Here is a 144,179-nt window from a genome sequence, read left to right as displayed (position 1 = left end):
GATGGAGAGGCAGGCAGAGAGAGAGAGAGGGAAGCAGGCTCTCCGCCGAGCAGAGAGCCCGATGCGGGACTCGATCCCAGGACTCTGAGATCATGACCTGAGCCGAAGGCAGCGGCTTAACCCACTGAGCCACCCAGGCGCCCCTCTAATAAGCCCTTTAGGGGGTTCTTATAAAGCCAGTCCCTGCATAGATCATTGATGGTCCTCTTTCACCTATATGAAACTGTGATGGGATTCTGGAGGGGAGGTACTGGGAGCAAGAGACATGAAGATAAGAAAGTGGCAAACACATTTGGGAGTCATCCAGTTAGAATGGAGGTGTCCAGTAGAAGAGCGTTTGGGAGTCTGGCTGGAAACAAGTTAGAGCCAACAGTGTTAAGAGCTTTCAACACCGGGTAGGGGCATTTGTGGTTATCACTCAAGGTTTCACGATAAACTTAGTACAAAGGTAGTTATAAAAATTTCTCATTCAGGAAGGGTGAGTAAAATAATGAATAACAGCAATGCCAGACACAATATTCCTTCCCTCTTGGAGTTCACCATTTGTCACCTGTAACTTAAATCATCACCTTCCTTTGTCTTCATTCCACAGTTGCTCTTAGACAAGGGGCAGCGATCAGTCCATGGCCGGGATGTGTCCTTCCATCCAAGGATGTGGAAAGACAAGGAGGGCTTTCACTTAGGTAGTCCTCCCAGTCGGTAGAGGAAGCACCCTTAGGTGTCTCAAAATCAGTCTTGATGACATCAGAGGTGCCTCTGGCTGGGAGACGAAGTTCAGTCTTCCTCTTTAGGAACAAGTTCATCCGGGCCTAAGTCCAACGGACTGAATTCTTTAATGCAAGTGCTTTTGTTCTTATCTCAAGGCACTTCTTAAGCTAATTAGTTGCAATTATTAGCTCTACTGCAGAATGCACAACAACAGAAGGGGGAAATGAGGTCATTGGGGAGATACAATTGGTGTCCTGAGACGGCAAATAGAGGAACTGGGACTGATCACACTGACCAATTTGGGTCTTTAAAGAAAAATCGAAAACCAAAACCCACCCCTGAATCCTCAAAAGAGCCAAGGACACAGAGAAGTACAAAACAGGAGGCAAACACTGTACTTACACAATGTTCTTTCTAATATCTGCCCACATCCTGAGGCAGTGTCCCTAAGGAGGGTTTCCTGTGGGAAGAAATCAGAGCAGGCAGAAAGAACAGTGGGGCTTGTTGGAAGCTACCCAGGTGTGAAGGCTGGCTTTTCATTCTCAGCGGTGGGACTGGGGACCAGTCAGTTCCTTCACCCACAGAAGGGCAGAGACCCCAGCCTTGCCGAGTGTTGGGGGCCTTATGAAAGCGTCTAAGGTTGATCCTACTTTGAGTTTGATTAAGTGCAGAGTGAGTTTGTGTTTTTCTCATTGGCAACATGGTTCTCTGGCTGGGTCAACAGGTAATTTGCTTGGCCCTACTTTTGTGCCTTCATGCAGATAACTGCAGTTTTCTAGGATGATCTCTTCTAGTCCAGTAGCATTCCCAGCCAGACATAGGTAAATTTTCAGCTTTTCAGAGAGGCACTATAAAAATGTGTTCAAGTTGGGGCACCTGGGTAGCTCAGTGGGTTAAAGCCTCTGCCTTTGGCTCAGGTCATGATCCCAGGGTCCTGGGATCGAGCCCCACATCGGGCTCTCTGCTCAGCGGGGAGTCCGCATCCTTTTCTCTCTCTGCCTGCCTCTCTGCCTACTTGTGATCTCTCTCTGTCAAATAAATAAAAAAATAAAATCTTAAAAAAAAATGTGTTCAAGAGTCTGAGAGATGTGTTAGTTTCCTGGGGATGCCATAACAAAGACTAGAGACTGCGTAACTTCAAATGGTAGAAATGCATTGTCTCGTAGTTCTGGAGACCAGAAGTCTGAAGTCAGGGTGTGAGCAGGGCCATGCTCCCTCTGATGGCTCGAAGGGAGATTCCTTCCTCACCCCTGCTAGTTTCTGCTGTCTCCCATCCATTTGTGGCTTTCCCAGGCTTGTGGTGCTTTGTTCCCCTCACATAGCTGCCTTTCTTCTGTGTGTTTCCAGACCATCTTCCCTCTGCGTGTCTATCCCATGCCCAGATTTCCTGTGTTGATAAGGACATCAGTCCTGTTTGATTAGGACCCACCCCTAATATCCTTATTTTCACTAGCTTGCCTATGGGGCAACTCTATTTCCAAAGAAGATCTCATATGGAGAAACTGGGGTGGGGGTGCCATTCAACCCATAGCACGAGTCCTACAGATCTGGGTTCAGATGTTGACCCTATCATTTACTGGGCATGCTCTTGGCCAAGTTATTAACCTCTCTGGCTGGGCCTCTGTTTCCTCATCTCTCCAATCAGGACTCTAGGATTCATTACCTTACAGGTTTGCTGTGAGGCTAAAAGGAGATACTAGTTGTGAAGTGTATGGCAAGCGATGGGAGATAAGTGTATTTCCAGCGTGATATATCACGCTTTTGTGTATTCTCAGTAAGCATTCCTGTTGCTGCAGATTCCTGTAGACTCTGACAGGTGTAGAAGGCGTTCAACCCTGTAGAAATGACTGCTGAAAAAGCCTTGACTTTCCTACGAAGCAGGACCCGGCTGGTTAGGGTGTCCAACAGTAACCTCATCACCACTTGCAGCTGAGCACCAGAAGCAGAGAGAGGTAGAACAGAAGCAATTGGGGATGGGATCTCACGCATGCCTAGATACTGTGTTCTTTTGGCACAGGCATGGGTGAAGGGGACTGAGAAGTACACTGTGAGCTGAACAGGAAAGGCAGGGGCAGGAAGAAGGGTGTGCTCTGGGGAAAAAAAAAGCAATGACCTTCTGGCTACCTAGAGCCCCAGGCCTAAATACGAAATGGTTGGATGCACAAACACAATCTGGGTTTCTCATAAAATTCAAAACCTGGTGTCATAGTGGTATTGTAGTTAAGAAGGAGTTGTATGCTTAAGTATTTAAGGGTGAAATCTCTCCCAGACTTCTGGTCCCCGTCCCAGATCTGCTAAAATAGACTCTTGATAATGGGGCCTGAGCATCCGTATTTTTTTTTTTTAAGATTTTATTTATTTATTTGACAGAGAGAAATCACGAGTAGACGGAGAGGCAGGCAGAGAGAGAGAGAGGGAAGCAGGCTCCCTGCTGAGCAGAGAGCCCGACGCGGGACTCGATCCCAGGACCCTGAGATCATGACCTGAGCCGAAGGCAGCGGCTTAACCCACTGAGCCACCCAGGCACCCGAGCATCCGTATTTTTAAACAGATTCTCCGGGTATTTGTGTTTAGCATGCTTATGGGTTGTTTCTGGACATACATTGACTTACTCCAAGCCTACATCTTTTGCTCAGATGCCCTCAATGTGATGTAGAAGCACAAAGGTACAGGATTTCTTTTGATTTCTAATAATAATTATCATGTGGGTAGTATTTTATAGTAGTTGAAGGAAGTCTGGTTTAGAATCAGGAGACCTCTGGGGACGCCTGGGTGGCTCAGTTGGTTGGGCAGCTGCCTTCGGCTCAGGTCATGATCCCAGCGTCCTGGGATCGAGTCCCACATCGGGCTCCTTGCTCCGCAGGGAGCCTGCTTCTCCCTCTGGCTCTGCTTTCCACTCTGCCTGTGCTCGCTCTCACTCGCTCTCTCTCTGACAAATAAATAAATAAAATCTTTAAAAAAAAAAATTTGCTTTAGAATCAGGAGACCTCGAGTCTAATCATCATTTTCCTTCAATTTCCCCCCAGAGGAATTTGGACTATTCACGTACAGCTACTGTTTCTCAGAGATAATGGTCGCTCCTCACTCTATCTTAAAGTCATCCTAGCAGAAGCAATCATGATCATCTCTTATATGCAATGTTACAAAATTCCTTCTTATCTTAGATTTTTCTGTGCTTCCCAGCTTCTCTAAGCAAATTATATCCTGTCATCTTGTATTTATCTTGGACTTAGTTGTCCCATACTCACATTTTGCCATAAGGGAAAATTACATTTATATGTGCACACACATGCAGACGTACTTTCTCTCTCCCTTCCTCGCCCCTCCCTCCCTCTCTCTGTCTCTGTTGCCCCCCCTTCCCTCCCCTCTCCCTCACACACATACCTTTAATTAAACAGCCAGACCAGATGGCACTAAGTCTCAAGATACTTTACATGTCAGCAATCCTCTTAGACCCTTACTCAGAGCTTAGCAATAGGCTTTCTTTTCCATGTAATTCTAACAGAACTTGGTTATCTAACTTCCAAACCTCAGGTAGAAGAGAAGCAGCAAACAGACAGAACAAAAATGGGATAGGATAGGTAGATAAGCAGATAGCACCCAAATCTGAGTGTGGAATGCCCAGCAACAGGCAGGAAAAAAAGAAAGAAAGAAAAAATTGTAACCGGGCAATCTGAAGCCCCTAGGTTTAGGGATAAATAATACTTTGTGCCTGCACAGATCCTGGCAGTGTTGTGGTATGGTACAGCTGGATCCCTTCTGTTTTTGAAGATGACTCTGAGTCATCAAGGCGGCTAAATTCAGTTCTGTATTTTCTGTTTAGGAAGCATGGACATGGGATCTCTAGCTAAGAAAGGTTTATATCTAAAATGTTTACAACTTTTAGACAAGATTTGGCTTCCGAGAATCATAGAATTTTAAAGCCGGCGAGCAGCATTATCATCACAATAACATTTCAACTTATCGAATAGGTAGGTATTTGACGAGAACCCTTTCCACTGAGCTGACCAACTGGATATAACTTCTTGCTACCCATTAGTTGTCGTTAGTGAGCTAGACAAAGGAAGTCTTTTTCTCCTTTCCAGAATCGTAGAGAAGTTAGAGGAAGAGGAGAGAATTCGTCAATTGCTACAAATAGCACATGTCCAAACACCCTTCCTACTGCTGCTCTTCAAGTAGCTTGTATTCTCTGCCACATCTACACATCCCCCTCTTTACTCCATCTGCTTCGCCCCGCCCCACCGCACAGGCCCACATCTATTCCTAATCTTCAGTCTGGCGAAGTGCCACCTCTTCCAAGAAGCTGTCTGGAACCTTCCTTTGAAACCGGTTTCCTCCTCTGAGGGGCACCTGGGTGGCTCAGTCGGGTAAGCGTCTGTCTTCGGCTCAGGTCGTAATCTCAGGATCCTGGGATCAAGCCCTGCGTCAGGCTCCCTGCTTGGCAGGGAGTCTGCTTCTGCCTCTCCCCCTGCACTACCTTCTCTTCTCCCGCCCCTGGCTTGTGCTCTCTCTCTCAAATAAATAAAATCTTAAAAAAAGAAAACCTGGTTTTTCCTCTGAACTTTCACGGATGTTAATGATCTCTCTCTTCTATATTGTATATTATAGTTTTTTTAAAAAAATTATGGTTTCTTCCTCTTTTTTGTAAAAATTATTTATTTGAGAGAGAAAAAGAGAAAAAGAGAGAGAGAGAGAGAGAGAGAGAGACAGCACAAGTAGGGGTAAGGGGCAGAGGCAGAGGGAGAAACAGGGAGAAGCAGACTCCCAGCTGAGCAGGGAGCGGGACCCAGGGCTCAGTCCCAGGACCCAGAAGATCATGACCTGAGCTGAAAGCAGACGCTTAACTGACTGACCCATTCAGGTGTCCGTGGCTTCTTCCTCTTAACCTGCAAATTGCTTGAGGACAGACTCTGGATTTGATTCATTTCTGTGTTTCCAAAAGCACCAGGCATAGTGTCTCATAGGTCATGGGTGTTTGACAAATTCTTTTTTTTTTTTTTTAAGATTTATTTATTTATTTGACAGACAGAGATCACACGTAGGCAGAGAGGCAGGCAGAGAGAGGAGGAAGCAGGCTCCCTGATGAGCAGAGAGCCCGATGTGGGGCTCGATCCCAGGACCCCAGGATCATGACCTGAGCCAAAGGCAGAGGCTTTAACCCACTGAGCCACCCAGGTGCCCCTGTTTGACAGATTCTTACTGAATGGCCAAGTGAATGAAATAAGCCCGTTATTTATCCTCTGCACTGGTCCATACTACACTGTTGACACAGAGAACCCTGGGGGCTCTGGGGGAAATAGGAATTTACAAGCCAAGATACTCATATGAAAAATTAACACTGATTCTTTTCCCCTTAGCAGAGTAACAGTTTCCCCTCTTCTTAAAATGTGGGACCTAAAAGAGATGGCCTCTCACAAAGGAAGAGAAAGCCATGGAGTATCATCATGGGGCTATCATCATGTCCTTAGGGCTGTAGCACACTTGCTGGACATCTGCGGTTTGTTGTTTCTTTCCTTCCTTCCTTCCTCCTCCTCTCCTCTTTCTTTTCTTTTCTTTCTTTCTCTTTCCTCCCTCCCTTCCTTTCTTCCTTCCTTCCTTCTTTCTCCTTTTATTGAGAGAGAGAGAGAGAAAACACAAGTGGGAAAGGGACAGAGGGAGAGGGAGCGAGAGAATCTCAGGCAGACTCCCCACTGAGTATGGAGTCTAATGCAGGGCTCGATCTCACGACTCCAAGATCATGACCTGAGCTGAAATCAAGAGTCGGACGCTTAACTGACTGAGCCCACCCAGGCACCCCTGCAGTTTGTTGACTCTTAACAGAAAGTAGTATAATAACATCTGGTACTGGTATAATATGCAGGTTCCCAAATGCTTTAATATACCCAATTTCTCTTGGCTGCTGTAACAAAGTATAGGGGCAGGTAGGACAGATGTTATTCTTGCTTTTCAGATGAAGAATCTGAAACTCAGTGAACGAACAAAAATACACAAGGTTACATGAGAAGAGGTAGAACTGGGATCATTTTTGCCAGCTCTCAGTCTAGCACCTAAGCCAGTAGAACACACAGAAATGACTAATTCAAATCTTTCTCGTTTGGTTCAGCTCAAGTGTCCTTTTGCATCTTGAGCACCCAGGGTAAAGGTTGATTCTACCGTTCATTTTGCATTGTATTGTTAGGAATAATTTTTATTGTTAGAAATAATGTTATGATTAATTCTTTGTATCAATTTGTGTAGGCCATGGGACCCAGATATTTGATCAATCATTAGCTTAGATGTTGCTGTGAAGATATTTTTCAGATGAGATTAATATTTAAATTAGTAGGCTCTGTGTAAAGCCTCTCCCCAAAACTCTCCCAAATGTGGGTGGGCTTTATCCCATCAACTGAAGGCCTTAAGAGAAAAAGATGGAGGTCTCCCAAGGAAGAGGGTATCCTGCCCCTAGAAGCCTTTGGGCTTGGGTTACAACACCAACTCTTCTCTGGCATACCAGCCAGCTTGCTTGCGCTGCAGATTTTGGACTCATCAGTCCCTAGTTGTATAAGAATATTCCTTAAAATAAATCTCTCTCTCTCTCTCTGTGCATACACATTCTACTGGTTCTGCTTCACTGGAGAACCCTGACTAATAAACACAGCTCCTAATTTATGAGGGTAATTTGTTTTATAGATGTATTTAAATTAAATATTTAAGAAGTTGATGAATTCATAAGGATACCAAACTTTTTATTTATGTGTGTATGTAGATATACATACATTATTTATATATAAGATATTAATAAAATAAGGTTTTATTTATATCTTAAATATAAGATTTTACATAATATATAAAATTTATATAAATATATAAAATATATACATATTTTATGTATATATATGTGTAAAATATGTATATATATGTTATATAAAATCTTATATATAAAATTTTATTTATTTATTTGTCAGAGACAGTGAGAGAGAATGAGCACAAGTGGGGGAACAGCAGGCAGAGGGAGAAGCAGGCTCTCTGCTGAACAGGGAGCCCAATATGGGACTCAATCCCTAGACCCTGAGATCATGACCTGAGCCAAAGGCAGATGCTCAACTGACTGAGCCACCCAGATGTCCCAATACCAAACGTTTTTAAAAAGAAAGAGAAAAAAGAAATCTCCCCATCAGAAAATAAGCAAACAAGTAAAAAAGTTTGAAACACACACAAAAAACCCTGGACACCATCGGAAGTAACTATGGTTTCAACTTCTTGCTCTGCTCTGAAAATTGACCATTAAAAGGAAAGAGACAAGCATTTATCTGTCCTCCCTGTATAAACTGTACTAGAGAGTCCTAATTAATGAGGAACATTGCTCTTCTTCTTCTTCCTCCCCTTCTTCTTCCCTCCCCCGCCTCAAGCTCCTCCTCCTCCTTCTTCTTTTAGAGAGAGAGGGTGTGGGAGAGTCCAAGGGAGAGGGTGAGAGAGAATCTTGAGCAGGCTTCATGCCCAGTGTGGAGCTGGAAGCAGGGGTTGGTTTCAAGACCCTGAGGTCATGACCTGAGCTGAAATCAGGAGTGGGACACCCAACAGACTGCGACACCCAGGGACCCCAAGGGACATTCTTCTTTACAAAAGAATTCCATTCAACAAATATGGAAGGAATGATAGAGTTGGAACTATTTTCTAACCTCGAATACAGTAATGCCGATGATGATCAACAATGGGTGAAACCATGAGATGAAAGGTTGATGAAGAACTTTACAATGGCTTGATCATGCTGCCATCACCTGAATCCACTTGTCAATTTGAGGATCACTAAACGTGGGACAATCAGACATCGTGTAACTCCTTACATGAGGCAGTATACACCAAACAGAGATATTTATGAAGAATTCTTGCCAAAAAAAGAAGTTGAACCTGAATCAATCCTTTAACTAACTTCAATGTAGAGGAAACAGAGCAGCTAGAAGAACAAATTAAAGAAAATGATCAGACAAATGAGCAAATCCCAAATAGATAGGGTGACCAAGAACGAAAAGGGTGTTATTCATGATTATACTGGGTCAAAAAACCGACTGGGACTGTTCCATGCAAAATGGGAGGAGTGGTCATTGTAAGAATTTGGTACCTATTTTTGGGTTTGCTGATTACAGTGACATGGCCCAAATTTTCTCACCTATTTCCTTCTTTGGGCCTTTAATAAACATCCCAAAGTCTGTCTGCTGAATCAGACCAGGACACTAGTTCCATGTCAGCTGAGTCTGCTCTAGAAACTGAAAAAACTACCCCCTGTGGTCCTTGCAGGCATACATCTCCTCGGGCCCCCAGGCAGAGGCATCCCGAGGCCCGTGTGTTGGCATGGAAGCTGCTTTATGAAAAGCTCCTCCAAAGGCCCCTTTGCCTTTCTTTTAAATACTTGCACAGGTTCTACAGAAAAATTGGAAACTGGACCTAAGTAAAAAGAAAACAATTTTCACAACTGCCAAGGGCTCAGGACTGCTAATATTTAAGCACATGTCCTTTTAGAGATACTTACGTTTATTTCTTTTTTGGTACTGTAATGGAATCATGATGTATTTGCCCTTCAGGAATTTGCCTTTTTCATTAATATTCTATCATTACGGCATTACCACATTAATGAATTCATCGCTACAATGAATGCATACTCTGCCATTGTAAAGGTGCACCATAATTTATTAAACCATTCCTGGTTTTGAACATTTAGCTTGTTGCCAACATTTTGCTCCTTATTCATCTTTGTACGTACCTCTTATATATGTATTCGGTTTTGTGTTTTTTTCCACAGAAGAAATTTCTGAAAGTAGAACAGCTGGGTCAAAATGCTTTCACATTTCAAAGCCTTTTGGCATGTATGTCTGATCCATTTGCTCTATAAATAGCTGGTGTGGATGTATATACTCAGCAACAGCCTATGGGCACCCACCTTTCTTCATCATCGTTGTCGGCGTCATCATCATCATCATCATCACAGCTAATGTTTCTTGAGCTCTTCCAATGGACCCAGCAAAAGTCTAAGCATTTTATTCATAGCAGCACATTTAATTGTCACAATCCCTCTGTAGTACTGTGATGATTCAAAATGTATGATGGGGAAACTGATTGTCGTGCACAATTATGTTTAAAAAAAACCCAGAAGGGGCACCTGGGTGGCTCAGTGGGTTAAACCGCTGCCTTCAGCTCAGGTCATGGTCTCAGGGTTCTGGGATCGAGTTCCGCATTGGGATCTCTGTTCAGCAGGGAACCTGCTTCCCTCTCTCTCTCTGCCTGTGTTTCTGTCTACTTGTGATCTCTGTCTGTCAAATAAATAAATAAAATCTTAAAAAAAAAATAAAAAAAACCCAAACCCAGAAGTATGTGAATGAAAAAAGTAAAAAGAAATAAATAAATCCCCATCTTAAAATCCCACTCCATTGAGTAGCCACTGTTAAAAGTAACTGTACTTTTCCAAAGTAACTGTACTTTGAAAACACAGGAGAGATCTTACTCCATGTTCATCAAACTCCTTTGCTGATCAGCCTTGTTCTTCTAACAACATATTGTAGTCACCTTCCCATGGCAGTTCGTGTAGCTTTTCCTCATTCCCTTTTATGGTTGCATGATGTTTCATTGTAGGAATGGGCCACATTGGCTCATACGTCCCTCTCATCACCCCAAGAAGGGTGCAAGTTTTGTAAGTCTGTAACATGACTCTGGAGCATTCAGCAAGGTCTGAGCTCATAGTGAGCACAGAATAGAATTGCTCTCTTTGGATGGTATCTTTTCTTTTCTTTTTAAATATTTTATTTATTTATTTGACAGATAGAGATCACAAGTAGACAGAGAGGCAGGCAGAGAGAGACAGAGAAGCAGGCTCCCTGCTGAGCAGAGATCCCAATGCCGGACTCGATCTCAGGACCCTGGGATCATGACCTGAGCCAAAGGCAGAGGCTTTAACCCACTGAGCCACCCAGGTGCCGTGGGTGGTGTATTTTCTCCAAATATCTAGGTATATTAGAGCAGTTGACCATCTGAGAAATGCCACCCTATGCACGTTATCAATCCTTAGTCTTCATTTGAAGCCTTTAGCAACTGACAGCAGTTGGTTATGTGTTTTGGGGGGAGTCATGACACCTTTGCTGTTTACCAATTAGTTGATCGTCCAAAGTATCTCAAGAAGAGTGGAAGACCACCAGAAAGGCACCTGGGTACTGACCATGCCAGCCAGCAGGGTACTTTTCATTTCTGCATCCCTTCACTGTTGCATTAGAGGCTCCGACTAATGAGCCACGAGGGTCCTACCTAGCTTGGAGGTCCTATGGATTTATAGGCCAGAGTGAAGTCCACCTCTGTGAGACACATGGTAGGAATGGGCAACAGTTTACATTCCCCAAAGAATCATTTTTACTCTTGGCATGTGCACTTGCCACTTTTTAAGGTGAAAAATTTCAGAAAGAAGATCATATGATATGGTCTGAAAATGGGAGTGACAGTGGCCAGATTTGCCAAATGGTCTCCCAGAAGCAGGGCAGGAGAAAATGGGTCTATGCTATCTACACGATTCATGATCTCTGGCTTAAAGAATTTTCCAAATAGCTCTGCAACCACCATTTGGAATGCTCTGTTACAAGGGTGCAGAGATACAATAACTAGGGTCATATGTAAATTCACTTGTTTTAGTTAGAAAATGGGAAAAGATACCAAGTTACACAATACTGTGATTATTAATATGTAGTATATATATATATATACACATATATATATATCGCTATGCTATTTTGTTGCATTTTATGCCATATATATATACTTACATATATATATATGTAAGTATGTGTATATACTTACATATATATACATACTTACATATATATATATGTAAGTATGTGTATATACTTACATATATACACATACTTACATATATATATATATGTAAGTATGTGTATATATGTAAGTATGTATATATGGCATAAAATGCAACAAAATAGCATAGCGATTTTTCTCTGGGTAATGGGATTATGGATGGTTCCTATTTTCTTCTCTACGCTTTGCTCAGAGTTTCCCCAAATTTCTTTTATAATCAGAAAAAATATATCAGAAAAATAATTGCAATTATTAGTAAAAACCAAGCATACAGTTACACTAAATGCTGCTGGAGGTCATTTTGGGTAGTTAGCATCAAAATCATCATCATCATCATCATCATCTCTTTCTTTTCCTTTTCCATAGTTTTCAGGCTTACCAAACAAACAGATTCATTTTAGGAGGACAAACAACCCCACTAGGACAGTAGCCTATCCCAAATTCATTCTCTCCTTCCAAGGAACCCTGATTTAGGGGGGGCAGTGTCAATGCACCCAGCAAAAATCTGCATCTTCCAGCTTTCCTTGGATATAGGAACAGATAGTTGAAGTTCTAACCAATGAAATCTAAGTAGAAGTTGTTAAGTAGGTCTCTTACCTGACTCATTTGTGCCCATTCGCCCTTCCCCTCCATTCCTCTCCCTGCCTGGAACTCAGACAAAAGGTCTGGAGCTGCAGTAGCCATCTCGTAATGAGAAGACAACCTCATGGATGGAATCATGAAGTAAAGCTAGTGGAACAGAAGTGAAGGTACCTGGAACAATGGGGCCATCTTGGAATCACTGTACCAGGATGAACAATTCCCCTCCCAACTTCGGGATGCAGGAGAGAGAACAAAGTTCCAATTGAGTTTTGCCATTGTATCTTGTGTCTTTGTTAATCATAACCAAATACAAATTCTAACTAATACACACACTTAAGAAAAAAAGAACAACTATTTAATTCTTAACCACTGTGACCATCTTCAAACCTTGTTTTAGGGGGAAGACAAGGTTTTAGAGGGAAGGCAATTGAAATTCACTCAGAATGGACATAAAAGGCAATGTTCTACTAAAAATTAAGGGCTGTCTCTGAGGCTTCCATAAATCTAATCTGTTTCACATTGTCAACGTTCCATGCATGGTGGTGAGTTCATTGCTTTTTTTTACATTACATTTGGGGACAATAAGTTTGCTAATACATCCCAGAAAACTAGGAAACCAATGCATCACCATATGCCTACACTGAGGCCATTTGTCATGGTTTATGCTCTTTCCAAAGAGTGCAAAACAGACTTTGACTTGAAGAAGCACCAACATGGGGATAGTTAGTTGAAATGTCAGCTGGAAAACATGTTAGACAATGGGATATGTGCATGCATCCTGTGGAAGGAAAGGACTCAGCCCTCTCTTAAGCTTCCCTTTGCAGCTCCCTGATCAACAACAATGCCCCAGATGGAGGTAGTTTTCAGGACAAATCCTCCTGTCCCTAGTTACTTCATTGTGAAAGATGAGGATGGGAAGGGAGGAAAGGTCAGGAAAAAGGAAAGATGTAGGGTCGACATGGCCAGAGCTGGAAAGTTGCATTAACTTCAGTGCCTTTTTTTTTTTCCCAGTTGAGCAAATAAGGCTGAACGCCTCCCATGAAGTTAGTGACTGGGTAGTCGCCAGTCTGTCCCATAGAAATAGAAATATGGAGAAGAAGCAAGCATGGAGGTGTGGACAGTATCAAGTCCAAGAGGGAGCTGCAGCCACTTTCCTGAAGCCTCCACCGGAAAAGTGGAAGTTAGGGTGATCATGTGGAACTGGGGGGTTCTCATCTCCATTGATCTGGCTTCTCGGCCCTCCTTTTCACAGTGCCTTGGAGATGGCTGTGTGACAGCCCTGGCATCCTTTCTAGCACCCATTCATTAGAAGATATCTTCTGCATCCCCAGCCATCCACGCTCAGGACATCAGAGCAGCCCAGCTGCCTTCCTGCTGTGTCTGGGGCACTTTGCAACCACAGAAGAGTAATCCCTATTCTACAGCTGAAGTAAGAATTCTCCTTTCTTTTTCCAACAAAGCCATCACCAAAGGACAGAGGTTTCCTGATGTGTTCAGTCCTTTACTGGGTGGTACGGAATGCTGAAACACATATAAGATACTCAGTCTTTTGTTGGAGGCATTTAAGATCCTGCCAGCAAAGAGAATTCCGAAGAGATGAATAGGATTTGCAAGCCAGCAGAACTCACCTTTGCATATTAAAAAAAAAGCAAAACCTCATCAAGGAATGCTGCCAAAACATATTTAGCAATACGAAGATCTAGTTCAAACTTGAAAATGATTGCTTTTTATTTAAAAAGAAATATTTCCGGGGACGCCTGGGTGGCTCAGTTGGTTAAGCAGCTGCCTTCGGCTCGGGTCATGATCCCAGCGTCCTGGGATCGAGTCCCACATCGGGCTCCTTGCTTGGCAGGGAGCCTGCTTCTCCCTCTGCCTCTGCCTGCCACTCTGTCTGCCTGTGCTTGCTCTCGCTTCTCTCTCTATGGCAAATAAATAAAATAAAAAATCTTTAAAAAAAAATAAATAAAAATAAAAAGAAATATTTCCATGGGGCGCCTGGGTGGCTCAGGGGGTTAAAGCCTCTGCCTTCAGCTCAGGTCATGATCTCAGGGTCCTGGGATCGAGCCCCACATCGGGCTCTCTGCTCGGTGGGGAGCCTGCTTCCTCCCTCTCTCTCTCTGCCTGCCTCTCTGCCTGCTTGTGATCGCTCCCTGTTAAATAAATAAATAAAATCTTAAAAAAATATATTTTAAAAAGAAATATTTCCTCGATCATGTTCTTAGATGGGGTTCCCATCCCCTCTTCCAGAGCAAAACACAAGGTTAGTTGGACAGGGGGAGTAGAATGGAGGTAGATTATTCATTCCCGTTACAGACAGAATCAGGAAGCAGTGCAATAAAGTGGTGTGGAGTAGTGGTCTCTGAGTGAGATGTACAGAAAGGTCTGTATAATGTACATATATGCATATGCACATATGTGTATATATAATGCACAACTCTATACATGTTTAAATAATTTCAGTATATAAATGTATACTTATTTAGATAGACACAGTACACACACACACACACACTCAGAGGTAAGTGCTAAAATCATCTTTACGGAAAGGAATGCAGGCTCAGTCATGTTTGGAGGCCACTGGTTTGGAGAATGGGCTTTAGAGTCTCCGCTGCCAAAATATATAAAATTGGGGAAACAATAGTACCTCTTAGCATTGTAGTGAAGGTTCTGAGGATATGTACAAGGTGCTTAGAGGTTTTTCCTTCTACTTGGCAAGCTTCACGAGCACAGGTCATGTGCACAATGTATCCTCCTGGGCCTGGTGGGAGACCCCGGCAAAGCAGATGCTTTACAAATATTTGTCAGATAGGGAAGTGGTCAATAAATATATGCAGTTGCTTTCCCATTAACTCTTCCGTATCTGTGCCGTACCAGCAACAACATAGGAGCGCACAGAAGTGCAACCACTCCCTATATAAAAATCAGCGAATCATTCACAAACTTAGTTTATTTTTAGTGAAAGTGATTTTTGGCACACCTCGTAACGGGTGGTGGTTTCATCGGTATGCTATGGCCCTGCCCACGAACTAGCTGTTTACTTATGATACCTTGCGATCTAATCGGATTGGATTCATGAGACATGTTCCTACAGATCACTGAATAAACAGTTTTTCCTTATAAAACCCAAACGAGGTAAATGAGAGAAAATGAATGTAAAGTCTAAGGACAGAAGAGATGTAGGTTAAATATCGGGAGACTTTTCTGATGGCGAGGGTTATCAGATTCAGCTTTGTTGACATGGACAAAACCAGCTGTCCTTATCTGGATCTGCTTTTCGCCCTGAGCAGGTGTATCATGACTATCACATGTTAGTTTTTCTCCAACATTTTATTATAATACTAGTTTTCCTCCTGCCCCTAACGGCAAGCAGCTTTTCACTGATTAACTGCCATGATAATAAAGGTCTTCATCAATTCTGACAATTCAGTTCAGATTCCAAATTCCATGGCCACATTTTCGCTGAGCCACTCTTGGGCAATTTTAAGCCCTCCTTCGGAGCAATACACTTTTCTTTCCCTTGGGTCCCCTTTGTCCTTCCAAACCACGTCCTCACCTTTCTAATATTTCCTGAACCTTGCACTTCTGTCAACTTTAGACTACAGCCGAGGCCACCAGGCTGTAGAAGTGTCAGAGGACCAGCAGATCCCAGCAGGTGCCTAGTGTTTAGTTAAATAACAGCTGAGTCTACAGAAGTCTTGAAGGCAAAAATAAATACGTGCAGACAACTTCACATTATCTTGGGAGGATGTGAAATCGCTAGGACCTTTCTCAATCCTGGTGTCACAAAGCCCTTATCTGAAACACTGACAGCCCAAGAAGGTTAAAGTCCAAAGGAACTCTTACAGCAGAGATAGATAACACACGCTTTCTGAGTTTCTTTAGTTCAACCATGAGTGTTCCCAGGGAGGATGAAGTCATGAGAAGAAGGCCATCCTTGATGATCTTCAGCTGTACTGGACTTTATCTACCCTCTAGTTCTTGGGGACTTACCCTAATCAAGAGGATTGTTGGGGCGCTTGGGTGGCTCATTCAGTTAAGGGTCTGCCTTTGGCTCAGATCATGATCCCAGGGTCCTGGGATCAAGTCCTGCCTCAGGCTCCCTGCTCAGCGGGGAGCCTGCTTCTCCCTCTGCCCATCCCCCCAACCCTGCACCCAGATCGTGGGCATACTCTTTCTCTCTCAGATAAATAAATAACATCTTTAAGAAAAAAAGGACTGTGTTATTTGGTGCTTCCATACACGTAAAAGAGTGGGAGACATTCACAAAAGTGTGGACTTCCTGCATCCATCTTGGTGAATCACTCCATTACTCTGCATACATTTTGGGCACCCCTGGAATTATAGGGCAAACTCGGGACTGAGTCAGAATCTGTGGATTCTGTTAATCCTACTCCGCTGATTGAAAGGTTTATGCAAGACAATCTGAAACTCTCTCTTCTCCAAAATAAGAATAATTGTTCCTCCCTCTATGAGCTGTCCTTTAATCTTAAATAATGAGCCACACACTCACTAAGTGGTTTTTAAAGTATCTGTGGGACACTACAGACATGTAACCTATAGATTCTATAGTCTGGAAGGACTTGGATTCTTTAGGGCTAGTTCTGACTTTTTTCTCCCCTTTAACCTGATAGATTTGCACATGGACTCCATAACATCTTTTCTTTGTGACGTGTTCCTTGGTCCTTTTTAATAGAACAGAGAGTTCCTCACTCTTAACAAAATTATCCTTCATATTTTATCTAGCAAAACCACAAGCACATTTTCTTCCAGGAGACGTTTTTTTCCCCGTATTCTACCCTCCTTAAAAGTACAACAAAATGTTACTCTGCTTCTGCAGGGTCGATTTCCTAGGTAACTCTGGCAAAGCTTGGCCTTCTAGCTTCTGTCCATGGCCCAGCTCAGCATGCTGTCACATCCAAAGGAATAACAACATCACTCAGCCTAAAGGGCCTTGAAATGGTAAGCATCCCCTCACGAGTACTAAACATTCCCTTTAGCCGCTGCATTAGTCTGTGAGGGCTGTCCTAACAAGGCATCACAAACTGAGGGCTTCAACAACAGAAATGTATTGTCTCACAGTTCTGGTGCCTACAGGTCTCAGGTCAAGGTGTCCACGAGAGCTGTCCCTCCAAAGGCACTGGGGAACGATCTCCTCTTTTTACCCGCTGGTAGTTTCTTAGCAAGTGGTCACATGACTCCCGTCTTCTTCACATGGTGCTCTTGCGAGCAGGTCAGGGCCCAGATACCCCTTTTTTATAATGACACCCTTTTTTATAATGACACTGGATTAGGGGTCCGCCCTACTCTAGTAGGACCTGTATTAACTAATTACACCAGTAATGATCTATTTCAAAACAAGATCGCTTCAAAAGTTCTGAAGTACTGGGGTAAAGACTTCAATGTATGGCTTTGGGTGGGGGGTGGGAACAAAATTCAGCCCATCACAGGCACTTGACTGTATTTCCAAATTTCTATAGCATGTGGCAACTCTCAACCATGCACTCCTGCTTCTCGGTGCACCCATCAATGAGCCTGGACCTGCTGGTGCTAACCAGGGCTTCCAGGCGATAAGGTCCTCCTACTTATTTTCCCCGCATCAACCGGCGTGATAACGATGGCCTTCCTTTTGTTGAAATCCTACCTACGACAGATACTTTATATATATCATTCTAAGCCTCACTGGCGTTAGCACTGCCCTCATTTTTAAGGTGAGGAAAAAGGCTTAGGAAGGTAACGGATGTCCCAAAGGCTCGACAGCATGTAGTGACAGAGCAGGACTTGACTTTAGCATTTCCGGTACAAGGCCCATCTTAGACCACTCCATCCTGGCGACTTCTGGAACACCAGAAGGTAATGTTCTGGCTAAATTACAATAATTTAATTTTTGCTCTGATGGAAACTATGGTCATCTTATTCAGAGGAGAAAATCTGAAAGGCTGTTAGATTATTTAACGGACTATAGTTTATAGCAGCTTGTAGGTACACGGTTCTAGGATGGGGGAGAGGCAGTGTGGGGCAAGCATGAGCTGACTACTGTTCTGAACACACTGGGAAAAAACAGGTGGCAGAAAACCACACATTTAGAAGGGAGCTCAAATCCTGCCTCCTACGTGTACCAGCTGGTGGCCTTGGACAGGCTCTTGGGCTTCCCTCAGTCTCCATTTCCTTATCTTTAATAGGTTTGCATTGTGTCTATCTCATAGCGGGGGAGGAGGGTTAAAGGAGATATGAATAAAAAGTATTTGGTATGTAGCGGATTCATGATACATCTACATGCTCTTCCTCCCTCTCTCCCCTTGAAAGCATTTTGTTTGTGTCCTTCCCATAGCTATCATCTGAAATGGGCTACAATATTGCATTTGCTTTAATAAAAATGGTGCGTGATGGGAGAATAATGTATTCAAAGGAGGTGGACTAAGGACATCTTAATCCCATAAGGAAACAAAAAAATAAGGCCGTCTTTGAATGTTAAAGGGACTTACGGTTCTAGCCAGCCATCCATTCCACCAGCTTTGAAAACATTAGTTACAACTTCCCAGCTGTGCCATGAATCATTCCACTGGGAAATAAGGCTTTATTTAAAAGATAAGAAATAGGGGCTCCTGGGCAGCTCAGTGGATTAAGTGTCTGATTCATGATTTCTGCTCAGGTCAGGATCTTATGAGTCAGGCTCTGTGCTCAGTGGGGAGTCCGCTTGTCTGTCTCCCTCTGCCCCCCCCTTTCACTCCCTCTTTTTTTCTCTCTTTCTCAAATAATAAATGAATAAATCTTTTTTCAAAAAGAAAAGATAAGGAATAAATCAAGAAGTTTTAAAATACAAGCAGGTAAGAGATGGTGCTGTAGAAAGAGCACTGTGAGGGGTAGGGTTTTGAGGGAAAAGGGTATAACAGGTTGTTAGTCTGAGCTCTGAAGTCAAGTTCTCTTGGGGACATCACTCTGCTTTCCAGGCTGATCTCCTCATTGGCAAAATTCTGAAGGGTGTTTCTCGTTCTCATAAGATTCTAAGCATACATTCTAGACAGAAAAGATTGTTTTAAATGCTGGGAAGCCCGTTCCTCACGGTAGAACACACAAATGGAATGAACCACAAATCGAATGAAACAGAGGCTTGGAAAAGCTTGATACCTCCAATTCCCACATTCACTTTAGAGTCTTTACAATTTCCTTCTTTGGGGTCTCTCCCCTGCCTTTATTTCTGTTCCCTTTATCTGTTGTTGTTATTACTGTTTTTTAGTGTTTTTTGTTTTTGTTTTTTCGTTGTTATTCATCTTCTCTCTTGGGATTTATTTTTCTTTTCTTTTCTTTGTTTTTTTTTTAAAGACTTTTTAATTTATTTATCAGAGAGAGAAAGCGAGCACAGGCAGACAGAATGGCAGGCAGAGGCAGAGGGAGAAGTAGGTTCCCTGCCGAGCAAGGAGCCCGATGTGGGACTCGATCCCAGGATGCTGGGATCATGACCCGAGCCGAAGGCAGCTGCTTAACCAACTGAGCCACCCAGGTGTCCCAAGGGATTTATTTTTCTATACTGCATCTCTGTTAGTCTGTCCTCTTCAACTGTCCCCCTTATGGAATTGAAACATAAGTGAAAACATGTCCATTTAAAAACATGTTAAATGGATGTTTGCTTTATAGTCTTAACTTTAAAATTGGAAGAATCAAACATTTTATATTTCTCTCCCTCAAAAGGCTAAATTAAATTATTATCACTTTTTTTAATGGTCAACTTTTTTTTTTTTTTTTCTCCACTGATACATTTTTGTGTGCCCTGATATGTATGTTCCCCTGACAGGGAAAAGAAATAAGAAGGTTAGCCCAGGTAAAGCTCATGTTAGGGAAAGGGCAGGTTCTCAGAAGCTACTTGCTTGTGAATTTACTGACTTTCCTGTTCATTTTATATTTTCATTAGTAAAGCGAAGATGATTTCTTAACCATAAAAGAAAAAAAAACCTGCTGCGGGCTTTCCAATATAATTTTAAAATCACATATTTAAGAGAAAACATGACTTTCTGATAAAATATGAACAAAATTTGAAAACAGAATAATGGGGATTATCTTTATTTGTGTTATGACTACTTAACAATCCAAAGGCAAAACCATGCCTGTCACTGAAATTGGCAGAGCAGGCATGGTCAGGTCCCTCCCCTTCAGTTTTCAATAGGATAAATTGAGATGGCATGTCTCACTTTTTCTTGACAATTTTGGAAACGGTCAGACTTTCATAGTCAATGAACTCTACAATTTCTGCTTCCGAGCTCTCTTTACGCCTTTCTATCTAAAATGCCATTTCCTATCTTACCCTTCAAGCCTGCAACATCCCTTAGTCCTTCTAGAAAACAGCTCCTCATTTTTCGGAATGCATAATCTTATCTTTGATGCCTGAGTCCAAGATGAAATGGGCCATTCAACATTATTTAAATGCTGCCTGAGCCCCTTCTGTGCCGTAGGCGCTCGTGTCTCCATGGTCTTCTGCACTCTGTGTGGACTTCTCACAATGCCATGCTTTCTTGTCCTCCTTCGGAGAGGCCATGCCTGACTCTGTCTCTATCAGGCTGCAAAGATAGGACGGCCGCAGTCACGACACCATGTCTTTGTTATTTCCACATGGGGCCTGATTGGAAGAAGGGGTTTCATAAATCACCAAGTCAATATACAAGTCACTGTGAGCTCAGGGAAAGGAGGATTCATAACAACATACAGTGGAACTAATCATTCAAAGTCAGAGAAACAGATGAGCGAGCAGGGAAACAAATGTGTTGGTTAATAGCAACCAAGAAAAGGAGAGAGACGCGCGCGTGTGAGCCGTGTTCAGAGGGCGGGAGAACTGAAACACCAAAGCTATGGGACCTCGACATTTTGTGGTGAGTCTTCAGTAACCTTGGATTGGAACAGGATTGGAATTTGAGCTTCTTGATGAGAAGTATGAGAGGAAATAACAATAATATTAATAATCATTAGTAATTATCTAACCAAAGGTACAAAGCACCGTCTTGAGGGCTTTCAGTGAAATTACTCATTTAAATACCCCATACAGCCTATAGATCCTGATACTAGCCTTGGGGCACACAGAGATGGCTTTGGTCACCCATCTAGTAAGTGGAGGAGATAGGGTGTGAACCCAGGCTCCAAGCTTTGCCGGTTAGCCACTGTGCTCTATGATTACTGTGTTCCCCATACTGACTCACAGGGGAATAGAAGGTGAGCAGTGGTGTGTATAAAAAGAATAATAATAACTTCAAGTCTGGAAAAGTTCAATGGTTGCTTTGGAGAGAGAGAATCTGCTAAGTACAGGGTAGATGCAAGTTAGTCTCATTTCTCATTACACAGACATAGAGATACACAGACACACACAAAGACAGACACACACATACACACACACTATTGGATTTTGTTTTTTAAACCCTTTGAAGGGGAGTCGAAGACGCTACCCCAAAATATGACGTTTTGGCCTGTTGATTATTTTGATTTAAAGTTCCTTAAAAGAGAACCAGTGTAAGAAAGAATAGTCTGGCCCTCCTTGGTCCCCCTGAAAGCCGGGAATAAATCTCCCATATGAAAGCTACCCTCCTGTACCTGGAGGGGAGAAGGCATTCTGGTCACCAGAAATAGGGAATTTAGGGCCAAGAAAGCTATATAAACAGAACTTGTTATTTCCTTACTAATTTACTGCCCCAAACCCAAATTTCTTTGCCTTGTCAATTCTTCATAAATTTATCTTTTTTTTTTTTTTTTTGGTCTAAAGGACATAAAAGCTGTCTGCTCTGGTCACTTCTTTGAGCTTCGTATTTTTTTATGGGGCTCCCATAGGTTAAAAATTAAATTTATTTTTTCTCCCGTTCATATGTTTTATGTAAATGTAATTATTGGACCAGCCAAAGAACCTAGAAGGGAAGAAAAAGAAAGAAAAGAGTTTTCTACCCCTGCACCTTATTCAAATGTCAATCTCTCCTAGAAATGGCAAGGACAGCATCACCAGGAAGGGCCCAGCAACTTCACTATACAATAGTATTAATGAGATTTTGCATCTAGAGAACTTGACCGAAGGCCACCTTGGGCTTCTTACCTTAAGTGGATGCTTCGTCCCCAAAGAGGGTGATGAGAAAGTAGAAGGTAAGGCAGAGCTCCCACTCTCAGAGCCAAGCAGGACTGGCGGTACCCTGAGAGAACCGCAACCACGTGGAGAACAGTTCATGCCGAATGTCTAGTGCTCTCTCCCCAGACCCCCTTAGCCAGCCTCACACCATTGTGCTTTTCTTCCCTAGTAGAGCAGGATCCCCAAAATGAAGGCTGGGCCTCCTTGCCCAGGGGTCCTCTGAAGTACTCTGCTGCATCACCAGCAAGCGGATGGAAGGCTGGGCATCAAGGGTGGTCTCGGGAGCGTACTCCTTACTGGGGTCCTTGCCTCGGCAGTCATACAGCACGCAGGAGATGAGGAACACCAGAAGCAAGATGACGTAGCTGGCTACTAGGATGATCAGGTTCAAGGTGACAGGGTCAATCTCCAAGTAAAACTCCATCACGTCTCTCACGGTTAGGAAGTGGGTCTAGAGAAAGACAGCGGGGCCAGTATGGGGATTGCGGGGAGCAAACCGTAGCTCATTGAAATAGCTACATGGGCTCTGGAGTAAAAATACAATAATCTCCAGTGCTCCAGGAGACCTCACAGATTAAAGCTGCTCGGTTTAATAACTTAAGCTCTTGCTGTTAATACCGCAGCCACCAAAAACACAGGAGCTGTCTCTTGTCAATTTACCTCTGCAGAGAGAGACAGAAAGAGATGGTTCAGATGTTATTAAAGTCTGGTATGTAAGCAGAGTGTCCATATAATTCATCATCTAAACATGTGGTTTGACGGGGCGCCTGGGTGGCTCAGTGGGTTAATGCCTCTGCCTTCGGCTCGGGTCATGATTCCAGGGTCCTGGGATCAAGCCCCTCATAGGACTCTCGGCTCAGTAGGGAGCCTGCTTCCCACCACCCCCACCCCCCACCCACGCTGCCTGACTCTGCCTACTTGTGATCTCTGTCTGTCAAATAAACAAATGAAATCTTAAAAAAAAAAAAAAAAAAGAATGCAGATCTCTCTTGATGTATAAATTATCATTCTGCCCCAATAGTCCTGTATCTAGCCAACCTCTTGGGTGTGGATCTAGGGTTGTCATATGGGTCCCCTGGCTCAGAAGGGTCCTGTTCCTGTTTCTTGCTCTGCTGTCACCATCTTAAAGTTCTTTATAATTATTTATTTTATATTGGGCTCATAAATTATGTATCTGGCCTTGGTCTCATACATACAGTTTTGGCCAGACAGGACCACTTCTCCAAAAGCTAATGGGACTCTTTGATGCTCCTAGCTAAAGGCCAAAGCTCCCAGAGGTCTGCGGTTTCTCACTGTTGTTAAGTTAATGGCCTGGCAGCTTCCTGTCTGGCCTCTTTATGCCCAGCTTCCATGGGAGGCTGAGGGTTCAGGGATGCTATAAAAAAGAGTTCTTATTGCTCTAGAGACCTTTTTAAAATAAAATATTCCATGATTCTGTGATTCTGGACTAACTGTGAAATTATACTTAAGCAGATGGATAGTCTTCTAACACCATAGGTTAGAATCAGTTGGGTTCCTGAGGAATACGGATTCCCGGGTCAGCCCCAGAGCTTCTGAATTATCATCTCTGGGGCTAGAGTGGGAATCTGCATTAGTTAAACAGCTTCATAATTTCAATAATTTTGATATGCAACCAGGGTGGAGACTCTTGGCCCTAGACATGTGAAAGCAAGGTCCCCCAGACCCCCAGAGCCTTGGTTGTCTGCCAAGAGATGTCACGGGAGCTTTTCAACAGAGACTTTAACACCATGTGAGGCTGTGAGTCCCACAGGCTGGGAGAGTTCCTTTTGTCAAGAGGAAGTCCCTTTCCTCATGGCAGTTTACATTTACCAGGCTCATAGGAGACTGCTGTTTAGAACAGAATACCAATTTATTAAGGTACAGTGAAAAATACAACTGTCACAAGATCGGAAGGGCTTGTGCTGGAACAACCATAGCCTTTTCTCTCCAGAGGCATAACTACAAAGTCCATTTATAATCAGAAAGTTTCCTGGTGAGCTCAGAATCTCAGCAAGGGGAGCTGTGCAGTGCACCTGTAAGTCACATGCAGGGCTCCTGGACCACAGCCAGGCTTTAAAAGGCAGCATTATTATGTACCCGTGAATTCATTTTTCTGTCCACTCTGAACTCTGGATCCTTGATGTCTATAGTAAATCCATCTCTGTACTGCATAGGTTCTCTCCTATAACAATATTTAGGGAGTTCTTTGATGACTTTATTTTTTTAAAAGATTTTAGTTATTTATTTGACAGAGAGAGACACAGTGCGAGAGGGAACACAAGCAAGAGGAGTGGGAGAGGGAGAAGTAGGCCTCCCACTGAGCAGGGAGCCCGGGGGTGGGGGTGGGGGGCAGGGAGACTGATGCAGGGCTCTATCCCAGGACCCTGGGATCATGACCTGAGCCAGAGACAGACGCTTAACGACTGAGCCACCCAGGCACCCCACCTTTGATGACTTTAAATAGAGGACACAAAGATTTCCTAACATTGACTTGGATACGTTTTGGTCCACATTAAATTACACTGAAACACGTGGCAACATTTGTATCGAATGGAATTTTTCAGATCAGCTCCAGATCTCTCTGTGCGTCAGTGATAACCCTTAAATCAGGATGGTTGATTCAATCTGGCCTCTTCTCTTCTTGCCTTGTCCCAGTTCTGCTGATTCCCTCCGTGGTGTCCCAGAATATTTGGTTCAAGGCTATTGTTTTTGGTTCGGTATTTTATTACTATCAGCAGAGACTTGGGTTTGTTTGTTTGTTTGGTTTTTTTTTTTTTTTGTCTTCGTATTTATTAGTGCTCAAAGTTCATTTGAAGTCCAGAGTTGTGGAGGTTTTGCTTCCTTCCGATGTGTTGGGTTGAATGCTGGCTCCCTGTTTTGCTTAATTAACCCCAGGGATGGCTGCTTTATTCACTTGCAGCAGCTGTTCAGAGCTTTAAGGAACTTTCCTCTTGTGCCATCTAGTGGCCAAGGAAAGAATAATGAAAGAAGAAAGTTGGCAGGAAGCAAAAACTAGGACAGTTATTTCTAATCATCAGGAGAGGGTGACATAGGTAATGATATCGAGTTACATTTCAGAACAACTCCTTGAGGTCGTCAGGACATACTTATTCCTTCTCTCATTTACAAATATCTATTGTGCACTTACCATGTGCTGGCTGGGTGCTAGGCGCTTTGGAGCTTGGTAATGTGATCAGTATCGAAAGGACACTGCATGGGGTGCCTGGGTGGCTCAGTGGGTTAAGCCGCTGCCTTCGGCTCAGGTCATGATCTCAGGGTCCTGGGATCAAGCCCCGCATCGGGCTCCTTGCTCAGCAGGGAGCCTGCTTCCTCCTCTCTCTCTCTCTGCCTGCCTCTCTGCCTACTTGTGATCTCTCTCTGTCAAATAAATAAATAAAATCTTTAAAAAAAAAAAAAAAAAGAAAGAAAGGACACTGCATGCCCAATGTTAGAGAACCCTAATGAAAAGAGGAGTTATCAACTCCATTTTAAGAGGAGGAAAGAGGCGAAAGAATTCTAACGAGATCATTCTCTCTCTCCCCCTCATCCTTCCATCTCTCTTTCTTACTGTTTGAAATATAAAGCAAGTTTTTACATAGACTCTACCCCAGGCTGTGTGCCATAGGGCATTTGAAAGGCAATCAGAGAGGGATTCCATGAGTTCTCAGTTGTATACATATTAATTTACAGTATAGTCCATTTTGTCTGCTGACCTGAAATATCACTTAATAATACCAGATAGGGGCACTTGGATGGCTCACTTGGTCAAGCATCTGCTTTTGGTTCAGGTCATGATCACAGGGTCATGGGATAGAGCCCTGCATCAGGCTCTCTGCTCAGCAGCAGGTTTGCTCCTCCCTCTCCCTCTGTGATCTCTCTCTCAAGATAAATAAGTAAATAGATCTTAAAAAATAACTGCAGAGCGCCTGGGTGGCTCAGTGGGTTAAGCCTCTGCCTTCAGCTCAGGGTCCTGGGATTGAGCCCCACAGCAGACTCTACTCAGCAGGGAGGCTGCTTCCCCCCATCCCCTCTTCTGCCTGCCTCTCTGCCTACTTGTGATCTCTCTCTGTCAAATAAATAAATAAAATTAAAAGAATAATTGCAGATAAATATGTGTAAATGCATTTCTAGGCAACGATAGCATATTCCATAAAACACCAAAATATTTTGGTATTTTAACTGTTCTGGATAGGAATTTATTTCTGATATCACACGGTGCCTTGCTTCTTCAATAAAATGCAGCATCCCCAAAGTCTTAGTACAGTTTCAAGTTTTAATAGCTTTGGAGGTAAAAACATCCCATACTTACAAAAGAAATCATTGGCAGTTTAATTATGTTGCTGTTGAGGACGTCGAGGCTCAGGGAAGTGACGTGCTTAAGGCCAGATGGTAAATGATGGAGATAAAACTTGAAACCAAGTTCTCTGAATTCTAATCTAGTGCTGTTTTTCACTGAAGCTCTTGACTGGATGGAGTGGGAATGACTGAGAGTGAGATGCCACAGACGCTAGAAAAGTGAGAATGGCAACAATAATGAACCAAACTGCAGCCCTCTATATTGTGAAAAACCTACATCACCTCAACATTTGTACACAGGGCACCCGGTGGCTCAGTTGGTTAAGCGTCTGCCTGCAGCTCATGATCCCAGGATCCTGGGATCGAGTCCTCCCTGCTCAGCCAGGAGCCTGCTTCTCCCTCTGCCTCTGCCTGCCGTTCACCCTGCTTACTCCCTCTTTCTTTCTCTCTTTCTGTGTGAAATAAATAAAAAAAATCTTTTTTTTAAAAAAGTTTTTATTTATTTATTTGTCAGAGAGAGAGAGAGAGAGAGACAGAGCACAAGCAGGGAGAGCAGCAGAGGGAGAAGCAGACTTTCCGCTGAGCAGAGAGCCCGATGTGGGACTCGATCCCAGGCCGCTGGGATCATGACCTGAGCCAAAGGTAGACACTTAACCCACTAAGCCACCCAGGTATCCCTAAATAAATAAATAAAATCTTAAAAAGCAAACAAAAAACATTTGCACTAACAACACATAACTGTATTCATAAGCCGCTGCCCTTTTCAACCGCCCAGTTGGAACCCAATGCATGGCTCATCTGGGAGCCTCTGGAGAAACGCTGCCACATTTTATCACAGAGAAACATCAAGATCTATTTTTCCACCTGTACTGGGTGGAATACAGTCTCCCTCCAGAGTCATATCCACTTGGAAATTCAGAGGGTGACCTTATTTGGAAATAGGCTCTTTGCAGATGTAATGAGTTGACTTAAGATGAGGTCATACTGGGTCAAGCCAATGACTACTGTTCTTATAAGAAGGCCACGTGAAGACACGGAGACACACACAGAGAATCATGCCATGAGGAAATGGTGACAGAGACTAGAGTGAGGTGACTACAAGCCAAGGGATACTAATGGGTTGTTGGCAACCATAGAAGCTAAGAGAGAGGCAGGGGGCAGATTCTCCCTCTGAGCCTCGAGAAGGAACCAACCACGCTAACACCTTGATTTCAGACTTCTAATCTCCCCAGCTGTGAGAGAACAAATTTCTGTTGCTTTAAGTGACCCAGTTTGTGATATTTTGTTACAATAGTCCTGGGAAAATAATACATGATCTATCTGATGCTTAAATAAACCAAGGTTTGGAGTGAACTATGACATATACAAAGGTCTTTTGGCATTTGCCCCTTCTAGCCCTGAGTTAGGTTTCTGGCTCCTTCTTCTGGGGTATGGCTCCATGAAGAAAATGCCCAAGATGAAAGAAAATTTTTGTATGTGAAATTTGCTTCCGTAAAAAATAAACACAAGACCTTCAGTTTAAAATAGCAACTGGCTGGCAGTCCCTGATGGAGCCTTTTATATCTTCCCAGTAAAATTCCTTGGAAGACACAGAAAAATATAAAAAACCTACAAAAGAAATGAGAAACAGTGTAGCAGGGGATAATATTTTTAAGACGTCAAGGCATTGCTTCTCCCCTTTCCCCTTCCCCCTTCCCAAGAATGATTTGAGCCCATTTCTCTTCTTTGTCATCATCCAGAATTTCTAAAGGTAGTGACTCCCAGGAGATATACAGCGCAGAAAAGCCAAATTCATCATCTGGAGCTTCTCTGTAGACTTCATAAATCTATACCAGAGCCCACAGACCTAGAGCCAGGCATTGTGGAGAGAGCAAAGGCTATTTTTAAAATGATAAAATATTGGTTTTGTGCATCAAGAGACCGAGAGCGCAGAATTTATACCACAGGCCAAAAGGTAGCAAAGACAAAGTGAAGAATGTAAGGAAGTTTCCTACTCTGAAGGCAATAAAATTGAAAGAGGGATTCCAAGGGGAGGCAACAAGAACCTAGATGTTTGTGTGCCGTTATGAAGGCTCTTCCCCCCCCCCCCCCATACACTTCTATTGGTGGAGAGACTGTAGAAACACCCAGATGGACACTCCAAAGCAAAACGGGTTGGGCTTTGATTCCAGAGTATATCCGGGCAATCGTCAGGTTTTCGGAGAAGCCCCATGCACTACATAAGACTGAGCAGCAGTGGGCTGGAATGGTAGAGAACAATTTCCAAGAAAGGTGGCTAACTGGATGAGCCAGGGCCACCTTACAACCGAAGTCATGCCAAGAGGGTACAGGGCAAATAGCCAAGAGTTTCTGAGACTCCAAAATGGGATTGAGATGGAGGAGTTGAGAGATGTCTGACTGTAAAGGACTCATTATTTCTATCAAGGGCACAGAGTTAGCCGATCTGACAGTTGTGGGACAAGGAGATTTGGACATAAGCAATGATATAGCTGGTACAGAGTCTGATGCTCTGGGCCAGATGAGATAGACCACATTTCAGTGTGGAACACCGAAGACAAATGATAACGTGTAGAGTACACGCTCCTCCTCCAAAGCTGGGACCCAAGACTCCACAAACTTAGATGATTCCCAGAAAGAAGAAAGCAGAAAGAAGGGGAAAAAGAAGAAACCAGTCCCTGAATAAGTATTTCCTTCCCAAAAGATGAAGCTGCAAACAAGAAAATAGTTGATTTGCTTTAAAAGACAAGATTGTATTTTCACCATTGGAAGGCACGGGGACTTCTGAACTGATGTATTTTAGTTATAGAGAGGCAAAGAGAAATGGGTTTTTATATTTGACTCATGCCTGTAAGTTATACAGGCATTAAAATAAGACTGAAGGACAGCCCGATACCAGAATTTGGATAGACTATTGGTAGATGGAGCTGGATTGGGAACTATTTAAATGGTTTTCATGGCTGGGCATAATCAGGGCTTGTGTTAGGAAACAGAATATTTAAGGACAGTTGGACATTTCTCCAACTAATTCCACCATTTGCTTCTGTATCATAGACCCAGGATCCATAGAACTTCATTGCTTATCTCTTACGACAAGTCGCTATCTCCACTCTGTCCTCAGCATCTTCAATCCAAGGAAAGTGGATAGAGGGGAAGGGCAGTGGTGGTGGTGCCTTTACATCATGGGCAGTTATCCCCTGTAAGTAAAAGATAAAGGTGTACCGTGTGATGATTTGACATATGTTATATGTCAGTTATATCTCAATAAAGCTGGGGGGGGGGATAAGAGATTCTTTTCTTTTTTAAAGGGAGCAACAAGACAAGAGAAACCCCCAAAAAGCACAATGGGCAGGAGAAAATTCCATCTCAATAATAAAACTGTGCCAGATGAATGTAGGCAGGGTCAGATCATACAGGGCTCGAGAAGCTATGCTGAAGAGTTTGAATTTTGTTCTAATTGCCACAGGAAGCCTTTAGAGAGATTTAAATTGAGCTTCGGCAATCACACTTAATCTTGGAGAAACTCTATGGCTGATGTGCAGAGAATGGGTTATAGAAAGACAAGAGTGGGAGCAGAGACATCAGTCAAGGGGTCCACGGCAATGTTCTAGGTCCGATGTGGTGCTGGCGTGGACAAGGCTGTCAATGAAGATGCTAGAAAGTGTCTTGGATTTGAGAACTACAAGTCATACTTGTTGAGAATTGGATGGAAGGGATGAGAGAAAAGGAGGATTTGGGCCCGAGCAAGTGGGTATATTTAGCGACCTGGATGAGTGGTTTAGGGGATGGATCTTGGGTTCTCCTTAGGATTAGCTAAATCGGACATGCTGAGGACATGGCTAGATATTTGAGTGTGGATCTTAGTGGGAAGAATGGTGTTGCAGACACAGATTTTGGAGTTGGTAGATGAGTAGTATTTACAGTCATGGAATTGGACAAGCTGACATAGGGAGAACGTGTAGCTAGGGGAATAGAAGAGGACCAAGGGGGTATTCCAACCCTGAGAGCTTGAGCAGAAAGAAAAAGGAGTCGAGAAATGAGACAGAGAAGGAGTGGCAGTGAGGAAAACCAGGGGAGCATGGTCTCAGGGAATTCTAGGGAAAAGTGGGTTTAAAAAAGAAAGTGGCCAACTGACTTAGAAGTTGCTAAGGGTTGGGTAACTTGAGAATGGAGAACTGACCATTTGTTTTGAGACGTTGATAAAAACTGAAGGAGTTTTCACGGAGCGGGTAGGGTAAAGAATGAGATCCCCAAAAAGTAGGCTGAGAAAAGAAAAGAAGGTCAGAAAGTAGAGAATGTATGCAAAGATGATATTGAGGAGTTTGGCTGTGAAAGATTGCACGAAAATGGGAAGTAGCTGGAGGGCAGTAAGAGAGGCAAAGGCAAGGTGTTTTTGTTTTTCATATGAGTGACATTCTCGCCTGTAGGGGGGGCCAGTGGGAACAATCCAGTTGTGAAAGGGGAATTGATAACACAAGAGAAAAGGGAAAATTTTAGAAGCAATTTTCTTGAGCAGGGATGAGATCCAGAGTAAACACTGAAGGATGGCCCGCAGCTAGGAGCACGGACAATTCTTCCATTATATCAGGAAAGGGGGAACATTAGTGAGCTTAAAGTGGTCTTACTGGTGGGAAAAGGAGGTTTGTTTTATCCGGCTCTTTAGTTTTTAGTTTTAGTTTTAGTTTTTTTTTGTTTCCATGCATGAATGAATCAGCAGAGATCGAGTGAGGGAACATGAAGAGAAGTTTTGAAACAGTGATTTGGGGGAAAGAGAATACAAATATCCTAGAGAAGTAAGGTAGGATTGCCGGGCACTATTGAGTTCCCCTTTGAGATTTGTTGTCATGAATTTATTTTTATTTATTTTTTAAAATAAATTTTTAAAAGATTTTATTTGTCAGAGAGAGAGAGAGAGAGAGAGAAGCAGGCTCCTTGCTCAGCAGGGATGTGGGATTCAGTCCCAGGACCCTGAGATCATGACCTGAGCCGAAGGCAGCAGCTTAACCCACTGCACCACCCAGGCATCCCTGCTGTCATGAATTTAAAGTGAATTTAAACTTGGCTCCAAGTTGGTAGATAGTTTGGCTAGGCAGATCAGAGGTTTTTTTAAAAAATCTTCTTTTTTTTTTTTTTTTAAGATTTTATTTATTTGTCAGAGAGAGGGAGAGAGCGAGCACAGACAGACAGAGTGGCAGGCAGAGGCAGAGGGAGAAGCAGGCTCCCTGCCGAGCAAGGAGCCCGATGTGGGACTCGATCCCAGGACGCTGGGATCATGACCTGAGCCAAAGGCAGCTGTTCAACCAACTGAGCCACCCAGGCGTCCCTAGATTAGAGGTTTATTTTATTTTTTTTTTTTAAAGATTTTTATTTATTTATTTGACAGAGAGAAATTACAAGTACACTGAGAGGCAGGCAGAGAGAGAGAGAGAAGGAAGCAGGCTCCCTGCTGAGCAGAGAGCCCGATGCGGGACTCGATCCCAGGACCCCGAGATCATGACCTGAGCCGAAGGCAGCGGCTTAACCCACTGAGCCACCCAGGCGCCCTGATTAGAGGTTTAATTGAGTGAACAAAACAGGATTGGGACAGTGAGGGTATTAAGGAAGCAAATGGTTCTAGTATTAGGTCAAAGCTTTTAAGCTGGATGGAAATGAGGACATGTGGTATGTGTGTGTGTGTGTGAGAGAGACATGGTAGGGTCAATGCAGTGATGGTCCCTTCGTAGTCAAAAGAGAGTTGGAGTACAAAGTTCAGTTCATGCATTGGGAGGAATGGAGATGGGCATGATTGAAACTGGGATTTGGAAGGGGATATAGTTTTTGGTGATGACAAGATTCAGGAAGGACCACGAGAGTGTGTAGGACTGAAAAGAAAGGACAGGCTTATCTTTTCCGTCGGGGTGGGCAAAAATCCACAGAGACAGATTTTGTTGAAATGTGCTGAAATTGCCAAGAAGGATGAAAGGCTAAGAGTGAAAAGGAAGCTGTGAGCAGAGCCTTCGATGAGACAGGAGTGGTTAGGCGGTTGGTAGATGAGGTAAAAGCAGGAGGTGTCTGGTGGTCAAGTCTGATGACCTACACTTCACAAGTGTAAGCCTACTGAGGATTTTGATGGGGCAAGGGAAAAATGTGTTAAGAAGTAACAATTTAGGGTAAAAAGAAATCACCTATTTAGTTTCCTGGGACTGTTGTAACAAATTAACACAAACTTGGTGGCTTGCAATAACTGAAATTTATTGTCTTACAGCTCTAGAGGCCAGAAGTCCAAGGTTAGTATTACTGAGCCAAAATGAAAGTGTTGGAAAGGCTGCACTCTGCCTGCAGAGTCTAGGGGAGAATCTGTCATCTCTTTCGCCTTTATGGAAGCTACTGGCATTCCCTAGCTTGTGGTTACATCACTCCAGTCTCCAAAGCTACATCTTCAAATCTGTGTCTGCTCTATCTTCATGTTGCCTTCTCTCTGAGCAGGAAATCTTTTTGCCTTACATGCGATTACATTTTGAGCCCATCCAGTAACCCAGGATAATCTCCTCATCTCCAGGATGCTGAATTTAATGATGTCTGCAAAAACTGATTCACAGGTTCCAAAGATTGAGATGTGGTTATCTTCTTTAAAAGATTTTATTTATTTATTTGACAGAGAGAAATCACAAGTAGTCGGAGAGGCAGGCAGAGAGAGAAAGAGGGAAGCAGGCTCCCTGCTGAGCAGAGAGCCCGATGCGGGACTCGATCCCAGGACCCTGAGATCATGACCTGAGCCGAAGGCAGCGGCTTAACCCACTGAGCCACCCAGGCGCCCCGATGTGGTTATCTTCTTGGAAGTTCATTTTTAAGCTTCCCACATGGAGTACGGAGAAAGAAAATCAGCTTTTGTATGATGGGGAATTGATGTCATCAGGGATGGTCCGTTTTCAATAAAAACAATCCTGGTAATAGTAACCAGAATAGTTTTTACTTAATAAAAATGATCTTCATCTAAAAGCTCAGGCTCTAGGAACAAAGATCAGGAAAAGGAAAAGATGAGCAGAGCTATGCTAAACTCATCTTAAATAAGAAAACCTCAAAAGATATCACTTCTTAACTTCAGCCATTAGAGAGAAAAAAGATTTTGTAGCTTGCTTTTGAAAGTATTGAAAAGAACCGTTATGAAAAACTAATTGCACCATGGTAGTTACCCCGTTTTGGGGATAGCAAATTTTATCACTTTCCTGCTCTGCCTTCTTTTCTTCTGCTCTCTTTCCCTTTTCTGGTTAGAAATGTTTCACACCCATGATGACATTCTCTATTTCCTTATCTGAATATTGTACCATCTGGAGGCATTCTGCATTCCTTTTGGCTTGGGACTTTTTATAACCTGTGATTAGGGTATGGATGGTTAAAGATGACTACTTTATCCAATTTCCTATGTACGATTTACGTAATGTTAGTGTTCATTTATTTTGATATGTACATTGGACGTGCATGGCTTTAAGATGTATTTTTGAATCCAAGAGACAGATAATGCTCAGATGCAAGAAAACTTTGACAATGCTAATTGTCAGGATGCCAAAAGCAACCCCGAGGGAAAAATGAGCACCAGATGGAATAACAGAAAATCCTGGTGGTTCTACATGTGAAATATATCAAGAAATAAACCTTTCTTATCACCTTCACTGTTTCCACTTTGCATCAAGCTACTGTTACCTTCTGCCTTGACTATTGCAATTAGTCTGCTTGCTTCTGGTTCCCTACTGCCCCACCCCATCTATTACCAACACAATAATCTGAGTGTCAAGCCTTTAAAAACATGAGTCAGATCATTTTACTCCTTTGCTCAAAACCTTCTAATGTTTTCCCGTTTCACTTCAGCAAAAGTCAATATGCAAGGTGGCTTAAGGCACCTCCCTGCTCTCATTTCCAGTCACTTTCCCCCTCACCTGCTCTACTCCAGCCACTTTCATGTTCCTTGGACCCTCCAAGCCACGTCTACCTCTGGACCTTAGAATGTGACTGTTTTTGGAGATGGGGCCTTTAAAGGAGGGACTTAACGAAAACAAGGCTGTTAGGGTGGTGCTAATCCAATCTGATTGGGGTTCTTGTAGGAGAGGAGGCTTGGATACACAGGGAAACACCACGGATGCACATACCCAGAGGAAAGGCCGTGTGAACTCACGACAAGGAGGTGGCTGTGTACAAGCCAAAGACAGAGACCTCAGGACAAACCCAACCTGCCAGTACCTTGATCTGGGAATGCCGGCCTCTAATATTATGAGAAACATGTTTTGTTGTTGTTTAAGCCACCCACTCTGTGGTATTTTGTTATGCACTCCTCACGAACAAATACACCTAGTTTCAGGGGAAAGTCATATTTTGACTTGGTCTTTCAAGTGCCTGGGTCTATTTATACGAAGCTAGATGGGAAACATGACTTCATTAAATGTGTCTAAGGGTCCCGTGATTCCAGGAAGTTTATTATTACCAAGAGAGAAAGGTGTTCTGTTACTAGAAGCGATTGTATAAAGTGAGATGGACTTCAACCCTGAAATAATGAAGGCCCCTGAAGAGGCAGAGACCAATGTCCCCTGTCATCACCACAGTACCTGTTGCTGACTGAGGGCTTGCTGCATGCCAGGCTCTCTTCTGTCTGCCTTACATGCACTGAGCCAGCCAGCCCTTACTGTATGAAGGTTTATCACCTCATTTTACAGGTGAGGACATGGAGGCACACAGAGGGTGAGGAAGTTGCCCAGGGTCATAGGTTTTAGGTGGCAGAGCCCAGGTTTGAATCTAAGCGGTGGCTCTGGAGCCTGCGCTTTTAATTCCTGACCCTACCCCCTTCTATATACCCTCTTCTTCCCGTCTATGGAGGGATGTCTCTGCACATTTAGATTTGCTAGTCTCTAGCCTCCAAACAAAAGCTTAGCCTTTTTAAAATATCCAGAGGGTTGATATAACTTATGGAAAACGTTTAGATGAGTGACAAAAATCAGACATTTCTGTTAAGATGGGTGGCTGGAGGGAAACACAGTTTGGCCAGTTAAGATCTCATTCTCTCTCTCTCTCTTTCTCATTTTTGTTCTCTTTTATTCATCAAACATTCTTTGAGTGCTAATCTGATGTTAAGATCTACTGTCCATTAGGCATTTTAAAAAAAGATTTTATTTATTTATTGGGGAGAGAGAGAGCACAGGCAGGGGGATCTGCAAAGGGAGAGGGAGAAGCAGGCTCCCCATTGAGCAGGGAGCCCGATGTGGGGCTTGATCCCAGGACTCCGGGGCCATGACCTGAGCTGAAGGCAGCTTAGCAGACTGAGCCACTCAGGTGCCTGCCATTCGGCATTTTAAAAAAGATTTTATTTTAAAGCAATATTTACACCTAATACAGGGCTCGAACTCACAACCCCAAGGTCAACAGTCACATGTTCTACCGACTGAGCAAGCCAGGTGCCCCTCCCCTGGGCATTTTTAAGAGATTGCACCCTTTAATCTTTCAGCTCTGTGAGACTCAGCCTGGTTCCAGTCTTGAAAGGACTTTGAGAATGTCCTGTCCCCTCTCTCCCTCTTCTGCTCCCTCCTTCTGTCCTTTCGTCTTATCAGTTAACAGTTGCAGAGTTTCTCAGGCAGGCAGCCAAATTCTCGGTTGGTCTCATTCTTGCCTTAGTGGAGGCAGCTGCAAGTCTTCCTCCCCGACAGTAGGGGGCACCAGAAGACCACAACCCTGTGTTAAATCTGAAGTTTGCAGTTCAATTTTCCTTCCCAGGCAGAGCAGGAAATGGACAAGTGGTTTTTGGATGATAATGGAGTTTCTGATTTTCCACTTCTTTATATCACCAGTGACATTCTTTTGGGAACAACGGAAAAGATAAACTAATTTCCCCCCGCACATTGCATCAGTCTCACTTCTCTCCCTTCCCTGTACTCTCAAGTCTCTTCTCCATTTCCAGGAACTCTTTCCCTATAATGCACTTGCTAGAATTACCTGAGGGGAATGCCCAAATCCCAAGATCCCACAAGTTTCAAGGATCTCTTCTCGGCTCACCTCATTTGGCTGGCCCTCAGCACACGTGAACTCATTTTACTGGATGCCTGAAAAATGAAATCATTTAGGAAGAAGATATCCTCGGAATCCCATAACACACTCAAAAGGTGACTTTTGGTGGAATTGCTGTTTGGCAGATTTGTACTTTAAAATGATGTGTGTGTGGGGGGGGCGTGTTTCAGGAATATGTGGTGATCCTGCTGCATTTACACTCTTTGCCATCTCAAATAGACTTTTAACTGCCCAAAACATGAGAAGAAGAGAAGGGGAAAATTGTTCGGGCCAGTTATCTCTGGCTGCTGTGGAAAATTCAGAGACCAAAGTGGCCACCGCCAGAAACAACATTTTTCTCCTGGTAGGGACTCTCCAGTTTATTCATAGCCATTAACTCCTACAGATACCGTCTAACTACCAAGCATTTTATATTCAGTCAAGATATGATTATCTCCAGGGCCTAGTCTAGAAGTCAGGGAATGTCAGAGCAAGGGGCGAAGGCATGAAAATTATCTAGTGCAGTGCACTGATACAAACAGAAGCTCAGAGGCCTAAGGTCACTTAGCCTGTTGGACCATAATGCTTCTCAGTACGTGGCTCTATCACTCACCTACTCTTATTGTTAACCAAAGTTACCTGTCATAGAAATTGCATTTTCTTAGGTTTGCCTGAAAAGGAAGGTAGGCAATTCTAAAAAGGAATATATAGGTTTCTTTCTGGAGGAGAACTGTCTTTTATGGCCTCTTACCAAGAGAGGGCACCCTCTGAGCAGGAATTCTCTTTTAGTTCATTTTATAGTCAGAAAAAAATAGGCCAGAAATGAATAGATCACTACTAATTTAGTAGTAACTACCCCCAAGAAGCATGCAACTTAGTAGAGGTGGAAGGAACCAAGTTCTGTCTGTTTTGCCCCGGAAGACTAATACCCATTTCTTCCTGAGTCTACATCTCTGTAGCTTTATCTGTGTGGTTACACTAGTCTCTGCCTGAAATGCCTTTTTTTTCTTTTCTGGAAAACTCCTAGCCATAAGCCAAAGTCCTAAATTGTCCAATTTACTCTTCTGCCTTCTCATCTTTGTATCCCAGAACTTCTCCCATCTCAGGATTAGAGCATGGGTTATTCATAATATAGTGTTACTGTCTGGATTGTGAAACTGTTAAGAGCTTGGACTGTGTTATCTCAGTGTTATCTCCAGGGCCTAGTCCTGTGCAAGGCACGTAACTCAAAGCAAGTGTTGGGTGAACATATAAACACAGAAATCCATACAATTACTCACCATCGTTTAGTAACTAGGATATTATCACAGATGGGTAGGATTATTTGAGGAAATCTTAAACCAATCACTTAATCGTTTTTGCTTTTTCTGCTAAGGACCTCCAAGAAAATATACTTTGCGTGTACAGAGATGTTGGCAAAAGACACATACAATAGAGAAACCATTATCCAAAATATGCAATGAACTTTTAAAACTCAATGTTAAGAAAAGAAAAAACCTGATTAAAAAATAGGTCAAAGATCTCAACCGACACCTCCCTAGAGAAGATACACACGTGTCAAATAAGCTTATGAATAGTACTCCCCAGTCATATGTCATCAGGGACACGCAAATTAAAACAACAATGAAATACCTCTCTCTCCACCAAGTAGAATGGCAAAAATCTGGAAATCTGACAGCGCCACGGGCTGCCGAGAACGTGGAGAACAGGAACTCTTGTTCGTTGCTGCTGGGAATGCAGAATGGTGCAGCCACTTCGGAAGACCGCTTGGCAGTCTCTTGAAATTAAATGTACTCTTACCATATGATCGGGTAATCGTGCTCCCTGGTATTTATCCACAGGCGTCGGAAACATGTCCACACGAAAATCTGCTCATGGATGTTTATAGCAGTTTCATTCACAATCACCCAAACTTGAAAGCACCCAAGATATCCCTGAGCCAGCGAATGGATAAATATCGTGGTGGCCCATCCCCCCCACCCGCAGAAGGGGTTTCCGGAGTGACGTCACCAAGATGGCGACACGGGTCGGTCTCGGCTTCGCTCCGCCTCACAAGAAAACCAGCTACTGGTGGACCAGACACCGCTGAGAGAACCCTAGAGCCCCAGTGGGGGTGAGACTAGAGCACCGCCTGCCCTACAGACACCAAGACAGTTGGCCTTGGAAGGTAAGAGGCTGGCCGCTCTGCCCCTCCCCCTCACTCCGGCAGGTGGGCATAGAGCTCCCTGGTCTCCCCGGGCCTGCGCTTCTTCCAAGGGGGGGCCCTAGAGCAGGGGGACCTGCAGCTGCCCCAGTGCATTCCAGTCTCGCCCCATCGGGATGGCAGGGGGGCCTGCAGGACTGGGCCACCAGGAACTGTGCTGGAGAAGCGGAGGGCTCGCTACACGCGGCACTGGGATGCAGGCCCACCAAGATCCCCCGCCCGCAGAGCCCAAGGGCTTGTTTCTGTGCGGGACACAGTACGGGAGGCGGGGGACAGTCTGACCAGGGAACTGTAGCCCGCCCACTGCTGAATGTGGCCCCTGGAATAGTATTCAGCACTGAAAAGAAATGCGCTGTGAAAAGACAGGGAAAAACTTGAAAATGCATGTTACTACGTGAAAAAAGCCCATCTGAAAAGGCTGCATTGTGTATGATGGCATCTGGAATAGTCTTTCCTTATCTGCGGATACCTTCCAAGAGCCCCAGGAGCTGCCTGACACCTTGGATAGTGCAGCAGCCTATATACTAGGATGAAGTTTAATTTATAAATTAGACATAGGAGGTTAACAACAGTAAATAATAAAACAGAGCAGTTACAATAATATACTGTCATAAAAGTTGTGAATGTGGCCTCCCTCTTTCTCAAAATATCTTATGGTACTGCAGTCACCCTTCTTATGGGAATGTGAGAGGATAAAATGCCTAGTGACGAGAGGAATGAGGTGAATGACGTAGGTATGTGACATGGCATTAGGTTTCTGTGGACCTTGGGGCGGAGGTCGGAAGCATGACCATTTGCTTCCAGACCTCGGTTGACCGTGGGTGACTGAAATGACAGAAAGCGAAAACACAAAAAAGGTGGGGGACTCCTATGTATGATATTCTGGAAAAGGCAAAACTGTGGAGACAACAAAATGATGAGTGGTTATTACTAGGGTTGGGGTGTGGTCAGGGAGGAGATGGATGGACAGAGGACAGAGGGTTTTTAGGGCAGTGAAAATACTCTGTGTGATCTAATCATGGATTCATTATCCATTTGTCTAAACCTATGAATGTCCAGCACCAAGAGTGAACCTTAAGGTAAACTATGGACTTTAGGTGATTATGATGTATCAGTATTGCTTCATCCATAGTAAAAAATGTACCATTCTGGTGACAGATGTTGATAATGGCACAGGCTACACATGCGTGGGGGCAGGGAGCATATGGGCAATCTTCTCTTCCTTTCAATTCGGTAGGTTATTTAGAGCAACCTACAGCTGCTCTAAATAAATAAAGTCCCCCCCCCCCGCCCCCCACTTTTTTTTGTTAAAGAAGAATGCTTGGATGGCTCAGTCAGTTAAGCGTCTGCCTTTGGCTTGGGTCATGATCTCAGGATCCTGGGATCGAGCCCTACTTTGGGCTCCCTGCTCAGTAGGTACTCTGCTTCTCCCTCTGCCCCCTCCCTGCTCATCTCCCAAATAAATAAATAAATAAAATCTTAAAAAAAAAAAAAAAAAGAAGAAATGTAGCTGAAAAGTTTTGGACAAAGAACTAGGACATTTGGGTAGCATTTGAGCTTTCCCACGTATTTCCGATGTGATCCTGGGTGTCGTTAACCTCTCTAGATTTTAGTGGCCCCCATTTGTACCTTTAGGAGATTCTTTCAGATGTTTGTTCTGGGTTTTTCTAGCACTAACTATTTAAAATTTCATGAAGTAGAACTCATAGGCATTGATATTTATTCAGAAGAAAAAAAAGGAAGCATTGCTCGGAACTATCCTTTTCCTAACAGTACCTGTGATACAAAAGAGATATCCATGCACAGACATTAAACTACAGAACATGGTTAATTTTTTTTTTTTAAAGCTGGTTTTGTTAAAAAATAAATAGCTGAATTTCACCCAATAGCTGATAACTAATTTTCTGTCAAAAATATTTCATACAGGGCGCCTGGGTGGCTCAGTGGGTTAAGCCGCTGTCTTCGGCTCAGGTCATGATCTCAGGGTCCTGGGATCGAGTCCCGCATCGGGCTCTCTGCTCAGCAGGGAGCCTGCTTCCTCCTCTCTCTCTCTCTGCCTGCATCTCTGCCTACTTGTAATCTCTCTGTCAAATAAATAAATAAAAAATCTTAAAAAAAAATATTTCATACAATATTTAGGGGTGCCTGGGTGGCTCAGTGGGTTAAAGCCTCTGCCTTCAGCTCAGGTCATGATCCTGGGGTCCTGGGATCAAGTCCCACATCGGGCTCTCTGCTTGGCGGGGAGCCTGCTTCCTCCTCTCTCTCTGACTGCCTCTCTGCCTACTTGTGATCTCTGCCTGTCAAATAAATAAATAAATAATCTTAAAAAAATTTTTCATACAATATTTAAACCTAACTTAAATAAGTTAACCTGTGTAGATACAGTCCAGGTATAGCAGATGAGTCTTCACTGAGTACCCTGTTGGGACCACCTTGAGTCAACAGAGGTGGTTTCCACCATCTCCCAACATTCATGAGAGACCCTAAGAAAGCCCTTTGATGATGAGATATTTAACTAATGGCTCACCATCCAACTGCTGAACACTCCCTCAAGGCCAAATGAAAGAAAAGAAACAAAATGAAGTTTGATCTAAAAACAACAAAGCTTTACCAATCCCCCACAAGGATCTCTAAACTCCGATGGGATTTAGCAAAAGATCATTTGGATGGAGTTCCTGTAAAGATGACTGGAATAAGAGCTTGGCTTTTCAGAGATTGCCTGGGGCAGTAAAGGTCAGAAGGTCAGCAGTAGTGGTGATTCGGGGAGGGGGTAGAGGAGGTTTGCAAGTGAATTTAGCTCGGGATTATGAAAACAGTTGGTGTAGCTCTCTGAACTCAGAATGGTGCTGTCTTCATTCCTTCACTGTCATTTACACACCAAGCCCTGCGGTTCTCCTTTGGCCGTTGAAGTCTTTGTGGAGGCAGAAAGTCTTCTGCTTAGCAATTGGTATGGAAACTAAGAGGTTGTAAAGCTAATTAATGCAGATAGCTCTAGGAGGTAATTAAAAATGCAGGAAAGCAGAAAGAAGTGCTTGGATGTAGAACTCCTCATTTGGGAACTGTCCAAGAAAAAAGAAAAAGTGAGGTTTTTGTTGTTGTATTTGCTGTTGTTTTCATCCTCTTCCCTTAGGCAAGTTTATAGTAGATTGAAGCAGCTGGGCTTGGGAGGTGTTGGGGGGTGGGAATAAAGCAGAGATATCGTATTGGTGCTTAGCCAATAATAGTAATGCAATTTTCTTGGCCCTCCAGTCCACGGTCGCTACCATAGTTCAGAGTTTTGGACTTCCAAATTCTATTCCTATCTCCTTCTAAACCATCCTTCTAAAGCAACACACTTTTTAAATCCCTCCAGTCTCGTGAATCTTTCTGGGATCTCCACCATTCAGAGATTCTAGGCCAAACATTCTCAATCATGCAAGAACTTTTCAAAATCCCAACACTACTCGCCTTTCCTTTTCTCCTGCTGATTTCCCTACATATCAGGGTTCCCGATGTGTCCTGCTCAAGTGGTGGTTGCTCATAGGTTCATGCCCTTCCCTTCCTGGAATGCCCTCTCTCTGCTGTTGCCTTGGAGAACCTCCATGAATTCTTAAAAACTTGCTGGGGCGCCTGAGTGGCTCAGTGGGTTAAGCCTCTGCCTTCAGCTCAGGTCATGATCTCAGGGTCCTGGGACCCTGATATCCTGGGATTGAGTCCCACATCGGGCTCTCTGCTTGGCGGGGAGCCTGCTTCCTTCTCTCTCTCTGCCTGCCTCTCTGCATACTTGTGATCGCTATCTGTCAAATAAATAAATAAAGTCTTAAAAAAAAAAAACCAAAAAAAACCTTGCTCCAGTTGTCATCCTCTTTGGAAGTTTTTGTATCTCCCCAAGCTTGAGTCGTTTATACCTTCTTGTATTGTCTTAGCATTGTGTACACACAGGCCTCTATTTCTGTTTTCATTTTTCCTTCCCTAATCAAATTGTGACCATTTAATATTTATCCTCACAGCCCTGCCCCTACCAGTGCCAGTCATATGACTGATAGACAATCCATGTTTGTGGAATAACTGAATTTCTTGGTACTTAACTTTTGGTCTTTATGAAGAGGGAGTGTTGTTTGAATTGGCTACATCTGAGAGAAGTAAATACTGAGGGAAAGAAACACTTAAATTATTTTTTCCTTTGAAATTCAGCTCTATTTTGCATAAAGGAATGTTATTCTGATTTGCACACCAGAACTCAGTCACTATTTTACAGAAACATGGCCCTGTGGTAGGCATAATTGTCTAAGAAGTGGAAGGTAACCTCAGGATGCCTGGGTGGCTCAATCAGTTGAGCCGCTGCCTTCAGCTCAGGTTGTGATCCCGGGGTCTTGGGGTCGAGTCCCGCATCGGGCTCCTTGCTTGGCAGGGAGCCTGCTTCTCTCTCTCTCTGCCTCTGCCTGCTTGTGCGCTCTCTCTGACAAATAAATAAATAAACTCTTAAAAAAAAAAATGGAAGGTAACCTTAATAATACACTAAGAGAACACAGAAGTCTGGAATGGGACCAGCAGGAGCTAAACGCATCAGACAATGGTTAAGATAATGCTAGAGACAATGAGATGACGGTCAAGGATGTTTGTCCTCACATGAAAGAAGTGTTTCTCCACAGACCCTTCAACTGTTACCCAAGTGGTGACTGTGCATTTGTCCCAGTCCCCTCATTTTCCAGCATCACCCTTATTTCAAAATCCAAACAAGATAGTGCTGTGGAAAAAATCCCACCTAGAAATTTTTGTGGAGTTCACTTGTCTTTGTCCATGCTGCAGTATGCTTCCTAAACAGGCCCCTGGTTTCTGCTGTTACTTTCTTTTCCTCTTTTATTGAAGTTTTGTGAGAACTGAAGGGATGACAGCCTAGCACCAGATAGGCAACAACCTAAAACTGAACATTAGATAGCATCCTCCTAAAATTCCCTCCTAGTGGTTGGTTACATGTGGAGGCCTGGCCTTCCTTCTTGTAGCTCATATTTTCTGTTTTTCTCTTCACATCATCCTGCCTGGGTGCCTGCTGGGATGAAAAGTCCTTCTCACTTAATTGTGTAGAGCAAGTCACTTCTGATTTTCCATATTCCTTCAGACTATGGCCCGAGGTCGTGTAGGGCTGGCGTTCACAATGAGGTTCAACAAAATTAGTATATTTTTCCTAAATAAACAGCTTTACCTCTGATCAGAGCTGTCTGGTCTTATTCTAAATAGCAGTTTTCATTTTCTGGATAACCATAGAAACAGTTGCTTTCTAGGCTCAGAATTTTCTAGAGCCAAGAACATGGAAGCCTAGAAAGTCTGATTTGGAAGCAATATAACCAATAGGATATATCTGTGAGTTTTCTGTTTTTGTTTTTGTTTTTAATTTTAAAAGTTTTGTCCACATGTTTTCAACTGTTTACCCATGTGATTTGAAGTCTAGATGCATGCAGGCCATAGGCTAAGCTATTGTCATAGCATGAATGCCGGCCATGACCCTCAAATGAGTCAGGTGCTCCCCGCAGGCTTTGTCAGTCCTCGTCTTCCTTACTCAGTAATGCTTGAAGTCCTTCCTGGTTAGTGATTTACTGTTAGTGGAACTGAACTTGAACGTCTCAAAGTACTTTCATTAAATATATTCAGCTTTGATTACAACTACAGACTTATCCAACAAACCTTGTGAAATTTACAATCAGTAGTGATCAGACATAATAGCAATGGGATCATGAGCGAGTCTATTAAAAAATCATCAGGAGCAATAAAAACAATAACAACGGCAGCTATAATTAACAGAGTAGTCTTAGGTGCCAGACCCTCTTCTAACACTTTACGCGCATGGCCGCCTCAGAACCACTCTCCTATGACGCAGATGCGGTTAGCATCCCATTGTATGGATGAGGAAATAAAGGCACAGAATGTTTAACAACGTGTTTGAGGAAGGGAGGCCTTAGCATAAATCTACTGGACTAGTTGGCCTGTGGGTCTCATTTTGGATTTTCTCCATTCCAAGCCAGATAAGAGACGAAGATCCACAGAAGTGAAAACTGATGCAAAGATGTGGACTCACATCCACTGACGCCTGTGTTGGTGCTCTATGTGTTATAGCATCTGCCCCCCTTTTACCAAAGGGCTTTCGAGTTCCCATTTTTACAGAAAGAGATGGGTGTTCTGTGGCTATCTGGAGGTAGTCAACAAACACTAGCCAAGGTGCTCCAGGGGCTGTTTGGTATATCTGTTACTAGGAACATCTTGCCATTATTTTCAGAAAATAATGAATTATTATGTACGAATTTGTGTCTTGATTCAGGAATACAGTTGGGCATTACAATAAAAAGTTCCATGGCTATGAACTTCTACTAACCTTACAAGTGCAGTACGTTATTCTAGTTATACAATGAAGCTTAAACTTTATAGAATGGAAACTGGCACAGGATGTAAGATATTGTTTCTAAATGTGTGATCATCTTTTAATTATTTAGGGGCTCCGTGCTACCAGGCCACTTCCTTGTCTGATCAAATGACAGGTTAATTCAGAATAAAAGTGCGGGGAAGAAAGCAAGAAGAGTTCCCCATTAAATTTTCAATTCAATTGAAAAAACAGTCAATTTTGCAGCAGCAAAATTTTTTTGTTGCTCATAATAGATATCAGTTTGAATTAGTCTAAACGAGGAGGGAGAATTTAGTGGCATAGTTGGGTGCCCTGGGAGCCAATGGCAGGAACACAACTGTGATTCAGAAGGGATAAGAAGGCCAGGAGGAGCCCAGAGAATAGGCTTTCTTTATATTTTGTTTCCACTTGTCTCTGCAAATGCTTTTCATTTGGTGTCTCTGCAAAGCAGGAACAGATGCCAAGATGTCTGCTACTTGTCTGCTTGTGGAATAAAGGCTATGCCCTGGTTTCCAAGTTTATATAGTCTTCCTGTAAGTGAACCCACGCTGAGATTTCACTCAGTCACAGAGGCCCCAAGGAGCAGTTCTGATTGGCTATTTGGCTTTGGTGCTCAGCCACTGCCAATCAACTGAATCCTAAGTGGTGGTGTTATGTAACAAAATATGGTTTCCAGAGCCCCTTCCCTGCAACTCATGACTCATGGGCTCAGAGTGGAGCTGTTCTCAGAGAAGAAGGAAGGACTCCTGAGCAGAGCAGATACTGCAAGGATCTCTTCTAGTACCATGCAAACTAGGTCTCTCTATCCAACACAGCTCTTAGAAATTTGAGGACATTGTCAAACTTAGGGACAGTGTTGGGGTGCCTGGGTGGCTCAGTGGGTTAAAGCCTCTGCCTTCAGCTCAGGTCATGATCTCAGAGTCCTGGGATTGAGCCCCGCATCGGGCTCTCTGCTCAGTGAGGAGCCTGCTTCCTCCTCTCTCTCTCTGCCTACTTGTGATCTCTGTCTGTCAAATAAATAAATAAAATCTTAAAAAACAAACAAACAAACCTAGGGACAGTGTCTCTTCTGAACAGCAAGATATATTTTTAGTCTAGATTGTAGAGTATGCAATTAGGCCAACAAATTTAAAAGTCAACCTTAATCAACCAAATGTTAATTTGAGTTTTCTGTAAACCAAAAAATATAATGGATCCCAAAGCTAAGCGGAAGTGTTTTGGATTATTCTCGACACCACACCCATAATTTGTGAGCGTCATTGAGATGCATTCCAGCTTTTGGTCTTGTGATGATGTTTATGATCTCGCTCAAGTTAGACTACCACATTGCCTACTGTAACTGATGGTCAGATCCTTGGAGACTGTAGGGTTTTTGAATGCCTGCATATAATTATATAAATCGATCTGGGGGAATGCATGAGTAGAGAGGGAGGAAATTCTTGTCATGTTCCTAATGTCTCCTTTGTATTCTCTAAGACCTAAAAGCAACCTCAGGGATCATCCAGTAAGATCCCCTCATTTACAGAGGAAAAGTGAAGCACAGAGAGGGGACTTGACTTGTCCGCCGTCAGATGACACATGAGTTGCAGATCCAGGATTGAAATCTTAGATTTCAGTCTTCTTTTTATTATGTCTGACTGTTAATAATAGGCTTTGCAAAACACATGGCAGCACTGCTAGCTAGTTAAATTTTCACTGTTTTTAAATGACCTTCCTGGTTTTTAAGTGACCTTTTCTAACCTCTGGACTTGACTTATTTAGTCTAATTTTTTTCAACTCTCGAGCATAAATGCTTTGGATAATTCTCTGGCCAATTCAACTAACCTGTTGAATTATAACCTGTTGAATTATAACTGAATTATAACCTGTTGAATAATAACTCAGCAGCACAGATGCTTAAATAACAGAAAAAAATTTCTCTCTCTATGAGAGACTATGGACTCTGAAAAACAATCTGAGGGTTTTGAAGGGACGGGGGGTGGGAGGTTGGGGTACCAGGTGGTGGGTATTATAGAGTGCACGGATTGCATGGAGCACGGGGTGTGGTGCAAAAATAATGAATACTGTTATGCTGGAAATAAAAAAAAAAAACAAAAAACAAAAAAAAACATAAAAAAAAAATTTCTCTCTCTATTGTTTTGGTAGACAACTAGCCTCAAGTTTTCTTTTTTTTTTTTTTTTAAGGTTTTATTTATTTATTTGACAGACAGAGATCACAAGAAGGCAGAGAAGCAGGCAGAGAGAAAGAGGGAAGCAGGCTCGCTGCTGAGCAGAGAGCCCAATGCGGGGCTCGATCCCAGGACCCTGGAATCATGACCTGAGCCAAAGGCAGAGGCTTTAACCCACTGAGCCACCCAGGCGCCCCCCCCCTTTTTTTTTTTAAAGATTTTATTTATTTATTTGACAGACAGAGATCACAAGAAGGCAGAGAAGCAGGCAGAGAGAGAGAGAGGAGGATGCAGGCTCCCTGCTGAGCAGAGAGCCCGAGCCTCAAGTTTTCTTAACTGCAGAAGGAAAAACAGCAAAGGTATGCTTTGTAATTTGGAGTAAATTTGCTTCTCGCTGCAAAATGTTAAGAAATCTGTAAGGACAAATTTCTGTAACTATAATTTTGTGTGTTGGAGCCATGAGACTATATGACCCACAATGCCTTTTATCTTCTTTCCCTCCACTCCATGAAAGGCAGGCTCCAAGGAGAACTGGTCTTCAGATTTGAAATTAAATACTGATTCCTAGATTTATATGTGCACAGTATTCTTTATCCTTTCATTGTTCACAATGGACAAAGAGGAAATATGACTAAAGAGATTTTACAGATCCAAAGATGGCCATGCTAAATTCCAATATGCATTCTCAATTCCAAATAATTTGGGAAATGAAGCATGATGATAAACAGGAAATTGAAGGGAAAAAAATTGAGTGCAATGTGCCAACCTTCCTTGGCCAAATAGTGCAGGGTTAGAGTTTTGAATTCCTGGATTGCAATTTGTCCAAGTTTTAGATATATGTTGCATTAATTTTTTTTTATTTGACAGATTATTTGTTTCTTAAGTGGTCCTTTATTTTAAATTTCGAGATAAAGTTTTAAAAAATGGACTTGCTGAGAAGATGAAGTTCCCTGATGATTATAAGTAAAAAAAAAAATCTGGTTAAAGTTATTATGAAAGTGGGGCGCCTGGGTGGCTCAGTGGGTTAAAGCCTCTGCCTTCGCCTCAGGTCATGATCCCAGGGTTCTGGGATCGAGCCCCGCATGGGGCTCTCTGCTCAGCAGGGACCCTGCTTCCTCCTCTCTCTGCCTACCTCTCAGCCTACTTGTAATCTCTGCCTGTCAAATAAATAAATAAAATCTTTTAATAAAAAAAAAAGTTATTATGAAAGAAAAGCAGAGTTATATTATAAAAAATTAAATAGAACTTCAAGGGTCCTGTTCCCTGATATTGAATCATGATCCCCAGGAGCAGAAACTTTAAACTCTCAGCTGACTCTTATGAATTTTATGTCCTTATTTCTAATATGCTGAAAAATACTGTTTTTTCAGTTTTAGGCATGATTTTACTGACTTTCTGTACACAGCATTCTCAGCTCCCATTCTCCTGATCTACAGCTGTGACAATTTTTTTATGGTCATGATATTATTAATACCAACTTTTAGCTTATCCAGAAAAATTGTAATATTGGGAAGGTAGAAGTAGAAGTAGTATGTGTATGTATGTATACATGAAGGGTGTTGGTATATATAGATCTAAGTCCTTTTCATTCATCACTGGTGGATGAAATGATATACAAAAGTGAAAAAAAAAGATTGTCTAAAAAAAGGAAAGGAGAAAGGCTGCTGGGCAGACTCTGCTCTTTGATGAATATATTTGTTTTTAATTAAAATGTGTATTTAAAAAATATAATCAAATACATACACAGTGAAATGTTTCTCTTTTGAATAAGCTTTTGTTTTTTCCCAGCATTAATCATTGCCTTAATTTTTGGTTTGCCTGTTTTTCCACATGTCTAACGCTAATTCATTCTAATACTCTCTGCTGGAGTTGTGTATCATGCCTCAATACAAACATTTTTAGATAGTCTGTTAGTTCTATTCTTTTCCCTGAAGTCACCCTGGTGGGAATTTTCTAGCTTCTTGTGCCAATTTTAATAGGTTTCTGGTCTCGATGACCAGCTGACATCCTGAGACTTCCTTTTACCTTCATTCTGAGACATCTTCCCCTTCCTGTGTGGGAGCCTCTGTTTCCTAGATCCTCTTCCTTGGGCTACTTTCTCATTTTGTAAGGTTTATTTTTCAGATACTTGTTAAGAAATGGTGCATGACAGCTAGTTTTCTTGAGACAGTATTTCATATCCAAAAACATTTTTATTCTACTCTCTTGCACTCTTGGTTGTGTGTATGTGTGTGTAGGGGGGTATAGATTCTATGTGGAGACTCATTCATTTGAATTTTGAAGACATTGTTTCTTTGTCTTCTAGCTTTAAGTGCTTCTGTAACAAAGTCTGATGTTAATATGATTCACAATCTTATATTTGTAATCTGTTTTGAGTTCAGTGGAATGAATTGCTTATGCCTTCTTGCCTCTCCTTTTTTATAATGTATACTTTATTAAATTCATTAACTCGGTCACCACTTATCAATCTCTAAGTTCTAAAATTTTGCTAACATCTTTTTTATGCTGTTATCATCTTGCACATTCTCTTTACTTTTGTGTATTTGTACCATTTTGATTTATATCAATTCAATTCCTTTGTTTCCTTCCTTTTTGGAACATTTTTGGAGAGAAGAGAAATAAATCTGCATTTTCCTGCCCCATATGTATTATTTGGGGAAATCGGGATTTAACCCTCACACACTGATCACTTGACTCAACTCTTGGCCTTTGATTTCAGTAATTTATTTTGTCAGGCTAATCTGACACTCACAATGTAATATCAAGCAGTTATTGAGAGAAATACTGTCTCTGTCTGATTAACTTGCTTTTTGGATTAACATTGTTTCTACTTCTTATTCTTTCTCCTTTGCAGATCTCCATCATAAAGATGCATAAAGATAAAGGAGACATTTTGTCCACTTTTATTGGGACATTTAAATCATTTACAGTTAATGTGATTATTGTTATGGTTTACTTTGAATATCTGTCTTGCTCTTTGTTTGGTATTTGTACCATCTAATTTTTTTATTCCTTTTCCCCCATCTCCTGTCTTTCTTTGGATTAAGTTAGTATTTTAAATATTCCATTTCATTAGTTGGCTTATTAGCCATGCCTTTCTTTTGTTTGTGGCTTTAGAGTTTGTAGTATACATTTAACTTATTGTGGAGTACCTTCAAGTAATATTATAATGTAAGAGCCTTACAACTGGGGCACCTAGTAGCTTAGTCGTTAAGTGTCTGCCTTTGGCTCAGGTCATCATTCCAGGGTCCTGGGATCAGGTCCCATATTGGGCTCCCTGCTCAGCAGGAAGTCTGCTTCTCCCTCACCTAGTCCTCCTCTGCTTGTGTTCCCTCTCTTGCTGTGTTTCTTTCTGTCAAATAAATAAATAAAATCTTAAAAAAAAAGTATAATTCCGTTTCTCCTCTCCTGGCTTTTGTGCTACTTTGGCCATATATTTTACTCATAACTAAATTTGCTTAAAACAGTCTTCTGGTGATTAATTATGTCTTTTGTAAGTCTGAAAAAAATTTTGCATTTGTTTCTGAAAGGTACTTTCTCTGGGTTTAAAATTCTAAAGTGGCAGTTTTTTTTTTTTTTTTCTTTCAGTATTTTAAGGATGTTGTCCTACTGTATTCTGGCTTACATTGCTCCTGAAGAAAAGTCTGCTATTTTTCTTATTTATAGTCACTTGTGTGTAATGCGTCAATTTTTTTCTCTGGTTGCTTTTATGATTTTCTCTTATTACTAGTTTTAAGCATTTTGATTAAGCATTTTGATATACCTTGGTTTATTTTTCTTTGTATTTCTTGTGCATTGGGTTCATTAAGCTTCTTGAATCTGAGGGTTTATAGTGATCATTACTTTTGGAAAAAAATTTGGCCAATTTTTTTTTTCAATATTTTTTCTACTTAACCCTCTTTCCATCAAAGACTCTGATTTATGTTATTAGGCTTCTTCCTTTTTTTTTTTTTTTTTTAAGGATTTTATTTATTTATTTATTTATTTGAGGGAGAATGTGGAGGAGAGGGACAAACAGACTCTACGCTGGGAGCAGAGCCTGGTGTAGGGCTTGATCCCATAGCCCTGAGATGATGACCTGAGCTGAAATCGAGAATCAGAGGCTTAACTGACTGAGCCACCCAGGTGCCCCTGGTATTAGGCTTCTTGAAATTGTCAACTCACTAATGCTCTATTTATATTTTGTCTGTTTTTTTCTTTGTGATTTATTTTGTATAATTTCCATTGTTATATCCTCAGGTTCAGTAGTATTTTCTTTTGCAGTGTGCAGTCTTTTATTAATATCATAACAGCATATTTTAAATCTCAGACATTATAGTTTCCATCTACAGAAGATCAGTGGGTCTTTCAGAAATATCTTCCGTATCTCCAGTGTTAGTCTTACTTCCACCATCTTGAACATATGGAATATAATAATAATAATAACTGTTTTAATGTTGTTGTTGACTGATTTATCACCTTTGTCTTTTTTGGTTCTTTTTTTTTTATTGATTTTTCTCATCGGCATAGGTTATATTTTCCTGCATCTTTGCATGCCTGGAAATTTTTTATTGGCTACCAGGCATGGTATCATTGTTGGGCACTGGATATTTTTATATTGTGACAAATAATCTTTAGTTTTGTTCTACAGTGAGTTAAGTTACTTATAAGTAGTTTGATCTAATTTTTTTCCGTTACTGAGGTAGTTTCTTTATGAATGCTAATTTATGAATTACAAGGTTTTCCACCCTGGCTTGTGAAAATGCATGTGAACCCAGCAGTTGTTATCTTCTTTGCCTTGTTCTTGCCACAGCTTCATGTGTTTTTATTTTAACATGCATTTGCTGGTCAGTACTCAGTTGAATATTTGGGTGGGATCCTTTGAATATTTCTGGAACTCAATCTATCTGTGTGGATATTGTCTCTCAAGGGATTTATCTTGCAAACTGTAGGCATCTTTATCTCCTTGAACACCCTGCTCTTTCTCCTCTATTTAGGAAGATGCATTTGCTTAACTTTGGTTCCACCTCCCTGCACTGCTGCCTGGGAGATCTCCTTGTGGTTTTTTTGGGGGGTGGGGGGGGAAGATTTTATTTATTTATTTGAGAAAGAATGCGTGTGTGAGAGAGAGCACAAGTGGGATGAGGGGCAAGGGAGCAGACTCCCCACTGAGCAGAGAGCCCAATGTGGGGCTTGTTCCAGGGACTCTGGGATCATGACCTGAGCTGAAGGCAGACGCTTAACTGACTAAGCCACCCAGGTGCCCTGTGGAAGATATCTTTGGATAGTAAACGTGGATAGTTGTGCTTCTCATATTTGGTTGCTATCTTTCAGGGATCTCTGTCCTGCATTGCCTCACAGCCAGTGCTTGAAAACCATTGCTATATACATACATTCTTTTTTTTTTTTTTTTTAAGTGAAAGTGTAGATCCAGTCTCTTGGCTATGAACCACTCAGTTCTACTTTGAAAAGTTTACACAGGCCACTCTAGGTGGCAGCATTAGGCACCATGCTATCATTATAAAAGCTGCTGTGAAAGGTCCTTATTTCTAGTCTATAAAGCAGTCCTATTCCTGCCTCAACAGATGTTTGCTGAATACTGAATTCCTGATACTTGTGATCAGAAATGAAGAAGACAGATGAGGCTCTCTTTAAGAGGAGAAAACATTAATTAAATAATAATAATAATAATAACAACAACAACAACAACACAGTAGCTCCCTACTACTATCTGCTTACCCAACGTTCTTTTTCTTTTTTTTTTTTTTAAAGATTTTATTTATTTATTTGTCAGAGAGAGAGCGAGCGAGAGCGAGCACAGGCAGACAGAGTGGCAGGCAGAGTCAGAGGGAGAAGCAGGCTCTCCGCGGAGCAAGAAGCCTGATGTGGGACTCGATCCCATGACGCCGGGATGATGACCTGAGCTGAAGGCAGCTGCCCAACCAACTGAGCCACCCAGGTGTCCCCCAACTTTATTTTTCTATATAATCCCCTTTGGCACCTGATATACCATATGTCCGTTGATTTAATTTTTGATATTATTCCAGTAAGATTGTAAGCTCCATGAGAGCAGAAGCTTTTTTAAAAAAATTTTTTAACTGCTATACTCCATTGTCTAGAAAAATATCTGGTGTAGGGACGCCTGGGTGGCTCAGTTGGTTAAGCAGCTGCCTTCGGCTCAGGTCATGATCCCAGCGTCTTGGGATCGAGTCCCACATCGGGCTCCTTGCTCGGCGGGGAGCCTGCTTCTCCCTCTGCCTCTGCCTGCCATTCTGTCTGCCTGTGCTTGCTCTCTCTCCCTCTCTCTGACAAATAAATAAAATCTATAAAAAAAAAAAAAAGTTAGGGCGCCTGGGTGGCTCAGTGGGTTAAGCCTCTGCCTTCGGCTCAGGTCATGATCTCAGAGTCCTGGGATCGAGTCCCGCATCGGGCTCTCTGCTCAGCGGGGAGCCTGCTTCCTCCTCTCTCTCTCTCTGCCTGTCTCTCTGCCTACTTGTGATCTCTCTCTGTCAAATAAATAAATAAAATCTTTAAAAAAAAAAAAAAAAAAAAAAAAAGTTAAAAAAAAATATCTGGTGTAGAGTGAGCACTAAAAAATATGCTTGTCAGATGAGAGTGCTGAATGAAAGTGCTAGAAAGAGGAAGGCAAGGGTGTAATGAAGTTCTGTGATCTGGTATACTTCTCAGAACGTGGTACTTCAACCACCTGCCTTAGTCATATTGGCTGATTGTTTAACATTCACATTTTTTATTCCACACCCCAAGCCCTGCTCCTCCCTGACCCCAGATCCATTGATCCTGAATTTCTGAGGGTGAGGCCTGGCAATTAGAAATTATAACCTTTCCAAATAATCTGTACACACCTTGAATTTGAGTTACAAGAAAGGGTGAAGAGAAGTAGTTGTGTAGATGCAATTCTGAATGGTGTGGTGTGTGTGTGTGTGTGCGCGTGCGCATGCATGCATGCGTGCAGCCTCCAGGTGGAAAGGAGCTATTTCAGGAAGTTTTTTTTTGTTTTTTTTTTTTTTTTTAAGCAAGAAAGTGACAGGATTAGATCTATGTTTTTAAAAAGATCACTCTGGCTGTAGTGAGGTCATTTTGTTTAGATCAAAAGTTGTCCTGCCTAGAAGCTGAGAGTTCCTGTATAGAGAGAAGAAATCATGAGCTTTGTAATCAAACAGACAAACATGACCTCTTATTAGCTGTGTGAGAGAAAAAGGCTATAATTTCTTTTATTTGTTTCTTTTTAAGATTGTATTTATTTCAGAGAGAGAGAGCAAGAGAGAGAGCGCGAGCAGGGGGTTCGGCAGAGGGAGAGGGAGAAGCAGGCTCCCCGCTGAGCAGGGTGTCTGACGTGGGGCTCAGTCCCAGGTCCCCAGGATCATGCTCTGAGCTGAAGGCAGGTCCTTAACCCAGTAAGCCACCCAGGTGCCCTTATAATTTATTTAGACTTACTTTCTTCCCATGTAAAATGGGATAATAATACTATTTTTTTAAAAATTGGGTTTTCTGAAGGAGGGACTTTTAATATAGCTAGTATCTACAGACCTGGGGAAAAAATGTTAGTTTCTAATGACCCTCACCCTCAGGGTGCTTTTTGTGTTTTGGAAGAAAATCAGGGAAACACATCAGACACTGGCATACCCAGGGCCAACGCTGACAAGTTTGATACTAGTCACAGGTTTGAGGCCCTGAACTGTGCTGGGTAAGACTGTGGGTAAGCAAGGACTCTTAGAGTCACCTTCAGGAAAAGGAGAAGAAAGTTGTGAGGCCAGTTTTTGCTGAAAAAGATATGAAAAATTTATACACAGTGTGTCATCAGGGACCTAGGACTGGTGGCCAACTATTCAACAAAACCTTTCAAAAACCAGCATAGGGGCGTCTGGGTGGCTCAATGGATCAAAGCCTCTGCCTTCGGCTCAGGGCATGATCCCAGGGTCCTGGGATTGAGCCCCATGTTGGGCTCTCTGCTCAGCAGGGAGCCTACTTCTTCCTGCTTCTCTGCCTACTTGTGATCTCTATCAAATAAGTAAATAAAATCTTAAAAAAAAAAAAAAAGCATAAATCACTTTAGTTCCAGTAATAGATTTTTTCCAAATATTTCATTAGATTTCTCTCTTGTCTGGTGATACATTGCTCTTGATTGCATAGGAGTAAAAATACCAACAACATTTTGTACCTTATTTTCCTTTCATCAGTCCTTCCCTATTTCCTTCCCTTTGTCCTTCCCTCCTTCTTTCTTCCTAACTTAGATCTTAAACAGTTAGCCTCTACGAGTTAGAACTGTTCTACATTTTCTTGTTACTACAGCTGAGTGATGAATTGAATAGAGATTTATGTTCATAAACCTGCACCATGTGCCTCCCTCCCACACATACCCTCACTGTATCCAATCATCTCTCATTAAGTTTCACAGTGTCTGAGTATAACCTCATTCCCTTTTTGAGACTGTCCTTAATGGTCTTGTTAACCTGATTTCAGCTTGTTAGAATTAATGGGGAGATACGTACATACACACACACTCACATAATCTTGAGTGGTTATTATGTGCCTGGCAATATTGATAGGGTGATTAAAATGAAATCAGAATCCCTGCACTTGTGGGGGAGATAAACAAAAACGTGTACACAAGTACATGTGTGATAAGAAGTTGTGTTGAGTTCCATAAACAAAATAGTGTACAAAAACAAAGAATAATAAGAGGGAGAAGGAAAGAGGCTTATTTTAGCATGGTTCTGGGGGCATCTCTGAAAATGTGAGTTTTCAGGATGAAACAAGTCACTCATGCAAAGAGCAGAGGGAACAGCTTGAGTGACGGTCCAGAGACAGAAAAGAGGAGTGTGTGTGTGTGTGTGTGTGTGTGTGTGTGTGTGTGTTAGGAACTTCAAGGAGACCAAGCATGAAGAGAAGGAGTGGCTGAAGATGGAATTTTAGAAGTAAATGGGAATGAAATGTTAGATCATGTTGCACTCTTGGGGTCTGGGTCAGAAGTATGAGTTCTATTGAGAGGTATTGTGAAACGACAAGAGATTATTTGATTTTTATTTTAGAAAGATTCACTCTGGCTTATGTGTAGAATATGAATTATAGGATCAAGGGAGAATGCAGGAAGCCCAGTATGGAGACTATTGTAGTGGTCCAGAGGAGATATGGCAGTGGTTTAAACCAGGTTGGTAGCAATAGCAAAAAATAAATAAATAAATAAATAAATAAATAAAATATAATGGGTGTGTATCATGTTCATTTTGGAACCAGGAGTAAAAGAATGGATTTGGGGTTGAGAGAGAGTAATTAAGTGTGGCTTATAATTTCTAACCAGTTACTGAGAAGAGGGAAGGTGGGAGAGGAATGGTTTTGTGGTTATATTAAGAGTTCAGTTTTGAAACTCTTAAGTTTGAGATGTCTGGGAGAAATCCAAGAGGACAAATCAAACAGGTGATTAAATGTATAAATACAGAGTTGGAGGACAACTCAAGGCTATGATTATAAATGACAGCTCCATGGTATGTATACAGATGGGGTGTCAGTTGAGGTACCAACTAAGATCTTAAAAACGAACCCTTAAGTACTATGGATTAAATAAGATACAAGTTTGTTTGTCATTCATGTAGTTGTCCAGAGGTAGGTGGGAGGTCTAGATTAGGTAGAGAGTTCTGCTCCACGAAATTATTCAGGACTTCAGTTTTCCTTTATCTTACTGATCTGTCATCCCTTTAAATATTATTCTCCTGTGCGTGGTTGAAATTGGCTCACTAGCACCAGGACTACATTCCATCATTCAGAAAAAGGGGAAGAGACAGCATCTTATTTTTAAGGCAGTGACCCAAAATGTTCACATATTACTTAGTTGCAAGACAGGGTATAGCATACGTTTAGAAACTGACCAAGTGCCACATGGTGAGGTGTCAGTAACTAGAAAGGGAGAATGGTATGTAAGATAATATGTATCTTCTGCTGTAGACACAGTATATAAAGCCGAGGACTGGATGTGTAGGGCTTCTCAATGTAGGTACTATTGACATGTTGGAGCAGCTAATTCTTTGTTGTGGGAGGCTGTGCATTTTAGGATTTTCCATTCACCACCAATGTTTAACAGCATCTCCATCTTCTACCCTCCAGAGGCCAGTAATATCCTCCCACTCTTGAAATTCAAAAGTATCCTCAGTAATTGATTAATATCCCCTGGGAGAAAAATCATTCCCTGTTGAGAGCCACTAAGTTAAATAGGAAGAGAAGACAGAGAAAGAAGCTAAAAGGGAAGCATCTGGGGTTTAAGGAGTGCCAAAGTTTAAGACTTGGTAGAAAAAAGTAAAGGAGAGAAGAAAAATGAGCAGAGGAGACAAGGCAAGGAGGAGTCAGTGGATTATAATGAAAACTAGAACTTCTGAGTGTCATAAAAGCTGATATAAAAGGTAGGAACAGTTGACTGTTAAACACTTTGGTGAGATCAACTGTGATAAGGAAGAAATGTGGATCTGGCAAGAAGGAAATTACTTTTGACTTAGACAAAAGCAATTTCTGTGTAGTGGTGGAGAAGAAACCCAGATTGCAGTGAATAAAGAGTAAGTGAAAATGAATAAGTGGACAAGGTTTTGTAGGCAACCCTTAAACAAAAGAAAAAGTACGGAAAAATGGAGACACTAGAATTTGTATGAATCAAAGGAAACAATCCAGTATAAAAGGGAGTATCTAATGATCCAGGAGAAGGAGGAAAAGACCAAATAATGAAAGTCTTGGAGGTGATGAGACCCAGTGCACTTGTTGAGAAATTGCCTTTTGAGATGAGAAAGGATACTGAGTGGTAACTGGCAGAAGATGAAGGATACAGTTAGGTTTGCCCATTTGCTGATGTGACTATGAGGGGGTTCGCACAGGTCAAGAACTTTGTGTGAAGTTGGAGATGGGCTCCTGGGCTGAGAGCAGTAGGGTCACAGAGCTGCTGTAGCATTGTATGGATGTGCAGGGGATAGCACAGAGCTAAGCTTTGAGGAAGGCATGAAGATGTAGGGATATTGGACAGTGTTGCAGCTGAGATCTGAGGTCACGTGTCTAGCTCCTACAACCAGAAAGGCTGGTTGTAGGAGCACAGTAGCAATGGAGGGAGTTCTTCAGTATTCTAAAGTGAAGCAGCCAACAGTGCATACAGAGAACATACCCGAAAGTTTCTCTCCTGGTCTGAATGAAAGTGACTCTTGTCTTTACTCCCATTACTGGAAAGGGGCCTGGCAAGAGGAGAAAGGGCTGGAGTCTTTCACAGTCACGGTGAACTAAGGTGAGACTTGTGAATAGCAGCTAGGACAGGTTGGCTTCTCTAGAATGAGAGGCTAAGGTGGAATTTGGGCTGTAAGATGCTCACTACAGGTTGCAATAGTTAATTTTATGTGTCAGCTCAACCAGGTTAAATGTTGCCCACAACTAGTAAAACAGTATTTGTGGCTGTGAAGGTGTTTCCAGAAGAGATTAGCATTTGAATTGGAAGACTGAGTAAGGAAGGTGGCCCCATCAATGTGGGTAGGCGTCATCCAATACTCTCAGGGCCTGACTAGAGCAAAAAGTTAGAGGATGGGTGACTTTGCTCTCTGCTCGAGCTGGACATCCATTTTCTCCTGTCCTTGGATGTTGGCCCTCCTGGTCTTGGGCTTTCAGGTTTGGACTGGAACGATACCACTGGCTTTTTGGGGCCTCTAACTTGCAGATGACAGATTTTGGGATTTCTCAACCTCCATAACCACATGAGCCTATCTTTAATAACAAATGCCTTTCTAAATAAATCTTATTGGTTTTAGTTTCTCTGAAGAATCCTGTGTAATATAGGGAGTCAATACTTGTGAAAGGAAGAGGGAAAGCAAACAAGATTGGTCAGAGGAAAGAGTAGAAGCGGGAAGCAGGCCTGACAGAGTTTTGGCTAACTCCCTGGGAACTAGAACAAGTATTGGGTCAAAATGCACTGGGTCAAAATGGCTGGGCATTTATAAAGGTATCGATCTTACCACTAGCTGTGAGCTGCCCTGGGGAGGGCATGACCTTCAGGGAAGGCTAAGGCAGAGGGCTCTCTGATGCTGAGGTGCTGACCGCTGGAGGCTGTGTGCTGCCCTCATGACCCACAGCTGGGCAGCAAGTGCTTCCTTGCAGGGAGATCTGGGCCGTGTATCTCCACGCTCACCACAGCCAGCATCAGACCTGTGGCGTGGAGGCCTTCTGTATCTCCTTCTGTGTCTCCTTCCTCATCTCTGCAACGCTCACTGCCTACTCACAGGCACTTACTTGAGATAACAAATGCAGTAGAGTAATAGGGCTATGTTGAACTATTGTTTCTGCTTCTTTTACCAGATCTTTCCCTTTACAATTCAATCAGGAAACAGGATTTTTTTTTAAAATCAAAATTTAAATATATATTTTATTATATGATTTATAATATAAAGATTCTGCTTTGAGGAAAATCTGTTGATTAAGTCTTCTACATCAAATGCTCTTGGTGTGAATTTCAGAAAGATCTTTCTTTCTTTCTCTCTTTCTTGCAGTCAAACATACATAAAATTAAAGTTACCATTTTAGGGGTGCCTGAGTGACTCTGTTGTTAAGCGTCTGCCTTCCGCTGAGGTGGGATTGAGCCCCTATTCAGCGGGAATCCTGCTTCTCCCTCTCCCACTCCCCCTGCTTGTGTTGCCTTTCTCTTTGTGTCTGTCTCTGCCAAATAAATAAATAAAGTCTTTAAAAAGATAAAGTTACCATTTTAGCCATTTTAAGCGTACAGTTCAGTGACATGAAGTACATTCACAATATTGTGCAACAGTCACCATCATCCATCTCCAGAACTTCTTCATCTTCCCCAACTGAAACTCCATATCCATTAAATAATACCTCTCTTTCTTCCCTCTCTCTAGCCCCTGGCAACCACCACTCTACTTTTTCAAGAGAGAGCATATATATATTTATATATTATATATATATATATATATATATATATATATATATATATAAGTACTGTTGCTTCTGAAGAAATGAAAAGAGAAAGAAGAGTGTTTTCTCAAGGCTTAGAGCACTATCACCCTTCCATCTGGATATTCAGGGCTCAGTGATCCTGGGCTTTAGAAGGTGCCCCACTGCTTCGTCCAGTAGTTCAGGATGAGGAGTCTGTGGGGACAGGATCATCTGGAGTCTGCCCAGTCCCCCACACCAAATAATGGCTTGATCACCAGTCCCTCCCAGTCCCCTGAGATCTTGTAAGGGAATCCCACTACTCAGTGAGAGCACAGTCTGAAATTACTAGAACAACAAAACTGTTTCATGTTTCTACCTTGTGACTCGAGACCCCCCACTTAGACAGGCATTCTGGTTAATTACACATGTTGTATGCTGATCAGTTATCTGTCATATACGTTGCGCCTGCTTTAAGTAGGGAATTTGAGCTCTTCACCTTGTCTTGCAGGGCTTTGAGGTGTTGCCTCCTTTCTCCAAGGCCTTTGTCCCTTTCTGATTCTTCTGGGAGTTCTTTGGCTTTGTCTACTGTCCTTTCTACGCTGGCATTGAGTTCCTACTCGGTTTCTGGGACCTAGGAATTTTTCTTATTATTTATACATTTGGTCATACAGTTAAATTTTTTCTTTTTGTTATATTTTCTCCAGTGTTTCCATGTGTTTGATGTGGGAGGGCAGCCTTTCCACATTAGCTCAGTTGATCATATTACTAGAAGTCACTCTTATCTAGTCATTGGCATTTTACAGATGAGGAAATTGAAGCTCATGAAGGATAATCATATCCAGCATTTCCAGTCAGTCACTGATACTGCCAGAAGTAGAATCTGCTTCTCTTAGACTCCAGAGCCCATCCTCTTCACTACGCATTTGGGTGGGAGAGGTGGGTAAATGGCCCATGCCAAGGCTAAGAGGCAGAAATGAGCAAGTTTTGCATAGGAGCCAGCATCAGGTGAGGGAAGGAAAAACAAGTGGTAGACTAAGAAAGGGTGACTCATAGTAGGGACCCAGAAGGAAGATATTGTGAATGGCCAAGATCAGGCTTCAGTTTTTATATGTGCTGTGACAGATAAAAGAATATCTCTAAGGGTTCTTGACTATAAGAGCTGCCACAGTGGTTAAGATTAATGGTCCATACTGCTCATCATGAAGAAGACACAGAATCACTAGAGTGTTGGAGCCATTGCAAAGGAGAGCATGTGGGAAGTTAGAATTAACCTTGAGTGGAGGTTGTAGGATAGACCTTTTCACAGGTAGACCTTTTCACATCTAGGGGAGCTATGCATCTTTTTAGGTGTATTACTGAAGATAACTACATTTGATTGCAGTTGTGACTAAATGAATAACTCCAGCAGAAGGAACATTCACCAGTGGCTTAAGGCTATAGCAAGGATTCTTAAACCTGCCTGTGCAGCACTATGCCCATCGTGCAGAGGAGAACACGATTTGAAGAGGTTAAAAATTTTGCTTTGAAGACCACAGTTAAAATGTGGACTGAGCCCCAGGCACCTGACTCCAGCTGTTAACCACTGTGTGCTAAACTTCATGATAGCCAAGAAATATTTCTTGAGTACATTTTGCAAGTTTATATGCTAAACACTGTAGGGGAGAGAAATCTTAATTAGATATAATTCTGATTCATAGTCGAAGATGTCATCGTTTACTAGGAAGATACTAATTCCCTACAATGCATGGTAGAGAGTTGACTCGGGGATGGATAATTCACTTTTAAGAAGACTCCCTGAAGGGTGTAGTAGGTGAAGTGGACCTTGGAAAAAGGGAAAGATATGTCCATACTGAGCCAAGAGGATAAGAATGGAAAGAGAAAAGCAAGCGTTCCAGGTGGCAAGCAGTACAGTAGCAAAAACACAGAGGTGACAGAGAGAGACAAGGCATTTTTTAGAAAAGTTAAGTAGCTGGGGTGCCTGGGTAGCTCAGTGGTTAGCCTCTGCCTTCTGCTCAGGTCGTGATCTCAGGGTCCTGGGATCACGGCACGCATTGGGCTCTCTGCTCAGTGGGGAGCCTGCTTTCCCACCTCTCTCTGCCTGCTGCTCTGCCTACTTGTGATCTCTCTCTGTCAAATGAATAAATAAAATCTTAAAAAAAAAAAAAGAAAAGTTAAGTAGCCTATTAGTTTGGGCAGTGAGGATACCTGGGGAAGTAGAGGGAGAAATGATGGTTAAAAAAAAAAAAAAATACAGTGAGGGACGCCTGGGTGGCTCAGTTGGTTAAGTGGCTGCCTTCGGCTCAGGTCATGATCCCAGCATCCCGGGATCGAGTCCCACGTCGGGCTCCTTGCTCGGCAGGGAGCCTGCTTCTCCCTCTGCCACTCTGTCTGCCTGTGCTCACTCTCTCTCTCTCTCCCTGACAAATAAATAAATAAAACCTAAAAAAATAAATACAACGAAGATTTAAACAGCATGAGTAATAATTATAGCTAATATTTCCTAGGTACTTAATATATGCCAAGCACTGTCCTTGTGACTTTAAATTCATTACCTCACTGAAAACTTCCAATTAACCTGTGAGATTCGTATTTTCCTTACCACACCATGTCCTCATTTTATAGATAGATAAATTGACAACTAGAGAAGCAATTTGTCTAAGGTCACATGAAGAGTAGTGATGAAGTTGAGACTCAAACCCAGATTTATCTAATATTAAAACCATGTTGGGACGCCTGGGTGGCTCAGTTGGTTAAGCAGCTGCCTTCGGCTCAGGTCATGATCCCAGCGTCCTGGGATCGAGTCCCACATCGGGCTCCTTGCTCAGCAGGGAGCCTGCTTCTCCCTCTGCCTCTGCCTGCCATTCTGTCTGCCTGTGCTCGCTCTCTCCCGCCTCTCTCTCTGATAAAAAAAAAAAAAAAATCTAAAATTTTCAAAAAAAAAAAACCAAAAAAAAAAAACCATGTTATTAGTCATGGAACTTAATATGGTCACCAAGCAAACACCACTACTGATGCCAAATGGATTCTGCTTCAGAGCCACAGTTTTGAACAACTGGTGACATTTTCTTTTTCCTCTGATTTTTACTGATGTGATGTATATTGTCATTTCCCTGAAAACTTTCAAAGGATGGTGGAGGAAGGGTTGGCCCTCGTTTCATCCTATTGGAGAAAGAAGAAATAGAAATGGAATCAAATTATCCTCTGTTGAAAAGTTCTTTTTCCCAACTTAATGATAGAAAGGTTAGGTCACATTCTGCTGTAAGAGAATGGACTCGTTCAACCTTAGACCTACCCTGGGAGAGGGATCAAGGGGATCATTCCCTGAGGCTCTGGATAATATGTCATTTGAAGCATCTTACAAAAGGGGATACAGTGCTGGCTTTTATGTAGCATTACTGATTTAGGGTAACCTGCAACCTGGTTTGCCAAGAGTGATCTTTGTGCTTGTTCACCTGATATAATTATTAATAGCTCCATCTTTCACTCTCAAGTTGTACGAGTTTGGATAATAAACTATATGGCCACTCTACTGAAGGTCAAGCTAGCCAAAGAGGTTGAAACAGTTTCCAGCACCATCACTTTGGGTGAGATTTCTTCCTTTCATGAAATTGCAGCTGAGTCTAGACCATTAGACTTCACCAGTTCTATTCCTTCATAGCCTGGCACACTAAAAAATGTCTTAGGGATGTGAACCCTATCCATTAAACCATATGACTGCTAGTGTTCTTGGCTGCCTCAGAGACAATGATGTCAGGTGCTCTTCTTGGCACTTGAGGGGCTGGACTCAGGGTGAGAGAAGAGGAGAGTCTGTACTCATCCATGAAGTCAGAAGTTTTGGGAATGGGAGGATATGGTCTAAGAACTTCCACCCCAGGGGATCCAACTGAAATCAGTCATGGCTGAGTCATGTGAAAGGAAACACAGATTGAACCCTGGCATTGAAAGGCTCCTTCATGAGTCATTTATGAAGCTCCCTAAGCTTTTCCTAGGAAAGAATGTACCTGTACCGGAAGAGTTATTTGTAGTCATTGAAGTTGCCTTACTGAAAATTAAAAATTGTATAAAATAGAGACTATGGACTCTGAAAAACAGTCTGAGGGGTTTGAAGTGGTGGGGGGGGGTGGGAGGTTGGGGTACCAGGTGGTGGGTATTATGGAGGGCACGGATTGCATGGAGCACTGGGTGTGGTGAAAAAATAATGAATACGGTTATGCTGAAAATAATTAATTAAAAAAATACGACTTATCTTGGGTAACCTCTTAACCTCTTGCCATGCTTTGATCGTTGATGATTTGGAGGATATTATTTTCTTGTGCAATTTATCCAGAAGATTTTGTTGAGTACCTATAAGAGGCTGGGCCACTGGGTTCAGGGCTGAGATCATGAGAAATAGAAACCGAAGTAAGACAATATTATTCCTGCTCATAAAAAATCATTCTCACCATCCAGTCCAATGTAGCATTTAAGAAAATCTTTATAAACATCCCCAATACAACTGGATATCATTTGTGGAAATATTCATATGTAATAAAACCATAGAACATGCATGGGAATAATCTACAACTCGTGGATATCAGTTAACCTTAGGGAGAGTGGGAGGGAAGGAAAGGGATAGGCCTGGCTTTAGTTGTGTTAGAAGAATTTTATTTCAGGGAGAAAAAGAGAGGGAAGGAGAAAGAGAAAGAGCGAGCCCGAGCAAGTGAGCAGGCTGAAACAAAAATGGCAACATCTCAACATCTAAATCTTAAAATATTATCCGTGATATTATTTTCTGGACTTTCTTAAATGTTTGAAGTATTTTGTAGTAAAACACTTTTATAACTGCTTCTGAGGAAGGTGGGTCTAAGAAAACAGATGTCCCCTTGGAATGACAAAGACTGATCCAACAAAGTGGAAGGAGGGAGAGGGGTCGGTGAAAGAGCATGAGGCTGGCCCTTCATGCGGTCATGAGGTCTGTGAAAAATCTTCCAGGTATGGTTGGACTAGTTCACTGAAAGAGGTATCTATATGGAATTTGAAGTTGTATGGGGCTCTAATATAAACCTCTCCATCTGCTCACACACATGTGCCTGAGGAACACTTCCATTTTTTTAAGCTGAGGAGGGTGCATATTTTTTTTTAAGACTTTATTTATTTTTAAGATTTTATTTATGTATTTGAGAGAGAGTGAGAGAGGCAGAGGGAGAAGCAGGCTTCCCGCTGAGCAGGGAACCTGAGGTGGGGCTTGATCCCAGGACCCCAGGGTCATGACCTGAGCTGAAGGCTCAGCTTAACTGACTGAGCCACCCAGGGGCCCCCAGGTGCCAGGTTCTTATCTGAGTGACTCTGGTGTAGAAAGAAAAGTACATCAGGCACAGAATTGACAACCCCCATGAACTCCAGTGGGAGCAGGAGTTGAGAGGGTTGAATGAAAGTCTCCACCTCTTGAGAGGTTCTCAGAAAATTTGAGGAGGATTTTGGAATTTCCGAGGGCAAGGCATAAGAGAGAGGAGACTTAAGGCAGTCTTCTCTAAAAATAAGCAGGGAGACCTCAGAGGACTCTGGGTAAAATGATTTCTGACACAGATGAGGTGGGAATTAGTATAACCTTCAACCACAGGTTTTATAAGTGAGATTCTAGGAGAAAATAAGTTGGGGGTGGGGAGGAAATGTGATGGAGATAGAAAGAAAGAAGCAAAAATATGAGTGCCTGTGATTGGAAATCCTAGAGAGGCCAATGGGGATCCCTGAGATCTCTCTGAGGGGCCCCTGAAGGAGACAGGGACACCTAGCTGATGCTTGTTAAACTTGGATCCTCTTGGAACTTGCAGAACAGTGAGGATGTTCAGTGCATTCCACACACATCCACGAGTTCTGGGGGCGATTGCCACACAGGGTGGCACAACATCCAGCTTTATCCTGTCTTTCGAACTGTGGGCCACCAGGCATCTCAAAAGGAGTCCTGCTTGCAGAAAACACTGGCTACTTCTGACAAGTTACTGACTTAGAACCACCAAGTGCATGGGGTCCATGGTCCCTTTAACCACACAGGCAGGAAGGTAGTAACTTGGAAAAGGCAAAGGCTGGGGTCTCCTATTTTGCCATCTGCTACGGTCACCAACCAAACTTTAATCCTTTTATTTTCTAGGTCTCGCATGAACTACGGCCATGTAGCAACTTTTTTCCTAGACAGGAAGGAGTTGGTGTGGAGGAGATGGGGTTAGGGCTGAGGCAGGGACTGGGAGAGGGGGAGGCAGGGGCCCCGAAGAGTGCAAAGGAGGAGAAGCAAAACAGGTTTCTTGGAAATGAAACTGCTTCCAATAAAGAACAGCCTGATGTGATAAGAGTGTAGTAATCAAAACCAGACAGCTCACATTTCCCTGGAAGCAGAAAGCCAAACAGCAACTGGATTTTGACTGTTTCCAGATCACTGTATATGTCCAAGTCCTTCCCTAGCCTTCTTCAAAGGCTCCCCACTGGCCCTGTGGCAAAGAGTGCAAAAGCCTTTAACAGTGAGCCCTTCTTCCTCCACCTTCACCAAACATTGCTCCTACTAGTGCTATCGTTCCGATGTGGGAAGTCTCCTTGCTTGGCCCACCCTTCCAAACCTTCCTTACCATTTCTCTGTGCTTTCACAGCAACTTCCCTAAATCACGCAGCTCAGAGAGAACTGCCCATGTGCTTGCTGTTCATCCTCTTGCTGTGGGGAGGGCTTGTCTGATTCTAAGAGGCAGAAGGTAAGAGGAATCTCCAGTTTCACACAGCTCACTGCAAGAGGGCTTCATCTGATAGCCTTGCTCAGAGAAGTCAGTGGTGGGGATTTGACATTGGATCAAACAGCTTATTCCTCCCCCTCCCTCCTCACCCTTTGTTTTAGCTGATCCCCAGAGCTTTCCAAAGCTTGTACCAAAACACAGTCTGACTTGTTGCATCATCAAAAGACTGCAGTTTCTGAAACCTGGCAGGAGCACTCTGTTTTTTTGGCAGCTGGAAAAAGGAAGGAGCAGATCTTTAAGAAGAAAATGGGACCTTGATTCCAAGCTTTGAGATCAATGGACCTGGCTGAGTTAACCCAGAGTTTTCCTTTATGCCTGAGAGCAGCAACAGGGGCAACCCTACAGTGCAGATAGCTGTGCAAAGATGATCATTTGACACCTCAACTAAAACCTAGTTGGGGAAATGAAGAAAATAAGTCAGTTATGCAACTGTCCAGCATGTTAGCTGGAGACTGAATCTGGGCACTGGTCCCTCCGTGGGCTTCCCTCTCTTGATCCAAATGGGCTCTGTGTTTCCCAGTCTTAGAAGCAGCTTAGTGGAACATGATCTCTCCTTTACTTTTAATTGTCCTGGAGCCCAGCACAACAATATTGAGTTCAGATTGTGTCCAGGGGCCCTATGAAGAACTGAGTCCTAAGCATGGCTCTTTGCAAGAATTGAAGAGGAAGGACACATTTTGTGATTTATGAATAGTTTAGCTTAAACTTACACAGTGTACAGAGGACTGCCAATTAATAGTGAAAGCATGGTACAAAGTAGTCAGTCTGCCACTTAGAGAAATTTTATACAAGATTCTTTTTTTTTTTTTTAAAGAACGGAAGCCTTTATTTTTTTAAAATTTTTTTAAAGATTTTATTTATTTATTTGACAGAACGAGATCATAAGTAGGCAGAGAGGCAGGCAGAGAGAGAGAGGAGGAAGCAGGCTCCCCGCCAAGCAGAGAGCCCAATATGGGACTCGATCCCAGGACCCTGAGATCATGACCTGAGCCGAAGGCAGAGGCTCAACCCACTGAGCCACCCAGGCGCCCTATACAAGATTCTTATCCATTAAAATTTAAGCTCTATTTGGTCAGGGAATTTTTTTAAAAAGATTTTATTTATTTATTTGACAGACAGAGATCACAAGTAGACAGAGAGGCAGGCAGAGAGATAGAGGAGGAAGCAGGCTCCTTGCTGAGCAGGGAGCCCGATGTAGGGCTCGATCCCAGGACCCTGAGATCATGACCTGAGCTGAAGGCAGAGGTCTTAACCCACTGAGCCACCCAGGTGACCCTGGTCAGGGATTTTGACCTGTTTTATTTCCTAACGTATCCCTAATGCCAAGAATATTCTCTAAGGATACTAAACGTATTAGATGTTCAATATATTCAATGAATAGATCTGTTCCAGCACCAAATCTTCTTTTATATTAAGGACCTGTTAGAAATCTTAACTAAATTTTTATAAGTTTTTCTGGTACCCTACAGGTAAGAGACAAAACTTAATTTAAATTTTGCTCGGTGACTCTTCTGTTGTATTCATGTTGTTTTCCTGGATCCTCTTTTGAGGGTAAATTGTGGTTCCAAGGTTTTTTTTGTTGTTGTTGTTTGTTTTTTAATTCTTTGAGCATCTACCTATAACCTCTTGAGTTCTTTTTTTTGGGGGGGGTTTGACAATTTTTATTTTATTATCTATTTTTTTATTTTAAAATTTTTTTGGACTTCAGCTTCCTCATTTTATTTTTTTATTTTAATTTTTAAATTAACATATAATGTATTATTTGCTCCAGGGGTACAGGTCTGTGAATCATCAGGCTTACACATTTCACAGCACTCACCATAGCATATACCCTCCCCAATGTCTATAACCCAGCCACCCAGTCACTCCCCCCACCTCCTTCCAGCAACCCTCAGTTTGTTTCCTGAAATTAAGTCTCTTATGCTTTGTCTCCCTTCCAATCCCATCTTGTTTCATTTTTTCCCTCCCTGCCTCTCAACTTCCTCATATCAGGGAGATCATATGATAATTGTCTTTCTCTGATTGACTTATTTTGCTCAGCATAATACCCGCTAGTTCCATCCATGTCGTTGCAAATGGCAAGGTTTAGATTCTTTCGATGGCTGCATAGTATTCCATTGTGTATATATACCACATCTTCTTTATCCATTCATCTGTTGATGGACATCTATCTTCCTTCCATAGTTTGGCTCTTCTGGACATTGCTGCTATAAACATTCAGGTGCACGTGCCCCTTCAGATCACTACATTTGTATCTTTAGGGTAAATACCCAGTATTGTGATTCCTGGGTCATAGGGTAGCTCTATTTTCAACTTTTTGAGGAACCTCCATGCTGTTTTCCAGAGTGGCTGCACCAGCTTGCATTCCCACCAACAGTGTAGGAGGGTTCCCCTTTCTCCGCCTCCTCACCAATCCCTGTCATTTCCTGACTTGTTAATTTTAGCCATTCTGACTGGTGTGAGGTGATATCTCATTGTGGTTTTGATTTGTTTTTCCCCGATGCCTAGTAATGTGGAGCACTTTTTCATGTGTTTCTTGACCAGTTGGATGTCTTCTTTGCAGAAATGTCTGTTCATGTCTTCTGCCCATTTCTTGATTGGATTATTTGTTCTTTGGGTATCTCTTGAGTTCTGATTTGCTGCTTTGAATCTGTGACCTGAAATAGCCTATTTAGTGGGACAAGAATACAGGTCTTGGGAGTCTGGGTTTGGTTTTTCCTCCTAACATTCTGTATGCGTCACTGGACAAGCTGATTAACCGCCGTGGGACTCAGTGCCCTTATCTTGAAACTAGAAATAAAAATACTTTGCTAGTTATTGTGAGAACTTAAAAAAATAACTCATGTTTAAGTCAGATGCCAAGGAACTGACAGATTATGAAAACAGAATATAATGATTTTTTATAAATATTTCTCCCATGTCCTACCAGTATTCAGCATCTCTTAAGCAATACCCTGCTATGCCTTTGAGCTCCACCAGAGCTTTTCTTCTGTTCCTGTCTTGCTTGCCATGTGTGCTGCTCTCAAAATGGTACCTCAGCACTGCTGTAGCCACTTAGATGAGCTCCAGCACCTACACCAGGTTGCTGTTTCCAGATGATCATGTACATCAGTAGGCTGGAGCACTGCTTGGTTCTATGTGGAAGGGCAGCTGGGCAGCTCCTGGGGTGCAGAGCAGGCCTACCTGTATTCAGAGCCTCACAAAGTTCTCCCTGAAGGACTCAGCTAGCTTCTGTGCATCATTGCTTGCCTGAAGTCCTGCCGTGTGTCATAAAAGAAGAGCCCCACCAGTTACTAGCCCATTTCCCCCAACACTGGCCATGTACTCCTAGCTGGTGGGGCCATGTGGGAATAGGTTCTGTCCTTTCTGTTTTTGTTTTTTAATATTTTACTTATTTATTAATTTGAGAGAGAGAGAGAGTAGGGTGCAGATGTGCACGGGTAGAGGAGGGTCCAAGGGAGAGGGGGAGAGAATCCTGAACAGACCCTGTGCTGAGCATGGAGCCTGACAGGGGCCTGGATCCCATAACCCTGAGATCATGACCTGAGCAGAAACCAAGAGTTGGGTGCTCAGCCACCTGAGTAATTGATCTTGCATTCAAGAACAGATCATATTGGGCACCTGGACGGCTCAGTTGGTTAAGCAACTGCCTTTGGCTTAGGTCATGATCCTGGACTTCTGGAATCGAGTCCTGCATCGGGCTCCCAGCTCTGCGGGGAGTCTGCTTCTCCTTCTGACATTCTCCCTTCTCATGCTTTCCCTCACCCTCTCTCTCAAATCAATAAATAATAATATTTAAAAAAAAAGAACAGATCATGTGAAATTCATCCATTCAGCTAATATTAATTGAGCTCTTAGTATGAGCCAGGCATTCTCCTCTGCTGGGAGTGTGCTGGTGTATCAAACCTCATTGTTCCTTCCATAATAGAGACTTCATTCTTTTTTTATTTTTTTTATTTTTTTAATTTTTTTTTAAAAGATTTTATTTATTTATTTGAGAGAGAGACAGTGGGAGAGAACATGAGCGAGGAGAAGGTCAGAGAGAGAAGCAGACTCCCCGTGGAGCTGGGAGCCCGATGCGGGACTCGATCCCGGGACTCCGGGACCATGACCTGAGCCGAAGGCAGTCGTCCAACCAACTGAGCCACCCAGGCATCCCAGAGACTTCATTCTTGTAGAGGTGAGATATGTGTGTAGGGCTTGGGGTTGGGGTTGGGGGGACAGACAAAAAGAAAAAAAAAAGTAAAGAAGAAGAAATACCAGCTTATGATAAAAGCCATGTAGAGAATTGAAGTCAAGAGATCTCATGGGGAGAAATTGCATGTACTTTAGATCAGGTGGTTAGGGAATATCTTTCTAAAGACATGATATTTAAGGGGAAACCTGAATGATGAGAGGAACCAGACATCTCAGGCCTAAGTTGGGAATAAGCATGGAATGTTGGAAGGTCTGTGTGCCTAGAGTCAAGCTGAGGAGGGGGTAGGGTTTGTAGTGGAAGGAGTTACAGATAAAGTCAGAAGACACCAATCAATGTCAGGTCTTATAGGGCTCTGCAAGCCAATGGAAGTTTGGATTTTATTCTAATTGCCATTGGAGGGATTTTAGAGGAAGACTGATATGCCATGGTATATTTTTCAGATGGGTCACGATGGCTGCTGTGTGGAGAATGGACTACAGGGGGCAAGAGTGGCTTTGGGAGAAGGAAGGGAAAAAATGAAGGAAGTGAATCAGAGGGGGAGATGAAGCATGAGAGATTATAGACTCTGGGAAACAAACTGAGGGTGGGTGGGGGATAGGTGAGCCTGGTGATGGGTATTAAGGAGGGCATGTATTGCATGGAGCACTGGGTGTTATATGCAAACAATGAATCATGGAACACTTCATCAAAAACTATGATGTACTGTATGGTGACTAACATAACAAAATTAAAAAAAAAAAGAGTGGCTTTGGGTAGTGGGAAACTGTGAAAAGTGGTAGCTTTGGTTTATCAGGAGAACAGAACTGGCACTGTCAACTGGTAACTGCTCTGGGGAGAGGCATGTGAGAGAAGGAGGAGTATCAGGGATAATTCCTAAGTTTTTGGTTTGGTTAGTTGAATGTATGGTGCTGCTATTTACAAAAGTGGGAAATGCTGTGGGGGAGGGTGGTTGTGGTGGTGGTAGGTCAGGCACTGAGAGCTCTGCTTTAGACACATAAATGTGAAAAGCCTATGTGCCATCCACGTGGATTCTCAAGTCTGGATTTTTGCGGAGAGGAAGGACTAGCTATGTATGCTCATTTGGGAGAAATAGCATATAGATGATGTTCACAGCTGTGGGGAGATGTGTGGCTTGGGAAGAGAAGGGAGTCTGACTGGTTAACTTGTGATCTTCATTCATATTTTTCTTCAATGTCTCCTTCCTCATGGATGCCTTCCCAGTCTCTGGATTAGGCGAATCCCGTTGTAATTACTCACAGCCATCGCCTACTTCTCCTTCATAGCACTCAAACAGTTGAATTGGAGGTGGGTGATAATGTGACGATTGTGTCACCCAGCTGTAGCTCCGAGGGCAGAGACAGTGCCTGCTTTTGTTGATCGTATTAAGAAAGATAACCCAAACATGAGAAATAAGGCATAAAGGATGGCCACTTACTTTGAAGTACACATAGAGAATTGTGTAATAAGTCTGTCCACAGGACCCCACTTATCATTTGAATTACTGTTTACCGTTAGGTAGCATCCAGACTTTGTAAAGTTAGGACTAAACTTGGAGAAAACTGATACTACATAAATGGTTTTGTCTAATAGAGAGGATTATTACTACAAAGTTGTGGTTTTATTATACCATAGAAATTAACTGGTTTTGTATGTAATTTAGAAGTCTTCAGCATTTTTTTTCCTTTTTATTGTGGTAAAATACATATAATATAAAATTTACCATCTTAAAGTGTGCATTTTGGTGGTATTAAATACATTTGAAATGAAATGCAACCGTCACCACCATCCGTCTTGAGAACATTTCTTATGAAACTGAAATTCTATACCCATAAACAGTAGCTTCCCATTCCTCCTCCCCCCCACGCCCTTTCAGAACACCATCTTATTTTCTGTCCCTATGAAACTGAATCCTCTGGATACCTCAAATAAGTGGAATCACACAATATTTGCCCTTTTTTTTTTTAAAAAAAAAAAAGAGATTTTATTTATTTATTTGACAGAGAGATCATAAGTAGACAGGCAAGCGGAGAGAGAAGGGGAAGGAAGCTCCCTGCCAAGCAGAGAGCCCGATGTGGGACTCGATCTGGGGACCCTGAGATCATGACCTGAGTTGAAGGCAGAGGCCTTAACCCACTGAGCCACACAGGCGCTCCTTTGTTCTTTTTGACGCTATCGTAAATGGAACTTCAGGTAGTTTGTTAGTGTGTGGAAAGGCAACTGATTTCTGTTTGTTGACCTTGTATCCTGCTACTTTGCTGAACTCATTTATCAAGGTGTTTTTTTTTTTTCAACCTGATACTTATTTGAGAGGGAGAGAGTGAGAGTGAGAGAGAGTGTGTGTACAGATGGATAGGGAAAAGAAGACTACCTGCTGAGCAGAGAGCCTGACACAGGGCTTGATCCCATGATCCTGAGATCATGACCTGAGCCAAAGGCAGACACTTAACCAACTGAGCCACCTAGGAGCCCCTCATTTATCAGTTCCAATAGATTTTTTTTGTGTGTGTGTAGAATCTATAGGGCTTTTTACACATAATATCGTATTATCTGAAAACAGATCATCTTATTTTTTCCTTTCCAATTTGGATGTATTTTTATTTCTTTTTCTTGCCTAATTGCTCTGGCTAGTAGTATTCAGTAGTTTATTAAATAAAAGTAGTGAGAGTGGGCACCCTTGCCTTGTTCTTGAACTTAGAGGAAAAGCTTTCAGGCTTTTGCTGCTTACTATGATGTTTGCAGTGGGTTTTTCATACATAGTTTTATTTATGTTAAGGTAGTTATTTTCTATTATTACTCTTTTTGAGTGTTTTTATGATGAGAGTGTTGAATTGTGTCACATGTTTTTTCCTGGGTCAATGAGATGATCATATGGGTTTCCTCCTTCATTTAATTAATGTATCTTATATTGATTGATTTTTTAAATGTTGAACCATTCTTGTATTCCAGGAATAAATTCCATTTGGTCATGGAAAAATAAAATCAGAAATAAAATTGGGGGCATTAAGAGTTTGATTTGGTAACATTTTGTTGAGGATTTTGCATTAATGTTCATAAGGATTATGGTCTATAATTTTCCTTTACTGTAGTGTCTTTTTTTTTTAAAAAAAGATATATTTATTTATTTGAGAGAGAGAGAAAGAATGCTTGCACGAGCAGGGGGAGGGGTAGAGGGAGAGAGATGGGGAAACAGATTCCCCACTGAGCCAGGAGCCTGACACAGGGCTCAGTCCAGGACCCTGAGATCATGACCTGAGCTGAAACCAAGTTGGATGCTTAACCAACTGAGTCACCCAGGCACCCCAACTATAGTGTCTTTATCTGGCTTTGGTATCAGGGTAATTCTGGAACCATAGAATGAGTTAGAAAGTGTTCTGTCCTCTTCAGTTCTTTGGAAAAGTTTGAGAAGGGTTGGTATTAGTTCTTTAAATGTTTGGCAGAATTTACTAGTAATCAGTCCAGGGCTTTTCTTTGTTGGGAGATTTTTGATTACTGATTAATTATAGAGCTATTCATATTTTCTATTGCTTCATGATTTCGTTTTGATAGGTTTTATGTTTCTAGAAATCTGTTCCTTTTATTTGGGTTATCCCATTTGCTGGTATACAGGTGTTCATGGCACTCTTAAAAATCCTTTTTATTTCTATAGGATCAGTATTACTGTCCCTACTATTATTTCTGATTTTAGTAATTTGAATCTTCTTTTTTTCCTTAGTCCATCTAGCTAAAAGTTTGTCAATTTTATTGATCTTTTCAAAGAACCAACTTTTGTTTTTGTTGATTTTTTCTCTATTTAACCTATGATGTGGAATAACAATGTATACTTTACGAAGTTGTCAACCTAAGCATAAATATGTATGTAATATATATATACTATATAATAATATATATAATATTAGATAACTATATATATATAATATAATGTCAAAGGAGTGTGTCGTGTTGTTTCAGTATTAATTTGTACTTCCTCATTAAGAAGCTGGTGAAACTCTTACTCAGTTAGAGGTCAGAAACATGACTCTGACTTGATCTACTGTAGATTTTTTCTCTCTCTGATCTTGTTCAGGTTTTCAGTAGCCCACTAATCTTGTTCTTCATCTTAATTTTTTGATCTGTGTATTACTATTTCCCTCTTCTTTCAGTGACTTTATATAAAATGCAGAAAATTCCCAATCTATCTGTGTACAATTGCTAGAAGTTCTGATCTGTGTGTCAAAAGTATTTCTGTAATTTTAGCTACTACTTGGATGCTAAAATCTAGAATCCTGGAAGAAGAGCTCACCTTCAAAATAGTCAGCAAAATGCCAGTTGCAGCTGTTGCATTTTTTTTTTTTTTTTTACAGTTTAAAAACATGCCAACTCCTGTCTTCTTTTTGTGTTCATCTGCCTCTGCTTGTCACCCATAAATTACTTCAGAAACAATGTGTCTCTTCGTGTGTTTCCTTTCTGTTGAACATGCTGCCTCTCTATCTTGCTTTTCTCTGTTTTATGCTTTAGAAAGTAGGGGTTGTTGGGTACCTCCATGACATTTGTTGGGAAACAGTGGCATTCAGGATGGGTCTGTCTTGAAAATCTCTCTCTCATGGTGTAGAGACTTACTGCAAACACATTAAACATTTCTGCAGGTGATAAACAGTCCAGGGACTTGCTGCTTAATCATCTATGTGATGAGATGCCCTTGTAAGTACTAATTCTTTTGATGGTGTGGAAGCCTTTTGCATTCATCTCAACATTCTTGGCTGTTGATCAAGACCTCCGTGCAACTGAAGCATTACATCATATGGTTCTGGGTGATCTCTCATTAGGGCATGGAAAGGGAATAGTTGCCTAGAGAAGATGGGTGTATAAACTGGCTTTTAAATGAAGATGGTATTGAGGAGGCATGCTAGTGAAGAAGGAGAAAGCCTTTTAGAGAATTGTAGTCTATTTAGGCAGAGACATCAGGATAACCTATCTTTATTCTATTACTGATTTGTTGAACAAATATTTATTAACCATTTACTATGTGTTCAGCATCTGTTCAAAGTAATGAGGAAAAAAGATCATTAAGACATTATTCTAGGCAAATTCATAGACACAGTAGGCTAGAGATTATCAGGAGCAGGGAGCAGGGGGAAATGGGAGGTTATTGCTTAATGGTTACAGAGTTTTTGTTTGGGGTGATGAAAGTTTTAGAAATACATATTGGTGATGGTTACACAACCTTGTAAGTATAATTAATGCTACTGAATTGTACAATTAAAATGGATAAAATGGTAAATTTTATTTACATATAAATAGTACACAGTTTAAAAAATTAATAATGTATTATACTCAAGCCATTGAATTGTGTATTAATTAGTTGAATTGTGTAGTATGTCAGTTATATCTCAATAAACTTGTTAAAAAAATAAGACACTATTCTTGCTTCACAGGCATTCACTGTCTAATGGAAAAAAGTCTTAGAACAAATTATTACCAAAGGACAAATGTATCAAAACTGGATGGTTAAGAGGACATTTAGAGACTTGTGTTGCTTTGGTTGATCACCACTTTTCTGTTTTAATAGTGTAATAATGTTTAATAATAATTTTCTAGGCATTATAGCCTAAATGACATTTCTTCATATATATTTACTCTCTTACTTATACTGACTTGTGATGGACATCATGGCATCCATTCACTCACAACCTGAATGGAGTATTAGCAGACACAGCATAGGGAACATAGGTAACATAGGATGTCTATGCTACTTTCTTCCTTGATTTCCAAGCAATGTCTCAATTCTGTCATAATTGTTTTCTTTTTTTTTTTTTTAAGATTTTATTTATTCATTTGACACAGAGAGATCACAAGTAGGCAGAGAGGCAGGCAGAGAGAGAGAGAGGAGGAAGCAGGCTCCCCGCGGAGCAGAGAACCCGATGCGGGACTCGATCCCAGGACCCTGAGATCATGACCTGAGCCGAAGGCAGCGGCTTAACCCACTGAGCCACCCAGGCGCCCTGTCATAATTGTTTTCTGATTGCACAACTGTAAACCTTCATTTAGACAGTGCTCTCTGGGGTCATTTGGCCTTCACTTAGTCCCAGTGAAATTACCATCACAAATTCAAAAGTGGACCTAAAATTGTGTAGGAAAACTCAGTTATAAAGTGGCCACCTAGAACGTACAGAATGTACTTGGACTCGTTTTCAATGATTGGTTGTTTAAACCCATTTAAGTAATTTAAATGGGTTTAAATTATTAAGTTTAGACATAATTTAGATATTCACATGGAACTTTCAGACCTCAGAGTATACTTTTTTTTTGGCACTCAGATGTATCTGCTGTTGCCAATTTATGTGCTGTGTATTATTGGTGTTCCTATGTTCTCTCTTTTTATTTTCCCTCTTCTAACCTTCTTGGCTGAAATCTTATCTGTGCATGGTTTCCTACATCATCATGATACCATCCAAATAAAATGTTATATATGGCTATATCTACTTCTATACCTATATCTATGTTTAAGGTAAGAAAAAAGCATCACTGTGTACCTTTTCAAAACTGTTATTTATTCTATCTTACATTATTCATCAATGATGAGGAAGTCTGTTATTATAAATACAAACTGAGCAACTATAGTTGTAACAGATACTTTCTTTAAAGAATGTGCTTCTCATAGCATGTGCCCTTCTCAGTAGCCATCACCCTGTTACCCCCTTCTGAAACCCCCAGATTGTTTCTCATGGTCCATAATCTCTCATGGTTCATCTCCATCTCTGATTTCTCCCCTTTGGATTTCCCTCCCTTCCCCTAAGGTCCTCTGTGCTATTGTTTACTTTCAACGTATGAGTGGAACATTATGATCATTGTCTTTCTCTGCTTGACTTACTTCACTTAACGTACTTAACTAATGAATCATTGACCACTACATCACAAACTAATTATGTATATATAGTGGCTAACTGAACATAATTTTTAAAAAGATAAATTACAAGAAGAAAAAAAAAGTTCATGCTTAAAGTTTTGAAACACAGATTCTCAAATCTAACATTATAGTTCGAATCAGAATATTTGGCTGCCAAACTCAGGCTAGAACTGGGATCTTTCATTTGCCTCATCTTTATTTTCTGTAAATATGAGAAGATTGCACCAAGTAATCACTGATGCTCTGATTAAGTCAACTATTTTCCGATTCTTGGTTTTTTCATCTTATTTAATAATACTTTTCCATGGATTACACAAATATTCCCACTGGACAACAAGATCTATGAGGGTTGTAATTGTGTTTATTTTCTTCCCATTTAATCCTCAGCATGGAGCTTTGCATATATTAGATGAACAAAGTGTAGAGTGAGCATTTATTTTTTTTTTACATTTTTTAAAAGATTTTATTTATTTATTTGACAGACAGAGATCACAAGTAGGCAGAGAGACAGGCAGAGAGAGAAAGAGGAGGAAGCAGGCTCCCTGCAGAGCAGAGAGCCTGATGCAGGGCTCGATCCCAGGACCCTGGGATTATGACCTGAGCCGAAGGCAGAGGCTTTAACCCACTGAGCCACCCAGGTACCCTAGAGTGAGCATTTATTGAGTCTCATTAATATACTCTGACTATTTGCTTTGCTTCAGTCCACCAACCGTACAGATTATTTGATCATGGTATTCTTCCACTTCACAATCTCTGAATAGACTCCTAGTGCCTAATTAGAGAATCAGATCTAAACCCCTTCCTATGGCATTTAAGGACATTCACAATCTGGTTCCATCTACATGGTGATGTAGAAAACCACGCACAGATAAGATGTCAGCCAGGAAACATAGGAAGAGAGGAAAAACAGAAAGTATTAGTCCCATTTCCTGACACTCTGCCCCTGTAAAACAGCCCCATGAAACTACTTACTGCTGTTTCACTGCTCCACCCATCAACTTTGAAAGTTCTGGCTGCAAACTAGTGATGTATTTTTACAAATATATGGAGTATGGAGAGCTGAGATTTTCTCAGATATTTTAACTAAGTTCTCCTTTTTTGCTTTTATTGTAAATACTGTGGGTCTTTCCTTTCCCTCCTATTTATGTGGGCATTTTAATGACTTGAAGCATGTTTTATTCTTGCTATGTGACTACTATTAATTTTTATGAGAAAAATTTCTCATCATCTTATCATTCTATTTATTTATTCCTTTAACCCCTTTCTCACAATTTTCCTTTTGATCTTAAATATTTTAGTTTCTGTAACCCAAACATTCCCTGGAAATGGCAAAATAGTTATTTTCTCTAAACAACTCCCCAAATATATACTATTTGGTTATGTTTATTATGTGCTAATTATTAAGTTTTTTCCAAAATGTCTTGTAAATTCTCCTGTCCTTTAGTAAATTTGCATAAGCATACTTTTTGGCATTTGTATGCCATTAACAGAATCAATCCTTGAAATCATTAAAAATTGTGTAATTTAATATTTCTATTTTCTGTCCCTTGTTCTTGTTTTTACTTGATCTGTTGCTAAACATACTTCCTTCAGGTCATCATTGATTGTTAGAAAGTTTCTCCTTTTATTTATACTTGGAGATTTTGCTTCTTTGTTTGTTATCTTGTCATTTGTAAGCTAAAAACAGTAAGTGTTGAGTTTTTTAATTCCTTAAAAAGCTTATTATGATTTTAGGGAGATGTAGAGATTTCCAGACAACTAAAATTTTATCTATTATTGTAAAAGTAATTTCTGTACTTCTGTTTAACTAGATAATTCCTAATATTAATAATTTCAGTTTTAGTCAGGTCACTTAGAAAGTACTTATTTTTTGCCTCGCATAGAGCTAGACCCCAGGTAAGAGAGGTACATGGATATGCTCCCTCCCTTCAAGGAGCTCTCCATTTAGCTAGGGAAGAAGACAAAGAGGAGTTGGCATATTAGTCAGGGTTCTCCAGAGAAACAAAAGCAATACCAGGCACATATATAAATAACATATATATTATATATTAGGGAGCTGACAGAAGAAATTATTTGATATGATTTTGAAAGCTTGGCAACCCAAATTTTGCAGGGTAGGCAAGAAGCCTGGAGACCTAGGAAAGAGTTGCAGTCCACGTCCAAAGGCAGTCTACTGGTGGAATCCCCTCTTGCTCTAGGGAAGTCAGTCAGTGTTCTTTTAAGGCTTTCAGCTGATTAGATGAGGCCCACCCACATTATGGAGGGTAATCTGCTTTACTCAAAGTCCATTGATTTAAACGTTAATCTCATCCAAAAAATACCTTCACAGAAGCATGTAGAATAATATTTAGCCAAATGTCTAGGTGCTCTGGCCTGGCCAAGTTGACACATAAAATTAGCTATCACAGAAAATGATACAGCAGTGCATTCAGGGCCATGCCAGCCATGTGAGCAACAAGAGACATGAGTGTGTGGCAGTGAGGAATGGTGATCTCTAATGTTTCTAAATGGGAGAATTCTATGATAATTTCATAAAGGAAGTGACACTTAGAGACTTTTAAAAATAAGTAGGTTATAACCAGTAATAAAAGAATGTTTTACCCAAGTCATCTTCATAGAAATGTGGCTTTGAAGATTCCAGTTTTCATTGCTTTAAATGGCTATATTTCCTTTCTAAGTATCCCACTTTTGGGGGGCTGTAGTGCCTTTCATATTGCTCAGTGCCCTTTTCACTCATCCACATTACTGAGGTGATCAGCCCTCCTCTATGTGTAAGGGATTGCTTATGAGTATAGCATGCCATTGTTACAAAGCTGTTGCTTCCTTCTATATTTTTATATTTTCTAATAGAATTTACCTGATATTTTCTGAAGTGTGTTCCATGGAATTCTGGGCCTGAAGGTGCTCTGGGGAATAAAAGGCCAAGTATATATGCAAAGAGCTATGTGTGATTCCTATCTTAGAGAATAACCATGTCCATCTATATTTACTGACATGGTTTAAAGGGAGGTTAAAAAAAACTCTACCAATAGATGGATTTCCTTTTACAAGAAAGAATATTATATTTGTTTATCAAAATACCTTTATAAGCTGCTAGGAGAAGAAGGTGGGGTCTAGGGAATTGGATTAATAAGATACAAAGTCATGAGGGAAACAGTGAAATCATAGTGTATCAGAAATGTACAGGGATTTGTGGGGGAGCGGGGAGGTTAGAAGAGATGAGAAGAAGCAGGAGGAAGAAGGAATGAGATTAACTGGGTGATAGATACTAGTTATTTCTGTTGTTGCCATGTAACCCCCATTAATCATAGTTTGTTTTATGCACAAAAAACTTGTGTGAGAAGAATGGCACTGATTTCTTCATTTAGGTCCACACCAGACTAGAGCTAGAGGAAATAGCTGTAAGACACAACAGAGAACCAATATTCAGGGAACTTGGGAAGTCAGAGCATGTGGCAATCATGAGAATGTAAGCCCTGGAGTATTTAATAGAAATCATGGGGAAGAATAATAGATTCCCCCTCAAGGCAAAGAAAAGTGGGTCATGACAATGTTTTTCTAGTCTTAAAGTACAGAAGACCCTGCTTGGCATTTGGATTGCATATATATGCATGTTTTCATAGGCAGTTGATAGAAATTCACTAAAATACTAGTAATTATCCTTTCTGGGTGATGGACTCTTAAGTGGCCTTTAATTTCTTCTTTATACTTTTCCATACTTGAAATTTTTTTCACTAATTTTTTTTAACTAAGCATATATTATTTTTTTCCAAGATGTATTTATTTATTTTAGGGGGTGGGCAGAATGAGAGGGAGAGGGACAAGCAGATGCCCTGCTGAGCACAGAGCCCAAAGGGCCCATCCTATGATCCTAAGATCATGATCTGAACCAAAATCAAGACTTGGATGCTCAACCAACTGAACCACTCAGGTGCCCTTCATGTATTATTTTTATAATCAGGTTTCTTAAAAATTGCATTTTCATTTCCAAAAAAAAAGCTCAAATTTTGTCATATTCAATCAGGCTTTTGGTAGACATTTGGTAATATTGTGCTCCCCAAGACTGTTTACCCCAAGATTATGAACCCTAGACATGCTTGGAAGGAAGCTAATCGAGGTTTCTCATTACAGCTCTACATGTCTTCTTAGATAGGAGGGTTGGGGCAGGGTGGATATTCCTTCATGGAAATAAATCTGAGAGCACAGGTAGCAGATAGAAGGCTATTCTATCTCTACTATGCAGTGGTCTAAGGGAACAATGCCAATTTGGGATCTCACAGCAATCAATATATTGGTTTTGGGTTGAAACATACTTTAGTTTATTAATGGTCTTCTCTTATTCAAGGGAACGAGGTAGCTGGTTCCTCATCTCATTCTAACTTTGAAGGTCCTTATTTCTTGAAAATGTATTCATACTGTCTTAGTTCTATTTTTAACCACACTGTTCCCTAGAAAGATGAACTTTTTCTGTTTGGTCCCTAGGTTCATATCTCAGCTTTAGGTCATGACCATGGGTACACAAAATTAGCATCCATGCTGTCAGTTAGGCTTGGACCAGCAGTGTTTTTCCTTGGCTTTGCTTCTGCTCCTATGGTATCTTTTCTCCTATCTCTTCCTTAAGAGTCAATGCAGCATGGAGATAAAGAGCATGTAATTAGGAGCTAAATGGTTGACTTCTGATTTTGGCTTGGCCCTGTAATAACAGCATGATTTTGTGTAAGCTACTTGACCTAAGTCTCTGTGACTCATCTATAATGTGCGAATAAAAATAGTTCCTTCTTCAGAATTGGCTGTGAGGATTAGTTAGATCATGCATGAAAAATCCTTCATAGACTCTTCATTACATCATGAGTGCTCAAGCTGTTATTTTTTAAAAAAATTATCTCAATTTCTATTTTTCTTCTACCTTCCATGATGTTCTTATAGGGTGGACAACAGAGCCTACTGAGTCTCCACCCATTTCTACACCTTCACTTTTCAGCAGGATGCAGTTAAAAAAAAAAAAGCATGAACTCTGAAGTTAGACCTGGTTTTAGGACTGGGGGTACACAGCAGAGTGTGTGACTCTAGTTGCTTATGGTACTTAATGTCCCAAAGGCCCATTTCTCTTATTTACGGAGATCACAAAACCAACTTAAAGAGCCTCTGATGCCAATTATCAGATGCTCTGCCTGAGGTAAATAATTAATGAAAGTAAGCATCACACTCTTTCCTTGTATCTGAATTTCTTTAAGATTTCACTCTCTAAGTCACCCATACTCCCATGTGGGATCAACAACTATCCCCCTCCCCTATCTCTCTAGAAAAGCCGTATCTTTATCTTATCTGAGGATAGATCAGTAGGGAATTTAAAACCTGGATTTGATTCCTGTTTTCCCTAAATTTATGCTAGATGACTGGGAAAATTCTAAAGTTTCTGAAGTCTATTTTACCTCTTCTTTAAAATAGAGATAATGATACCTACTTCAAAAGGTTGTTGTGGGGACCCAATTAAACTTACTTACTAGTGTATTTTGAGCACCAAATTATGCACCAGCCCTCATGTTAGGGATTAGGATTCTAATAGCGAGCTAGCTGGGTTATGCGTCCGTATGGTGCTTAGCACAGTGGCTGGCATACAGGAGGCTTCAACACACGTCTACCAACAGCATTACGGTCATCATTATTTTATCTGTGCTATGCTACATAAAATCAATTCCATTTTAAATCCTCTGGTCTCAATCAAAATAAAAGAATACTTCAATCTTAGAAATTATGGGGTGATACATCTTCTCTGAGTGGTATTCATAATACTCATAAGCATCACGTTATAGTAAAAGGCATAAATAAGGCAAAAAAATTATTCGAGTAATTTTAACATACACCTGAGGTTACAAATCATTCATGCCGAGATGACTGCTGTGTAGTTCATACCTGAACAAAGGGAAAGAGTAATCTGGATAGTCCTAAAGAGCAAAGAATATTTTCAAAGTCAAGTGACTGAATCATAGAGTAGATAAATTGAGGCATATTCGTACAATGGCATATTCATACTGCACAGTGAAAAATAAAAAGCTACATTTTGTTAAGTGTAAGTAGGAATCTCACAAACATGATGATGAGAAAGGGAAGTCAGACATAAAAGAATACATACTATATAAGCCAGTGTATGGGATAAATAAGACAGATAAAACTTGTCCATGGTGACAGAAGTCAGCTTATCATTAGGAGGTAGATATTGACAAGGAGGGGCATGAAGGAAACTTCTAGGTGAGACAAATGTCCTATATCTTGTTCTAAGTGAGGATTATACTCTCTTTCTCTCAGCAGCTTGATACATTTTAATATATGTTTATTAAGGATGTGTATACCTTAAATGTAATATTACATTTAATACACATTTAATGTTAATTGGAATATGTAACAATACATGTTACAATTAGTGCTATATCAGTATTAAGTAAAATTTTAAAAATTAGGTAATATACAAGTATCTATCTATGTATACATTTTCTCTTTCTTTTCTCTCGCTTAGTTACCTTTCAGATCATGCACTGTTGAGGCTGGTATTAAAATGAGTTAGTTTGTTTTTTCCAGTTGCATCCTTGGTTCTTCTCTTCTTTCCTCAAGCTTCTCGGCAGTACTTATAGGGGAGGAAGTTGATCAGTGGGTGGTGGGGTAAAGTCATGAAGCAAATATAAAAGTAGTCTTGGCTTTAGAGTGTGCTGTCAGTAATTCTTAATAATTCATGAGTCATCTGTATGTGGGTAATTGCTTGTTATATGAGGCTATTATTTTTCTCCCTGGTGTTGGCAATGGAGCACTGAGGTGCCTCAGCTTGGCCCAGATTTAAATAGGATAATGGTAATTACAAGTAGGTCCTGGTTCTCCAAGTTATTATTTTGAGTGGATGATAATGGCCCTGGAAGTGTTGAGTATGCTATGGAGGTAAGAAGGGAAGGGGGAATTCCATGCCTTGAGCACTTTCTTACATACAGATTTGGGCCTTTGCCAACAATCTGTAGGTTTGACTGACACCTGAGGGAGTAAGGGACGATGCTGGCCCAGTTTCCTGTCTCCTTCTGACTTTGGGGACGGACCCCGATGGTGCCTGTGCAGAGTGCAGCTTGTTCCCTGAGGTTTGGAAGACAAGAAAGTCAATAGTCCAAACACCATGTTACAAGTGGTCACGTGGTCTGAGAGTTCATTTCCCAGCTGGGCCCACAGCCATGGAGCGGGGGAACGGGAAGTGGCAGCGAGGTCTAGAATTCAGAGGGAGGAAGCGACACAGAGAAGCCATCGAAGTAAATAGAATTATTTTTTGTAAGAGTGGGATGAGAGAGAGAGGGATTGGGCTATAGATGAGAAAATAGGAAATGAGTCGAGGGTAGGTGCGAAAGACAGAAACCAGCTACTAAAGAATAGTCACTTGACAACCTCCAAATCATAATTAAGAGAAACTTCCTGGCCTCACATTTTCCACATAAACACTCGGGCGCTGGGCAAAGTTAATGGGTCCCTGACTCCGGCACCAGAGAGCAGCCTCTGTCCAAACCCAGCAGCAATTGACGTCACAGACGGAGTGTCTCAGAGGAATGTGCTCCGTTCCCCTCATTTATATGTTTGACCCTAACCTTTCCCAGATGTGCAAACTGTTCTTCCTTCCAAACAGGGAGTTTCAACACTGGGCATTGTGTGCTCTCTCAGTCCTGTCCTACGGCAAAAACAAAAGTCCCAGTTCCTGAGCTTTAGAACTGAACTGGTGTGCCGGGGTTTCTCTAGGCTGCTGAGTGTCCCCACTGGAGGCTTGTATAATGGCGTTTCTGTCTTGCCCATGCTTGTGTTCTTGCCCCTCAAGGGTTTCTCAGCATCTGGCTGGCCGCTTCTCTTTGGTGGCAGGGGTGGAGTGTGACAAGGCAAGCCAGGTCCTTTATGGTGCGCCTCCAGCCCGCTCCTCCTCTCCTCCTGCTCTTACTCCCTGCCTTCCTGGCTCCAGGCACATACAATAGTTGCGGTTGTACTAACACTTTTTGGCGACTCATGGCCCTGCAGCTTTGTCTACCTTGTTCAGGCTGTTGGGATGTCCTCTCCCCTTTTCCCTTTCTGACCAGGTGGTACTAAAGGCAGTGCAAGCTTCCCCTACTCCAGAAGCCTTTTCCGACTCCCTTCCTGTTCCCTCCCAGTTTGGATTGGCTTCTCTCTCCATAGCTCTGCAGCTCTGCTTTATATGGACTCCTAACCTTTATGCTTCATGACACTGATGTGTTTAATTTCCTCTCTGCTTTATGTTTGAGTTGGTTATTCATGTATCTATTTCTCCAACAAGATAGTAAGCCCTTTAAGAATGGGAACCATAGCTTGCCCATCTTTGAACGTCCCACGTAGTATTTTAGCTTGATATGTAACAGGTATTCAGTAAATGTTTGTTGAGTGAATTAATGAATATGCCAGAGGAAATGAGGAAAATGATAGTGGAACAGAAGTCAGGTGTCTTGATAAACTTGGAAGAGTTAGTATTGGCAAAATAGCAAGGCCTTGTTACCATTGATGAAGAAGAGTATAGGAAAATAAACATGAAATTTACACAATAGGAACAATTACGTTGCTTATAGGTCCTTAACCCTGTCACTTCCCTAAGTGCTTCATCAATAGTATCTCATTTTCTTCTTACCACATCCCTTTCCCAAGTGGCATGGGGATTCTACAATTGCTGTTTGTATTATTTCACGTTTCTAGACAACATGATTCTGTAGCCTGCAGTAGAGACATGTTTCAAGACCTCTCAACCCTTTGGAAAGCTCTGAAAACACTTGCTGCAAAGCAATGTGCAATCTCTTACAAAGGAGCTGGACAAAAGCTTGTGACTTCAAAACTCCTATGGTGCTTATTACATGGAAAACCAAACTTCTCCCCTCTGCCCACCTTTCCTCAAACCTAAAATTCCTGATGTGAGGCCAGATCCATGAAAAAGTAACAGGGACCACCAGCTGGGCCTAATTAGTATGCTTTTTCCCTAGAAAATAATAGTCTATAATTAGGAAAAGAGGTACTTATATCTTGAAAAATCTGTACTCCACACTGGGTTTCCATTTGTGAGAAAGGGCACTGGAAATTGTAGAAAAATCCTAAAGAAGGGAGAAATGAAAAGAAGGCTGAGGAAGCATTTATGACAAACTTGCCTTCTTAAGGTTGACTTGGGCCCATCTGCCTATTGCATATCCTCTTTCTCCTCCTCAAGGACCTTGACCCCCGATGCACAGAGCTCAAAGAAAGCAAGAGAAACACCAGGCTGTCATTTTAAACAGTCAGGAGGCTACAATCTCTTTCCTGGTGCTATGCAATCAGAGGATGATTTCAGGACTTACAGCAGCTGGAGGGCTAGACGACACCAAGTATCTGTCTGATATCATTTTAATAACGGGAGCTGGGAAAAAAGCCTTCTTGTCTAACTATCCTCTGGGAGAGGAACTAGAAGTGGTGATGTCTTCCTATGATACAGAAATCTTAATGGCTTCTCACTGGGAAAGGGAATTTCCACAAGGAGTTTTCAGTTTGGTGCCTCTGTCTCTGGGTAAGTAGATGTTCACTTTTAGCAGAATTAAGGTCTAAGTGGATTAGGCCCTTCAGTGTTGCTCAGGATTCATAATTATGTAAAATAATCAGTAAATTCTATAATATAATTATGCATTAAATTACATTTATGTAATTATATATAATATGCATAAATATAGATTATAGGAGATAATTTATAAATTATGTAAATAATGTAAAAACCAAGTCTTAAATACTCCATTGTTCCCATTTTTCTATGCAGCCTCCTTAAGAACTGCTTTCACTGGAAGTAGGATAAAGTGGCTTTTCAGAGTTATAAGCATTTTTCCCAAGGAAGCTGTGATTGTGAGAAGCTGGGAGCACTCTTGAAGATTAATATTTTGAATCAGAAGCAAAAGATGGGTTTTTTTCCGGAGTTATGGGAGATAGGGATGATAGGATTATATTCTTTTAATTTCAAATTTGGTGTTTTCTTTAAATTTACTATGCATGCTAGGCACAGAACTTAGACTTATGAACATTTTGAAATCATGGAGCAAACCCTGTATTCACCTAAACTTTAATTAACTGATATTTCTAGGGAGATAAAGAGAATGATGGGAAAAAAGTAAAAAAAAATCCCAGCCAATTCAGAAAGAAGAACAAGAGAAGGAGGAGCAGAAAAAGAAAGAAACACACACAACACCCCCAAAAGGAGGAAGAAAACCCAGGAAAGGGGAGCTGTTCTAGTATTTCCTTTGTCAGCCAATTATTGCTAAGTTAATTTAACTAGTATAAAGGAGAGTAAGGTCAATACATTATGGTTCTAATTAGAGATTTAACTCTCAATATCTCAGTGTTTGCAAAAAACATTCCACTCCAGTGACTACAAGGTGGGAAAGAATAATAATACCTATTAGTGCTGCTTTAGGGGTTATGGTCCTCTGAATTACTGTCTTTAACAAATGCTTACAACGAACCTACTATGTGCAAAGTGCAGGCAAGACATTTGTAGGTATAAAGGTAAATAGGTCACTTAATCTTTCATCAGAATGGCCCCGAGTTCTCTGAAGGAATATGAACCAAAGAGAGAAGGGAGACCAGTAGAACTGTTGTCTTGGATGAGTCCCTCTTGCCTCAAGATTCCAAACTGCTACACAGCTAGCATTATGAATCATTTTTATATCCTTTCCTCCTGTGTGGCTTCCTCCCTCCCTGTCTCTCTTCCTCCTGTCTTTTATTCCTTCCTAGCTTCCTCCCTTTCTTCTTTCTGTCTCCCCTGGACTCCTCTTCTCCATCTCCCTCTGTCTCTCGCATACTTGCCATTATCCGATGAAGGAAGTTTGCTAAGAGTTAAAAAAAATTATAACTATTTTTAAACTACTAAAATATTGTTAAATTTTGTGACTTTTTTTTTTCCATCCATGAAAGTCATTGTATTGTTTTATCTTTCTTTATTCTGTTAATTTGGGGAATCACACTGGTTGACTTTCAAATGAACTAAGCATGCACACAGGGAATAAACACAACCTGGTTGTTCTTTTTATGTAATTTCCGGATTTGGCTTCTAATACACTGTTTTGGTTCTTTGCATCTGTGTTCATGAGTAAGACACTGGCCCATAAGCTTTCTTTTTTTATAAGGCCTTGTGCATTTAACCTCATATCAAGATTAAAATGGCTTCAAATATTGAGTTTACAATTATTCCTTTTTTTTTTTTTTTTAATTCACTGAATGACTTAGGCTAAAATTGGTTTTATTTCTTCCTTAAATGTTTGGAAGAATTTTTTGGTGAAATTACCTGGGCCTAAAGTTTCTTTTTATCCATTTAATTAGGATTCAACTTCTTCTTTTTCTTCTTCTTCTTTTTTTTTTTTTTTTTTAACATATAATGTATTATTTGCCCCAGGGATACAGGTCTGCAAATCATCAGGCCTAGACACTTCACAGCACTCACCATATCACATACCCTCCTCAATGTCCATAATCCAGCCAACCTCTCCATACCCACCTCCTCCTAGCAGCCCTCAGTTTGTTTTGTGAGATTAAGAGTCTCTTATGGTTTGTCTCTCTCCTGATCCCATCTTGTTTCATTTTTTCCTTCCTTACTCCCTAAGTACCCCCCCCCAACTTTCCCTCTCAAATTCCTCATATCAGTGAGATCAGAGAGATAATTGTCTTTCTCTGATTGACTTGTTTTGCTCATCATAATACCCTCTAGTTCCAGCCACATTGTTACAAATGGCAAGATTTTGGGTTTTTTGATGGCTGCATAGTATTCCATTGTACATATATACCACATCTTCTTTATCCATTCATCTGTTGATGGATATCTAGGTTCTTTCCATAGCTTGGCTGTTATGGACATTGGGGTGCTATAAACATTGGGGTGCATGTACCCCTTCAGATCACTACATTTGTATCGTTAGGGTAAATACCCAGTAGTGCAATTGCTGGGCCATAGGGTAGCTCTATTTTCAACTTTTTGAGGAAACTGCATGCTGTTTTCCAGAGTGGCTGCACCAGCTTGCATTCCCACCAGTAGTGTAGGAGGGGTCCCCTTTCACCTCACCTTCGCCAGCATCTGTCATTTCCTGACTTTTAATTTTAGCCATTCTGACTAGTGTGAGGTGGTATCTCATTGTGGTTTTGATTTGTATTTCCGTGATGCTGAGTGATGTGGAGAGCTTTTTCATGTGTCTGTTGGCAATCTGGATGTCTTCTTTGCAGAAATGCCTGTTCATGTCTTCTGCTCATTTCTTGATTGGATTATTTGTTCTTTGGGTGTTGAGTTTGATAAGTTCTTTATAGATTTTGGATACTAGCCCTTTATCTGATAGGTCATTTGCAAATATCTTCTCCCTTTCTATCAGCTGTCTTTTGGTTTTCTTGACTGTTTCCTTTGTTGTAAAGCTTTTGATCTTGATGAAGTCCCAGTAGTTTATTTTTGCCCTTGCTTCCCATGCCTTTGGTGATGTTTCTAGGAAGAAGATGCTGTGGCTGAGTTCGAAGAGGTTGCTGCCTGTGTTCTCCTCAAGGATTTAGATGGATTCCTTTTTCACATTGAGGTCTTTCATCCATTTGGAGTCTGTTTTTGTGTGTAGTGTAAGGAAATGGTCCAGTTTCATTTTTCTGCATGTGGCTGTCCAATTTTCCCAATACCATTTGTTGAAGAGACTGTCTTTTTTCCATTGGACATTCTTTCCTGCTTTGTCAAAGATTAGTTGACCATGGAGTTGAGGGTCTATTTCTGAGCTCTCTATTCTGTTCCATTGATCTATGTGTCTGTTTTTGTGCCAGTCCCATACTGTCTTGATGATGACAGCTTCGTAATAGAGCTTGAAGTCTGGAATTATGATGCCACCATCTTTGGCTTTCTTTTTCAACATTCCTTTGGCTATTCGAGGTCTTTTATGGTTCCATATAAATTTTAGGATTATTTGTTCCATTTTTTGGAAAAAATTGATGGCATTTTGATAGGGATTGCACTAAATGTGTAGATTGCTTTAGGTAGCATAGACATTTTCATGGTATTTGTTCTTCAGTCCATGAGCATGGAATGTTTTTCCATTTCTTTGTGTCTTCCTCAGTTTCTTTCAGGAGTACTGTATAGTTGTTTGAGTACAGATTCTTTGCCTCTTCCGTTAAGTTTATTCCTAGGTATCTTATGGTTTTCAGTGCAATTGCAAATGGGATTGACTCTTTAATTTCTCTTTCTTCTCTCTTGTTGTTGGTGTATAGAAATGCAACTGACTTCTGTGCATTGATTTTATATCCTGACACTTTACTGAATTCCTGTACAAGTTCTAGCAGATTCAGAGTGGAGTCTTTTGGGTTTTCCACACATAGTATCATATCATATGCAAAGAGGGATAGTTTGACTTCTTCTTTGCTGATTTGGATGCCTTTGATTTCTTTTCGTTGTCTGATTGCTGAGGCTGGAACTTTTAGTACTATGTTGAATAGAAGTGGTGATAATGGACATCCCTGTCGTGTTCCTGACCTTAGTGGAAACACTCTCAGTTTTTCTCCATTGAGGAGATATTTGCTGTGGCTTTTTCATAGATGACTTTGATGATATTGAGGTGTGTACCTTCTATCCCTACACTTTGAAGAGTTTTGATTAAGAAAGGATGCTGTACGTTGTCAAATGCTTTTTCAGCATCTATTGAGAGTATAATATCGTTCTTGTTCTTTCTTTTATTAATGTAATGTATCACATTGATTGATTTGTGGATGTTGAAACAACCTTGCAACCCTGGGATAAATCCCACTTCTACGTGGTGAAAATCCTTTTAATGTACTGTTGGATCCTATTAGCTAGTGTTTTGGTGAGAATTTTCGCATCTGTGTTCATCAAGGATATTGGTTTGTAATTCTCTTTTTTGATGGGGTCTTTGTCTAGTTTTGGGTTCAAGGTAATGCTGACCTCAAAAAATGAGTTTGGAAGTTTTCCTTCTATTTCTGTTTTTTTTTGGAACAGTTTCAGGAGAACAGGTATTAATTCTTCTTTTAAATATTTGGTAGCATTCCCCTGGGAAGCTGTCTGGCCTGGGTCTCTTGTTTGTTGGGAGATTTTTGATGACTCCTTCAATCTCCTTACTGGTTATGGGTCTGTTCAGCTTTTCTGTTTCTTCCTGTTTCAGTTTTGGTAGTTTCTATGTCTCTGGGAATGAATCCATTTCTTCTAGATTGTCAAATTTGCTGGCGCATAGTTGCTTATAATATGTTCTTATAATTGTTTGTATTTCTTTGGTGTTGGTTGTGATCTCTCCTCTTTCATTCATTATTTTATTATTTGGGTTCTTTCTCTTCTTTTTGATAAGACTGGCCAGGGGTTTATTAATCTTATTAATTCTTTGAAAGAACCAACTCCTACTTTCATTGATTTGTTCTACTGTTCTTTCGGTTTCTATTTCATTGATTTCTGTTATTATCTTCGTGATTTCTCTTCTCCTGCTGGGTTTAGGCTTTCTTTGCTGTTCTTTCTCCAGCTCCTTTAGATGTAGGGTTAGGTTGTATACTTGAGACCTTTCTTGTTTCTTGAGAAAGGCTTGTATCACTATATACTTTCCTCTCAGGACTGCCTTTGCTGTGTCCCACAGATTTTGAACAGTTGTGTTTTCATTATCATTTGTTTCTATGAATTTTTTCAGTTCTTCTTTAATTTCCTGGTTGACCCATTCATTCTTTAGTAGAATGCTCTTTAGCTTCTATGTATTTGAGTTCTTTTCAATTTTCCTCTTGTGATTGAGTTCTAGCTTCAGAGCATTGTGGTCTGAAAATATGCAGGGAATGATCCCAATCTTTTGGTACCAGTTGAGATCTGATTTGTGACCCACGATGTGATCTAATTGGGAGAATGTTCCATGTACACTAGAGAAGAATGTGTATTCTTTTGCTTTGGGATGGAATGTTCTGAATATATCTGTGATGTCCATCTGGTCCAGTGTGTCATTTTAGGCCTTTATTTCTTTGTTGATCTTTTGCTTGATCTGTCCATTTCAGTGAGGGGGGTGTTGAAGTCCCCTACTATTATTGTATTATTGTCAATGTGTTTCTTTGATTTTGTGATTAATTAGCTTATATAGTTGGCTGCTCCCATGTTAGGGGCATAGATATTTAAAATTGTTAAAATTGTTAGATCTTCTTGTTGGACAGACACTTTGAGTATGATATATCAATATGATATATGATATACCCAATTCCTCATCTCTTATTATAGTCTTTGGCTTAAAATATAACTTATCTGATATAAAAATTGCCACTCCAGCTTTCTTTTGATGTCCATTAGCATGGTAAATTATTTTCTACCCCCTCACTTTCAATCTGGAAGTGTCTTCGGGTCTAAAATGAGTTTCTTGCAGACAACATATTGATGGGTTTTGTTTTTTTATCCATTCTGATACCCTGTGTCTTTTTATTGGGGCATTTAGCCCATTTACATTCAGGGTAGCTATTGAAAGATATGAATATAGTGTCATTGTATTGCCTGTAAGTTGACTATTACCGTATATTGTCTCTTTTCCTTTCTGGTCTACTACTTTTAGGCTCTCTCTTTGGTTATAGGACCCCTTTTAATATTTCCTGTAGGACTGGTTTGGTGTTTACAAATTCTTTTAGTTTTTGTTTGTCCTGGAAGCTTTTTATGTCTCCTTCTATTTCCAGTGATAGCCTAGCTGGATATAGTATTCTTGGCTGCATGTTTTTCTCTTTTAGTGCTCTGAATATATCATGCCAGTTCTTTCTGGCCTGCCAGGTCTCTGTGGATAAGTCTGCTGCTGATCTAATATTTTTACCATTGTATGTTACAGACTTCTTGTCCTGAGCTGCTTTCAGGATTTTCTCTTTGTCACTAAGACCTGTAAATTATACTATTAGATGACAGGGTGTGGTCCTATTTTTATTGATTTTGAGGGGGGTTCTCTGTGCCTCCTGGATTTTGATGCTTGTTCCCTTTGCCATATTAGGGAACTTCTCTACTATAATTTGCTCCAATATACCTTCTGCCCCCCTTTCTCTTTCTTCTACTTCTGGAATCCCAATTATTCTCATATTGTTTCATCTCACTTCTCTCTCAAATTCTCCCCTCGTGGTCCAGTAGTTGTTTGTCTCTCATTTGCTCAGCTTCCTTATTCTCTGTCATTTGATCTTCTATATCACTAATTCTTTCTTCTGCCTCATTTATCTTAGCAGTAAGAGCCTCCATTAAAAAATTTTTTTTTTAAATTTATTTATGTATTTGACAGAGATCACAAGTAGGCAGAGAGGCAGGCGGGGGTGGGGATAGGCTCCCTGCTGAGCAGAGAGCCCGATATGGGGCTCGATCCCAGGACCCTGGGATCATGACCTGAGCTGAAGGCAGGGGCCTTAACCCACTGAGCCACCTAGGCACCCCGAGCCTCCATTTTTTATTGCACCTCATTAATAGCTTTTTTGATTTCAGCTTGGTTAGATTTTAGTTCTTTTATTTCTCCAGAAAGGGCTTTTATTTCTCCAGACAGGGTTTTTCTAATATCTTCCATGCCTTTTTCAAGCCCAGCTAACACCTTGAGAATTGTCATTCTGAACTCTAGATATGACATATTACTCATGTCTGTATTGATTAGGTCCCTAGCCTTTGATACTGCCTCTTGTTCTTTTTTTTGTAGTGAGTTTTTCCACCTTGTCGTTTTATCCAGATAAGAATATATGAATGAGAGAATAAAATACTAAAAGGGTGGCAAAGATCCAGAAAAGTGTATACTAACCAAATCAGAAGAGACCCCAAATCAGGGGGAAAAGCAAGGGGGTAAAAAGAAATTTAAAAAATTATATATATATATATATATATATCATTAGACTGGTGAATAGAACAGAGCCACCCACTTGATTTTGGGAGTATTTTGGTCTCTTAGAAGAAACTACCTCCTAAAATTTTAAAGAAAGAAAAACTTATATGTATACAAAAATAATGGTAAACATGATGAATTTATGGAATATGACTGTAAAGATGAAAATTTTAAAAAATTTCTAAAAAAGGAATTGATAAGTTTGTTGGAAAAAGAAAGAAAAAGAAGGTGTAAAGAATTTTCTCAGGCTGGAGACTAGAACAAAGCCCTGTGCTAGATTTAGGGTATATTTTGATCTATTAGAATAAATATACCCCAAGAAATTTTAGAAGAAAAAACCCTATATGTATACAAAAAATAAAGTTAGATACAATGAAGGATATGACTATAATAATGAAGGTTTAAAAAGATTGTTTTTTTTTTAGAAAGGTATTGTTAAGATAAACTAGTTAAAAGAGGAAAAACCATTAAAAGAGGAAAGAGGAAAAGTTAAAAAGATTTGAATAAGAAAACAATAAAATTTAAAAAATTTAATTAGCTTTGCAAGACTAAAGAATCATGGGGAGGAAGCCATGAATTCCATGCTTTGCTTTTTCCTCCTCTGGAATTCTACTGTTCTCCTTGATCAAAGAACTTGGTCTTGATTGTATGTTCTTGCTGATCTTCTAGGGGAGGGGTCTGTTGTAGTGATTCTCAAATGTCTTTGCCCCAGGCTGAATTTTACCATCCTTGCTAGGGGCCGGGCTAAGTAATCTGCTCAGGTTCCCTCTCCGTAGCTCTTGTTCCCTGAATGCTTTCTGTAGAGCTGTGGAGGATAGAAATGAAAATGGCAGCCTCCCAGTCTCTGGCCTGGAGGAGCTGAGAGCTCCTTCATGATCTCTCGGAGATAAGCTGTCAATCACTCCCATCTCCCTGGTCTGTCTGTGCTCTGAGCTCACCCGGCCAGTGATCGAGCGTTTCTGTCTCTGCCACATGGCCCCATTTGGAGTCTCCAGACCCAGAGATTCCTGCTGCCTCTCTTCTGTCAGAGAAAGGTGGGTCTCCCTGTATCTGCCACTTGTGGGGTCCTTGCTCAAAGAGCAATGGTATGACTGTGCCATGGATCACAGTTTAAGGTAACCCCAAGCTGAGAGCTCACTCCTCAGCTCTGTCTCTGTAGTCGGCTTCCACTCTGATACCTGCAAGCTCAGCTACACTCAGACACACCCTATCCTTCTGTGACCCCGCGGGACCTGAGACCACAGTGTCCCCATGAGGGCCCCACCCCTGCTTAGCCTCTGGAGTGATGTCCCTCAGTGGAGTAGACTTCTAAAAGTTCGGGTTTTATGCTCCACTGTTCTGCGGCTTGCTGGGAGCTGGCCCCTCCCCCCGCAATCTATCTTTTCTTTGCTTCAGATTCGCGTCTTCGCACATCCTACCTTTCAGAAAGTGGTCAATTTTCTGTTTCTAGAATTGCTGCTCTTCTTTCTTTGATCTCCTGTTGGGTTTGCAGGTGTTTGGAATTCTTCGATAACTAGCTGAACTCCTGCGACCTGATCTCATCTCAATCTGCTACTCCTCTGCCGTCTTGACTCTCTCCCTGGATTCAACTTCTTTAATGAACATAGGACTATTCATATTTTCTATATCTTTGTGTATCAGTTTTAAAAACTATATTTTTATACTAGTTTGCATGCTACAAATATATTTTTAGAAATTTATCCATTTAACCTAATTTTGAAGTATATTTGCATAAAGTTGTTCTTCATATTTATTATCTATGTAGCATTGTAGTAGTGTCTACTTTCACATTCCTTTTTTATTTTTTAAGATTTTATATATTTATTTGACAGAGAGCTAGAGAGCACAGGTAGGCAGAGCAGCAGGCAGAGGGAAAGGGAGACGCAAGCTCTCCACTGAGCACAGAGCCTGATGTGGGGCTCAATTCCCAGATCTTGGGATCATGACCTGAGTTGAAGGCAGCTGCTTAACCGACTGAGCCATCCAGGTGTCCCCACTTTCACATTCCTGATACTGGTTTATTTCCCCATTTTTATTGGTCTAGCTAGGGATTTATCAATCTTATTGCATCTCTTCAATGAATCAATTTGTAGCTTTGTTGAAAGTATATTTATTGCTTGTTTTCTAATTCATTAGTTTGTATCCTTTTAAAATTATTTCCTTTTAAATTTGGGGGAATTTTATCTTTTCTTAACAACTAGTTTCTTGAGGGGCACCTGACTGGCTCAGTCAGTAGAGCATGAAACTCTTGATCTCAGGGTTGTGAGTTCAAGCCCATGTTGAGTGTAGAGATTACTTAAAAAATTTTTTTAAAAAATCTTGTTAAAAACTCTAATTTCTTGAGATAGATTCTTAGATTATTTTCACCTCTTATTCTTTCTAATATATGCATTTAATGCTATGCATTTTCCTCAAATGTGGCTTTATTTTCATCACATTCTGATATCATGTTTTCATTAGTATTCATTTCAAAATATTTTCTGATATCATGTTTTCATTAGTATTCATTTCAAAATATTTTCAAATTTCCATTGTTATTTCTACTATGATCCACTGATTATTTCCAAACATGGTGATTTTGTTACATATTGGTATCTTAATTCAATATTTAGAGGACATACTCTAGATTATTCTAGTCTTTTGAAAGTGTTTGAGACTTACTTGTTAAACCAGCTTGTGGCAATTTTTGTCAAATCTCCAGTTTATTTTTGGGTTTGTAGATATTGTATGTAAGTCTTGCTAATTTTAGCTTTATATAGGTTGGGGCTAAATAATTAGATGCATATAGATCAAGGACTATTATATCTTCCTTTTGAATTGAACCATTTATCATTAAGAAATGCCATCTTTATCTGTAATGGTTCTTCAGTCTATTAAGGTGATGTTAATACAATCACAGTAGCTTTCTTTCAGTTAGTGTTTGCATGGTTTGTCTTTTCCTGTTCTTGTATTTTCAATGTGAACATGTTCTTATTTGTCTTTTGTAAATAGCTTATATTTGTGCTATTTTGTTTACCTACCATAACAGTCTGTCTTTTAATTGGACTATTTAATCTGGTTGATATAATTATTCATAATTTGGATCTGTTTTTACCATCATAGCTTTTATTTCAGTTTATCCCACTTTATATATTTGTTTTCAGTCCCTTCCTTTTTTGTTTTTGAATTATTATCACTGATTAGCCCCATTATTACAAAATGTTTGCCTCTTCTTATATGATTGTTCCCCATCTCCTGCTTGCCTGTTACAGTGATAATACTCAGACCAATGGTTCAAATATTTTGGTTTCAGAAACTCTTTATACTGTGAAAAAATATTTAGAACTCCAAAGACTTTGTTTATGGAATTTATATCTATTAAAATCTTTCATCTTAAAAATTAAAACTGAGAAATTTTAATGTATTTATTTAAAAATATTTAATATATAATATATTTATAATATGTTTATTTAATAAACCCATTATAATTTAACATAAAGAATATATTCTCATGAAAATAACGGAGTGGCATTGTTTCACATTTTAGCTGATCTCTTTTTGTCTGGCTTAGAGAAAATAGCCAGATTCTCTTATTTACTACTACATTAATTTAAAAAAATTTGTAAGTCATATAGCTTCTGGAAATCTCCTTTCTGCACTCATGAGAGGGAGTGTCAAGACAAATAAATTTAGTATTATGATTGAAATTGGCTGGGCTCCATACCCAGAGTTTCTGATTCAGCATGTCTAGGATGGGGTCTGATAATTTGTATTTCTAACAAATTCTCAAATAATGCTGCTGTTTCTGGTCCACTTTGAGAATCACGGATCAGGACTTAATTCTGTATTATTATGGATATAATTTCTCTCTGCCTTTGCTTGTATCTACTTTTAAGACAACTTCAAAATCTACTAAGGTATTTCATCACTGCCACCTCACATACATCTTACACTATCTACCGGAATTTATTCTTCTCTAATTGAAATACTTAATACAACACTGATTTCAGTATGAGTGTTTTTGTGATAGTCTGAGGTTTTTGATGCTTGAGAATATTATTAGCATCACTTTATATTTAAATAGCAATTTGAGTGAATATCAGTTTCTTGGTTTTATGGTTCTAGATACTTTTTTTCCCCAATACTTTGAATACATTAATTTTTAAAAAAAATTTTTATGGCTGTTTCTCCTGTTCTGTTGATACATCTGAAATAACTTAATCTGTGCTTGTTAATCCAGGATCTGTCCTTTTTCTCTAAGAGCATTCACAATTTTCCTTGCTTTTGATGCTCTCACATTTTCTTATTAGACATCTTATGTGGGGTTCCTCTTTGTATCTCTTCTTTGGGACTCTCTGACCCTTTCAATTTGAAGCTTTCTCCTCCATGTTTTTTCTTCTTTTTTATTCAGGGAAATTCATCTTCATTATTTCTTCAAATATTTCCTCTTCATTATTGCTCCCTCTTTCAGGGATTTCTGTGGTCCCACAGTTATCACTTCCACTTCTATTCCCTCTACCCCTCACCTGTTAGATTTTTTTTAAATATATATTTTATGTGGGGCTTTTTTGCCTTTTTCTTCTTCCCACTGGGAATTTTTTCTCAGTGCAGTCTTTTCATTGCTAATGCATTCCTTTAGCTAATTCTTTCTGCAATCTCTTTCATATATATTCTTTACTTCAACTAGTTGTCTTTTTATATCTAACATTTCTTTGGTCCTTTTAATGCTTTCTTCTTACTTTGCATCACTTTGAAATAACTTCTGTTATCTCTTCTAAATTTTTCCTTAGGCAAACAAATTTGTGGTGCTAATATGTTTGTTTTTGGTGGAATATGTAACCCACTATTTTCATTTGAAATAGTCACACTCCTCAAATGTCTTATTCTTTTGGCTTGTGACCTCATTTTCCTCTGAGATATTAGTTGTTTTGTCAGGCAACCATAGACCTTAGTTTGCAGCAGCCCTAACTAGCTCAGGTTGGGGAACTAAGCCCTGTGAAAGAGAAGACCAGGCATGGAAAGCCAACCAGCCACTTCCGGCTTTAGGTCAGGGCCCTATTCTTTGCCTACCAGAAGGAAGGATCCTTTGATTGTGTAACTAATCAGCCCTGGGAGTTTGGAAGGGAAGGAGTGGAGAGCTGCTCAAAGTTAGTCTCCACTTAATTTCTTAGCACCTCACAAATACATGTCTTGGGAGCTGCCTTATTTGTCTTACCCTTATTTGTCTTACCCAGGAACACCTGGACCAGAGTCAAGAACCATGTATGATGGCAGAAATTGTTTGCTCAAGACTGTAACAGAAGAGAGAGCAGAACACCAAGAGTCCTTATCTTCTTGTACCCTCCCAAAGGGGGCAGTTATGCTTCCTATTAAAGGCCAGAGCCTTACTCATACACCAGTTCAAAATACATAACTTTAGTTCTCCCAGAAACTTTTTGGTATTTTTCTTTTTTAGTTCCTTGGGGAAAGCAGTCAGCCTTTGTACTGGTTCATCGCCTTAGAGAGTCTTGATCCCGATCCATTTCTAATTTTTCCAAAAGTATGATCTTGGACAAGTTACTTTACTTCTCCTTAGTTTTCTTATTCATGAAATGGGGCCAGTATATAATATCAGTAGCAATGTAAAAATTAAAAATAACATATACACATATAGATATGATATTTTAATATCAGTATGTAATACATGCATATATATGCAGATTACATATATTAATATATTAAAAAGAAGTTAATATTATTGTTGGTACGGAGTACACGCTGTTCTGTAGCTGCTATTATAAGTGTTGTGGTTGTTACTATTATAGTTGAGGACTAGAGCTGAGCCTGACTTTCTATTTTGCAGCAGAATATTCTGGATAAGGAAGCTGTACCTGTAATGTAGAAAGTTGTCTTTAGTGTGTTTAAAATACATTAATGACATAGTATTTCCTTTTCCTTTGGGGTTATATATGTGTAGTTACTCAGACAATTTGAGGGACTGGCCTTTAAGAAAGGGGAAATGTGGCCCACAGAAGTCTCACTGAGGGGAAGTAACTGACCCATTGTGGGGTGGGGTTGGATGCCATTGTGGATAATGGGAATAGTCATATTCATGATCTGATACTTACTTTTCTTTTTGCTTCTTGCAGTTTTCTTTTGTTAGAGCCCATTGCTTTCAATTATGTGATATTACACATGGCAGAGTGATCTTGCTCATGCTTGGGTAATTAAGGGACAGAAGCTAAGGGATAGAAACAGTTCTTGAGGAGAGAATTTTGAAATCAAGTAGTCAAAAAGGCCATGTTCCTTCTAGAGAAGGACCCTTCCTTGCCTATTCCTAGCTTCTGGGGGCCCCTTACATTTGTTGGCTTGTGGCCATATCACTACAATCTCTGCCTACCTGTTTTCATGTGGTCTTCTCTCTGTCTCTGTGACCTCTCTTTTTGTTGTAAGGATTATTGACATTAAGGATAGAGTGGGATGCATCCCCCCCATTCCTGGGGTGATGAGTCTTAATAAGTTGATCATGAAATATTAAGAAGCATCTTCTACAAAAAACCTGATCCAATGTCAGATGGTTGACTGAGGTGACAAGGGACAAACCGGATGGACCTGTGGGGCACCCCAGTATGCCACAGGGATTCTCTGAAATATCTGAGGCAAGATTCAGGTTTTACCTGATTCCTTAATCAGGTAAAAGAGTAGCCCAGGGGATAGAGAAGTTACAATTTGCCATTAAAGGCAATTGTACTCTCTATAGGATGGAGAACCACAACTGTTGCATTGCACTGTTCTGAACGCTATATGTTAACATTATCACACTCCAGCACTTGGGATGCACACTAATGACAGATGTCTTTTGCCTCATCTCCAGCTTGGATGGCTCCTGGGGGTAGATCTCTTGACCTTAAGCCACTTGATTTGTTAGTCCCCTGCCATGGGTGCCTGGCTACCCTTCATTCAGCCACACTGACTTTTCAAGTGGACCCAGTGATGTCATAGTCATCCACACCTACTATAAGTTCTCAACAACATGCATCCTCAATTTCTCTCTTCTCAGGGTGGGTATGGTATGGGAAGCAAAGAAAATATGTCTGCTGATTTCTTAAACTCACATTATTTATTCTTAAAATATATGTTTCTTTTCTCCCTTGCAGAGCCAATGAAACATGCTTGAGCTTTCATTTCCACAACTAAAACAATGTGGCTCATTTCTTACCCTCGTCCAATGAATAGCCCAGTTGCTGGTGGGTCAGTGAACTCCCCAGGGGGATAAAATGGAAGCTGATGCTATTTTAAAAATACCAGGAAATCTTCCACTATGCCTAAATATGGGTACAGGAGACCTAGGTTCTTTAATTACATTCTCCCAAGTTCAATAATTACTTTAAGAAGCTTCTTGGAATGAAGGATATCTGAACAATTCTCTTGGAGTCAAGGATATCTGAACAATTCAGAGGGGCTTTGACCGCCTCCTGGGCCACTTGCATAAACTTCACAGTGCAGAACTCATAAATTCCATTGAGGCTGGACAGAGCAAGCCCCCCCCCCCTTCCTTGGGGATAGAGCCTGTTTCCTTCTACCCTGAGAGTTAACACTCACAGCCTTTGTTATGGCCTCCTTGGAACTCTGTACATAGCAACCAGGGCAGAAGGTGAGCTGGTCTCTTCCCATTAAATATGATGCCGCCAAGCTGTTACTGTCAGTTACTGCCATTAAAATGACAGCTGTTGGTCAGCCCTTAGTGGAAAGAAGCAATCTTCTCCCTCCTCTTGTTTCTCAGAACAAACTTTTTTGCTCTATCCCAAAATGTGCATACTGACCCAAAGAGGGTTACTCTGAGAATTTCCCAGGCATCATCTACCCAGCAGGCTCAGCATTCTGAGCTGAGGACAGAGCCAGGATCTCAGTGGAGATCAGTGCCTTGGCTTTGAGCCTTCACTGTTCCCACCCTCCCTAGCCTCCTCCTAAGCTTTTCCAATGATCGGGCACTGAGCTAAGAACAGTTTTCTTCTTTCAAAATTGTGAAATCCATTAGGAACTACTCTTCCTTCCCCACCCAAGTCAGGGAATTGTCATGGTGGAAAGAAAGAGACAGATGTGTGTGTGTGTGTGTGTGTGTGTGTGTGTGTGTGTGTATACACACCTGTCCTGCATGTGCATGTGCATGGGGTCCTTACATGTGTATTTAACGAGCATATGTGAATTTTTGTGTGCATGTTTATATCACGTGTGTAGTGTGTTGACAGAGGACTTCAGTGTTCTTTCCTCCCATTTCCCCATCCACAGCCGGATTTTCTTTATGGCCAGGTAGCCAATTATAACTTATTTGCTTTATTTTATCTGTTTTCATATGTATGTACACAGCAAAAAAAAAAAAAAAAAAGATCACAATTTTAACAAAGGGTTGTTTGCAGATGTGAAAGATTCCTCTTGGTTTGGTGAAGGTCTTTTTCCTAGGATCCAGTGTTTGGGGCTCATGTAGAGTAGAAGCACATTGTTCCCTCTTTATGTCATAGACTCGTCCCTCTTCCCTACCTACCCAGCCTTGATTAGGAGGCTCTGTGTTTTGGGTGAGAAAGAATGACCTGAGGCAGCTTGTCAGCTAACTCTTGACTTCTTTTTAAATTAAGCCCAAGTGCCTGTGTTTGTTCCAAAGCTTTTTGTTTAACAACATGTTCCGAAAACATCTCTTGGATTTAATATCTCATGATCCTTCTTCAGGGACTCACTGATACAATCATATTAACCCTATCTCTGCCTCCTTCGTATGTCTGGAAGTATAACATGAAATTGGGAGTCAGACAGGTTCAAATCTTGAATTGGGTTACTGTTCGTGTAACCTTGAGTTGATTAATGAATTCTTATTTCATCCAGAAAAAAAAGGTTGGCAACAATAGTGATCAATTGTGGTATTGTATTAAATGACACTCACCTTGTGAAAGTCTTAATTCTATACTTCACAGACAGTAAGTGCTCTGTTAGCTATTTTTATTTCCTCTCCCTGCTCCCAGCTATTGCTGAAGCCAACTCTCTCACTCCTGTCCCTCCCTCTTGCTTCCCTACTGTGTTATTTCCTAGTGCAACCACAAAGTGGGTGGTTTAACACAACAAAAATGTACTCTCTCACAGTTCTTGAGACTAGAAGTTTGAAATCAAGGAGTCATAAAGGCCATCTCCTTCTAGAGACAGAACCTTCCTTGCCTATTCCTAGCTTCTGGGGCCCCTGACATCCATTGCCTTGTGGCCACATCACTCCGATCTTTGCCTTCATTGGTCTTCTGTCGGTCTCTGTGACCTCTCTTCTTGTTGTAAGGTTTATTGTCATTAGATTTAGGGCCCACCCAAAATTTAGTATGATGTCATCTTGGGATCCTTAACTAATAACATCTGCAAAAACCCTGTTTCCAAATGAGGTAACATGCTGAGATTCTGGGAACAACCTCATTATTGCTGCAGCCTTGACAGACTCCAGGGCGCTGTCTTGGAGATCAGGCTCATTTACATAGTAGGTTTGTGGAGAGTTCCTCAGAGCAGGTGTTAACTTGGGGTAGGGGTGTGAGGAGGGACATTGGAAGCCAGCTTTAGAGAACCCGAATCAAGCACTAAGTTTGAGGAGTGAGTTTAGTTCCACAAACAGAGATGGAAGCTTTGGAGCAAAGGAAATCAGGATCAGGTTTGGAAAGGGAGGACAGTTGGTGAAATAACATTCTAATGCCTGAACTGAATGAGTGTGATACATTCATTCACATGTTAGGGGCTAGTCAGGGGTCTAGGCTGGGCTAGCATCACTAGGGCAGGATGGAAAGTGTGTTCTCTGTGGTCAGTCCTGCACATCTTTCTGGTCATCAGGGAGGGATGCATGGACCACAGAGCCCAGTGACCTAATCTTTGTGACTCTCTGCTCTCTTTCTTCCTTGTTTATTCTGTGGGATTTAAGGCACTGACAATTCTAGGTCAGAACTTGTGTTTGTGGGTGTTTGCCGTTGTGGTTTCTTAAAACAGGTGGGCAAATGGAAGAACTGAGCTTTCACTGTTTGTGAGAATATCAGGTCCTGATAAATATAGATAATACTCTTGCTCTTTTGCACTTTTAATATCTGAGTTAAGTTTAGACCTCGGTTGAGCATGAATCAGGAGGCTGAGCTTGACTTGATGTTGCCTAAGGGGTTCCCTCTCTGACACTTTATGTCTCTGAATCAGGCAAATTAGCTGAATGAAATGGCATTTTCTCACCTTCCTTGATTGGGCCAGTAAGCTCAATGCATGAATTCTGAGTAGCTGACATCCTGTAACCCTCTGGCATTGGCTGCAGCATCAAGAAGCAATGAGGGACTTAAGCTGTTTCAGAAGTGATTTATAAGGCTCACAAGATATAACCACTTCTCAAACCCTTGTTGCAATTTATTACAAAAATTTCTTTCTTCTTCTCCCTCTTCCTACCCTTCTTTCCCACTTCCTCTCTTCCCTTCTCCTCCTCCTCCTAATCATTTTCTTGAAGTCATTACAGGGAATTAATAGAGGGTTTCATGTTGGATTAGGCCTTGGGAATTACTGTTTCTAGCTTAATCAGTTCAGGCTGCTAGAATGAAAATACCGTAGACTGGTGGCTTAAACAACATTTATTTCTCACAGTTCTGAGTTTTGGAAAGTACAAGATCAAGGTATCTGCTGATCAGGTGTGTGGGGAGGGCCTGCTTCCTGTCTTGTAGATGGTGACCTTCTTTCTTCATTCTCACACTGCTGAGAGATTATCTCTTTTGTGTCTCTTCTCACAGGGGCACTAATCCTATTCATGAAGTCTCCACTCTCATAACCTAATCATCTCCCAAAAGCCCTACCTTCAGTTACCGTCACATTGGGGATTAGGCTTTGACATATGAATTTGGGGGGGCCTATACATATTCAGCTCATATAAATATTCAGTCTAGCATCTTTTTAAAATTAACATGTGATGTATTATTTGCCCCAGGATACAGGTCTGTGAATAATCAGTCTTACACATTTCACAGCACTCACCATAGCACATATCCTCCCCAAAGTCCATAACCCAGCCACCCTCTTCATACCCTTCCCACCCCCCAGTAACCCTGTTTGTTTTGTGAGATTAAGAGTCTCTTATGGTTTGTCTCCTTCCTGATCCCATCTTGTTTCATTTTTTCCCTCTCAAATTCCTCATATCAGAGATATCAGAGAGATAATTGTCTTTCTCTAATTGACTTGTTTTGATCATCATAATACCCTCTAGTTCCAGCCACATTGTTGCAATTGGCAAGATTTCGGGTTTTTTGATGGCTGCATAGTATTCCATTGTATATCTCTACCACATCTTCTTTATCCATTCATCTGTTGATGGACATTTAGGTTCTTTCCATAGTTTGGCTGTTGTGGACATTGCTGCTATAAATATTTGGGTGCACATGCCCCTTCTGATAACTACACTTGTATCTTTAGGGTAAATACCCAGTAGTGCGATTGCTGGGTCATAGGGTAGCTCTATTTGCAACTTTTTGAAAAACCCCCATACTGTTTTCCAGAGTGGCTACACCAGCTTGCATTTCTACCAACAGTGTAGGAGGGTTCCCCTTTGTCTGCATTCTTGCCAACATCTGTCATTTTCTGACTTGTTAATTTTAGCCATTCTGACTGGTGTGAGGTTGTATCTCACTGTGGTTTTGATTTGTACTTCCCTGATGCCAAGTGACATGGAGCACTTTTTCATGTGTCTGTTGGCCAGTTGGATGTCTTCTTTGTAGAAATGTCTGTTCATGTCTTCTGCCCATTTCTTGATTGGATTATTTGTTCTTTGAGTGTTGAGTTTGGTAAGTTCTTTATAGATTTTGGATACTAGCCCTTTATCTGATATGTCATTTGTGAATATCTTCTCCCATTCTGTCAGTTGTCTTTTGGTTTTGTTGACTGTTTCCTTTGTTCATTCTGGCATTTTATTTAACAGAAGGGAGGATTGAACCGTAGCACTGATAGGTCCCTTGCAGGATTCCCCAAGACAATGAGCAACAGGTTGTCTGGTTTCCAGTGCAGGGCTTTTTCCTCCTCTATCATGATCATGATTCTTTCAGCTTATGTAAATGACATTTTATTCTTTAAATCCTGCTTTGACTATTTTTTTTTCCTTTTCTTTCACTTAAAAATAGAGGACAGTTTGTAAGAACACAGAAGAGCAAGGATTCTGGGAATATGGCTACCTAATTGCAGCTTTCTTCTTCTTGACCCCAACTCCTTCTTCCTCGATGGAGGGCTCGATGGGAGGGACATGAGGCTGAGGAGAGAAGAAGGAGAGAAGACCAGACAGAGGGCTTTCTTCCTCAAGAAGAGGAGTTAGAGCTAGAAAAGAGATCTCCCTGGTATAAGGAAAGGGTAGCCTGGGGAATCCTGAGAAAATGCTGGTTCTGAGATATATGGTCCTGGAGGAAAAGGTGATATCAGCCTTGAAGGTATCTGGTTTCTCTAGTCCCTATGAGGACAAGCAGGAGCTAGATCTGGGAGCTATATCCTTTCTGACCCTGAGATGGCAGAATATGAGAACCTATCTTAGCTAGAATGTAGAGGGCTCCCTCTGGGTGACTTCACAGGTGACTGATGATCTCCTGGGAGTAGAAAATATTTCCCCCATTCTATTGTTTGGCTGACACCAGTTAGGAGACTCAATAGAAACCCATCCGTGAATACGACTTGCTAGAGTGTAATAATTGACCATCTAAACCCAAACAAAGACATCCAAAGAGACTCAGGTGCATCACAAACATGGAGCCCAACCACAAGGTTTCCCATTCAACATCTCAGCAGATTGATTGAAAGAGAGCATGGTCACTGGAGGCAAGTGGAAGATGTATCTCAAAGCCCAGAGAAAAGATAAAGACAGATACTGTGTGGAGAAAGAAGTTCAGGGAGAAGCATCCCAAAGACATGGCATATGAAAAACAGAAGTTCAAAAAGGAATTGGGAAAATAATTAGTTCCTTAACAAATAATAGGGAGAGAAAGTATCCTGAGTTGAAGACAGATCTGGATTTGCATGCTAAAGGGGTTCATCAAGTTCAAGGGAGGACTGATGACAAGTAACATTCACAGGCAATATTCTGATAAAGTTCCCGAATTCCTAAGACAATGTGAATATATTACAACCATCCAGGAAGAAAGAACAAGTTACTACAATGGAAAAAATAGTTAGAAAAATATTGGACTTCTCATCTGTAATGTTAAAGGCTAAAAGGTAATGAAATAGCATTTACAGGCTATGCAGGAATACTGTATAAAAGAAGAACTTTATTACTTGCTAAGGCACAGTACAAATATTTGCAGATACTCAAGTCCAAGAGGTAGCATTCATCAATTCTCCCTATATTCTATTGGTTAAACTCAGACATGTGTCTCTGTCTGTGCAAGGAGATGGGACAGCCTGAGGATCATAACAGGCTGACTTATGCCATGAAACAAGATAATCCAAAAAAGAGAATGGAGGTGAAGTCCTTGTAATTCTTACCTTACTTGGGGTTTTCTGACTTTTACATAATTCCTGTGATAAAATAGATCCATGATTCCATTAAATCTGTGGTGCCTCTCATGCATTCAGTAGATAGTTCTTGTGAGTTTACTCTACCAGGATTTGATACGCAGCAAAGACTAAGGCCAAGAAAAATCGTGGCCTTCATGGATCTAGTGGGTGTCCTGATGTATATAACAATTATGAAGAACTGGAGAGTAGCATCCAGTATTGTACAACAGTCTTGGAACCAGGCAGATCCCAATTTGAATCAAAATCCTGGCCATGACAGAGCCACTTTGTGGACCTTGAGAGAGTTATTTAACCTCTTCAAAGCACAATTTCCTCATATATAAAGTGGGTATTGTAATATCCTAAAGTTTTATCTTTATGATAATTAATCAATCAATAATGCAAGGACTGCAAACATCCTAGATCTTAGAAGCCTATGACTCTAAGGAAATATGGTCTTGTATATTTATTAGAAAATTTAGTTTCTTAAAATTAAAAAATTCATGATCACTATTATGATCTATATAGCTAGAAAGCCCTTTGCTTCTAGTCCTACCCTCCTTAGGTAATCATATTTACCCATTCCTGCTTATCCTTTCAGAGATTTTCTATGTGTCAGCAAGCGTTTGCACATTTTTGTATATGCTTTAAAAATTACAGATGGACTTATACTCAGCAGTGTTGTGTACCTTGCTTGTTCTGTCACATAACATACCTTGGGCCTTTCCCCACATCACTATATATAGACCTTTCTTACCCTTTTTAATAGCTCAGTAATGCTTCACAGGATGTGTGTATATCATGATCTAAGTGTTCCTTGCTGATGGATATTTGGCTTATTTTCCAACTTTCGCTATTGGCTACAACACTACCGCCAACACCTGTGTATATGCATTTAGAGACATAAGAGGGTGTGTCTGTTGGTTGAATTCCTAGAAATTCAGTTTTGGGCACAAAGGATTTTGATAGAGTTCGCCTGGTTACCTTCCACATGGTTGGAACCAATTTCTGTTCCTGTCCACCAATTTATGAGAGTGCTTCCCACCCCCCGCCGTAGTCATCACTAAATTACTGCTGAGATGAAAATGGTATCCTGTTGTTAGTCAGTATGCATTTCTTTAATGACTAGTGAATTTGAGCATCTTTTCCTGTTTATCACTATTTTAGTGTTTTTTCCTCCCTCAGATCTATGTCCTTTGCCATCTTTTTTTTTTTTTTTTAAAGATTTTATTTATTTATTTGTAAGAGAGAGAGAGAGCGAGAGCGAGCACAGGCAGACAGAGTGGAAGGCAGAGTCAGAGGGAGAAGCAGGCTCCCTGCGGAGCAAGGAGCCCGATGTGGGACTCGATCCCAGGACGCTGGGATCATGACCTGAGCCGAAGGCAGCTGCTTAACCAACTGAGCCACCCAGGCGTCCCTGTCCTTTGCCATCTTTAATATTTACTCTTATGTATGTACGTAGATATGTATTTATTTATTTGAGAGAGAGAGCACGTGCGCATATGCACAAGCGGGGGCAGGGTTGAAGGGGGAGGGAGAGAATCTCAAGCAGACTGTATGAGGAGCCGGAGCCCCTTGTGGGGCTCACTCAATCCCACAACCCCAAGATCTCGACTGGAGCTGAAACCAAGAGCCAGAGTTGTTCAACCAACTGAGTCATTCAGGCATCTCTATATTTTCTCTTCTTAATAAATGCTTCTAAAGAGTTCTCATTATAAGAATATTACCGGGGGTGCCTGGGTGGCTCAGTGAGTTAAAACCTCTGCCTTCTGCCTGGGTTGTGATCCCATGGTCCTGGATTCGAGCCCCACATCTGGCTCTCTGCTCAGCGGGGAGCCTCCTTCCTCCTCTCTCTCTGCCTGCCTTTCTGCCTACTTGTGATCTCTGTCTGTCAAATAAATAAAATCTTTTAAAAATTTAAGAAAAAAGTATATTATCATTTTATCAAACACTTATAAACATTTTCCAATATACTGTTATTTCAAATTCTTGTTCACAGTATTTTTGCTATTCCAGAGTCATGTTTACTGTTATTTTAAATGTGTGGTCTCTGGGTTTTATACCATAATTAGGAGAGACTCTAAGGGACTCTAATCTTACTCTAAGACTAATTTGAAAAAGTTACTTATATTTCTCTTTCTTAGCACACTCAGGTATTTTTTAAAAAGTGTTTGAATCTTTGTTACACTTGGAATTTATTTTTGAATAAGGATCAGGGTAGGTGTCTAGCTTTATTTTTTTTTTCTAAATAAGTTGATGGTTATACTTATATCATATACTGAATACTTGATATATTTTTCCACTGTACTCATTTGTATATGTTTCTCACTAGATGTCCACTTGTATATTGGTATTTTTGGTTTCTTTGTACTAGTCCATTGATTTATCTGTCTTTTCTGGGCTAACATTAAGTAGTTTAATGTAGTTTTATAATTTAAAAATAACATCTCACTAATGCTAACTCATTGTTCTTATTTCAGAATCTCCCTGTTTGCACATTTTTATGTCATGAGATAAATAATTTTTGTGAAGTGATTGGATTTTATCTGATTACAATGAATTTATAGATTACATTAGAGAAATCGATTTTTTTTTTAACATGAGATCTTATAGTCTTCTTTGTTCCTTAGATGAACTGTAACATTTAAAAAAAAAATGTCCTGGATGTTTCTTATTAAGTCTTCCTGAATATTTTAGTTTTTCATTTACTCTTATGAACTAGATTTTAAAAATTGCATTATGTTTTCTAATGAATTTTTGTTATCAACCACTTACTCAACCACTTACTCTTATCCACTACTTAATCTTATTTTTAAAAAAGATTTTCAATTAATTCTCCTAAACTTCCCAAGTATAAATTACATTATTTATAAATAGTGATCCTTTTTCCTTCTCTAATCTTTTTTTTAGCTCCTATTTTTTGTGTCAGACTGCACTGAAAAGTATTTCCGGGGGCCCTAGGTGGCTCAGTCGTTTAAGGGTCTGACTCCTGGTTCTGGCCCAGGTCATGATCTCAGGAGTCCAGGGATCAAGCCCTGTGTTGCGCTCCGCACTGGGCACGGAGTCTGCTTGAGATTTTCTCCCTCTTCCTTTGCCCCTCCTCCTGCTCGTGTGCTTTCTCACTCTCTCAAATAAATAAAATCTTTAAAAAAAAAAATTCTTAAAAAAAAAGTACTTCCAGAAAGAAGTTACATAAAGGTAGTAATAATTTTTTTTGGTAGTGATAATTTTTGTTACTATTTTGCTTATATGAATGTTAAATGTGTTAATATTTTGCAAGTATTTTATTTTTTGTGATAATTTTCTGTTTTTTTTTTCTATTAACAGGAGTATTTATAAAAATTTACCATTAAGCAGGTAGCATAGTTTGAAATGCTGATTTTTTTCATGTTAGAGAAGTATCCATTATGACTTTTTAGCATCTACTGAAACGAGTATTTTCTTTTTGGCCTCTTCACGTGTTAATGGGTGACTTGTAAGAACATATTTCTTAACATTGAACTATCTTTGGATTTCTGAACAAGCTTCAGATAGTCGGTCCTACTGTATTACTACCCAGTATACTGCTAATTCTCTTTGTAATATTTGTAAGTGTTGCATTGACATACATTAGGTTGGTCCTTATGTCTTGTCAGATATTGCTGTTATCATTATGCTGGCTATGTGATTACAGCGTGAGATCTTACTTCTTACTCTATCCTCTGGCATGGTTTTAAAAACACTCATGCTCCGAAAAAACAAAAATAAAAACAAAAAAAACCACTCATGCTCTTTGACAGCTTTCACAATTGGTCTGCTTTATTTTTTTTTCTCTCTTATGTCAATTTTGGGAGTTTCTATTTTTAATGAAGAAAGTCCATTTGTTCCAGGTTTTAAAGTATGTTTCCTTTGTAAATATTTCTTAAAATTATTTTCATTTCTTCTTTGTCTGTGGCTATTTTTCTATTCTTATTCCTTCTCATGTTTTCTCTTGATTGGTCTAGGTAGTGATTTGCTTAATTTATTGCTCATTTTAGTTACAGTTTTTTTTTCAAAGACCCATTTCCTATATTCTTTTTTGTTTGTAATTAATTAATTCCTGCCTTTACTTTTATTGATTCCTCTATTTTAATTTGCTTAGGATTTTTTTGTTATTCTTTTACTACTCTGTAGAAAGCATTTTCTCAAATGCCTAATTATCAATGTGCTTATTTATTAATATATACACTTATTAATTTTGATTAATTTAGTTCTAAATCAACTTCATTTAGGTCACACAGATTTTTTTTTTTTTAATTTTTAACATTTATCAAAGTCATGCATTTATATTATTTATAGGCTTAAATAATATCAAATAGTAACACAAAACTTTATTATTGACACAAGAACTGCCTGTTCTTGGATTTTAGTTGCAGGTAGATACAAAAATAGATCAGCTCTAATCCTTACTTTCATTTATGCTTTCATCCATGTATTGTCTATTCGATCTGCCATATGTTATGGAGTTGCCCCAGGAAGAGGCACCAGGGGATACTCAAGGGACCTTTATTTGTGGAAGGGGCTGTATTCCTGTCTTGGCCACAACAGTTCCTTTTACTTCTTTTATATATAGTGCTTTATTTGGAGAGTTCATAAGAAGACAAATTTCAACAGCATATAGTGTTTAAACTTACATACATGCACAGTGTCTGTATAGAAACCCACTTGTAAAAGCTCAATACATTATTGGACTTCAAGAAGCCACTGATGGCAAAATACATTATTATTTAATGTGACACTAAGAAAAAAAAAGACATGGCTCATTAGATTATATGACACAATCTTATTTTTAGAGAGAGATGTAGAGATGCTAGAATATGAAAAAAAACTATCCTATTATAGACTAAATATGGCATATGCTTTTTAGATGTGAATTAGAATTCAAGTCTTAGGTTGGCTCCACAATTTTGTGACTTTGTTCAAAGATTAAGTGACCGTCAAAATCTAAATTGAGGAGGAACTCCAGCAGCAGCTCATTTGCTAACTGGGCATCTGAATTCATCTTAAACAGTTACATATCATACTGCCTTCTCTCTGGTCCCATTCTGGATGATGAGACACCATCAGCTCTGTTTAGTCTCCTTGGCAAGATGTCACATCCCTGAGCTAGGGTCTGCTGCTTAGCCAGGAAGGGGAGATAGCCCATATTTAGTGTTTGGAAATATCTTCTTGGACATTTTTAAGCCACTCAGTGCTCCGATGAGCTCCTGCTGTTCTGCGCTCCCTTCTTGGACCATGTGTATCACAGCTGGAGCCTCTTTGGCAGCAGTCCCATGGTCTGCAGGACGATGTGTCGTCAACCCTCGTCTTAATCTTGGCCTGCATTGCTGCTTTCTTGACAGTGGTCCAGAGCTTCTCCAGCGTTTCCATACAGTGGCTCTGATGACTCCAGAGCCTGGAAGCCTGGAGGTCCAGTCCAAAGCAACCGGCTCAAAGTCTGAAAATGTTTTATGACTCCCTTCATCTGAAATATTTTTACAAATTAAGTATTTTATTTTGTGGTTTTTGACAATGAACAGAGTATTTTCCCCAAATCTTTAAGTAATAGGGCCCCAGGAAAACATGCCGTATGTATAACTTTTTGCTTTGGGTAGCCCACATAGCGCTGAAATGTGAGATTACACATCTTCTGGTTGGATAAACATGGGTGGAAGATCCTGGGGGAACCGGAGTTCAGATCCTGGCTTTGTCATTTAGGAATTATGTGATCTTGGAAAGTTAATTAAACTGTCTAGTTTTTAGTTTCTCCATCTGTAAAAGGGGAATTGAAGACACCAACTCACATGATTATCATAGAGACAGAACTCTGTATTTAGATTGCCCATTGTGGTCCTGTGGATTTGGTGTGCTCAGCAGCAACTACTTGCTTTTCATTCTGTTTCTTCCTTTTCTGAAGGAATTATTCCTCCCACCCCTCTAGTCTCAGCCGAGAGAGAGGACCAGAAGGGATGCAGGTACCATCTAGTCCATCCCCCTGCCTCTGTCAAGTCTGTAATTTCTAAGCACCCTAAAAGGAGAATTGTCTGACCTTATCCTAAAATTCCTTAGACAAACAAACTGCAATCAACTGGCAACTCATTTTAGCTCACAGAATTGTTCTTTTGCTAATTCACCTATTCACAGTAAACGTACATTGGACCTATCTACATCGGGCACCGTACTGAGTTTCAGAAGTATAAAAAGACATTTGACATAACTCCCCCTCCTTAAGATACTCATTATATAGGAAGGAAAATCTGAAAACCAGCAATTGCAATGCCAGGTAATTAGTGCTATGATAAAAATATCCATAGACTTTGATAAATCACATAGGATGGGCCTCTTTTAGGAGCTGGGAGCAGATGGATGGACAGGATTATTGGAAATGCTTCCCAAAGGAGGGGACACCTAAGCTAAGAGAAGCAAAGATGAGAAGGGTTTTTCAAAGGTCCATTTCGGACACTAAATCTCAGAGGTAGCACAATTCAGGGAAGTAAAATTTGTTCAATGAGACACAGCGGAGATATCATGAAGAATGGTAAAGAGAGTGAGGTGGTAGACAACACATATATCCCACTTCATTCTTGTGAAAATGGACTGTATTGAAAGTCCAACCTAATGGCTGAGGCAGAATTAGAAGATGTCAGGATTAAGAGCCTTGAGGGAGGTAGAAACTTAGTATAAAATAGTATAACTTTCTGGGTCCCATAGCATTTGTCTCTGCCATTCTTAATGTCCATTCTTAATGTCCACATGGTGTTCAGGGCTCTTGGTATCCTATCACTCTAGAATGTTTGCTACAAGAGGAGGTAATAGAAACATTGGTTGAGAAATTTGGTATTTTAAATCTGACAATGGTAAGAAACAATCACATTATTTGTGGGTTTTTTGTGTGTGTATAAAGAGTATGCAATCTATTGCTGAACTAAGCAATAAAAATGAGTATTTCTAATCATTTTATTTTTTCAACTGCTAATTAATTCTATGAAGTCAATATGACATCTTCACAATGGTGGGAGAAATATGGATAATAGCAATAATAATATGTGTTAAAATTCATTGTAAACTATAGAGTGCTTACATATATATTTGCTCATTTGATTCTTGCAGTGGCCCTAGGAGATAAATATTTATCCTCCTTTTACAAGCAAGGAAACTGAGGCGCAGATTTACTTGAGGCCACTCAATTGCTAAGGCAGGAATTGGTCTCTGATTGGGTGATTCCAAAGTCTGACTACCTCTATCTGTGATGCCAGTAGTGGGATCAAGTTTCCTTCTCCTCTTGGGAAGCAGTTTGGGATTCTGGGGTATAGCAGGAACCTGCAGAAGGAGATGAGAATGCATCTTATTTCATGCAACACTCTCCCTCACCTCCTTTAGATAAATCACTTGGCATGCTATTGGAGGGGTGGGGGTTTATTTAGTTTTTCTGGATGTTTCTTTAAGGATGTTAAGAGGAACAGGCCAATAGTAATCTCAAACAGGATATCCTTTAGGGAAAACACTCCACACTAAATACAAACAAGAGATTTCAGACTGAAGAATCGCAGACACTGAAGAATCCCTTTAATTTTGTTTTCTGGGTGCATGCATGCAGCGTGCGTGCATGTGTTTTTGTGTTTGTGTGTGTAGCTGCTTAGTTTTGGAGTACCTCAGATTTTTTAGTGGACCACCTACAAGGAATATGTGTGAGTCGTTTGGTACCCTGCAGACCTTGGCAAATGTTTTTCAGGATTCTTCCTCCTACATGTTTATGCACATATATTTTTTTTCCTGTATGTTTCTTTATGTGCTGATTATCTTTATTTCATTTCTTTCTTTCTTCCTCTCTCTCTCTCTGTTTCTGCCTACAACCTTGCTCCTAGAGTAGTTAAGTTCATTAAGATGCTTAAAAACAAAGATCAGTGAGCTCATTCACCCCAAGTTCAGCCAGGACCACCCACAGTGAGTCATGTGGACCGGGACTGTTTTCACTTTAGGGACAAATCTTCAGCAGATTTTGCTGTCCTCTGGCATTAGTGTTTGGTCTCCCACATTTCTCGGATCACTGAAAGTAAGAGTCTACTTGTGTAGTCTTCTAAGTTCAGGCAGTGTTCAGTGTCCCTGGAAGAAGAGGGAGTGACAAATCAATCCTCTAAACCTCTGTTGCATTTGTGTTTGAACATCCCTTTCCTGCCTACCAAGTGTTCTTCTGAATACCCCATTGTTACAGCCATACTCACCACCCTTTGGAGGGATTTAATGGCTAAATCAGATCTTTTTTTTCGTGGCACGTCTCAAGGCGGACCCCAACCCTTATCTGAGCAACTGATCTTTCCCACTGCAAACCTGGTGCCAGTGTGTCCCAGAACCCTCTCGGCCCCTGAGAGAGCACTTCAGAATAAACAAATTGAAATACCAAGAGGATATTTACAGCCACTGACCAAGCTCCCAATTTCCTTGGCTGGCCCTGTAGACAATGTACTCTTGCATTAGCTTTCAATTGTACTGTCAGAAATTGATACAGGACCAAGATTGAAAAAATATTATGCTAAGCCAGTCAATAGGCAAACAAAACATTGTCTACCATTTCTTTAGAGGCTCTGGGCTAAATGTTTGTTTGCTTTCACAGTGATATCTCAGTCACCACAAATTCTGGGCCTCTCTTGCTTAAACTTCCTGATCTAGTTCCCAGGGACACAAGGGAACCTGGCTTTGGAGTAGGGCGAGTCCATGGCACCTAATAGCTTATGCTTTTCTGGTGTTAAGGGACAAATCTCTCTTCGGCAGGCTTCTGCCCAGTTAGCCCTGCTGTGGAAACTCATAAAACTCAGATTAAAGCAATTCTGAATGAAAGCATCTTCATGGCCATCCAATGCAAGAATCCCAAGCCCCACTATGGACCAATATGTCAACCAACTGATGCTTACAAATTGAAGCCTCTAGATTTGTTCTGAGTCTCTGGAGAAAAAGGCAATCAACTGCAGAATGTTCTTAAATTCGTTTTTTGTGCCCTAATAATTTTTCAAGAATCTAGCCACGTATTAAGAATCTAACCCAGTATTTTGGAATCTATGATCTGCAATAAGGTCTTATTAAATTCTGTGTGTTTCCTCGCCTTCATGCAGTTATGTTCATTTCCTCTAACTTCACACACCTGTCTGTTCCTTTGCATTTTTTTACTGAACCTAGAATCCCCTTCTTTTCTCTACCTTGCAAAAATCTGTTCATCTGTTGAGGTTTGATTTAAAGGTCTCTTATTCAGTCTATCCACTAGGAGGTGAAATACACAGCCTGAGCCCTCTCACCCCCTCTACATTTCCTTATCATTTCTATCATTTGCTCTTTCTGCCACCGCGTGTATGGTGTCAAGTGCCGTCCCCTAGAGCTGGGACTAGGGTGAAGCAAGCGTGGTGTCAAGGACATCAAATGTTAGGAGGCACTCACTTTCAGGGCTGTGCACTTAAATTATGAGCCCTAAACACCTCACTTGTCTCCCCTCCTCACTTGTCTCTCCCGGCACAAATCCTCTTCAGGAAAGACTGGTGCCCATCATATAGGTCTAAGTAAATGTGTTGTCTTATATTCAAATAATTGCTTAGGCTCTTTTCTCTTGATTTTCAATTTAGGGTACTAACTAACACTTTCTTACCATGGCAGAAGACAATTCAGCTCTCTTAAATGGTCACCCACCCCCTCTCCTGACACAGGCTTTCCTTCCTGCATCCTTGTAGTATAACCCCATCACAGGTTGAGTTAATAATCTGTGTTTATGTTAGTATGACCATGTCAACATTATCACAGCTGAGTCTGCAGAATACAGTGTTTGCGTTTCTTTTCTCCATAACTTTTTGCTTTTCTTAGAATTGATGGCTTCTTTCACACTTCATTTTTCATAATTCTTCATTTACTTTATCACTCATGAAAGACTAAATCATTTCCAGAACTACAGACTCCTTTCAAGATGGTCAAAACACCAGGGAACTTTCTGAATCCATCTCCCTCCATTCCTCTGGAGTCCTCCATTCTCCAGGCTGGCTAGAGTTGCTCAGCTCATACAGGGAGATTGTCCTTCACCCTCCTAGGAATTCCTTCACCTGGCTGTGTGGGATCCCTAAGTCCTGGAGCCTAGGGATGTCGTTGTTCTTGGCTTACTTTCCTCTGGCAAAATAAATCTTTGACAACTTGCTTATGAAAAAAAACATGTCTTTATTCTGGCCTCACACTTGATTCATAATTTGACTGAGAATGGAATTCTGGGTTTAAAGCATTTTTCTCCCCCATGGGCTTTGAGGTATAGCTTTATTGTCTTCTAAATTCCTACTGTGAAGAGCAGTGATTCCTGATATTTGTATGTGCTTTGCCTTCACCCCCTTTTTCCTTGTCTTTGGAAGTTTTTAGGATTTTCTCTTTATCCCTAATATTCTGAAATTTTTTGATGATGTAACTTGGAAGAGGTATTTTTTACTGCACTTTGTTGGTCACTCAGTATTTTGTTTCTTTCAGTTTAAATCTAGAGACTCAGTTTTGGGAATTTCCCTTGTATTATTATTTTGAAAGTTTCTTTTCTTTTATTGTTTTCTTTTTTTTTCTTCATCTCTCTTTATAAAATTCTTATTGGTCAACTCTTGGCCCTTGTTCCAGTTGTCTATTGAGATATAATAAGCCATCTAAAAACCAAGCAGCTTAAAACAATAGTAATCATTTATTTTGCTCACAAATCTGTAATTTGGGCAGGACTTGGTGGAGTATAGCTTCATCTCTGCTTTATGTGGCATCACTAGGAAATCTCTAACAGGATTACAGTAACTATTTCCAAGATGGCTCAGTCACAGGGCCAGCAAGTTGGTAGTGGTTGTTGATGAGGGGCCTTGGTATGTTTCCACATGGCACTCACCACAGGGCTGCTTGATCTTTCTCAGAGTATGGTGGCTGGGTTTGGAGTAGTAGTACAGCAGTTTTATTACAGGAGGCCTAGAAAGAATTTGCAAGCCTTCTTGTGACCTAGGCTTCAAAGTTCCATAACATCATTTCTACCACATTCTATTGGTCAAGCAAGTCACCAAGACCAGCTATATTTAAAAGGAGAGGATTTAGATTCTACCTCTCAGTGGGAGAATAGCAAAGAATTTTAGCCATCTTTAATTTGCTATTATTCTCATTCCTCTAATTTTCATGTATTTCTTTTATTTTTCCATTTTTAACTTTTTCTTCTAGATTTTTGAAAATATCCTTAACTTTACATTCCAGCCCTTCAGTGGACCTTTAGCAAAAATAAATTTTTAACCATATTAATCTGTTTCCATGGACACTTCTCTAAATTCACCCATTCTTGCTCTGTGGATATTCTTACCTTTTTTCTTATATTACTGTTTATTAGTTTCAGTTTTCTTCTCTGTGCAAGTTCCCCCTTTCCCTCTTCTTCTTCAGTTTATTCGTCTTGATCTCTGCCTTTCATTTTAGGGACTTTCCTCAAACATCTGGCATTTTGTAGCTAAATAAAACTAGACTTTATAGACTTTATTTAGACTCTGACAGGAACTCTGGGTGCAGAGAGAGTGTGTTGAACATTAAGCATCATTATAGGGTGATCAGGACCAAGCCAGTTTTTTCATCAGATTAGATGACATTATCTGTAGGTGTTTTTTCCTGGGGCCAGACCACTTCTGTGGAGAAGAAATATCTAAATCCTGCCCAGGGAGTATAAGGCCATCTGAAAGAGGTCTGGGAACTATGCAGTAGAAAGGAGCTAAGGGTCTTACTATTCAGAATGTAAACATTTTAATGGTCTTGTTTTTAGTATTCACCCTGCTTCTGTCTGCACCTGGTATCCCCACTTCAAAGCATTTGTGATTTACTTCCCAGAGATCAAGTCTCCCGTGTATAATCTGAGTTGGGATAGTCAGGGTGGGGGAACTCCCCTGTTTGCCTAGAAGGAAGGAGATGGGGAACTGACTGCTCCTTCCATATACAGACCATCAACCCATCCTTTTTAAGTCTTATTCTTCTACTCCGCTTTCAGAGTACTGATATCTCAAATTCCTGAGCCTTTTTGGAACTCCATGACTGCAAATCTGTTCCATTTTGACTTCCCTCAGTGGTCTTTGGTTTCAGTATTTCCTCTTCAGTAAGTCTGTAACCATGCACTTATCCTTTTAACCTTCAGAAATATTAATGTTTTAAAACCTATTATATTCTTTTCTATTTTCTTTGTCTTTGTGAATTTCCACTTTATACCCCTTTATTATTATTTCATTAGAGTTTTGAGTGGAGTGGAAATATGCATTAAGTCTGCCATGTTTAATCAGAAATCCACCTGTATTTTCCTCCCCACTGGAGAACAGTTAAGTGTTTCTTTTAAGATAAGAACAATTTCCAGGTGCCTGGGTGACTCAGTGGGTTAAAGCCTCTGCCTTCCCCTCAGGTCATGATCCCAAGGTCCTGGGATCGAGCTCCGCATCAGGCTCTCTGCTCAGCAGGGAACCTGCTTCCTCCTCTCTCTCCGCCTGCCTCTCTGCCTACTTGTGATCTCTGTCAAATAAATAAATAAAATCTTAAAAAAAAAATTAAGAACAATTTCCTTCTAGAGAACCCTGAGGAAATCCATAGGATATACCAAAGACTCTTTCATTTCTGACCTTCGGACCAAACCATGCTTACTAGGGCTAAACCAGACATTGAGGGAGTAGTTAGGCTCCATGGCTGCCACTGAGCCCTTACAGGCTCACATCTCATAAAGACAGGCAGAGGCAACTACAGTTGTGCCTGCCTCCACATTAAGGGACCAAAGAAAAGCCTTATTTGTTGGATTTGTCAGGCACTAGGCTAAGAAGTTAATGTGAAAAACACCTCATTTATTTCTTAAAACAAACTTATGAGATAGGTATTGTTATCACCTCCATTTTAGAGACAAAGCATCTGAATCACAGAGTTTCAACATCTTTCCAAAACTACACAGATGATGCATGGCAGAGTTAATCCTGGAGGTCTGCATTGGAAAATGTGTTCCTACTCTTTGTCTACTCATCATATATAAAGTTAAAAATTATGTTTTCTTGCCTGGAAACCATCACATACGGACCAGAGATTTTTGGCCCTGGGCTGAGTACTGATGAGAGGAGAGATCCATCACCTTTTCAAACATAAAACCAGGATATAAGGAGAGAGGTTATGTTGGGCCATTGTAAGCTGGTTAAGGAGAATGGAAAAGGGAACATGGGAGTTAATAAGAAGTGTACCCAACAAATGTATGAACTATGTGGATTAGGATTTAATGGATATGTGCCTTTTATGTACTAAGCATTATGATAGACATGCACGGACTTATTGCTTTGTTTAAGCTTTAAAACAGCCTTATGATAAGGGTTATACTTCTACCTTTCAGATGGAGTACCTCATGATCAGTTTGGTTAAGATACCCATCAAAGTCACACTGATAGAAAAGCCCAAAGCTGGGATTCAAACCCAGACCTTTGACTCTAATCAAACCTGGATGCCTTTTTAAGGGAAGATTTCAAGAAAATAATATCTACAGTAGAAATCTTTTATCACATAGTTTGGTATATATATATATATATATATATATATATATGAAATCATTGCCTTAGAAAGGTCCAACAGGTAAACTTAATCTTATCTGGCTTCTATCAAATGTTGGTGTTAGCTATAGATCTTGGGCAAATGACTTCACCTCGCATCCTTGGATGAAGGTAGCAACACCTCAACACAGAGATAACGAACAGAAGAACCCCTGCACCATGGCACATGCACAGTGTGTTTTAGAAAATGGCAAATATACAGCAGCCCTGTGGTATCTGTTTGGGCTGAAAAATATATCTACCTTAAATAAACTCCTGGGGGAGAGGTCCAAGCCTCTCCTGTATACCATATAACTCAGTACTCTGTGGCTTTGACCACTGGTCTTTGGGTACAAAAGGAAATGAGTGATGGGAACCAGTGTGCAGAATTGCTTTAACCCATATGGACATGGTCTTCTTTATAATCTCAGTTCTAAAAAGAGGTACTTTCTCTCTTTTCCAGGGTTCTCTTCCTGTTGGGATTATGCCACATACCGGTTTTCAGTATTTGCTTAAGATGTGGCTGCTGATGAGTCAGAGGAGAGGAAAGAGACTCCAAAATGTGAGGTAACACACGGTTCTTGGGGCTGGAGTGAAGGAAGAGTTAAGAAGTTTCTTGGCCTGTGTTTGGTTAGAGGTGGAGGCTGATGCCTCCTTATGTGAGGATGAGAAAAGTTTTAGCAGCCTAGCTTCTAGTCTGTGTAGAGCAGTGTGACTTAGAGCAGAACTTCGCTGTCTTTAGTGTGCATATGGTTCTGGGGGTCGCGGTTATATTAAAAGCAGATTCTGACTTTTAAGGTCTGTAGCGTGACCTCAGACTCAGCCATTCTAATAAGCTTCCAAGAGCTGCATGCTGCTGGTCCATGGACCACGCTCTGAGCAGAGAGGGTTAAGGAAAGGTCAGAAGATGTGGCCTGAGTTTCTTAGGGTGCCACTTATGTCTGTAATCCTCATATTCCTTATCTTTAAAATGGGGAAACATAGCTCCAAAGCGGAGATGTTTAAAGGTGTATATTGCTTTGAATATTTGTAGAGGTATTTAGGAAAATTTAATGCAATTTAAACTGCATTTGTTGCAAAAATTTCATGTTTTAACAAAATTTAAACTTAAATTTAAGTGACCATTCCTATAGTACTTGTTTAATAAACAGCTTATTCTAAATGCAACAAACTCAACATATAGCTTATAATACAGTTCAGATTTCTAAGTTAGGTTTAAAGGAACATGTGAATATAAAATGGGTTAATTTCATTTTGTTTAAAGCAAGAGCACTCTCTATCTTTTTCTACTTGAGAAATTTAAAAAATTATTGTGGTCTGTAAGGGCTTGTTCCTCTTAATTAAAAAATCATCTGATTTGACGTAATGGAAGTTATTTGATCAGTCGGAATCGCTTGAAATTGACATTGGCAAAACCTACATCCACCTCTAATAGGACTCAAATGGCTTCAATTTATGGTCACTTGAAAATGGAGATGAAGAAAATCTATGAGAAGGATTTAAGAAAAACTACACTAATAATTACCAAATGTTACTAGGTAGAAAGCAAACAAGACTAAAAAAAATTATAGCCTTCATGAAAAAGAGACAGTGATTTTTAAAGAAGAGCTTTGTAAATTCTGAAGCACTATGAAATGTCTTTTTGTAGACATTTCAAGATGTCTAAAGATGTCAAGGTGATAAAATTCAGAAAAATATCTAGGGTCAGAACTCTGTGTAATTTATATCGGTCAATTAACATAATTCTTCCCACTCTGAAATTTTAGTTAATGTAATGTAATAGTAACAATAGTAATATTATAGAGTAACGTACAACTAATTCAATTTATAGACCCCACTTCTTACTGAAAGCAGTTGTAGTTGTTGCTAAAACACCTCTCCTCTAACTTTTGGGGAAGGCTTCAGAAAGTGAGGAGTCTTTCCATTGCAGACCTTCCTATGCCATGGGTGAAAAAGGTATTGGTCCTCTTATACCAGGGGCTTTGACTTCAAAGCTCTGGATTGATTTGGACACCTAATTACTCCTGTACCTATATAGCTTTGTTCAGTTTCTCTAGCTTCCCAGCTTCTCAGAATAATAAAATCAAAGTTGGGGGTGAGTGTGTATCTAGGGGATCAAGTCATAATGATCTAGCAGTCCTCCTTCTCACTGTCTTGGAGAGAGGTAAAGACTGTGCTCTCCTGAAACCAAATTGATGTAGACCATATGGTACATTAAGATACTAGGGCTAAGAGGTGTAATCAGCTGGGACTACTCAAGAACCCCCAGGTCAGTGGTTCTCAAAGTATGGTCCCTGGATGAACAACATCAGCATCACACAGGGTCTTGTTAGAAATGCAAAATTTCAGGCCCTAACCCAGATCTGCTGGATCAGGAATGCTGGAGGGTGCACCCAGTACTGTCCTGTTTAATTTGCCCCTTGCGCCTGCCAGGTGATCCTGATGCACAATAAAACCAGAGAATCACTACTCCAGCCCAAGTCTTCCAGTAGAGCCAGAGCCATCAAAAAAAAAAAAAAGAACCAGAGCCATCTTGGCAACTTCTTTCCTCAGTACAACCCAAAGTCAAGAGAAGAAAAAGAAAACGAGGTTAAGGAAAGCCAGAAGGTAGCCTGATATTTCAGCCTCTGCTCAAACAGATAAGGGAACGGCAATGCTCTTGGCATGGAAGCATCACAGTTTTTATGTTCATAAACTCATTTCTAGTAGTGGTCTGGGGCTGAGGAGGAAGACCTGGTCTGTAGCATTTGCTGATTTTTATGGTGTAAATGCTCCCACCATGTCTGATTTTGAGCTAACAACATGCATGTTGCTGAATACAAGACTGGGAAGAGATGTTGCTGGTTGTCACTGTCACTCCTTACACCAAAGGACAAAGAAACCCTTTCTCTCTAGCTCTGTCATCTGTTGTCTGAAAGTCTCACCTTTGCTTAGCCAGATAAACTCTCAGGAGAAAGTAAGTACATGTGGACTGACTCTCTCTCTCTCTCTCTCTCTCTCTATATATATATATATATATTTTTTTTTATTTTTTTATTTTATATATATATATATATATTTATATATTTTTTTTTTTTTTTTTTTTTTTTTCTTCTTTTTTTTTCTTTTTTTTTTTTTAATTTTTTTTTTTTTATTTATTTCCAGCGTAACAGTATTCATTATTTTTGCACCACACCCCGTGCTCCATGCAATCCGTGCCCTCTATAATACCCACCACCTGGTACCCCAACCTCCCACCCCCCGTCCCTTCAAAACCCTCAGATTGTTTTTCAGAGTCCATAGTCTCTCATGGTTCACCTCCCCTTCCAATTTCCCCCAACTCCCTTCTCCACTCTAAGTCCCCATGTCCTCCATGCTATTTGTTATGCTCCACAAATAAGTGAAACGATATGATAATTGACTCTCTCTGCTTGACTTATTTCACTCAGCATAATCTCTTCCAGTCCCGACCATGTTGCTACAAAAGTTGGGTATTCATCCTTTCTGATGTCCATAATCTCACCCCCTTCTCCCAAACCCCCTCCCCCCAGCAACCCCCAGTTTGTTTTGTGAGATTAAAAGTCACTTATGGTTTGTCTCCCTCCCAATCCCATCTTGTTTCATTTATTCTTCTCCTACCCACTTAAGCCCCCATGTTGCATCACCACTTCCTCATATCAGGGAGATCATATGATAGTTGTCTTTCTCTGCTTGACTTATTTCGCTAAGCATGATACGCTCTAGTTCCATCCATGTTGTCGCAAATGGCAAGATTTCATTTCTTTTGATGGCTGCATAGTATTCCATTGTGTATATATACCACATCTTCTTGATCCATTCATCTGTTGATGGACATCTAGGTTCTTTCCATAGTTTGGCTATTGTGGACATTGCTGCTATAAACATTCGGGTGCATGTGCCCCTTTGGATCACTACGTTTGTATCCTTAGGGTAAATACCCAATAGTGCAATTGCTGGGTCATAGGGCAGTTCTATTTTCAACATTTTGAGGAACCTCCATGCTGTTTTCCAGAGTGGCTGCACCAGCTTGCATTCCCACCAACAGTGTAGGAGGGTTCCCCTTTCTCCGCATCCTCGCCAGCATCTGTCATTTCCTGACTTGTTGATTTTAGCCATTCTGACTGGTGTGAGGTGATATCTCATTGTGGTTTTGATTTGTATTTCCCTGATGCCGAGTGATATGGAGCACTTTTTCATGTGTCTGTTGGCCATCTGGATGTCTTCTTTGCAGAAATTATTTATATATATTTTAAAGATTTTATTTATTTCTTCGACAGAGAGAGTGAGCACAAGTAGGGGGAACATCAGACACAGGGAGAGGGAGAAGCAGGCTCCCCGCCAAGCAGGGAGCCATGCAGGGCTTGATTGTAGGACCCTGGGATCATGACCTGAGTGGAAGGCAGACACTTAATGACTGAGCCACACAGGTGCCCCTGCATATAGACTATTTTTACTTGTTATGTACTACTAGTATACTCTTAGTTTGGACTTTTTTTTTTTTTTTTTTTTAACAGACTTCCTTTTTCCTAGAGAATGAAGTAGGCTATGGCATGTAGTGGGGTGGAAGCAGGCAATCTGGACTAGGTGTTAGCTCATGTAGAGTCTAGCCTAGATTCTGTTGTTAATTAGCTGTGAGACCTTGATCAAATCACTTCTACTTTCTGACCTGTTTTCTCATCAGTAAAATGAAGGGCTGGCAGAATTATGATTAAAGGGTGTTCTATATCACCATGAACTCAAAAGTCTCTTTTTTTAGTGAGGATCAGTGAGATTTGGTTAGGCCCTTTGAGAGACAGGGCCAACCTGATGATGATGGAATTCCTTTGCTGAACCTAAATAGCCACATTGTAAGCTAAAACTCTCATAAACCAATCCCTTGGGAAAAAGGGACTCAAGTCTTTGTCATAGTCTTCAAATTGATACAGTAGAGTAATGGAAAGTATGTTGGCTTTGGTACTTGGCAGATCTGGTTTGAATTTGGTCCCAGCTACTTACTATTGTGTGACTAAGGAATATCACTCAACTTCTGAGAAACTTAGTTTCCTTATTTATAGGATGGGATAATAATACCTGCTTTAGGCTTGTGTGGGTATTAGATAGTGTGCCAAGATATAGCAAGCTTCCAGTAAATGATAAAAGTTATCATTTATTACAGTATGATTAGTATCAACCAAAGCAAATTAGAAAAGAGAAATTGAAAATAATAAGAAACTCAAAGCCTTGTAGTTTAGAAACTACTGAGGGAATTAATATTATTTAGCTGGGCACCTGGGGAAGAATTAGGAGCTGTAGGTAGACTTCTAAAAAGACCAGTTTGCGCTCTACATGATGGAGAACGATTTCTCAGTCATGGCTCTTTGGAGGTACAATGGGCTGCATTCAAAGGTTATGAGTACCTGGTCACTGTGCACACTCATTCTTAGGTCAGTGCTTCTCCAACTTTAATGTACCTGTGAACCTCCTGGGGAGTCTTGTTATAATGCACAGTATAATTCAGCTGGTCTGGGGTGGGGCCTTAGATTCCACATTTCTAAGAAGCACCCAGGTGGTGCTGATGCTGCTGATGGATCCATTGATAGAGAGGGATGGTTGATCATACTTGGAGTAGCAAAGTCTCACATGCATTCTTCACAGGGGAGATATCTTTTCCAAAGGGGTGAGCATTGGTTGGAGAGCAGGGGCAAAAAAACCCCAAAAAACAAAAAAACCTTACTTTTGCATATGTAAAGTATGGGTACACATATAGTACTTAAATAGCTATACAGTATTTCTATAGTAATAGAATTTTGTGGGGAGAAGCGATTAGGAGAAAGTGTTTATTGGAGCTCCTGGGAGGAGAAGAGCTAAGAAAAAAGGTTGAGAATCACTGTGTTGTGCAAAGGAATTAGCAGAGCCAGCCAGGACAGGCATGGGGTGGGAATAGGCAGTGCATGGTGGGGTGGGTAGGCAAGAGTGCTCTGTCTCCATTGAACCATATACTTCCCAACCCTAAATAATACAGAGACTACCTAGGTACACATCTCAGCAGCCTGTCTGGCAACACTCATCTGATTGATCTACAAAGCTTGTCATGGCTCATTTGAGCTATTCTTCTCTTGATCAGAGCATCATCTGTTTTCTCATTTCCTTCCTTTGGCACATTCATTATTTCCTATAAAGATTAAGGAGTCACTTACCTTCTGTCTTCTCTGGCATTTTCTTGCCTGATGTACGTGTGTCCTGTTGTTCTCACCAGACATGGCAGCAGGATACCTATAAACTGCCTCCAATGAGTATGTCCTGGGGTTGGCAAAGTTTTCTTAAAGAGCCAGATGATCAATATTTTAGACTTGCAGGCTGTGCAGCTAGTAAACTCTACTGTAATAGTGTAAAAGCAGCTATAGGCAGTGGACACTATCATGCTTCAATACAATTTTATTTTCAAAAATCATATGGTGGGCTGTACTTGGCATGTAGGCCAAAGTTTGTCAGCTCTTATTATATACTATTACCTGATTTTCAATTTTCTTTTTTTCTAATTTTCAATTTCTACAAAATTTTCCTTTTCTCTTTAAAGTCCATTCTTGGGATACTTGGGTGGCTCAGTCATTTGAGCACCTGACTCTTGGTTTTGCCTCAAATCTTGATCTCATGGTCTTGAGATAGGGCTCTAACCCCCACCCCCTCCCAGCATCATCAGGCTCTGTGCTCAGTGGGGAATTTGGTTGAGATTCTCTCCCTCTCCTCCTTCTCCCCCCCGCTCAAATAAATAAATAAAATCTTAAAAAAATAAAGTCCATCCTTAACCCTCCCTTATTTTGTGAAGTTGGTCATGTCTCCATTTTTCCCATGTCCCCCCAAATCTAATATTTCCTTGGGAGTCTCATGGTGCTTACGATGAGGTCATGATGTCATGACAATTATACTTTGGCTCTTTCTCCTGATTAATAAGTTTATTGTATCCTTCAACATGGTAGGTGAACAACTCTCCAAACCAGGATCACTCTGTCCTTGACCCAGTCACAGGGATTTAGTTTTAGCATAAACCATGCTGCTCCTCCATTGGTATTCAGAATAGTGTAGAAACATCAATGCATGAGTCTCTCTCTCTCTCTCTTTTTTTTTTAAGATTTAATTTATTTATTTGACAGAGATCATGAGTAGGCATAGAGGCAGGCAGTGGGGGGTGGGGTGGGAAGCAGGCTCCCTGCTGAGCAGAGAGCCCGATGCGGGGTTTGATCCCAGGACCCTGAGATCATGACCTGAGCCGAAAGCAGAGGCTTAACCCACTGAGCCAACCAGGTGCCCCGACATCAATGCATGAATCTTTACATAGACTTCTGTGGTTCAAGATCCAGTTGTGGCACTTACTAGCCATGTGATCTTGGCCAACTATTTAATACGTGAGCCTCAGTCCTCTCATGAAATGACACCGAAAATAACTGGGGTTGTTGTGCAATAATATGAGGTAATACATGTGAAGTACCCAGTATTTAGTATACACAGTCAATTTATATTAACTAATTCTATGCAGAGATGTTCAGGCATATAGATTACTTGGTGGGGCAGGCTTGCTCAAGAGGTCTATTTTTATGGGGGCACCTGGGTGGCTCAGTGGGTTAAAGCCTCTGCCTTTGGCTCAGGTCGTGATCTCAGGGTCATGGGATCGAGCCCCGCATCAGGCTCTCTGCCTGGCAGGGAGCCTGCTTCCCTCTCTCTCTCTCTCTCTGCCTGCCTCTCTTCCTGCTTGTGATCTCTCTCTCTCTGTGTCAAATAAATAAAATCTTAAAAAAAAAGAGGTCTATTTTTATGAATTAATTCAGGGGGGAAAGGTTTATGTGGGATCCTGGGGGGAGAGAATCGTGGAGTGGGGAAGGAATGGGTAGTATAGAGTCTTGTTACTTGAAATGGGGCCAGTGGACCCTGTTCTAGTTTATTCACTTTATTTATTTTTTATTTTTTCCCCAAATCTTATAATCAACTTTACTCAAAAGTTTTCAAAAATGTACCCCTGGTCCATGCAAAAGGTCAAATCTGCCAGATACTCATACTGGCTGTAGGTGAACTCAATTATACCTGTAGTTAGGCAACGCCCAGGGTCAACTGTGAGGGCTTGACATGCATTCTTGAGTCTTTATCACAGTCCTCTTCACTGTGATTCAACAAATATGCCTGACTTTATGAAGCTTACATTCTAGCAGGGAACAGACGGTAGGTACACAAGTGAATAAATCATCTAGTTTGTCTTAAACCTCTTTAACAGTGACCACGAGCACTGTGGTTACTCACTTTAAAAACATTTAGTTTTCATTATTTCTACAGATGATACCACAAAATAGTCTAGAACAAGTAGAGTTGCTTTTAAGTAACACACAGAAAAAGAGTGTTGTGTTTTTTTTAACCATCGTCCTTTGCCTGGGAGTTGGGAGGAGGCTCTGTGCTCATTTCAGCGGTGCTGTCGTTGATCAGAATACACTGGGATGTAATTGTGGCAAATGCATTCAGGGTAAGTTTGTGGGTCCGTCAAGAAAATTAGTCCCACTGGGTCTTATTTTTGTAAATTCTGTATTTCTTAGTTTGACCACCATGATGGTTTTACTGTATGTCTGTAAATTTGGCATTTCTCCCTTTAAAGCGGAAATCCATCCAATCACCTATGTAATAAGTAGAATTTGGCAGAAGAGATTCTCTGTGACTTCTGAACATCTGAAGATAGGTCATAAAAAGGACAGCTTCTGCCTGGCTTTCTCTGTATGTCTTAGCTCACTCCTGGGAGAGCTAGGTGGTTTGTCATGAGGACACTCAAGCAGCCCCAGGGAGAGGCCAAGGCCGGGAGGAACCAAGCCATCACCAATGTGCTGCTCCTTCAATGAATCCCTTTGGAAATGGATTCTCAGTTCAGGGCAAGCCTTTGGATGGCTCACTCCTGCTGACATCTTGACCACAACCTCATGAGAGCTCCTGAGTCAGAACTAACCAGTTAGGCCCTTTGCAGATTTCTGGCTGCTAGAACTGTGAGAGAATGTTTCTTGGTTGTTCCCACCCACCCAAGTTTTTGAGTAATTTTGTTATGCTATTGTAGATAACCAATGCAGAATTGATTCTTAAAAATAGGATGCTACCAAAAAAAGCTAAAACATCAGAGTGGCAAATGGAAGCTGGGAGGGCCTTGAAGAGTGTTTGGGGGAAAGCCTCATGAGCTCTGAAGACACTGTTAACAGAAGCCCGATGGTCCTCAAGGTGGCTGGCCTGAGGAGGGAAAGAAAATGAAGATTCTATTGGAGGAAAGGCGTGCTTGCTCTTTAGTGGCCGAAGGCTTAGCCACACTGTCACTTGTGTTAATGTGAAAAGTAGAGAACATAATGTAGGAGCTGGCTCATCCAGCTAAGGAGGTTACAGGCTATGTGTTGAAGGTGCTGCCTGGATTCTGTTTGCTGCTTTTGGTAAAAGGCTATAAAGAGCGATTATAATATTTATTATTTACTGAGAAAATTGACATACGTCACAGCATAAATTTAAGGCACACAGCATGATGGTTCAGTTTATATATGTTGTGATTATTATAATGGGTTCAGCTACTGTCTATCTTATCATTACAGATATGATAAAAAGGAGAGAAAGGAGAAGAGAAAAAACTTCTTGTGATGAAAGCTCTTAGGATTCACTCTTAAATTTCGTATATATCATACACAATGCTAGTTACAATCATTGTGTTGTATATCACATGTCTACTACTTATTTATCTTATAATAGGAAGTTTGTACCTTTTGGCCACTTTTTTCTATTTCCCCCTGCCCCTGTGCTCCACTCCTGGTAACCACAAGTCTGATCCCTTTTTCCTTTTTTTCTTTTGAAGATTTTATTTATTTATTTGACAGAGAGAGAGAGAGAGAGAGAGAGCACAAGTAGGCAGAGAGGCAGGCAGAGAGAGAAGGGAAAGCAGGCTCCCTGCTGAGCAGAGAGCCTGATGTGGGGCTCAATTCCAGGACCCTAAGATCCTGACCTGAGCTGAAGGAGAGGCTTTAACCCACTGAGCCACCCAGGTGCCCCCGATCTCTTTTCCTCTAAGTTTTGAGATTCCACATAAAAAGACAAAAAGCATTTCTTTTTGTCTGATCTATTTCACTTAGCATAATACCTTTAAGTTCCCTCCAAGTTGTTGAAAATGGTAGAATTTCCTCATTTTTTTGTGGCTGAATAATATTTCATTGTGTGTCTGTCCCACAACTTCTTTATCCATGCATCCATTGGTGGACACAGGTTGTTTCCATGTCTTGGTTATTGTAAGTGATGCTCAAGAAACCTTTTGAAGAAGCTTTGGTGCAGAGGAACAAAGGCTGCTCACCAAAACCCAGCACCAGTTTCCAGACATGTGAACAAGCCTCCTTGATAGTGAACCCTCCAGTTTCATTTGAACTTTGTAACGACTGAAGCCTTGCTCAATTATAACATCCCTGGAGTATAGTTTTGCTATCAGAATACTGAACCATTTCAGGTGTACATTTCATTGACTTTTAGTAACTTGGTGATGTAATCATCAACACTGATCAATTTAGGAGCATTTATATCTCCCCAATAACATCCCTCATGTTCATTTATAATTAACCCTCTTTCCTACTTCCAGATCTGGACAACTATTAATCTACTTCCTGCCTCTATTAATTTGCCTTTTTTGGACATTCTGTGGAAATGGACTCTTAGTATGTGGTCCCTTGTGTCTGGTTTTTCATTTAGCATAATGTTTTTGAGGTTCATCTGTGTTGTAGCCTGAATTCACAGTTTGTTCCTTTTCTTTGCTGAATAGCCTTCTGTGATATGGGTATCACAGCTTGTTTTATTAGCTGATGGATGTTTGGGTTGTTTCCAGTTTGGGGCTGTTGTGAATAAAGACGCTATGAATAGTCACATGTAAGTCTCTGTGCATACGTGTTTTTAGTTCTCAGTTACACACTTAGCTATGGAATTAAGTATGATGACTCTGTTCATCTTTTTGAAGAACCTCCAAACTTTTCCTCAGTGGCTGCTCCATTTCACATTGCCACCAGCAAGATGGGTGTTCCTTTTCCTCCATATATTTCAGGGGGTGTGAGATGCCATCCGATCGTGGCTTTAATTTGCATTTCTCTAACGAGTGATGTTGAGCATCTATTCTTGTGCTTACTGGCCGTCTGTGTATCTTCTTTTGTGAAATGTCTATTCATATCTTTTGATTGATTTTATTATTGGGCTGTTTGTCTTCTTGAGTTCTATGTGTTCTTTTTAAATTCTTGGTGCTTTTTAAAAAAATTCTTAAGTCCTTTATCAGATGAGTATTTTGTAAATATTTTCCCTCAGGCTGTTGCTTAGCTTTCCATCATCTTTCGAAGGACCAAAGTTTGGACCATTTTGATGAGGTACAGTTTATCTTTCTCCCCTGTTTGAGAGTCAAGTGCCATATCTATAAAAATCTTTGCTTAACCTGAGGTCTTGAAGATTTCTTCCTATATTTTCCTCTAACTGTTTTGTGTTTTAGTTCTTAAGTTCAAGTATATGATCTGTTTTGAGTTAACATTTGTGTATTTTGTGAGGTGAGGGTCTGAGTTCAATTTTCTTAACATCGATTCTTGAGGGGCTCCTGGGTGGCTCAGTGGGTTAAAGCCTCTGCCTTTGGCTTGGGTCATGATCCCAGGGTCCTGGGATCCGGCTCTCTGCTCAGCAGGGAGCCTGCTTCCCTTCCTCTCTCTCTGCTTGCCTCTCTGCTTACTTGTGATCTCTGGCGACAGTCAAATAAATAAAAATCTTTAAAAAAAAAAAAATTGCTTCTTGAACAAACCTGGCTTTTTCCCAAAGAATTGCCCTGTACCTTTGTTAAGGATCAATTGACTGTAAATCTCAGTACTTATTTCTGGCATGGTGCCACACTGATCTTGATAACTATAGCTTTATAATATGCTTTGAAATTGGGACATGAAGTTCCTACAGCCTTGCTTTTTTTTTTTTCCCCAAATTGTTTTGTCTAGTCTAGACGTTTTACATTTTTCACATAAATTGTAGGATCTGTCAAACTGCTCAGTATTTTGACAGGAATCTCCTGGGAGACTCTGAGCCAGAACTACCAAGCCAGTGACCCATCCTTGACCCACGGGGATGATAATGATAAATGTCTGTTCTGAAGTCACAAATTTTTAGATAGTTTGCTTCGGAGGAATAGATAACTAATAAACTAATAATACCACCCTGTTCTATTTAGCATGCCTGTGCATAGTATTTGGCATCCCTAAACATCCTGCTTTTCTCATATTTGAAGATTTGCTGTTATTGAGGAAAATAAAAGATGTGGCAGGTGGCAGAAGTAAGAGAACTGGGGATAGGAGGGAAGGGTATGGCATGGAGTAGAGAGAGGTCTGGAGCAGCAGTGAGCCAACTGTGGCCTGAGGGCCAAATGCCATTTTTAAGAATGCCTGTCATATTTTTATGTTTAAAAAAAAAAGAAAGAAAGAAATGACCGTGTGATAGAGAATTTGTGTGACTTTTTATGGAAAAAGTTTGCTGACCCCTCATTGAGAACACTAGAGGTGGATCTGAAATGAAGATAAAGGTTTTAGTTGTTGTTGTGATGTTGTTTTTATGATGTACAATTAACGTACTGTGTTTTGTTAATTTCCGGTGTACAATATAATGGTATCACCATACACCTGACAGAATGGCAGGAATCAAAAAGACAAGAAATAACAAATGTTGGCAAAGATGTGGAGAAAAAAGAACCCTTCTACCCTCTTGGCAGGGATGCAAACTGGTGCAGCCACTGCAGAAAAGAGTATGGAGGTTCTCAAAAAATTAAAAACAGAAATAGCATGTGATCCAGTAATTCCACTACTGGGTATTTATTCTAGGAAAACAAAAACACTAATTTGAAAAGATATGTGTACCCCTATGTTTACTGAAGCATTATTTGGAACAAACAAGATATGAATCAACCTAAGTGTCCATTGATAGATGAATGGATAAAGAAGATATTGTATACATATAAATTATGGAATATTACTCATATTACTCAGCCATAAAAAAGGATGAGATTTTTGCATTTGCTACAACATGGCTGGACCTAGAGGTTGAGATGGAGAATGACAAATACCATATTTCACTCATGTGGAAAACAAGAAACAAAACAAATGAGCAAACAAAAGAAACAACAACCAAAACAACACAGTCTTTTAAATACAGAGGACAAATTGAAGATAAAGGTTTTGGAGTTGTGAACATCTAGGTAATATTTGAAGTTATGGGAAGAGATGGTTTGATATTTGGATCTAGGGCTTGGTTCCTGCATATGTTATCACTGGGGAAGAGATAAATCTTAGGCTTCCCCAGGCAAAGTATCAGAGATACAAGTAGGTCATTTGGGTCTGTCCCTACCAAGCCTGGGGTCAAGGGGGACTCGTTACTGCTTATGCTCCCTCCCAGTAGGCTGAGAGTTCTGCTACCACCGGGTCCTTTCCAGGCCTTGGTTCTCAGGTGTAGGAATGGGACATGGGCTCTCATGGGGAAAGTTCTTCAAGGTATAGAGGGCTGAACCTAACATACCTGTGCCCAAGTAAAGACTTATAAGTGATGTACCTTCCCAGCCGGTTGTAAGCTCTGCCTCTGTTCTATCCTTCTCTTCCGAGGAATAGGTATTAGTCATGCATCCCCTGAGTAGATTGGGAATTTGGATTATTTTATTTTATTTATTTATTTGAAAGAGAGAGAGAGTGAGCAGAGCAGGGGGATGGCAGTGGGAGAGGGAGAGGGAGAATCTCAAGCAGACTCTTCGCTGAGTGTGGAGTCTGATGCAGGGCTTGATCCCAGGACCCTGAGATCACGACCTGAGCAGAAACCAAGAGTCTGACACTCAGCCAACTGAGTGACCTAGGTGCTTCGGAGGTTCTGTCATTCTTTTCTTTTCTTTTCTCTTCTCTTCTCTTCTTTTCTTTCTTTCTTTCTTTCTTTCTTTCTTTCTTTCTTTCTTTCTTTCTTTCTTTCTTTCTTTCCTTCTTCTTTTTTAAAAGATTTTATTTATTTATTTGACAAAGAGAGATCACAAGTAGGCAGAGAGGTAGGCAGAGAGAGAGGGAAGCAGGCTCCGGCTGAGCAGAGAGCCCGATTGGGGCTCAATCCTAGGACCTTGAGACTGTGACCTGAGCTGAAGGCAGAGGCTTAACCCATTGAGCCACCCAGGCACCCCGAGGTTCTGTCATTCTTAAATGTATTTGGATTGACCCCACATATCAGAGCCGAAGAACAAGAGAGGACACACAACTGGTTCTCTACCCAGTCGCGTGGCTACCTGTTCTGTACCAGAATTACTCTAATAATTGAAAGAACCTACATTGCCCCTGCCAATGTCTGTGGAAGTAACCATGTAAGTCATCCAGATCTGAAGAGCAAAAAATGTGTTCCATTCTGTGAGATGCCTCTTTCTGTGGGTTTGATTACCGTCCATCTTTCAAAGCACCACGGACTCAGACCTCTCTGCCTCATGCTTTGCACATCCCTCCAGCTGTAACCCAAATCCGTGTTTCCTCTCAGTTAAATGGCGGTCAGCTCTTCAATCTGTGTTTAATTATGAGTGGAAGGGATGGCGTTCCACTTTGTTTAGCATAAGTAACAAAAACAGTGATACCAGCTTCATTCATTGCTTGTGTTCCCAGGGAGACGGAGGGCAGGAGTGTAGACCTTTCAGCAGATTTCTCTGTTATAGTGGAAGAAACTCCAGGTTTGGGATACAAAGAACTGGGTAAAAGTCCTAGCTTTGAGTGACCTTGAATAGTCATTTAACCTGATTGAGCTTCGGGTTACTTAATTGTTATCGTGGGCATCATACTGAGGATTACATGTGATGGAGTTTAAAAAGGCATCAGTACCCTGTAAATTTCTACACCTAAGGAAAGGGATGTTTTTATTTTGTTTTCAAAGGTGGGGAAATAGTTCAAATCTTTGTCTATTGACAATGTAGAGTTTCTGTTTATCATAATTCATATCACAGATTACATAAGTGAACAGGGAGTTCCAAGTTGAGGTTACTGTGTTTCTCAAGAGAATCCAATTACATCCAGTTAACAAACTCTTTTCATAAACAGATGTCTCTCTGGAACTGATGATAGATGGCGGGGGAGGTGAACTTGCTATGTTCTTCCCACCTAAAGTGAAAGAACTTTATGAGTCTTGGCTAAAGCAGAGGAGGATCAGCCCCAAAGAAATACTATAGTGCTCAGGGTCTTCTTCCCACATACTCTTTTTCCTCTGAAGTTAGTTTGCCTTTTTTTTTGGCTCTTTTTATTTTTGAAGAATCAGTCCCTTGGGAAGAAAACTCAGTCTCTACCAGTGTTTTCAATAGAATTAATTTCCACCACTCCAGGTCAAATGCAATGGGAAAGTGGGTTTGACTTTGCTCATGAAACAAACATATTTGTTCCTTCATTTCATCATTCCCCTTAAGAAAGTTGGGGCCTCATTGAAAAGCTTTTAAATTGGCAGGACCCAATACTCGTTGAATTTCTTTCATGCGCACAAGGGGTTGGGTAGGCCACCTCTGGCTTTAGGTCTTTTAGTCTGCGGAAACATCGAGTCTGCCCTTATAAGATAAAAATCTTGGGTTGGAACCCAGATCTATAGGCAACTAGCTTAGTGGTGTGAAGCTTAGACAATAAGTGGGACGTAAAGGAGTTTCCTTGGAATCACTTGCACTGGCTACCTTTCCTTTGCAGTTCTGCTATTGTTTCCAGACAGAATGGCTAAAGGTTATTTCTGATCCCTTGAGAACGCTATCAGGATTTATATCAGTAATTAAAAGCATGCTGCGTGAGGTGGCTGAATGTATCCAACAGTACAAATTTAGGCAGGAAACAGTGAGTTACTCCCATTCACTCCCAAACCACTATGGCACTTATTTGAACACTTTATCTTGGTCCAGCTGCCAGAAAACTTTTCATTCTCTTCCCTTACACACAGGGAGCCGCCTTTCCTTGGCTATCTGAACTCGGAAACATTTAACATTCTCCCAGGAAATAACTCCATTCAAAGCCATTGTTTTTAAGTGCTGGAGTGATTGACTTGAAAGTAACTTGCGTAAATCAGTGCTGTTGATTACTAAACACAATGGTAATTACTAGGGAGGATAATAAAAACACAACATAGTTGTATGAATAATATGTCACAATTGAAAGTAGAACGTATAATGGCCTTTTAACTGCACTATGTGCTATTAAAAGAACAGGGTTGGCAAGAAGGTGGCTTTTGCATGCTTATGCTGATTTTGCTGTTTCCCCACAAGGCAAGTATGGTTAAGTGAGCACACTTTCCCCCTTCTGCACCTAGAGGCCTCAGGAATCCTTCTCAACTAGTACCTCAGGTTGTCATTGTCAATCAATTGGATTTGCACAAAGATGCGAATGATTTTCTGTCCTAATTATGGAGTATGTTTTCATACACTAGACTGTGAGTCATTTGAAGATGGGGTTCTTTGATTCACCTCTGTATTCCTAGATTCAGTGCTTTACCTATAATGATCACTCGGCAAATAGTTATTAAATGGAACACCTGACAGTGCTCTATTACTAACTGCTCTACTGAGTCAGGAAGAGCTTCCCAACTTCTGTGTCTGGGTGTCAGATGGGCTATAGGTAAGCCGACATCCCATCTCCTTTCGTTGTCAGGGCCTAAAATGGTCTGAGAGTAGTCAGAGACCCAAGAGAATGGCTTCCAGCTGTGGGCAGCCTCATCTAATTATCCCATTGTGCCCTCACATCTTTTCTGTTCTTGTCATGATGTGAAAAGGATTGAGGGAAAGGTTGGGAAGCACTAGGTTAGATGTCCCTCTGTAGATCACATTAAAAAACCACACTGATATTAGGTTATCTAGAGAATAACTCTTTTTTTTTTTTTTTTTTAAAGATTTTATTTATTTTTTTTGACAGACAGAAATCACAAGTAGGCAGAGAGGCAGGCAGAGAGAGAGGGGGAAGCAGGCTCCCCGCTGAGCAGAGAGCCTGATGCGAGGCTCGATCCCAGGACCCTGGGATCATGACCTGCGCCGAAGGCAGAGGCTTTAAACCACTGAGCCACCCAGGCGCCCCTAGAGAATAACTCTTTATTCAATTATGAAGTATCTCAATTCCTGAAGATCTCAGATAGTCACAAGCAGAAAAATTTTGTCAGTAAAGCGAGGAAGGAATTATCGCAATCAAACCCTCGTGTGTGTGTGTGTGTGTGTGTGTGTGTGTGTGTGAACCAAGCAGCAACATAGGAAGTTCTTGCAGCTTGCAGAAGGGTCTCTTATCTCTCAGTAGCTATAACCAAGAAATTCTATGCATACTGATTAGAAAGTATTAATGACCTTTTTCTGTGCAGGGATATAAGTAATCTTCCTGGAAGATAAATTCTATAAATCTCCAAAGAGAAATGAGACCTTTCTTCTATTTTCTGGTCATGCTCTCTGAATTCTTATTGTGGTAAAGAAATGTTTAGAACCAACGTCAAAGGCACGAGCTGACATCAGGGCCATCTTTTTGAAATTGGGACTATCTCTGAAAATCCGGGACATATAGTTCCCATCTTCTTATGGAAATGTATGTGCCCCAGCAGTGTTTTATTTTTTTTTTCCAAGATTTTATTAATTTGGCAGAGAGAGAGAGAGAGATCACAAGTAGGCAGAGAGCCAGCAGAGAGAGAGAGGGGAGGACGCAGGCTCCCTGCGGAGCAGAGAGCCCGACTCTGGGATCACGACCTGAGCCGAAGGTAGAGGCCTAACCCACTGAGCCACCCAGCCCCCCCCCCCCCCCAGCAGTGTTCTTAATGAGGTATTTGTAGGTTGTGTGTAACATCAGGGGAGGAAGGCATGGGTGAGGTGCTCTGGTGCTTTAGTCATGGCAAGTTTCTAATGTGCAGTGGAGAAAGAATGCACATGAAGACAGAGTTGGATTTAAATCCTGTCTATTTTCTTCCTAGCTATATGGTTTGGAGGACTAAGCCTCAATTTTCAATCATAAAATTTCAACCACAATTTTAATTGTAAGAAACACCCAAACAATGTGTACTATATACGTTGCTGGGAGGCTAATGAGATAATGTAGACAAAGCACTAAAATATCTGGCACGATTAGAGTCTTGTATACTCCTGGGTCACCCCCATGACCCAGTGACAACCAGACCACCAGACAGGACAGACAGAGGCTTGGCTGGGTAGCAAAGTTAAGGCCCTTGAAGCCTGACAGACACACACTACTATAGTGCTAGTGACAGAAAGCATTGCTGCTGGGGTGTTGGGAGACTTGGATGAGGAGCTCTATGTGAGAATTCTCTATGTAAGGCAAAATTCCTCCTCCTTGGTGTATACTTCCTGTATTATCTCCTCCCCTCGAGCATGAGTGGCAATTGTGAATATGATGGGATGGCACTCTTGTTACTATGTTATATGGCACACTTAAGGAGAAAGTGGGATTATTCTTAATGGAACGGATCAGTAAGCCCTATAAAGAGATTGGGTTCTTCTTGAAGAAGGAAATCTGACATAGGGGAGGGGGGTGTTTTGATTGTTGTTGATGGCTTTGAAGATGAAGAGGGTCAAGTGGCAGGGACCTGAGAGTGACTTCTAGGACCTAAGAGCAGCCTTTAAGAGTTGAGAGAAACCTTTGTTGACAATGAGCAAGGGATAAAGAACTGAATGCTGCTGACAACCACATGAGCTAGAGGACCATGAGCTGCAGATGAGACACAACCTAGCTGGTACTTCCGTTGCAGCCTCTAAGACCCTGAGTGGAGAACAGAACTACACTGTGTCCAGACTTCTGATCTACAAAAACTATGAAATAAGTTAACACTCGTTAACTTATTTATAAGTTAGCTTATAGTAGTGTGTGTTAACACTCGTTAACTTATTTATAAGTTAACTTATAGTAGTGTATGTCTGTCAGGCTTCATTATGTTCCATTATGTTACTAAATTTGTGGTAATTTGTGTTGCAGCAATAGAAAAACTAATGACTTATTTTGAATTAATCCATTTGGGTATTTTCTCGTTAGTCTCATTCAGAGTTTTAAAGGATCTTATAGAATTATATAATATGTCCCACTCTACCAGGTATAATAGGTATCTTTTCATGCATATCTTTCTAAATAGCTAATAAGTTCATTGATGGTGGGGTCTAGTTCTTGTCACTGTTCTTCCTTAAATTGTCCAGTGTAGTACTCAGTAAATATTTGTTGGGTTGAACATCTCTACAGTATTTGGCTTCCTACAAAGTATTCACAGTCTGATTTCATGTGATACTCACTGAGACTGTGATATTGAGGCAGGGTAGAGAAGGGAGCTGAAGTCAAAAGAAGAAGAGAGATTAACTCGTGTTTAAAAGGAAAAAAATCCCCGAACCCTCTTAATGCCAGTACAGAGTAGTTTTGCTACATTAGAGCTTTTTCCATAACAAGAATTAGGAGGTGAAGTATCTTATACTTTAAGCAGAGTTTTGCTGCAAAGGACCTTGAGGGTTCTAATGGAGCCAAGCCAAAGGGAATAATGCCCAGACCTTTTAGTCCCATCTCATATTTTCCAGAGCTTTGAGAAGTTACATGCTTGCTTTCCATGCTCTATTTCTGAAGGAGAAGCTAATCAAGGAAAATGTTCCTTTGTCTTATAATTACCTCAAAATGAGAAACACATTGCCTTAAGGAATTATTTCAAAGGTGAGAACTCACATGAATATCTTGGCAGCTTACTGTATTGTGAGCATATTAGAAAAATTAGGGGTCTTGGCATTTTTAAAGGTACCCCTGCTGGTACTCATGGCCACTTGAAGACTCAGAAGGACTCTGGGTTGGGCATCTTGTGTTTTTTGGTGCCAAGACCATACAGAGCCTCCAAATGTCAGCATAATCACTACCTCATTAATTTATTCATTTAACAAATACTTGAATGCCTGCTGTGTGTGAGTTATTATACTAAGCACTGAAAGTATAGTGATATACAAACACAGCCTTGGTTTGGGCTCTCTGTGAGCTAATCATGTTCTGGAAAGCTGTTCTTGATTCCCAGGGAGAGTTTAGGAACTTTTCCTCTCTGTACTTTTTTATTATAATTAAGACACAGATCTATTCTCTCCATAGCTCATTATATAATAGTTCTTTTGTGCCAGTGTATAAATTTCTCTGGGTCAGGGAATATAGACTTTCTTCATTGTATACCTAGGACTGTTGTGCCTACACAGAGAATGTACCCTACATTTAGCTTATTAAGTAACTAAACAAGTAAATGAAGGAATGAATTCCTTGGGGTACCATATTGAGAGGTGAATGTCTTTGTGAACTCTACCAGGATGGGAGTTTCAGAATGTTCCCTTCATTGCTTGGACCACAGTAGGCATTCAATATGTATTTGTTGAATTCATGTATTCTTCATAATCAAGAACATCTTGTTTGTCCTAAATGTGATAGCAATTCTGAACCTACTTTGTACGGGATCTCAGTCCCAATGGAGAAAACTCATCTACCCAAATCCTGAATGGGCCAAAAGCAGATTCCCTAAATCACCCCCATTTTTGCCTAGGAATCTGGAAATGTTACAACAGCTGTTTATTAAGTGCAGCCCAAATCCCAAATTAGCAAGGCTAAGTGGAAGAATCAGCCAGCCATCACTCCTGGCCCCTGAAAGTGTCTTTAAAAAAAAAAAAAAAGTCAAAGCGATACTGATACTATTGCTGGAGGCTTTAAATAACCACCAGTTCTGTTCACAGTGCTTAAGCTGAGCAGCCCCTACGCAAGCCGTGTCCCTGGCTCCCTGGGTGGCAGATAGCTAGTCAACACGCCCTGAGAACCCCTTTTAGACCTCAAGCTCCGTTAGCAACAACACAACAAACAGTTGAAAGGGCTTCTGGGTGTAAGCTTCTGGCTGCTTCAAGAATTGTTGCTAAAATAAGGGGGGCAGAGCTGCAGGTGTTCTCAGCCTTCAGAAGAACAAGCTACTAGTGCCCAGTCAAGGCCAGGCATGTTTGGCTGGTCCTAAGTCGAAGACTTTAGGATAAGAGTCACAGACTCATCTGCAGACAGAGCGACAAGGAAGCAGGGAAGATGTATCTGTTTTCTAACTGGACATATCAATGGTCTAATTGAATTTCCTGACCCCGGCTTTGCCCTTCCAAGTCACTTCTGTTGCTTCTGCTTGTCTTTTTGAAATTGAGACTGGGCTGTGCCATTTATCCTTAAAAGTCCCATCTTAATTTCTGTGGCATAGAGAAAAATGTCAAGTCCATTGCAAGCATTGAGCCCCCTTCCGCCACCTGACCACAAATTACTGACCAACCTTATTTTTGTCTTACCTTACCCATTAATGTCTGTGGATGCTGTGCCTCAGTCTCATGGAACTTCATCTGCTAAACATGCCATGTTGTCCCCCAGGGGATATTGGGTAACATCTGGAGACCATTCTTGTTTGTCACACCTGGGAGGTGGGTAGTATTGGTGAGTAAATGCTGGTATTTGGTGAGTAGAGGCCAGAAACACAGCTAAATATCCTACAATGCATAGAGCTGTTCCATATGATAATGAAACCAAAAATGCCCCAAATGTCAGGAGTGCTGAGGTGGAGAAACTGTGGCAAAAGTGCGTTCTACCTAGAATACCCTTCCATCTTCCTTTCTCCCTCTCTTCCTTCCTTCCCAATCTAGTGAAATGTTCACTATTCTTTTTTCAAGCACTGCTTAAATTTTCCCTTCTCTGGAAAGCCCCCTCAACCTTGATCCTCCATCTCTTGTTCCTTTACTTTCTCCACCCAATCCTGTAATATTGTTTCCTAACCTCTACTCAAGCACTTTTAACATTTCACTCAATTTTTTTCAAAGCAGCACATATGACAAGAGTCACTTTCCCCATAAGAACTTGAATAGTCTTCCTGAAGCTCTGATTCTACGCCTGGTAGAGGTCCAGACCAGACAGGCCTCCTCCCAGGATTTCCACACTGGGCTCATAGGACCGCATCCTTGGCTTGTGGTTTGTCTGCCTCCTGCTTGGGCTGTGCAGTGTGTGTGAGTTCTGCACCGTCACAGCCCAGGCAGAAAATGCTGGCCTTTCCTCTGTATTTGCAAATCTGCCCTTGCAAGAGGCAGTTTGTGTGGAGTAGATGTTACTGGAAGGAGGAGTGGAGAGAATTTCCATGGCAGCCGTGCCAACAATTTCAGGGTGAACAGTAGATGTCTCTCCGTTGTGTCAGCCTCAGCCACTTCACTCTGGAGATGTTTCCATAGCTGCTTGCTGTCCAGGCACCGTGTTCTCCAGTCGCCTTGCTCTGCCTCTCTCATTTCCCCATCACCTTTGCCCTCTGGAATTAGCCCCAAGAAATTAATTTA

The 144,179-nt window shown here is 40.8% G+C and overlaps 1 long non-coding RNA gene across 1 annotated transcript; it reads left to right on the top strand.

The window, feature by feature from the left end:
- The first annotated feature begins 47,512 nt into the window (after nt 1-47,512).
- LOC116577274 lies at nt 47,513-124,370 on the top strand. Its single transcript, XR_004280472.1, has 3 exons — nt 47,513-47,608; nt 122,316-122,419; nt 124,286-124,370. It is a non-coding gene; the product is annotated as an uncharacterized LOC116577274 (long non-coding RNA).
- The last annotated feature ends 19,809 nt before the right edge of the window (nt 124,371-144,179 follow it).

The sequence above is a fragment of the Mustela erminea genome, chromosome 18 (assembly GCF_009829155.1).
Source record: "Mustela erminea isolate mMusErm1 chromosome 18, mMusErm1.Pri, whole genome shotgun sequence".
NCBI lineage: Eukaryota > Metazoa > Chordata > Mammalia > Carnivora > Mustelidae > Mustela > Mustela erminea.
The sequence above is the reverse complement of the archived record's forward strand: the minus strand, read 5'-3'. Positions and strand labels throughout refer to the sequence as shown.